This window comes from Garra rufa, chromosome 24, assembly GCF_049309525.1.
Source record: "Garra rufa chromosome 24, GarRuf1.0, whole genome shotgun sequence".
Classification (NCBI taxonomy): Eukaryota; Metazoa; Chordata; class Actinopteri; order Cypriniformes; family Cyprinidae; genus Garra; species Garra rufa.
In genome coordinates, this window is record NC_133384.1 from 17741920 (window position 1) to 17886098 (window position 144179).

The 144179-nt window shown below is 35.4% G+C and overlaps 6 protein-coding genes across 10 annotated transcripts in view; 5 read left to right on the plus strand and 1 right to left on the minus strand.

Annotated features, from left to right (window-relative positions):
- skida1 (SKI/DACH domain containing 1) overlaps window positions 1-4334 on the minus strand; it is a 6480-nt gene extending 2146 nt beyond the window's left edge. The window contains exon 1 of the mRNA XM_073831180.1: window positions 1-4334. This exon is cut by the window's left edge and continues 2146 nt beyond it. Within this exon, the coding sequence (XP_073687281.1) occupies window positions 1-2405 (2405 nt within the window). The 5' untranslated portion in view covers window positions 2406-4334.
- A 6561-nt stretch (window positions 4335-10895) lies between these two features.
- Window positions 10896-78016, plus strand: mllt10 (MLLT10 histone lysine methyltransferase DOT1L cofactor). Of its 4 annotated transcripts, none has more exons than XM_073830522.1 (21): window positions 10896-11235; window positions 13376-13455; window positions 17480-17534; window positions 24177-24286; window positions 25248-25351; window positions 26823-26916; window positions 31806-31895; window positions 36875-36970; window positions 38130-38442; window positions 43238-43894; window positions 52891-53063; window positions 63307-63421; window positions 66548-66620; window positions 67969-68141; window positions 71116-71307; window positions 71578-71651; window positions 71957-72297; window positions 73782-73805; window positions 74128-74218; window positions 74635-74847; window positions 76354-78016. In XM_073830522.1, exons 1-21 carry the CDS (start codon window positions 11073-11075, stop codon window positions 76396-76398), a joined length of 3276 nt encoding a protein of 1091 aa, XP_073686623.1. In that variant the 5' UTR covers window positions 10896-11072; the 3' UTR covers window positions 76399-78016. The 4 variants fall into 4 exon arrangements, with proteins under 4 accessions (XP_073686623.1, XP_073686625.1, XP_073686624.1 ...); XM_073830524.1 differs by having other exon boundaries at window positions 74635-74817; XM_073830523.1 differs by lacking the exon at window positions 73782-73805.
- Window positions 78017-107157: 29141 nt separating this feature from the next.
- Window positions 107158-110114, plus strand: commd3 (COMM domain containing 3). Its single transcript, XM_073830819.1, has 8 exons — window positions 107158-107322; window positions 107962-108073; window positions 108193-108256; window positions 108351-108385; window positions 108602-108662; window positions 108737-108793; window positions 108879-108932; window positions 109919-110114. The coding sequence occupies exons 1-8, from the start codon at window positions 107187-107189 to the stop codon at window positions 109976-109978; spliced, it is 579 nt and encodes a 192-aa protein (XP_073686920.1). The 5' UTR covers window positions 107158-107186; the 3' UTR covers window positions 109979-110114.
- Window positions 110115-110920: 806 nt separating this feature from the next.
- On the plus strand, window positions 110921-117359 carry bmi1a (bmi1 polycomb ring finger oncogene 1a). Its single transcript, XM_073830818.1, has 10 exons — window positions 110921-111236; window positions 113756-113888; window positions 113990-114086; window positions 114335-114390; window positions 114480-114530; window positions 114679-114784; window positions 115380-115422; window positions 115557-115655; window positions 115836-115916; window positions 116120-117359. Exons 2-10 carry the CDS (start codon window positions 113771-113773, stop codon window positions 116438-116440), a joined length of 972 nt encoding a protein of 323 aa, XP_073686919.1. The 5' UTR covers window positions 110921-111236; window positions 113756-113770; the 3' UTR covers window positions 116441-117359.
- Window positions 117360-119660: 2301 nt separating this feature from the next.
- On the plus strand, window positions 119661-126677 carry spag6 (sperm associated antigen 6). Of its 2 annotated transcripts, none has more exons than XM_073831143.1 (11): window positions 119661-119950; window positions 120106-120201; window positions 120642-120808; window positions 123038-123227; window positions 123313-123518; window positions 123609-123782; window positions 124111-124263; window positions 125729-125920; window positions 126028-126144; window positions 126228-126373; window positions 126491-126677. In XM_073831143.1, exons 1-11 carry the CDS (start codon window positions 119926-119928, stop codon window positions 126552-126554), a joined length of 1530 nt encoding a protein of 509 aa, XP_073687244.1. In that variant the 5' UTR covers window positions 119661-119925; the 3' UTR covers window positions 126555-126677. The 2 variants fall into 2 exon arrangements, with proteins under 2 accessions (XP_073687244.1, XP_073687245.1); XM_073831144.1 differs by having other exon boundaries at window positions 123044-123227.
- Window positions 126678-127321: 644 nt separating this feature from the next.
- Window positions 127322-144179, plus strand: part of LOC141300230 (polycystin-1-like protein 1) — a 41496-nt gene continuing 24638 nt past the window's right edge. The window contains exons 1-15 of the mRNA XM_073830557.1: window positions 127322-127480; window positions 130669-130694; window positions 130900-130905; window positions 132356-132504; window positions 132747-132905; window positions 132989-133186; window positions 135254-135422; window positions 135633-135872; window positions 136323-136455; window positions 136555-136758; window positions 138925-139106; window positions 139183-139386; window positions 139471-139625; window positions 139796-140170; window positions 142678-142743. Of these exons, the coding sequence (XP_073686658.1) occupies window positions 127322-127480; window positions 130669-130694; window positions 130900-130905; window positions 132356-132504; window positions 132747-132905; window positions 132989-133186; window positions 135254-135422; window positions 135633-135872; window positions 136323-136455; window positions 136555-136758; window positions 138925-139106; window positions 139183-139386; window positions 139471-139625; window positions 139796-140170; window positions 142678-142743 (2425 nt within the window). The remainder of the gene's footprint in view (window positions 127481-130668; window positions 130695-130899; window positions 130906-132355; window positions 132505-132746; window positions 132906-132988; window positions 133187-135253; window positions 135423-135632; window positions 135873-136322; window positions 136456-136554; window positions 136759-138924; window positions 139107-139182; window positions 139387-139470; window positions 139626-139795; window positions 140171-142677; window positions 142744-144179) is intronic.

The window sequence follows — 144179 nt, forward strand, 5'->3', positions numbered from 1 at the left end:
ACAGAGGCTTTCCTGAATTTGTGGCTTGGAGGGGGAGGAACAACTGAATGACCGAGCTGCCATCTCCACACTGGGTGAGAACGATGAGGCAGTCGGCTACTTCCTAAAGAGTTCAAAGAGTAAGCGGGACTCAAATCTCCATCGCTGCCAATAACAAGAGACGGCGGAGAGGGAAAATTCGCCATGAATCGGAAGGGCTTTTTCAGAGATGCTACATTGGCGCTCGCTCGTTTGCGTTTGCTAGCGCCTGCACAGTCTTCATTCGATCCCTCACTGCTGGCGAATTTTCCTGCGGAACGGGGGCTCCGGTCAACTTTTGCAACTGATTTCGCGGATGTCCTTACACTTTCGGCTTTTTTCCCCAAAAGCATCGCCCTGTAGTTTCTCCTGACCCTTGCACCGTTCTTGGATTCCCCTTCCTCGGAACAAGGAGTGTTTAAAGTGCTTCTTGATTCCTCGTTACAGGCAGTGTGTTTTTGAACAGAGCTCTCTGTGGCTTTGCAGTGGTCAGTTTCCTTAAAATGATTACTGATGCGCTGGGCATCAGCGTCGTTATCCTTACAACATTGATATTCCGGAGGCTGATTTGCATATTCATATTCGTCAAAGGTGTCCTCGACTTTAATCTTCACGTTGCTGAGTAAAAATGGTGGCGTTTTCACTGCCCTGGTGCCCTCATTGTTAAAGCCTGAGGTACTAATAGGCTCCTCGGTCTCTGTTTTGATAGGTTTTAGAGGTGAAGGCAGTTTGAGGGAAGTTTTTGCTTCCCTCTTGGAATTTGCTGCTAATGAAAGATTGCTGTCAGAAGACTTACAAACCGTTATTTCTTTGTCCGGAACACAGTGGGAGATCAAGGCTTGGGAGCATTTGTTTGCAGAACCCGGTATTCTTTGTTGGGGAAACGCCTTGTTTCCATTTGCATTAGGTGTAAGCCCAGTCTCTTTAATTCTGTTAGCCACAGAGTTTGTTGTCTTTGGATCATTTGAAAATTCAAGGCGTGATGGTGCTTCAGAGCCCTCGTTTTGTTTAAAATCTGGGAAGCAGGTCCGCACCGGGCAGAACTTCTGCACATTTGCGGCATCACCATCCTTGTTGTGCGCGTCCCTGGACGAGTCCGATTTCTGAGTTTTACCAGTTCTTTCACAATCCAAAGTAATCGGTGCTCCTTGGTTTGTGTGAATGTTCTGCACATTAGGCCTGTAGTGAAAAGTTGGCTGCAAGAGCAGAGGTGCTTTTGTGTTGAGACTTGAGAACCTCGCACGCCTGAAACGAATACTCTGCACTGAAACTTGACTGGACACAGAGCTCGAATCAGACTGAGAGGAGCTCTCTTCATCGCTGCTGACATCTGAAGAATCCGACAGGGAGTCATCCTCCTCCTCCTCCTCATCTGAAGTCCCGGAGTTGCTGGTGGTAGAGAAACTCGACCCGAAATCCGAATCGTTGTTCACCCGTTCTGAGATTGAGCTAGATTCCGTGTCGCTGCTGCAGCTTTCCTGAAAATGTCCAGTGTGGATCCGAGGATCGACGTAAAATCCATGTTCGAGGTGGTGAAACTGGCTCAAAGATCCATTGGGAACTTTTGGTTTACAGCACTTTGGGACGACCAAAACCGGATGGCTTCGTTTGCTCCTCGACCAGAATTGCCTCACGCTGCTCTCTCGCTTCCTCTTCCTTTTGTAAAGTAGGTCTGCGTTGCCTTGGTGCTTTGCCTGCGCTGCAATGGCGGACTGATAGAGCAGCGGTTGCCGATTCACAACGTGCCGAAAAAGCGTATGTTTCTGATTAAAAGCCACACAGTTGTCAGGTATTTGATCTGTTTCATAGTTTTTAAAGGGTGTAGATGCCGACTTCGTGACCGGTTGAAAGTCACGGGCGAAGGATTTGCTGTAAATTTGAGGTAGATTTGAGTGAGTGCGAGGGACAGGGTCCTGTCGAACAGCTTTATTTTTGAATGAGAAAGTCTGAGGAACGCCATGCAAACTCAACCAAACTTTCTCTCTCCAAAAGTCACTTCGGGCAGAGGTGCGATTTTTGCCGTCGCACATTTTCTCTGAGGAATTTTTTGTCTTTTCCCTTCTTTTGTTTGACTTCAATACGCGCTCAGTTTTGCATGAAAAATACAGTGCCTCCACGTCCTCTCTTGAAATCAGAGTGCATTTAGCTGCATGGAAAGCTATAGAATTTATTGCTTTGAGCTTTCGCAATTCCTCCAAATCACAGTGATGCTTCTTCACGTTTAAATGGTCCATTCGTTTGTGTACAGTAGTCCGCGGAATATTTTTCAGGAGGTCGGTGAAGACTTGAGAAAGGGCAAACATTTGTTTGCCTTTGATAACCAAATAGCCAAGCTTTACACCCTGCATTTCCTCAAAACCGGATTCCAAGTCCCCCATTTTCTTCATTGCATTAATTCCAACATTTAGAGCGACGGATGTCCTGAAAGTAGCTTTACTGCTGCTTCTTTATTTCAAGGCATTCTGCTGACCGCTCCAGCATGGGCTTTGACATGTCCACGCTGCCTGATGAACAAAAAGTTTTAAATAGAAAAATAAAAATGAAATGGCCTGCTTGAATTAAAACAATCAGTCCATTGACCTGAGCACTGCATGATCGATGGAATGTGTGTGATGTTGCCGACAGGCTGGCTGCTGCCTGTCTGAGCTCCTGTATACCTGCGCTCCCTCAGCTCCCTTCCCATTTGGCCATGAGGAAAAGAGGAAGGTGAACAGCACTGCCAGTGAGATGGATAAAAAGCGAGGAGAGTAGGGAAGGGAAAAAGAGAGGGAGTGAGCGACAGAGAAAGCAAGAGAGAGAGGGAGGGCGAGAGAGAGAAATAGAGTCCAAAATGCAGCTGCTATTCCCGTTGCTGGTTTAGTCACAAATAAAATGACAGTGGGAACTGAGCAAGGCCGGAGACACCTTCATCAATTAATGCCCCCAAAGCCGACGCTGATTGGACGTTACTGACAGGTGATGCAATAAAAATGGATATTCCACCCATGGCCACCCCCATCCCCCTAGCTAATTACCATACTGTTGTAATCCCACCTCTCTTAGAGCAAATAATTCGCTAGTGATAAGTTCATGCTTAGAAATTAATATTAGTCATTTTGTCGGAGTGTTGTAACAACTTTGTGTTGTTGTGCTTGTGAAAAATTATTAATGCTGACAGATGGGTATGTTGGACAGCATATATAATGATGTGCAGCTTTTTTATTTTAACAAATTAAACATGGTCGTGGTTATCGCATTTTAATTTAAATGCTTTTTATCTTTTGAAATATCATTATACACATCATCATGCAGATTTTAATTTGGTAATTTCTCTAATTTCATGGAGATAAGCATTTTAACTCAAACTGACGTACATTTTAAAATTAAAAGCAAACATTTGTTAACAGTGGCAAGTTAAAAGCAGAATGAAAATATCAATGTTTGCATTTTACCAATCCTAAAACTCGTTTGAATTCGGAAAAAAGAGATTCGCAGACAATTGTGTGTAAGGTGTTTTCTTTTTCTGTGATATTGCATATTTAATCAACACAAATCTAAATATATATCATCTCAGCTAATGCTTTTTGTCATTTTGTGTGCATGTGCTGTAAGCTCGCCCTTTAAGGTAACAGTATGTGCAGAAAAAAATAGCCATGCTTTGAAAAATCTTCGGAGCTTTTTTCCAAGTTGCAAATTAATATATTCAAATTCTAAAATAAGAGCTGTCGATCATGATACACGAATTGTAGAAAGAGCTAAGAATGCAAGAAACACGTGTGTAAAAAAAAATGTGTACATGTTAATCAGCATGTTCGAATACTCTCGTAATTGTTCAGTTTTACACTCGGCATCTAAGTTAGAAAGATAGTCTATTATTCATACTTTTGCGGTCCATTTTTTTTCACAGATCAGGCAGGCCTCCATCCCACTTCCTACTAACGTGAAAGAGAAAATAACGGGTCTTCACAAGCAAAGACTTCCCCCTCCCCCGTTTGTGTCAGTGTACAGACATATGCCGTTTTACAATGGTGAGGAAAGAGAATGAACAGAAAAAAGTCATTTTAACCACAATACAATAACGTTTTCAGGCATACATAATTCGACAGAAAATCCTTCTGCAAATCTTAAATGCACATGTAGGCTTAAGGAACTCTTAGTAAAAACGTACAAACATGTTGCGAAACACCAGCCACTCCTGATATTCGAAATTTCCATTGTGTTCATTGTAGAACACGAAGTGAATGTAAATGAATATTACGTTTTTCACGCACCGGGCGGACGATAAGGCCTTGCTTTTCAGGTGGTTTTAAAACTCAAAAGGCGATCGATGTTTTTTTGCGAATGTTGTATGGTACAATAAAGATAAACATATTGTTCATTAAACTGTGTGATTTTAACCATTCCAACATTTGAATGCAAATGACCTGCTACCACCATCTCAGCAAACGAGCCGGGATGAGCAAACCAGTGCAATTATGGGTTTGAACTTTACTGTGCATCATACGATTCACTAACAGTGCTTTAAACGTGCATAAACGTTTTTGTTGGAAGTGCTAGTTCAGGATTTCTATTATATGAACTGATTATTGATAAATGGGTTTAAATAAGTATAGTTAAAATCAATCAAACCTCCATGCCAAGAGCATTGCTCTTGATAAAGACTTTATATATGCCATCTTGCACCCATGTTTACCTGATTACAGCGAGCAAAGAGAGTTCTGCAGCTGATGGAGGTGATTCGTGTTAATCACCACAGCCCATTTAATACTAAATTCAGCATCGGTATTTGTCAGAACGTACATAATCCCACCTCACTCGAATCGCAAGGGGCGGTAACATAAATACACTCTAGTTCATAAGGATTTTCAAGAGAGTGTATGTCACTTTATACTCCGGGCTACCTTTCCTAGAGTCGTCGTCCTGTTGATTCAGAGCTCTCGGCCTCTTGTTAAACCTTCAGCGTTGAGTCCTAGAGCAGCTCCTTATTACTGCGGCTGCTTTGTCAAACAAACGGACAAACATAATGTTTATAGGCCTGAATGTCTGCAGATGTTTAAATAGCACCGCTTACGTTTTTTTTTTTTAGAAAAAATATATGCCAACATAATATGTAAATACATATAAATGCTACACAGTATTGATATTAGCGTTGCATTTATGCTGCAGCTGCTCTAAAATGATTATCTTACTTGTAGAGTTTATTTACTCTCAAAGAGTTTAAAGCAGCTGGGTAGTTGTTCAGACATGCAGTAAACAATGTAGGCTATTTAACGATGGGAAAATTTCGTAATATTATTTGACCTGCATTAATGAGCTGTTCCACCTATTAGTCTATGCAATTTCATTGTTTTTCCCCCCACATATACACTGGTATTTGAACGTTATGCAGTCTAGCACTGTTAATAGTCAATTTTATTCCAACCTCCGCTGAACTCTCTATAACTTTTATCCAAGGGGCACACATCATTTGAAAGACAACACGCAGGTCCTGGTCCTTTGATTCTGAAACCTCACAGCTTGAACAGCCCTCAATTGTGACATGAGTGATAATGATTGATCTTCGACCCAGTGTGCATCGTCGTGGGTGAAGAGTTGAGGGGTTTGTCTTCAGAAATGTTTTGTTTTCCCGTTTTAAGAATTAGGCTATTTACTTTTCGAAAATCAGGATAACTTAAATCAACAATTTATCAATGAAGTTGGGATATTACTACTATCATTGCAGTTTACTGGAACGACTAACCTTTTTCCGCATTCCAGGGAGCCGCCTTTAATTTTTAATTTATTTATTTATTCTAAGTACAGTGTAAATCATAAATATGTAACGCAAATAAATTCACTGTATATTCACAACACTGAGTTAATCTGACAACAAACAAACGCAGTTTCATTTTGATCACCAAGACTAGGAAGTGTCATTTATACGCTGTGAGTCAGTGAGGAAATGCGATTGTGAATTAACATTAAGCGTTGCAGCCTTAATATAAGACTGTTACCTATATATATATATATATATATATATATATATATATATATATATATATATATATATATATATATATATTTAAACTACTGATTTCCAACCATTTTATATGTGAACAAACATTTTAAAACTATTGTTTTTTGTATGCGTAATTTATTATATAATTAGGCTACTAAAAAATATCTTTATGACTTGGTGCCTTATATTTTGAGAAGTTTGAGAGTTGGACTCTCATTTATTGCAGGGGAATCAGGATGGGCCCTGGACCCTCAAACGTGACGGACTCACCAAGTGGGGGTCCTCGTGGGCTACCTCACTACAACGTGCGCGGAGTCTCAAACAGCATGGCAAAGACGTCCGGTGACAAATAAAAAAGCTCACTGCAAGCCATTTATCAAGTTAAATTAAGCAAATGTGCGCATACTTTTCGCAAAGGATAGTGAGCGCAAAGTTTGATGAAGAAGATTCTCACATTAGAGAGAGTGAGGTAAGAGGACGTTTGTTCGTTGCGCTTTAGCTAACAATAGAACAAAGAACACATTTCCTTTGAATTTTAAGTTGTAACTGTAGTACTTTCATATGGTGCAGCTTAAGTGTTTCAGCGATTTTGAATAAGTTTTTTTTCTAATTTGTTTAATGACACATTTAGCCAAGTGTTTAGTTTACATTTTAGTAAAATGTTTTCTTTGAATGCATGATACAAAGTCACGGCGGAAGTAAAGAGACAAGTATCCCGTTTAAGTTCTAGCACAAGCAAAACATTGCACGACTAGTCCACTAAATTATAGTAGTCGAAAATCTGCTTTCAAGATGATGTAGTAGCCAAATGTTAAGCGATATTCAGTAACACGATGCGAACATCTCGTGGGACGAATACATTCAAAACTTAAATGGCGATAAACACATCTCTCTTGTAGCTATACGTACACACGAACACAATCTCATGACTGTAAGCCCAAAGGTTATATCGTGTCTTTGAAAATCATGAGGCACACTTTAAACTCGACTCGCTCTAAACAATCCCTGTTCAACTCAGAACTAATTTCCATTTACATTTCGGAATCGACCATAAAAGTAGTCAGTTGTTATTTATGCCAACAATATAAACAGCCCCTTCCCATCTCAAACACATTCTTCTTTCAGAACGTATGAGTTGGTACATGCAACTTGAATTTACAGAGTGAGCTGGTTGGGGGTGGGCTGAAATAACCTTTCACCCTGCCGTGTCATATCTGCATGTGTATGTGCCTGCCCCTGAATTACCCACAAGTCTTTGCGCAAAAAGAGAACTCGTGCTATAGGCAAGCTCTTCCTATTACTTCGACTCCGGATCTGGGGCATCCCTGTCTTTGACAGGAAAAAACACGTCGTTCATTGCACCCACTTTGTTTGACATTTGTTACAGACCAAAACGGCCGTTACGGAGGATTATTTAAAAATGCGCATATGAAATATTATATTAAATATTTTCATCCGACTGTTTAGATATAAGCTAATAGGTTACGGACTTTCTGAGATAAAGTATTCATTAGACAAACACTAGGTTCCAAAAGGGCGTTTTTTCAGTGATGCCATAGAAGAACCATTTTTGGTTCCCCAAAGAACCTTTCATTGAACGGTTCTTAAAAATTAAGAACATTTTTAAAAAATCTAAAGAACCTTTGGTTTCATGGACGTTCAAGGTTTTTCATGGAACCATCGATGCCAATAAAGAACCTTTAGTTTTAAAAGTTAAGAATAACTTATTATGCTATTAAGGCATTAGGCCTACTCTTTTTTTATTAACCGTAACAAGTTGTCAGATCTAATTCGGGATAGGCTTTTGTGGATGTAAATAAGCCCTGAGCAGCCTTATTGAGTCTAAAAATCTATAGGACTACACAGCATAGGAGAAAACGTATTCAAATAATAAATAAAGCTTTGTCAAGGCTGTGTCAACTTTTTTGAAGCAGCGTAACTTAATCTCCGATGAAAAATCAGGGCGCCGTGCTTATATATTAATAGCTTAGTATAGTTTAATTTAAGAATTTTGTCTAATATCAGCTATTATTGTTTGTTCTAATGATAGTCTTCTTTTCGCTTATGACGATTTACAGAATACCATATTGGGATATGACATAACTATCGCAAATAAAATATCAAGAAAAAAAATTAAAAACAATATCGCAGCTTATGTGTCAGCTCAATTAGCTAACTTATACCTGTTCGTTCCCAAAATTGCAAATTAACATTTTCCCCACAACAAGAAATGGCTCCGAGTTCGACACTGAGGATCACACAACTCTAAACTCTACTGTGAAAAGGGGCTAAAGCAGGGAAAACCACAAAGGGACTAATTCTACAGCCTATTTCATATTAGAACATTTCGTAATATTAAACATTGAACGTTATTCTCCACGTGTAAAATTAAATAATTTATGTCACTGGGAAGGTATACTTGCATTAATATCATACTGTCTGCGGGGGCAGCCTATTTTGAATGACAGGTGGGCTACTCACCAACAAGCACATGAGAGAATTCTGATGGACACCATGACAGGTCGAAATATCTCTGACGGTTACCCAGCTCATTCAACGCTATGGGTTGTGAGCCATAGCAACTGCGGAAGTGGCTTAACCAACCTTAACCGTTGATAGTGCAACAAACACTTTTCAAAATGTTATGATAAATAATTCACAGTCCGGTCATGGTCATTTTAGACTGACCGGATGCAAAAACGCCAGCGAGTTGCCTTGAGTTAAGATTTATAAATTCGTGTTCTCTAACAAAAGAAAATATCCTTAATTAATACTGCGTACCCTACTTGTTATACAGATAAAACGCATTTTGGTCTAAAAGGGGACGACATTAAATGTGACGATAGGCTAAGTGTCAACATTATAATAAAAAACAAACAAACAAATAGGCATATTCATTTGAGCGAATAACTTAATTCCCACAATGTATAAGACGACTGTTTCGTTCTGCTGGAGCCTGTTACAGGTTGGTGTTGTGTTATGGGGCCTTGGGAATCGGGTCAAGGTCTATGCCAAAACCATCGGTTCAAATTTGGCTTTCAAATAGAGTTCATATGAATGTTCACAAATTTGGCAAGTTAAGATGTAAGACAGAGCATCAGCCTAAAATAAGAAGGATACATTATTTACTTTTTTCTAGACATGTTAAACCGCACTTTTGTTTTCATGGTCATACACGAGCTTTGCAGGCAGCCTTGACTTTAATAAAAGCTTTAAATAAAACTTAAAGCTACCTAAACGTTTGTTAGTTTATACGTTAATGTTGACAATAACATTTAAAATATGCCTGAAAAAAAAACAAAACACTGAACAATAAGCATATACAGTAGTGTATTATATTATATTATTATTTTTACCTGTGAAATTGATACTTGTATCTAAGAAGTCTCTTCTTCTCACCAAGCCAGCATTTATTTGATCCAAAGTACAGCAAAATTGTAAAATTGAAATATTTTTACTATTTAACTGTTTTGTATTTGAATATATTTTAAAATGGAATTTATTCCTGTGAATTCAAAGCTGAATTTTAGCATTACTCCAGTCACATGGTCTTCCAGAAATTATTCTAATATTTAGATTTGCTGCTCAAAAAACATTTATTATTATGTTGAAAACAGCTGAGTAGATATTTTTCAGGTTTCTTTGATTAATAGAAAGATCAAAAGAACAGCATTAATCTGAAACAGATATCTTTTATAACATTATAAATGTCTTTATCATCACTTTTGATCAATTTAAAGCATCTTTGCTAAATAATAATATTTACTAAAAAAATTACTCAACTGTTTTAAATGTTGATTAATAGTAATAAAAATGTTTCTTGAACAGCAAATCAGCATATTAGAATATCTGAAGGATCATATTACACTGAAGTAATGATGCTGAAAAATTTGCTTTAGGAATAGGAATAAAGTACATTTTAATTTTAATCAAACAGAAAGCAGTTTTTTTAAATAGTAAAATATTTAACAATATTCTGATTTGGCTGTATTGAGGATCAAACAAATGCAGGCTTGGTGAGCATAAGAAACTTCTTTAAAAAACATTAAAAATCTTACTGTTCAAAAACTTTTGACTGGCAGTGTACATTGCTTTGCAATTCTCAGGGATTCCCTATAAATCTGTTATTCTTAAAATAACAGAGAACAAGATTAAATGAGCACACTTTAATTTTGAGGGCAAAACTCCAATATATGCATCATTTATTTATTTGCCTTTATCTTTAATAACGTTTAAATAAATATGATATATGTGACCCTGGACCCTCTTAAGTAGCACAGGTATATTTGTAGCAATAGCCAAAAATACATGGGTCAAAATGATCAATTTTTCTTTTATGCCAAAAATAATTAGGATATTAAGTAAAGATCATGTTCCATGAAGATATTTAGTAAATTTTCTACCATAAATATATCAAAACCTTTATCAAAAAATTTTGATTAGTAATATACATTGGACAACTTTAAAGGTGATTTTCACCTTTCAGATTTCAGATGTACAAATAGCAAGTTGTATCTCTGCCAAATACAGTCCTATCATAACACATTAATGGAAAGCTTATTTACTCAGCTTTCAGATGATGTATAAATCTCAATTTCAAAAATTTGACTCTTATGACTGGATTTGTGGTCCAGGATCACATATTAAATATGTTCGAGGTAACCTAAGGATAATTTTTCCCATTACGCAAGCCACTTTGTAAAGTAACGTCATTTAAGTGCAAAAACAAAACTCCCATAAGATCGTACTTTGTGCACTGTAGTTCGTCCCCTGCTCGCGGTAAAATTCAATGGCGTTGGCCGCGTAGATCAAACAGCCCCGCGAGGCCTCTTCCAGTCCGCTGCCTCCCCCGTTCGGCTTCTCCGCGCATGCGCGCATGCGCGCCTCCACATCCCGAGAGCCTTCAGTACGGGGTTTGTGTGTTGAGCCAAAAAAATACCGCCTTCAACAACAACGCAGCTGAAATATGGCTTTTCATCGAAATGGGACATAAAATACGGCTTTCAGGGGAGATAGGGTTTCGTGAGACAAACTCCCGACCGCATTTGTGTTGGTCTTTGTGCGCCGCCGATGGTAGATGGTATCCAGCGAGCTGTATCTGGCAGAGGAAGACGACGACTCGGCGAGTAATATGAAGGAGATGATCGGAGGCTGCTGCGTCTGCTCGGATGAGAGAGGCTGGGCCGAAAACCCCCTAGTCTACTGCGACGGTCACGGCTGTAACGTTGCCGTCCATCAAGGTAAATATAACCGCCACGCAGTTGCTTTTCTTGATGACCGGGTTACTCGAGGCTGATGTTTTGATAACTTCCCTTCTGTTGTGGTTAGAGAATTAGCTTAGCTTAACATAGCCTAGCTTAGCCTTAGCTCAAGCGAACAGACAGTATGACCTGAGTTTAACCGCTGGAGCGTGTTTGTGTTATTGGGATGACGGTTAAGGATTTTAAAACATTTGAGCGGTTAATTCGCGGTGTTTTTAAGATGTGACGGCTGTTGTGAAGCAACGGCTTGCCGAAGGCCCGTTGGAGTGCTAATGTTATGTGTTAGCACTAGCTCTACACGTCTGTAACAGCATGTCGCTCGTGGCTGTTCATTATCTCCACTGTTTCAGGACCAACAACGTGTCAGTCACAGCTATGGAAACATAGATGAGTCACACTCAAACAAGCTTTGTAGGTCATTGCAGACTCATTTATGGCTAGTCAGCAAAGCTGTCAACTAATCCTGAGACTCTCAGGATCTTGAGTGTTTTCTCCGCGTGTAGTTATTTGTCTTTGGATTGAATGACGCTTCAAAGGACACAGTTTACATAAATAGTTTGCGTACATAAGTATCTTGGCTCCTTGTAGGAAACTCAGTGGGTGCAGAGAAGTGAAAGAGAAAAATTAAGCCAAAAATGTAAAGATGACAATATTCTGGCGTGTTAATTTCTTTTAAGAAATGTTTTATCACTCATACAGCGTTTAACTTCAGATGTGTAATATACTAGAATTGGTGTCAGCTGTCAGTGCTTTCTTCAGTGTCTGTTTTGTAGGTCACTGAAGATGATCCACTACAAATGGGTCAGTTGTCACCTGTAGACTTGTAGACAGATGTTAGTGTTTGGACAAGCTAGCTAAAGACGTGTTTTTGTATTGGTTGACTATTGTGACCTTGACAGCATTTGCTTAGTTTGTTGCCTGTCATTGATCTTTTCTGATAAGTGGAAACTTACCATTGCATTTGCACAAAAATATCCATAAAGCACAGATTGTAATTCTCGCATGGATCTAAAGTCTCTTATTCAGGGCTTTATTTCCTGACAAAAATAAATAGTCAATGATAGTTTTTCTATTTTTCAAGTATGTGACCCCAGACTGCAAAACCAGTCATAAGGGTAATTGTTTTTTAAATTGAGATTTATACATGAATATCTGAACAAATAAGTATGGTTTGTTAGGATAGGACAATATTTAGCAGAGATACAACTGTTTGAAAATGTGGAATCTGCTGGTGCAAAAAAATCTTATATATTGAGAAAATCACCTTTAAATTTGTTAGCAATGCACATTACTAATCAAAAATTAAGTTTTGATATATTTACGGTAGAAAATTTACTAAATATCTTCATGGAACATGATCTTTACTTAGTATCCTAATGATTTTTGGCATAAAAGAAAGATTGATCATTTTGACCCATGCAATGTATTTTTGGCTATTGCTGCAAACATACCTGTGCTACTTAAGACAGGTTTTGTGGTCCAGGGTCACATATATAAAATTTGTTTTTAAATATGTAAATAAACATGCAAAGAGCTTTGTAAGTGGACCAAAAGAGATTCTCTTTGCACTCTTCTCTGGCCTTGATAGTGAACTTGAATCTTTTTCGTCCTCTTAACTTTTCATTCACACTGTTGTTTGTTTAGAACTTGATTCTAAAATGACAAAATGGGCATTATGAGTGAACCTCACTTTAGGTAAAAACAAACAAAGCTCATTTGAAACATTCGTATGTAAGACAAAATTCTGTGGAACCAGTGACACAAGAAAACATGCTGCATTTTTTTTGTCTGTAAAGCAAGATATAATCAAATGTGTTTTTCAAGCTCACGTCTGTGCATCTAAGCAACAGCATTTCCTGTCAGATGTGTTACAAGTCACTTTCCACATGACTTACCCACAACTGTGCAAAACTTACCCATGTTTAGCCGATGGCGGGTTTTAATTTCATACCCTGATGTTTTTGCACCAGGCGTACATCTCACACATTGCTCAAAAAAATGTAACACTCTCACATGTTAAACTAGAAACCTGACAGGACGAGATAGTCAAGCTGTCAGGTTTACAGTAGTTGGAAGCAAGTCTTTTCAACTCATCTGTCCTTCGCTCCTGTTGTTTCAGCATGCTATGGAATTGTCCAAGTCCCCACAGGCCCCTGGTTCTGCAGGAAATGTGAATCACAGGAACGTGCTGCCAGAGTGGTGAGTTTCCTCATCTTTATATAAATCTTTCAGGCTATCTGTTTTGCTGGAGCCCAGATCTCCTTCCTCTTTTTGTATATTGTGGATTTGTTTGCAGTTTCCATGTGACAGATGATATTATTTATAATTGATACTTTGAACCGGTCTTACAGATTTCACTTCAAAAGCTTTGGTAGCCAGCATGAGGGACATATTATAATAAACATGGTTGAAGGCCATGCAGAGGACGTTTAGGCATTCAGTGAAATTTCTGAGTTGTCAGATCAGAATACAATGCATTTAAGGTCAGGTTATGCATGCAATTAAAAGTTGTTTTTTACTCCCCCTTGAGTAGTTGTAATACTGTATTCTCTTCTTTCTTTTTCAGATCACATAAGGAGAAATTTAAAGAAGTGTCCCGCTTGCATATATAATATCAGTGAATAAAAAAGACACAAAAGTATCACAGAATAATCTCATGCAACGCATGCCTTATATTCCAAGTGTTCTGGAGGTCTGCATCAGAACAAACTGAAATTGAATGTATTATTCAGCAAAAATCCTGTCTTTGGCCGTTGTTTTTGTGCACGGTTGCACAGTCATGAGATCTTTGGTTTGTTTTTCACCAAGCCAACAGAACACTTGGAATATGCGATAGTGTTAGATATTGTGGGACTATTCTGTGATATTTTTCGCATGTTTTTAAAAAAGCTTGATGTTGGCCACTATTCACTACTATTATGTGGGTGCACACATGCGTGATCATCTCGACATCTCTTTAAATTTCTCTCTTTGTGTTCAAATGAATATTAAATCATAATTTTGGGTGAACTATCCCTGTAATGATGCAACAGGCACATGAAATGGTGATGAGATCACTTACCATTTACATATGGACTATTCAATTCTGTTCAATGCATTTGGACAATTCTAAATATAATAAGTAGATTGTTAAAGTTTTAATAAAAAAATAATCTAGAAGCAAATGAACGAGCCAGTTCAAAGTAAAGCAAAGCGTCACTTGTTTACTGCAAACAAATTATCAATGGTACTTGTTACATTGTTGCCTTTTTATCATTCATAAAGTGTATATGTTTGTCTATGGTTGTTACAATCATATTTTTTCACAATATTTTATTTCACGGTCTTGTATTGATGCCTTAGATTCATATTAAAGAGCAGCTAATATGGTATTTTAAAGTGTCTTAATATTATGCCGGAGTATACAATGTAAGCAAATCGTGCCCACAGCTAAAGTTTAGCTGCTAAACTATAAACACTTCACCGAACATAGCGGAGGATACATTAGTCGAGTGCTAACATGACTAACTGATGAAACAATACAGTTTGTAAACCAAAATATGTCTACCTTTTTTTATTACTAAACAAAGTAATTAGAGTAACGAGAGTCGACACATACTTAGGAAACAGTGGGTTCACAACAAACTATCAGAACTGTTTCAGTAGAAGTAATATCGTGGTTTACCTGGAAACCTAAAGCTGCACTAGGTATACAACGCATATTAGCACAATTGAAAATGTAGCCAGTAAAGGGCGTTTAGAGTCAAATCTTTTTTTTTTTTTTTCTTGAGAGACAATATCTTTATCATGCACTTGTTTAATGAACGTTGCAGAATCCTTCATTTACATTGAAGGATAGCAACGTTACAAACTGCAAAAAAGATATCTTTCGAAAGCCCATATGACTTGCTCTTTAATATTTTGAATTTATTCATCTTTGCATTCATATCATGTAATTATGAACCAGGTTGTCCATGTGGGACTGCACTTCGTCTGTGTGATCTTTTAAAATGCTTTAAGTTTTTAGACATTTGCACTTAAGATTTTATGAAAACCGTATAACCATTCAGATATCATAATGTCTGGAAGTGGGCTGAAGTGCTTAACCTTAAATCATATATATACCACTGTGTACTGAACAAACACCTGGTTTGTATGAATGCCATGTATATAAAAACAATATGACTTGGCAGGACTCTTAGTCCTGTATGTATAACAGATGTTATCAGACCTAATAGTGAGGTATTACACTGAACATTTTCAACTTGTCTGAATGGTAAGAGGTTTGAAATATCTTGAATTGAAAATATCAGATTTGTACAAGAAGCCTCTTTATGGCTCAGGGTCATATGTCTTTATCTATCATTTTATTGCTGTTTTGTGCAGCAATTTGATTCATGTAGTAATATAGCGATTACATGCAAATAATAACCTATGTAATAAATATGCCATTACATGTTGTTTTAATATTTCTGCTTTTTTAAAATGTTTTTTTTTTTTTTTCTCACACAAGCACAAGTACAGTTGAGGTCAAAAGTTTACACCCCCCTTTCAGAATCTGCAAAATTATTTTACCAAAGAGGGATCATACAAAATGCATTTTATTGTTTATTTAGTACTGACCTGAAAACAATATTTCACATAAAAGATGTTTACAAATAGCCCACAAGAGAAAATAATTAAATTTATAAAAATGTCCCTGTTCAAAAGTTTACATTCCCTTTATGTGAAAGTAATTATCTTAAGGTCAGTACTAATTAAACAACAACATGCATGTTGTATGATCCCTATTATTTTAAAATAATTAACATTTTGCAGATTCTGAAAGAGGATGTAAATTTTGTCCTCAACTGTAGCAAAGTTTGAAAAATATTGGAAGTAACATATTTAAGAAAACACCCATTTTGTTTTAATTTTTGCCATATGTTTATAATGTGTTGTAGTCAACTGTAGTGCCCTAAATTATTGACCCTGTTTCTAAAAACATGCTGTAGCTTAAAATAAAAGCCATTCTGGTATTTATAAAATAAAAGATGGTGGTTGGGGTAAAGGAAACATGAATGGTTTGGACAGGCAAAGTTGTGTTGGCTTTGAGAGCTCAGCATTTTGATGGCTGTGCATGTGACCTGTGTGAGCTGACAGGTAGCCATGAAACCTAAGTGTCAGTTTAGAGCAGAAGAATAGTGGGTCACAAGAAGGGCAAACCTGTTACACAACCCATCATGTGGCCGTTTTTGTTGAAAGATCCAGATTCGTGCCAAAACAAAGCATCCCACATAACGCCTTTTATGAGGTTAGAGACATTTTTCAATGCCAGCTGCTCTCATTCTGAAAAGAAACAGGACTTCCCCTATTTTTATCCACAGGTTTGTCACCGCATTTGCCACTTCTAACAAAGATTTGTGAAAATCATAGCTTGCACTATCAGAATGATTTCTTACTGGAGCATTTCTAAGCCTTTTCCCAAAGCATAATTATGAAACCAAGTTTCTACATTTGTCCTCATACCTCCACTTACTAAAAATAAGCCCATTTTTTTCCCATTTGTGCCCTGCTCTGCCACTTCATTCCCAAAGATTAAAGGGTGGAGGGGGAAAAGGCCGAGCTGGCAGACCCCTGAAGGAGGAGGACTGTCCACCACCTGTAACAAAGAGGAGGAGGACAGCAGACTGAGCAGAAGTTTAAAAACCTTGAATATAGTGGTATGTGGCAAGTAACGGCATGGTTCCAAGCACAATGTTATGCCCCAATATCTAACCCTGTTCAAGGCTTTACAGTTGAGTGAAATGTCATAGTGTTTATGCATGATATGCTGATGTGTCGGTGCCCATTTCTTTAGGACACTTTCAACCATCTCCACTGTTTTTGTTGTTCAAAAGCGGTAGTAGTTGTGTTATATTCACAGGGTTTTATCATGTCCTTTCATTTGTTTATGTCTAAACCTGTTTTTCTCCCATAGCAGAACCGACCCTATTTTATCCTTGAATATAGAAGCAGCTCTTCAGGGATGTTTTCCAGCTCCAGTCAGCTATCAAAGGCGCTTGTCTACAGTTTCATTGATCAGTTTTGCCAAGATGCTCTGTTCTCTAGTTTAAAGGGGGAAAAATGATGTCTAACCCTTAAACTCTGCTTTAGTTTGATGTCCATGTCAGAAGTAGAGTTCCTGAAAGCCTTCAGAAAGCTGTGTCTGGCTTGCAGATGGTCGGATGGAGTGTGGATTCATCTATTTCTCTTCTTTTCACAGAGGTGCGAGCTGTGTCCCCACAAAGACGGAGCACTGAAACGCACAGATAATGGAGGTAAGACTGTTTTTATTTTGCTCTTGCTGAGGAAAAAACATCTCTCGCATTAGGCCTACTCTAAATGTTGTCGACAAGAATAGACTGCAGTCACACAGGAGCTAAATATAGGCCAGTAGCGTAAAGGATGTTAGACACAGCAGCCGTTGGTAACACATATGGCTGCTGTGCACGGTTTTGCACTGCTCTGTAGTTTTTTGATGGTTGAGTGTGTTTGACAGATGATATTTTACTAAATCCTTGAAAAGTAAACCATTTGTTGGTTTAACAGTTACACTCAAACCAAAATTTATTCAGATACCTTGAACATTTCTCACATTATCACAGTTTATTCACTGTAGAGTTGAGGTCAAAAGTTTGCATCCCCGTTTCAGAATCAAAATGTGAATTATTTGACCAAAATAAGAGGGATCATACAAAATGCATCTTATTGTTATTTAGTACTGACCTGAATAAAATATTTTGCACAAAGGATGTTTACATATAGTCCACAAGAGAAAATAACAGTTGAATTTATAAAAATGACCAGGTTCAAAAGTTTACATCCCCTTGATTCTTAATAATGTGAAAACAGTTTGAATTTGAAGATCAGGGTAAATTTAACTTATTTTAGCCTCTGAAGGGCGGTATTTAGGCAAAATAAGATCATTCTTAATTCATTGTTTTTCCTTCTGGAGCTTCAGTGAGCGTTTGAACCTTCTGTAAAAGTCGCACACGAGTCCTTCAGCTGTTCTCAAAGTGAAAAGATGGATCTCAAAATCAAACAGTCATTCTTGAAAAAGGTTCAAATACACAAAAATGCTGGAAAACTAAAGGATTTGTGGGACTTAAAGGATTTTTCTGAAGAACAGCAGATAGTGTAAGGGTTCAGGACAAACAAGAGACTCATGAAAAACTATCATTAACAGGGCTCGAAATTGCGACCATTTTGGTCGCATATGCGACCAAAAATTAATCTGTGCGACTTCAAATTATATTTGGAAGCATTTGTGCGAGTGAGAGAAATGAGTGTGGTGCGACTCGGTTTCGAAACTGTCGCTAGCCGAACTACTGCACAGACTGCTGTGAGCTGATACAGTGACGGTTTCTCCAACATTACATAACTATTTAAACTTCATCTTCATATTATTACCTTAAATGCAGATATTATGCAGGAAGGGCTCACAAAATCGCTAGCCCGACGTCCCGGGGCTACTGTGTTTCCAGTCGGGCTACCAGAATGTTTCACCGGACTGTCAGACGTACTAAAGTAGAGGACTTCTGCAGGTCCTTAAAACTCCTCAGTTTATTTGTATCAAATGTAAGGCCATAAAAAGTTGTAAATATGTAAAATAGTATAAGAAAAGTCTTGATTATAAGTTTAAGAGACGGAAAGACAATCGCGTTTGGGTTGGATTAATCTTCAAAAAGACAATGATGTCATTGTATAAATATGTGCACTGCACCTTTCAAAGTCAAAACGTGGCACAGATGTCTTTATATGAATGTATCTGAAGGGAACCAACTGTCCTCAGAAACGTGTCCTTGGCATTTTCATTTCATGTCTGATAAACAGCGTTAGTGCTGATTTGTGTACAGCCGTTACTAGGGAAACCGTAATATTTCAGCACTACTAAAGCGCCCCCTAGTGACAGAATTAATTTTTATTTCCAATACATTTTTTCAGCTGTTTATGGTCAAATTATTGCAATTATCGATCCATGTGTAAATGTGAAAGAAGTTAATGTGCCTTTTAAAAATCTAAACAATTAAGTAATACTAATGTTATATATCTTATATAAATATAAGAAATTATACACTTGATTTATCCCTTTTAATGGTATAAAGGTTGAAATGCCCTTGTATTAGATATTTTGTGCCTGTATCTGAATTATAAATCATGTCATTTTATGGCTTAATATTCTACTACTGTACATTGTCCAACCCCACTCATACTGTTCATTTAACTTGTGCAGCTCTTAAAAAAAGGGTCATAAATTGCCTTAAATTGATATTAAAAAATTCTGCAGCTACACTAAATGGTGAAATAAAATTCCTTCCTTGGTATTTGTTTATATTTGTGTATTGAAAACATTTTTGATTGACATTTAGACTCCTATCTGATTTTCTATATTTAATTTTTTTTTATTTTTTTTTATTTTTTTTTTTGGGCTAGTTAAATTAATTTTCAGGCTACCAAAAGAGTAACTGCAGGAATACCAGACATTTTGACATTTTGCGATCCCTGAGCCGTCAATCATTCCCTGTCACTGACACTGTGCTCCGCTTAACTTGGAACCGGACGTTTTCTCTACCAAACCCTGTTCCGGCGTTGCACAAACTGCATTGCAATTAGGGGTGTGTAATATGACTATTTTTGTTATTGTGGACAATTAAAATGTCTCCACAATCTGCTTTTGACGAAATATAGTATAATCAAGATCGGCGCATAACCAAAAAGAAATTGGGTGCTCCTAAATTTTTTGGGATGCTCCTAACTTTTTGAAGTTGGGAGCACCAGTGCTACCAATAAAAAAAGTTAATTTCGAGCCCTGATTAAACAAAAAACACAGCTGTGGATCATTCAGGTAACAACACAGTATTAAGAATCAAGAGGATGTACTAAATAAACAATAACATGCTTTTGTTTTGGTAAAATAATTAACATTTTTAATGATTCTGAAAGGGGGTGTAGACTTTTGACCTCAACTGTAGTTTACAAAAATGGTAATAAAATGTGACAAATTCAAATTCATCTTGATAATGTCTGATAACTTTGATAGGAAGATGTGTAATGGATTACAATCAACCAAAAAGTCGGACAACCATTAGTATGACAATATTTACCCAACTATCAATACTCTCTTGAGCAATTACCATTCATTTTGTTTAGTCTGTGGTGTAAAAAAGGTCACATTAGCAATGACAGAAAAAACACTTGAGCAAAACATGGTCAGTTTTACTGGCAGTCCACTGTATGAAGAAGTTTTGGGTAAAATATGTGACATTGGACCACAAAATCAGTTATAAGGGTCATTTAAAAAAAAGAAGAGAGAATTACATCTTCTGAAAATTTAATAAATAAGCTTTCCATTGATGTATGGTTTGTTAGGGTATGACAATATTGGCTGAGATACAACTGTTTGAAAATCTGGAATCTGAGGGTGCAACACAAATCTTTTTGTCCAAATGAAGTTCTTAGCATATTATTAGTCAAAAAAATAAGTTTTGATATATTTACAGTAGGAAATATCTTTATTGAACATAATCTTTACTTAATATCCTAATGATTTTTGTCATTTGGACCCATACAGTGTATTTTTGGTTATTGTTGCAAATATACCCATGCTACTTACGACTGGTTTTGTGGGCCAGGGTCACATATGTCACAATTTACTTTTAGCTATCCTCATTTACATAAATAAACTGTAGTGTCCCGCACCCACTAGTAAAAAAAAATCTAAAATTCTATCTGGTGTCTGAATAATTTTTTCATTGACTATTATTACCTCGACTACAAGACAAATGTCATTTTCAAATGGGGAAAGTCAGCCCAGTTTTATTGTGAGGTGACAAAACGAAGGAAGCTCTTGAGAGTAACATATGCTCTGATGAGGACGACACCTTTCTATTTTTACGCCTCTAATGAAAATCATTGTAAAAAAAAACAAAAAAAATCTTTTGTATGGAGTATTTCACTGCTATCCTCTGGCAGTTTTAATTATCACAGAAATGTTTCTGTCAAAAGGGTTTAATAGTGTATCTCATCAATAAGCTGTTAATTAGTCAAAAATATCTTCATGTGTCTCACCCCAGTGTAATTGAATTTAGAATGCAGTATAATATTGCGATGAATAAATGCAGACCAGTTTTTCTACTTTTTTTTCTAATGTCTAACTGCTTTTAAATTAACTAAGAGTTTTATGTTTTTGGCACATAGTTTTCAGATTTTATCTGCTTATTTTTTAAGTGATTGAGCAAAGGGGGTTAGGAAGCGTGCGTGTTTATCTCTCTCACCTTGTTTTTATGGGTGGGCGGTCTCAGCGGGGTCATTGTGGGGCTGAGAGGAGTCTCCTCTTCTTCATGCTCCGGGTTCACGGCAAGGGCAGCTCAGAGACTGTAAACATGGCATGGGACACAGCTGCGGGACCATGCCCCATCTTTAGGGGTGGTGAGCTGTTTAACGGCCATGAGGGAAACATCATTGCCCCAGGCTTATGATTTAGCCGTTTCAGACCATGTAATCTCTCTCCTGAATTTGTTAAGGCTTTTGAAATTCTTTGAGATAAACATTCCACATTCTGTCGTTATTTATGAGTAGGAGTGACGATTTCTGAAACATAAATTTCAGAAAGTATTTGTATGAACCAGCAATGATCCCAGAAGTTAGATGTAGGTGTTCAGGATATCTTTAAGGATATCTATACGTTTTCGGCCATCTGAGGAGTGAAATTTAGCAGCAGTGACCAGACCAGCACATGGAAAAGTGTTTACAGGTGTTACTTCTGTTAAGTTATGCAAACAAGAATAATCTTAAAAACAATGGAGCAGGGAAATAAATACAAACTGAAAAAAATGACATCCCTTTCCTTCACATGGAGTTCATAGACCAGTTTTTGCCTCCCTGATAGTCTTTATTGTTCCTTTAATCTGAACGTTTTCAACTAGAATTTGCAGAACAAGATTATTTGAGTACTTTATGCTCAGCTAAAGACTTCTTTGGCAAATCATTCGCTTTTTAAGTGTGCCACCCTTCTGTCTGAGGGGTTTAGAAGTTCTTTGGGGTGTGCTTGGGTTTTATTGCCTGGTTTTATAGGCTTCTGCTGGATTCTTGGAGGGACTTCAAAACAACACAACCCACCTCCCTGTCCCTTTAGGCTGGGGTCAAAGACAGTTCATGGGTTCACCTTTAAGTTTAGGCCTGTTATTGTGGCCTTATGCTGGATAAACGCATCTAATTAGCTCATTTCTTTTAGGTTAATTTTAACTTGATATCAATAGCGTCTGCTCTCCTAACATACACATATTGCAGACTAAGGTCATTAAATCTAAATCCTTGCACTTTGGGGGTTTTGTGGTTAAAAGACAGCTGATGTGGGAGAAAAGGTGATATATGATATAATATTTATGTAGTGTGCTTGTGGCTGACACCCTATTGTTGAACACTTGGTCTAGACGCTAGGCAGGAGAGAATATGCCTCTGCCTCTTCCAGTCCTGGGTGTTTCGTCTTTGCGGTCACACTCAGCCCACATGCTTTAATAAGTGTTTTTCACACTGCGGAGGAAGCCAGGCGTGCCCCATAGGCATGACTATGAGCAAACAAATGACCATGGTCATGAATAAATTTGAAAACAATGACAGAAAATATGTTAAATGTAAGCGACTCCTTTTTGGCAATATCCATCTTTTTAATGTCTTCATTTTAATAAAAAATAATATTAATAAAAATAGCTAGCACAAAATTTATAATAATTTAAATATTTGTATTCTTAATAATAATTTTCAGTGTAATCTAATTGTTTTACATGAAAAAGTAACAAATTAAATATTTGTAAAAAAATATATATTTTTTAATTTAATTATTTATAACAATAATAATAACAATTTTAGCAAGTTGTTTGCATTTTTTTTTTACAAATACTTTTTTTGCTGTTAGATATATGAAAAAGTACTAAATTATATTTAAATAATTTGTAAAAATAATTTCAGAAAAGAGTTTCACTTATCCATTTAGAATAATAATAATGTCAGCCAGTTGTTTTTTTACATATTTTTTTTTGCAGTTAAACCCAGTTCCATATTCACAGCAAGTTTGCGTAGAAATAAAATATTTCAAAAAGTATGAATTAAAATAACAGTGGCACAAAAACTATAATAATTAAAATATTATTATTTATGGTAATTTTAAGTGTTATCTAATTGTTTTAAATGAAAAAGTACTAAATTATATTTAAATAATTTGTAAAAATAATTTCAAAAGTTTGTTTCGTTTATCCATTTAGAATAATAATAATAATTTTACCCAGTTCCATCTTCACAGCAAGTTTGCGTAGAAATAAAGGACTAGGAGTAGTTATAAAAATAAGAATTAAAATAACAATAGCGCAAAACAATCATTGAAATATTTTATTATTAATAGTAGTTTTAAGTGTTATCCAATTGTTTTATATGAAAAAGTACTAAATTATATTGAAATGTGTAAAAAAAAAAAAAAAAAAGTTTTGCTTATCCATTTATAGTAATTAATAATAATTTTAGCTATACTTTACATATACTTTTTTGCCGTTAAACTAAGTTCCATCCTCACAGTGAGTTTGCATAGAAATAAAGTAGTTAAAAAAAATTTAAATTACAATAACACAAAACCAATAATAATTTATTTTAATATTTCTATTATTAATAAGATTACTTTTAAGTGTTATCCAATTGTTTTATATGAAAAAGTACTAAATTATATCTAAATAATTTGTTAAAAATAATTTTAAAGGTTTTGCTTATCTATTTATAATAATAACAAGTTTATTTATTTATTTATTTATTTATTTATTTTTTTGCATTTAAACCCAGTTCCATCTTCACAGCAGGTTCACGTAGAAATAAAGGAATAATTCAATCTTAGCCTCTTTAACATCTACTGATCATCTGTCTTGTGTTTTGTTTAGGTTGGGCCCATGTGGTTTGTGCTCTTTATATCCCAGAAGTGGAGTTCGCCAACGTATCTACCATGGAGCCCATTGTGCTTCAGTCTGTCCCTCATGAGCGTTATAATAAGGTGAGTTCCCCAACCACTGAAAGACACATGCTGAAACTCTGGATATCAATAGGAAAGCAAAGTCTCAACATAAGAGCCTCATAAATCAGCTCAACAGTGTAAACGGTATGCATGTAAGGACTTTAGGTCTATACTGTGAATGTGTTTTCGTAAGGGACCAAGTGCTACATTTATCAATTCTAGATAAACACAGAATGTCACCATTAATTCTGCACCAAAGCTGAATGAATGAAAACTGAGATCTTTGTTGTGGGAATTTACACATACAGTCTGAAAATGAAAAGAACCATCATTTCCAAGCCTGTTAAAGTATTAAAAGTCATGGAAATTGTTAGAGTGAATATTTTAACTGATTAAATACTTGCAGGTGTAAGTTTCTACTGCTGCTGGTTGAATTCCTGCGCATCACTGTAACTCAAGAGTAATTGCAAAGTCCAAATGTTTACATGTTAGCTTAAAAGTTTTTCGCTCAACCGTGAGGGTAAAGAAAACAATGTTCAATCAAGTACTAATGGGATATGCCATCACGACACCATTCTTTCATTTTTCATTTGAAAACCTAATTATGTTTTGTTTTCTATGGATGCCCTTCAATGCAGTAGATAAGTAAAATACAATCAGTTAGTGTTGTATGATTTGGATTCAGTACTGTGTCTGATGACTCGCAGGACTAAGGAGCCAAGTTTAATCTCATGCTTGAAATAGTGGGTTTAAAATCTGGGATAAAATAGATTCAGCTCTGTTGGTAATTGAGTCCTCACTGTGAGCCAATTTAAAATGGCATGGTTATCAGTTGCCTAATAATCGAGGCGCTGGGAAGGGCGGCTTCTGAGAGACTTGTTAAATTGGTAGAGCCTTCACGCTAAACAAGCTGTGGGCCGTGCGGCAATGCATTATATACCATAATAACTGCTTTCTGTATGTGAAGAATCACTTTTGTGACTGCCTTTTTTCCATCTAGACATGCTACATCTGTGAGGAACAGGGCCGTGAGAGCAAAGCTGCTACTGGAGCCTGCATGACATGCAACAAACATGGCTGCCGACAGGCCTTTCATGTCACATGGTGAGTGTCAGAGACCTAATAATAATTTTTAAGTTTTAGTTTTTCTGGATTGTTTTTTCCATTTGAATTTTTCTAGACTGTTTTAATGGTTCAGTTTTATTAATCAAAAAGCATATCGAATTAATTAAAATCTTGAATCTTAATTGAACAGCAATTTATTAAAAGTTTAACAAAACTTACATTTTTAAGGCTTTATGATTTAATTTTTTTTTTTCTGTCAAATTTATTTTTATTTATTTAATTTTCTGGAATCCAATTGTAATGGAACTGTTAATAATCAAAGCATCTCTAAATAATTGATTTAAAAAAGCTAATTATAACTATTAGTAATATATTTGTCATAGTTTTGTTACATTAAAGCAAATTTTTATTTTGACGTTGCTGTGAAGACCTTTGAGTTTCGGTTTGTATATAATATAACAATAGTTTTCCTCACAAGAAACGGCAAAATGCTCATGAAGTGACTGTAGAGCAGTTCTAAAGATTGTTTATGTGTTCATGTACTCCTATTGAGGCGTATGTACTATGCGAAACATGTTCATCTGCCATTCATTCACACTGAGACACACAGAACATTCAGGATTTGTATTTAAATAGTATTTTTACAGCTTAATATTTATTGACATTTATAGACACTAGTCGATCCAATCCATGTTTTGATTTAAGTGTACTTGAACTACTTTTGATTTATTCCAGGGCTGCACGATTTTTTGAAGACGAATGTATTTTTTCAGTAAAGCTGGTTGCGTAACCAGTAGTAAATCTCCAGCAGGTGCTTTCAGATGGAGCAGTATTTAGTACGCAGAGCTGTAGTAGCTGTAGCTGTAGCTATCGCAGACAGTTTAATCACGTGATTATGAAATCAAAAGAAATGTTCGCGATAATGACAGCTTTTTGTGTAGCTTCTCAGTGAACTACGGCTCTGTGTAGCAATGCTGCTACATCTGAAAGCATTTAATAACGTGTTTTTGCTCTAAATTCATTTCATAACATCAGTCGAGTGAAATAAATCCTTCTGTGAGATGGTGTGGCTTTTTACACAAAATAAGGCACGCATAGTAAGCAGTGATAAAGGCTTTGCATTATTATATACGCTATTATAAGGAAAATTATAATATGAACTCAGATAAACCATACATTGTCATATTTGTGTGTTTATTAGTCACATTGAAACAAAAAAGGCGGTTAAATCTTCTGTTTATTCAGCTGCCGAGATATGCGATTTCTTTTCGATTTATCGTGCAGCCTTAATTTATTCATACAAAGTTTGCCAAATTCCAGGTTATACAGTAAATTCCATTTTTATGACAAGATTCCGTCTGTGTGTTATGCATCACAGAAATCATAGGGCCCTACTAATATTCCAGTCATTAATTATGCCATCTGTTAAATGAATAGGAATAAAAATGGTAAACACAACAGACTTTGTATCAATTTATTATTGTACTTTGCATTGTGTTTTTGAATATAGCGCTCAGTTTGCTGGACTGTTGTGTGAAGAACAGGGTTCAGATGCTGATAATGTGAAATACTGTGGATACTGCAAGTACCATTACAGCAAACTGGTAAGAATCTGCTTTTTCTAAACTATACTGTACCAACTATAACACTCTGGCACGAAGCACCACTCGTGCAAATCCCACAGCGTTTATCTTTTTGATTGGTAATATTAGAGAAATTCTGTCATTTTTAATTAAGGCATTAATGATGTCCAGGCTAATTATGAATAAGTTGCAGTACTGGAAATAGGTATAGTTTCTTTAAGTGAATTTTAAAATGTGCAGGTGCATATAGATGAGCTCTTCCTCAAAAGTTTGAGGTCAGTATAATTCTTTTTTTTAAATTTATAAATTTTTTAATATTCAAAAGTGGTGCGTTAAATTAATCAAAAATGATGTTGAAGCCATTTATAAAGTAATTTTTGCATTTCATTTGCTTTTACTCAAAGAAACCTGAAAAAAGCATTACAGTTTCCATAAAAAGATTAAGCAGCACAATTTCAACTGCATTTAAGAAGAAGAAATGTTGTAACACTTTACAGGTGTCAAATGTTAACATTAGTTAACATATTAACTAACATGAACGAACAATAAACAATACATTTATTACTCTATTTATAATCCTTTTTAATGGTAGTTAATAAAAATAGTCATTCATTGTTTGTTCATGTTAGTTCATAGTGCCTTAACATACGTTAACAAACACAACTTGTGATTTTAATTAAATTAGTAAATACAGAGATTAACATTAACTAAAATTATTAAATGCTGTAGAAGTGTATTGTTCATTCTTAGTTTGTTAACTAATGAAGTTAACTAATGAACCTTATTGTGAAGTATTACCAAATTGTTTCTTGAGAACCAAATCAGCATGTTAAAAAGATTTTGGAAAGATCAGAAAAATTCAGCTTTGCATTGCAAGAATAAATAATATTTTAAAATAAAAAAATAAATAAAAGCAATTATGTGAAATTGTAATAATATTTCACAGTATTGCTGTTTTTACCGTATTTTGATTAAATAACTGCAGCTTTGGTGAGCATAAGGAGCTTCTTTTTTGAAAAAACATTAGAGAATGATTGTGATTAATTGCATTGAAAATAAAAGTTTGTTTGTGTTATGTATTATGTGTATATAAATATACACACATCTATATATTAAGGAAAAATATGTTAGATTTATATAAATATTTATATCTGTATATAATATAAATTATATATGGTTACACTATTTTAAGATGTTCTTGTTACAGTGTAATTAAGTACTGAGTAATATTAATTAACTACATGTACTTACTATATGGTTAGGATTAGGGTTTGGCTTAGGGTTACTTGCATGTAAATATGCATAATTAATTGTAATTATAATAGTAAGTACATGCAATATATGTAAGTACATGCTTATATACAAGTATAAATATATATGCATACAAATATTTTTTGTAAAAGATATACATATGAGTTTGTATTTATATATACATAATAAATACACACAGTACACACACATAGTATGTAAACAAACTTTCATTTTGAATGCGGTTAATTGAGATTAATCATTTTGCAACCTTTTCCCTAAAAACATCAAATCTAACAGACCCCAGACTCTCTAAAGCAGAAGTGTATACGTAGTTTTTCCTATAAATTACGTGTTTGACTACGTGTTTCATGGTCATGGTTTGTGTATTTTGCCATTAGTGTTTCATATATTGAGGTATACTTCATGTCTCTAGTGCATTTCCCAAGCACTCAAGCTACTGATTTTAACATTCGCCAGTACATGAATCGCGTCAAGCACATCCCTGTGACCATGCCATCATTATTCAAGCTGTTACCGCACATCCAGAACCGCACGTGAACGCACCAGGCTTTCCAAAAAAGACACTCCCTCTTCTGGAATATCTCTCATTTCTCGAATGTCTCACACTCCTGGTCCAATTACAGCTGCTGAAAGCTGAGCTGTGGCATAAGCCCCCACTGGCCCCAGCCGCCCCCACCTCGATCTCCCTCAAACCCTTTAACCCCTTAATCTCGTTGACAATCAACAGCAACTCACTGGACCTTTGTCTGTGGCTCTCCTTTCCTCTTCTTCCCATCACCCCCCCCCCCCCCCCCCCACCCCTTTCCTGCATTTCCCCCTTCACTCTGTCTTAATACCCCTCTCAGAAAAAGAGGGCTAAGGTTTCAGAGAGATACACGGACTGCCCAGTGGCAGCTCTCGGTGACAGCATAACGGCCTGTGGTTTTCCGTCCAGCTTCGCTCAGTCCTCCGTGTACTCGTGGGCTTGGCCATTTGTGTGTGTGTGTGTGTGGCAAGGGGTTTTACTCACTCCAGCCCTAGAGCTACACTGAGCTTTAGAGCCACAGCCCCCTGCTGCTTCTCAGATTTGTGCTGTGTGTGTGTGTGTGTGTGTGTGTGTGTGTGTGTGTGTGTGTGTGTGTGTGTGTGTGTGTGTGTGTGTGTGTGTGTGTGTGTGTGTGTGTGTGTGTGTGTGTGTGTGTGTGTGTGTGTGTGTGTGTGTCTATCCTCCCACTCAACAAAGGCTTCTCAGATACTGCTAGTCCTACAGGTCTTCTGAGTGAGGGGCTGGAGGCAGGGCCAGCGCTTTGTGATGTTCTCATAGGGGATTGTAATGAGTTGAGGATGGAGGGATTGTGATGTTTATTTGTGTGTACACCGTTTTATTTCATCAGGCATTTAGGACTACTCTGGTTACTGGTGATAGATGCTAGAGTCAGAGTATTTCATGTTTGTTTTTTTGTGTTAGTGGTGTGGTTTTATGTATTCATTCATATTTTACAGTTTGTTTGTTTTTTACATTGTTTTATGATGCTTTTTAGCATCACTGGAGGCTCAGATATATAAATTTATATAATTTATTAATGTGTACTTTCAGAAAGGGTGCATTAAATTGATCAAAAGTGACAGTAAAGATGTTTTTTTAATAAATGCTGTTTTATTCAATTCTATTTATCCAAGAATGCTGAAAAAAATCACACTTTGCACAGTGTTTCTTGAGCTGCAAATCAACATATTAGAATGATTTCTGAAGGATCATGTGACACTAAAGACCATTAGACTTTGCCATCACATGAGTGAATTATATTTGAAAATATATTAAATGGAAAAAAGTCATTAAATTGTAATAATTTCACAATATTAATATTTTTTACTATTTGATCATGAGGCTTTTTAAAAACGGCTATAAGCTCTAAAACAATAGTGTTCATTTTATATAAATATACACTACCAGTCAAAAGTTTTTGAACAGTAAGATTTAAAAAAAAAATTAATCTCTTCTGCTCACCAAGCCTGCATTTATTTGATTCAAAGTACAGCAAAAACACTAAAATTTTGAAATATTTTTACTATGCTTTCTATTTCAATATATTTTCATGTTATTTATTCCTGTGATTTTAAAAGCTCAATTTTCTGCATCATTAGTCTTCAGTCTTTAGTGTCACATGATCCTTCAGAATCATTTAAATTTGCTCTTTAAGAAACATGTATTATTATTATTATTATTATTATTATTATTATTATTTCAATAATAATTCAATATTTAAAACAGTTGAATACATTTGTTTTGGGATTTGTTTATGAATCGAAAGATCCAAAGAACCGCATTTATCTGAAATAAAAAGCTTTTGTAACATTATACACTATACCATTCAAAAGCTTGGAGTCAGTATAATTGTTTCTTTTTTTAGGGGAAAGAAATTAAAGACATTTTTATTTAGCAGAGATGCTTTAAATTGATCAAAAGTGATGATAAAGACATTTATAATGCTACTAAAGATTTCTATTTCAGATAAATGCTGTTCTTCTGATCTTTCTATTCCTCAAAGAAACCTACTCGGCTGTTTTCAACATAATAATAATAATAAATGTTTTTTGAGCAGCAAATCATGATTTCTGAAGGATCATGTGACTGGAGTAATGATGTTAAAAATTCAGCTCTAAAATCACAAGAATAAATGCCATTTTAAAATATATCCAAATAGAATAGTTATTTTAAATAGTAAAAATATTTCAGAATTTTACTGTTTTTGCTGTACTTTGGATCAAATAAATGCAGGCTTGGTGAGCAAAAGAGACTTCTTTAAAAACATTTAAAATCTTAATGTTCAAAAACTTTTGACTGGTAGTGTAATTAAGCTATATAAGTATATATCTAAATGGCTTTTAGTCATCTCCCATTTTGTTGTGTTTGTCCGAATAAAGTGACAGCACATTGCTTGTTTTGTTTGTTGTCATCCATTGTGGTGATCGCACTATTGTACATGACAGCATGATGTTTCTGCAGGATGTACCATGTCTCCCTGTCGCCATGTTAATGGACTGACAGCATCAGCACAGTCTCTCGGATTAATAGTTCAATAGCTGGCTACTAACCCCTGACTTTTCCATGTAGGCCTTTGTTTCAGTGGGCTGCTGGTAAACAAAGACCACTCTGTGACCTGAGGTTTTTATGTGGCATTTGTTGACAATGGAAGCATTCGAGACCATTGACTTCAAAAGAAATAAGGCATACTTTTTTGGTTTTTTTGATAAATGGAAGAAAATATTAAGAAGAATTGAAATTGTCTTGTGAGAATATATGTAAAGTTGGTCAGTGTGAATGTCAAGTTCGTTTCTAACGGCACGTGTGCATATAAGATCAGCTGTTTCTGTTAAAGAGAATTTTGTTGATTTGTATTTATTTTATTTTTTTTTTAGCCTTGGACAGATATTCTCATGCAGCTTGCTTTTTGCTGGAGTTGCTTCTCAAAATACAACAATATCCATCATCAAAATGTCTTTTTCCTTTTTTTCCCCCGTTATTGTCTTATTTGTTTCCTTTGTCTCGGTAAGGGCTATTTTCTTTGTTGCTACAAGAGAGAGAAGTAGGAAATAGGAAAAAAAGATAATTGGACAGACTTTAAATGGTAACTCGAAGTTCCTCTTTCACCTTTTAGAGAAGGAGCAAAGGCCGTGGTAGTAGGGCTCAAAGCTTAAGTGATTCTTCCACTCACTCTTTGGATAAGCACCATGACAAGGAAAAGAAGGTAAGGCAGCCTTCAGATCTACCTCACTTCCTGCCATGTGTGATTGATGCCCCCCTCCTCACGACTTCAGACTATGAGGTAAACCCAAACTGTCGTACGTCCGAAATACGCACCGCTGTGATTAGTTTAGTTTAAATTACACGAGCCACCGTCACCCCCGTGCCACCCCTCGCACGCACACTTTTCATATCCCACAAAGCTTTTAAAGCCACGGGAGGGAGAAGAGTGCCTTTTATCACTCAAAGTGATTAGTATTTTGGTGCCACCACAAATTATCAACATAAAGAGCGCTGTATTCATAGAAACGCATCCGTCATGGCCATTAGTTCCACTGAGTATGTTTAATCAGTATTGATAGGTAGTGTAGTCATTTGTTCCACTAATTTTCTATACGCAGCCATACCGAATGAAACATGTAGCATTATTAGCCCCGTTCGCCTTCCCATCTAATTCAATTAAGCGCAGGCCCTGTAACATGGCCTCATATCAATAAACCTGTACAGAACGGCAGAAGACTAACCGTACTGTCCCTGTCCATATTTTTCTCTTCTTACTGTAATAGCGGTGGAATCTGAAATACTAATCCAGCAGACCTCATAGTGTGAAATGTGCGGAGGAGCTCATCACATCTATCCATCGTCATTGATAATTTTCTGCCTGTCCCTAGCAGATCCCACATATCTCAAACACTCAGTCTTTGTGCAGCCATCTTAATCAGCGATAGCTTGCTTGATTTGTTCTTTTCGAACCGGGCCGTTAAAATGGCTCTCTTTCTTTATAAATCGTATTTTTTACTTTTTGACCTTTGTTGGAAGAATTTTCATTTGTTTGTTTTAAATTTAACTGTCTGTTCTCAACCTTTTTTGTTTGTATTATTTATTATAAGTTATTTTTTTTAAGTTAAGTTTAATTTTAAAAAATGTAAATTCTTCTGAAACTTGATCGTTTATTTTTTTTTGCTATTTTGCAAGCTTACCAACTTAAGTCACGATTTAATTGTAAAGTGTGGAATCACACCTGCATTTGTTTTGTATTTTGCAACAATTTCAGTCATTTTTAATCTTTTTAAAGTAATGTATTTAAGCAATTGTATTACATTCTTGTATTTAAATGTAAATCAAAATGCTCACAATAGCCAGATGAACACGTACAGCGGGGAGTGGAGGTCAGACATTGAGGCTGTTGGTTATTTGACACGAATTCACTAATTATTTGAATTGGTTTGAATGAGTTTGCATTGGAAATGCATACCAAAATGGAGTGGATGGGGCTCTGTTAAGCTGCTCAGAGACGGACCGTGCAGCCTGTGTAATCTAGGTCAGCGAAAGATTAAATATGAGATGCCATTTAAAGCCGTTTCGTGCAGAATTATTCTGATATTTAACTTCTTCAGCATTGAGAGGGGTTGACGCGAACAATGATTCGGGTTGGAGCCGTATTCTTGAAGATCGTGTTGTGGAGTGCTCTGCTCCGCCGTGGCTATTGTTACGACGGCTGATTTGCATTAGCAAAGGGGGCCCATCCCCCCTACTCCACATTCCCAGGTCAAAGGTCGGGGGGCTCAGATGTATACCTAGCTAATTCCAAACCCCAGGGCCAAACAACAATAGAGGCTAAAAGCTTCTCAATTTGCAGCTAGTTCAGATGTGCTCTGAGAGGCCGTCGAGAGCGGCATCTGGGAATAAAATGAAGTTTTCAATCTCTCTTCCTCCTCCTTCCTCACATATCTTAAATTCTGATCTGTTTGGGATTTTAGCTTTGTTTTCTGGATGATTCAGGTTTTTTTTTCTTTTCTATTTAAACTTTTTTTTTATATATTTATTCATTTCCGTAGTTGAATTTTAATACTTCGCCCAAAGCCTCGGGAGTCATTTCTTTGTTCGTCCTGAAAGAGATTTGCTACATTTCACTAATCTGCTAAAGGCATTGATGAATTATGATAAATGTCTTTGCGTTTTGTTCTCTCTCTTTTGTAGTCACCTCTGCCTGAACTATTCATCTTTGTATAATTAAGATAGCTGTCATCTTATGTCAAACTCTTGCAAGACGTTTATGTCAGAATTTTAATTAGACCAGTAAACAGCAGTTCACCTACCTGCGTTTGTCATTACGTAAGGGTCTACATATGTAGACGGTTTCAGTTTAGTTACTTGATGTATATAAGATGTTGTGTATTTCTTTTTTCCATTCATAAACAAAGCCGAGTAGTGACATGATTGCTTTCTCACAATAACACCAGGCTTGTCAACACCTTTAGGAACAATGTTAATTAAGACTTAGAGTCTAGTTTTTGCATCTATTTAAAGCATTTGTCCTGAGGAGCAAATGTGGTATTACAAAGCTTTATAATTTCTGTAAGTGCTGTTATATTTTTAATTATTGTGTCACTATTAATTAGGGCTGTCAAGATTCCACGATTCAATTGGAATACTCAAGTTTGGCAAAATACCGGAAGTGGCGCATGTTATGGACAAGAATTATTAGACTGTTTTCCAAAGCGGTGTGATGTATTAAACCCACTTAACAATCACAAAGCATAATGCTATTGTGAATACACAAACTCTGTGGTTAAATTAAATAAATATATGTGCTTTAATTAGTTACATACGTGTATGTTACGTTTGTGCAGTTAAACCATGCACAGTAAATGCTGCTCCACACAAACTGTTACCATTTATATGTGTCAGCATAATGTTGTGAGTTAGGGTTTATTATAACATTTATCTGGGAATGCAACATCTGCCATTTTATTAGATTTGTAAGGTAAATAATTTATAAACCAATGCAAACACAGGAAAATACATTATTATCTTTCTCAATATGCTGTTTTTTTGCGATTTCACAATAAACGTTCAAAGAAATAAAACTTCAAAGAAATAATACTTACACTCTGAGTTCACAGAGTGTTTTGATGTCCAAATATTCATTAAATTACAATGGCTGTTTCATTTCTGTCATAAAGAAATGGACAAATATTAAAGATTAAGTGGATTTTTGAATTAAATGTTTAGTCAATATTAAACAAGGATTAGATCGTGCAGTAAAGTGTAATGTATGTGGGTCAAAGACGTTAAGATGTCCATGTCAAAAGAAATGTACAAAAGTGATTTTATGTCCATAGAAAGCACATTAAATTTAAGTAAAATGTCTACTTTTAAGGTTTCAAATACGTTTTTGGAGAATAAAATATAAAAAATAATGTTGCATTGTCATTCAGTGACCACAATATTTATATAAAAATTCAAACAACATGCTTATTCTGACTTGTACATATTAAAAATGCATAAAAGAATAAGGGAGCATATACAATTTTATTGTGTTTTAAATGAGTAAAAAATTCTTACTGACAAATGGGCAAAACCTAGGATAGTGGCAAATTTTTAAAATGTAGAATTACAACTAAATAGTATTTGGGGTGAAAGTAATTTGTCTTTTAATATGGCATACATTGTTGTAAATATGCCTGACAAGATTGTTAAACTGAATTACATTTTAGTCTTCTGTAAATTAGGGAAAAATTTGTTATTTATTTTTTTGCTCAGAAAAACAAAAATGCAATGAAATTAAACTGAATACTTAAATGTTTTTTTGGAAAAACAACTATTTAAAGCAGTATTACACTTATTGTTTTTATGCTTAAACCCTTTTTTGTTTTTTGACCCATGTATTTTCACAGTTTTGTTCAATAAAACCATGATTACTTGATTTTGATACAAGTTATTTTTGCCTCATTGCTGTTATATATGAACTTTAAGTAATTTTAAAGGCTATTGTCCCCTTAGGTTTATTTTTATCACTACCAAAAAAAGAAAAAGAAAAAAAGACATATATAATTATCAGATTACTCGATTAATCGTCAGAATAATCGACTGATTACTTGATTACCAGAGTAATTATTAGTGACAGCCCTACTATTAATATACTTGCCATTTTGCTGTCTGGGGAAAAAAGGTATATATAATTATCAGATTACTTGATTAATCGTCAGAATAATCGATTACCAGAATAATCATTAGTGACAACCCTACTATTAATATACTTGTCATTTCGCTGCATTTAAACTGTTTTTTTTTTTTTTTTTGTGATGTTTGAGCATAACAACAGTGACATTTGTTTGGGATGTGAAAACCAATAGCATTGAGTATTCAATACAAATACAATCTTTTCCACCCATTTAAAAAAATCCCAGGGTGTGCTTATTGAAAACCTTCATTTCAAGTTTGTATGATTGTCCTATTTCTAAGAAAATGGCATTTAAAATAGTATATGCAGGAGAATTGTAAATGGTGCAGAGGAAGCGGAAGCTCATTTTCATTTTCATTGAAAAAGTTGAGCCTGAGGGCCTCTGGAATTGTCACCGCCACTTGCACTGAGAAGTGGCGTAAACCGTTATCATGTTCAGAATAATTGTCAATTCTAACTGAGACAATGGCTGGAAGATGACAGAAAGTGGCTAAAAAACGATAGACGTTTGTATATCGCTCTAGTGGGGAATGTGTAAATATTCTCTACGAATGGTTCAGGATCACTGCATATTTTTACATCCGCACTCTTAAGAACAGAAACGGAGAGGTTGGAGGTGTTCGATTGGAGTGTGAGGTGTAAATTTGTTCACGCTCCTGCTTCTCGGGCGCAAATAGAGCTGCGTGGAGCGCGGCACTAGACCGGGGTGTAAATTAAGCTGCAGTAGACTCTGGTCAGGCCTGCAATGTGAAACCTTACCCATCTACAGGAAAACCCTTTCTTTTTCTTTACGTGAAGATCTTCGTTGGCAGCACGAGTGGCTCTCCTTGCTGGGTTTGAATGCATGCAAACGAGTGACTTGTTCAGGATAAGTCTGTCATTGTTTCACCTTTTTGTGTTTCTCATCTTTCTGCCTCTTTCTTTACAGAAATGTCAGTGTAGGCAAAAGTCCTTCCCAAGCTGTTCTGGCCTCATTCGAAGCATAAACACGTTTTTTTGTTGTTGTTTCATCACAGAAACATAAAGAAAGAGATCGCCACAAACCAAAGCACAAAAAGCCTTTGGAACTGTCACCTTCCCTGGTGCCAACACTGATGGTGACCTCTGAGAAGGTGAGACAGACTATGATAGATGCATGAGTTTATTTATAATTTCTATTCATTTAATTTTAAGTTTAATTGTATTATTATTATTTTTTTATTTATTTTATTATTTTATTTATTTATTCATGTTATTTTATTATTTTTGATTTATTTTATTTTATTGTTTTATTTTCATTAATTTGTTTAATTTAATTTAATTGTTTTATTTTCATGTCATTGTTTTTTATTTATTTTAATTTATTATTTAATTTTATTGTATTTTATTTTCAGTTAATTTAGTTTAATTTGTTTTAATTTTGTTATTGTATTTAGTTTCATTTCATTTTATTATTGTGTTTTATCATTGCTTTATTTTCATTTTGTTTAATTTTAATGTTTAATTTTATTGTTTAATTTTGTTTTATTTTCATTTAATTTTTTATTTTATTTTCATTTTACTTTATTGAATTGTATTGTTTTATTGTCATTTAGTTTTTAATTCATAAATTTTTATTATTTTTTGTTTATTGTTATTGTTTTATTTTAATTTAATTTAGTTTAATTCGATTTGATTGTTTTAATTTAATTTATTTTATTTTAATTGTTTTGTTTTACTTTATTTTCATTTAACTTTAATTTAATTGTATTACTTTATTCATTTATTTAATTTTATTATTTAATTTTTATTTAAATATAATTACATTTAATTATTTGATTTTATTTATTTATTTTTTGTTTAATTTTATTACTTTATACATTTGTTTATTTTTATTACTTTATTTTTATTTAAATATAATTACATTTAATTGTTTGATTTTTATTTTCATTTAATTTTGTTTAAATTAACTTTGTAATTTAAAATTTGTTGTTTTATTTTTATTTGGTTTCATTTTTATTTAAATTTGTTGAATTGAATTTTATGTATTTTATTTTCATTTTTATTTTAATGTTATTATTTTATTTTAATGTTTTTTGTTTTCGTTTATTTTCATTTTGTCATTTTGTTTATTTTTTTATTTATTAAATTGTATGTATTTAACTTAATTTTTTATTTTATTTATTCATTTATTCATATATTTAGTTATTTTCTTTTATTTTGTCATTAATTTTTTTTGTCTTCACATTATTTTACAAAGTGTTTTGTACTAAGCTTTTTTGTCCATGTGTGCATTCCCCTTTTTGCCCACAGACCTACAACAGCAGCAGTGGCGGAAGTGTCTCCTCCATCTCCTCCACTCAGAAGCGACTGGACGACAGCGGAGGTCGTTTCACAAATGCCAACTTCCAGGAAGTTCCGTCTCACTCCAGTTGCAGCTCCAAGGATGGCAGCTCCTCTGACGGCAAGAGCTCGGATGGCAAATGCAAGAAGTCCAGCAGTCACAGCACCAGCTCCAACTCTGGCTCCAGGGGTCGCAAGTCCGCTCCGGGCAAACCCCACGGTCCTGTGGTCACCACAGCGACGTCATCCACAGCTCCCTCCTCAACCAGTCCTTTTCAGCAAGGTGAGACTTCTAAACATGCCAACTTCACTTTCCCTTCAGAAATGAATTAGCATGTTCCCAAATTGAGCTGCCAGATTCGAGTCTCGTGTCGACTTCCTGTGTGTGACATTTGAGTGAGCAGGGCTGGATGGAAGCCAGAAGCCGTACGCTTGGCGTGTGTGTGTGTGATAAGGCTGTCGTCTGACTGGCTGCCGCTGCTATGTGGAGCGGCGAGTCTTTCCGAGCCGTTAGTGTCGTGGGTGGCGTCTCCTTTGTGTTTATATGTGTTATGAGGGAGGTTTGGGAGTCGAAGGAGAAGCATGTTCCCTTCCTTTCTGCTATCAAGCCGTGATGGAGGGATTGAAGCAGAGGTCACGTCTGGAAAATTCAGACTAATCATTAATGTGTCAAAGTACGGCAGGGGCCTCCTCGCTGGAGTTACAGGCAACTTCAAGGAACCCTGGAAGAAGAAACAACACACTGTTTTCTCAGCAGAGTGCAATGAGATCAAAAGATGGTGGTGATTAACTACGGAGTCTAATCTTCTGCCTGGGAGTATGTCATATTGTCTGGGCTCTTGTGACGACATCTGACACAGACCTAGGTTCGGTGAGCCACACGACTGCCCTGATGTAATATTCCAAGTATATGAGAGATTCTAATATCAGTAGCCTTTTATTAAATTGAGCCCTTTGTGTTTGACAATAACAGAGAGGTGTAGTAATATGTATAATGTGAATATGTGAAGCTTCCTGTTGTTGTTGATATAGGAAAGGAAGGTAACGTCTAATATTCTTTCACACAGGGTTTAGATTGATCTCTGGGTCACTTGCTTAAATTCAACTCTCTTTGGTGGTTATTTTATAGCCGTGTTTAATCTAGGATCCAGTGATAAGATATAGCAGAAGTTCTTTTGGAAAGAATACTGAATGCTGCTTTTGGTTTGTGTGACAATGCTTTATCTTCGAGACGTGTTAACTGGCATGCAAGCTCTGTGCGTGTTTTAATGTTAGCGGGAGGCTCAAGGGATAGACTAATGTGTAGTAAAATTGGGAAGTAAAGCCTCCTGCCACAGCTGTAAAAACATGCATGTCGGAGTTGTTTCTCTGGCTTCGGTTAAAGGACGAGTCCTTGCCTGAGGGAAGGGCCCGAAAGAACACCTAGATCTGGGTCACCCTTCTTGCTTGCCTACATACCTGATTGTTTGGCTTCTTGCAAGTTTGACTGGCCCACCTAGGTGTGGAAGATTATGGCTTTGCCTAATTTCAGTTTCTGGCAATTTTAATTTTTTGCTGGATTTGTAGAGATTTTAGCAAGCCTTTTTAGACAAAATTTTAATTTTTTTTTTTTTTTTTTGATGAGGCTAAGAGAATCCTTTTAAAATCTAATTTAAAATGTGCAGAGTTCTTAAAACTGTTTGTAATTCTATAACATTTTCAGCAAAAGTGTATGTTTAATTTCGGTTGGTGTGAGCATGTAAAAAAATTTTCTTACATGTAATAGTACATGCACTACCAGTAAAGTGTTTTAAACACTAAGTCTTTTCTGCTAACAAAGCCTGCATTTATTTGCTCCAAAGTACAGCAAAACCAGTACATTTTTACTGAAATATTTTTACTATTTAAAATAACCAATTTTTATTTGAATATATTTTAAAATGTAATTTATTCCTTTGATTTCAAAGCTGAATTTTTAGCATCATTACGCCAAGCACATGATACTTCAGAAGCCATTCTAATATTCTGATTTGCCTCTCAAAAAACATTTATAATTATTATGTTAATTATTATATAAACAGTAGAATTTTTCAGGCTTCTTTGATGAATAGAAAGGTCAAAAGAACAGCATAAACAACATTATAAATGTCTTTATCATCACTTTTGATCAATAAATGAAAGTATGAATTTCTATAATTTCTTTCCGCAAAAAAACAAACAAAAACAACGTTTAAATAGATTAGTGCATAATGTTACAAAAGCTTTTTATTTGAGATAAATGCTGATATTTTGGATCATTCTATTCATGCACTTAACTGTTTTACAAATTTAAAAAATAATAATAAATGTTTCTTGAACAGCAAATCCACATATTAAATTGATTTCTGAAGGATCATGTGACACTGAAGGCTGGAGTAATGTTGCTGAAAATTTAGCTTTGAAATCACAGGAATAAATTACATTTTAAAATATATTCAAATAGAAAATGGTTATTTTAAATAGTACAAATATTCACAATATTACCTTTGCTGTATTTCGCATGCATCAAATAAATGCAGGCTTGATTAGCAGAAGAGACTTAAAAAAATCTTACTGCGCAAAAACTTTTGACTGGTAGTGTATCTTAAATGCTATAGGGCTGCAACTAACGATTATTTTGATAATCGATTAGTTGGCGATTATTTTTTTCAACTAATCGATTTGTTGGCTTAATTTCCAATTTTATTTTATTTAAAAATCACACTATTTCACATTCTGAATGCTATGAAAACACAGTGCTTAACAATTTACAACAATTCACCTGTCATAATAAAGAGAAAATACAAATATCTGAAGAAAAACACACTAACAAGCATAAAATACAGCCCCAGCTAAAGTAATTACCATGAATGCTGGGGAAAAGTAAGGATGTATTAAAATTATTTATTAATAAACTAGTATTTTCTGAGTCAGTGTCGCAAAGAAGAAGCTGACGATCCTACCTCGCCATCTGCTCACTGGACGCACTTTTAAAGCCTAAATGCATCTTTATGGATTAGGCCTATAGCTAATAAAAGAGTTTTGTTTTCGATTTGAATTATTTTGTTTTAAAGTAGTGAAGTAATAATTTAAATGTATTACTCTTACATTTATGAGCAAAAATGAAGTTTCACATATCGCTGGCGGCACTATGTCCTGCAAAAGCTTTCACTCTCCGCACAAACGATTGGATATGCGCCGATTAGTATACCTTTATCTAGGTTAAACGGTTAAACTAATATTGTGATATGCTTTGTGATAAGTTTTTTTTTTTTTTTTAATCTAAGGATTTTAATTTAAATCGTGATGATTTGAGAAGGCTAAATTGATCTGTTTGCCGCTGGCCGCTTGGTCGTTACTTTAAAAAACGAAAACTTGAATTTCACAAACAAAACGTGTTCCAAATATATTTCTAAATTAACTTTATAAACTAAAGAAACGAAAATAAATGTAATTACTTTGCTATGAAAAACAGCAGCTGTGCAATGTGGAAGAGGAAGAGAACTCGGCCAGTAATTCTGATCAGCTGTTGAGGTTGTAGGAATTTTTGCAATGAATGTTTTGTTTAATAGCCTATTTAACACTTATTTAGGCTACTTTCATATTTAAATGTATTATTTCGTTTATTTTATGTATTGTAATTTTAGCGATTTGTAGGCTGCTTGTTCACCGACGGAACTGCTCAAACACGCACGTTTGTGAATAATGTTTGAGCCTCATTTATTTATCTATAAAACTCCGCACCACCGGCGGTGGTAAAAATCTGCCACCGTCACAGCCCTACAGTTCCTACCCTCCATAAATAGGTATTTGCACTACATGTTGTATTTAAATCTAAATTTAACATTCAACAACAGATGTTTCAGCACAATGAATGTTTTTGCGCTGAGTATTAATGGTCTCCCTGTCTGTGTTCTGTGTTCTGTCTGACACGCTCATTCAGTAAAGATTTAAACTTAACACAGACTGTCAGGACGGACTTTTATGCATAAATGGAAATGCTTGTGTGAATTTGTGAATTTACAGATAAGGATATGACCGTAAACTGAAAGTTTTCATGCTGAGGATGCAAACGGATCTCAAAGCGCCTCACAGGGCAAGCCATTACGCTATAAGCTTCAAGTTTAAAATAAGGAATTCTCATGTTTTGGGCAACTTGGATCACGTAACTCTCCTGCAGCATCTCATTCTGTTTCCTCCACTAGTTTTAGATGCATTGTGTCCATAGAAATGCGTCATTCAGTGCTGTAGTTTGACGTGATCCTCTGAAGTTGTACGTGCACTGTAGGCGGACCCGATTAATCGATAATGAGAATCGTTGTCGACATTTCATTATCGATAATAATCGATTTTATCGATTAGTTGTTGCAGCCCTAAAATGCTATTTTCAAAAATGTTTAGGAAGAAAACAAAACCTAAAAACATGCTAATGGGAGAAGTCAAGCCATTGTATTTTTGAATAAATTACAGTTTAGGATACTTAACTTTTGTAAAGTACACTGCCATTCAAATGTTTATGGCCATCAGAAATTAATACTAATATTTAACAAGGATCCATTAAATTGATTTTTAATGTCTAATTTAAGAAGTTCTATAAAAAAAAAAAGTTGATCTTTCTAGTTGTTTTGAATGTTCTAGTCATCAAAGAGTCTTGACAAAATATGTATTTATAATACTAAGAAATGCATATTAAAATGATTTCTGAACCATAAAATGATTTCTGAAAAGCTTTGCCATTACAGGATTAAGTCACATTTCAAATATATATAAAAAACCTGAACAAATATTTTTGAATATAGTGTATAATAGGTTACACAAAAGTTTGAACTATTTTGCACTGAAATTGGTTTATGTGCAACAGTACGACAAGCTTTTAGCAAAGATGATTGTAGTGCTGTTGTCCAGTCCAGCACTCCAGCTATGCTGTGTTTTTGTGTATTTAAAAAAATTGTGTCTGCAAAGAGGTCTTAGTTTTATGACCACATGCCACCTCTCTGGTGGTTTATGCTGCCTCTCTGTTAATGTGGTTGTGATATTAACGTACGCTTTCATCTTTATGTCTTCCTTTTTCTCTCTCGCAGGTCTTTTATTAGGCAGCAGCAGCAGTAAATCAGCCACTAGTGGGTCTGTGGTTCAGCCCACATCTGATTTCCTCAGCTTCTCTGATCCTAGCCTGAGGACCAGCGACTCGTACACGCCTCCATCCTTCAGCCGTTGCCACGTGAAGGGCGGTGCAGAAAGCGCAGCGTCTGAAGGCATGGTGGCTCTCAACACCTTCAGCATGATGTCCCTCCCCCAGAACTCAAACTCAAGCTCAAACAAGCATTACGAAAACTGTCACCCAGCCGGAGAGCTGGGAGCCCTGGCCTCGGCGGGCTACAAACGACCCCAGCCCTCCTCGTCCTCTTCTTCTGCGACATCGTCTTCATCTACCGGCGAGGATGGTGTGAAGAAGAAAAAGAGAGGGAACTGGAGGAACCGGTATGGACCGTGCTTCACCACCCAGGACAGTAAAACCACTGATACGGGAGAGCATGTGTCCACAATGCCCTCATCCACTTCGCCCTCGCCATCCTCCATCAGCACCATGGCTTGCCGCGGGAGCGCAGTCAGCAGCACCGGAGGTGTGGGAGCAGTGGGTGCTGGTAGCAGCAGTCTGGGGATTCAGAAGTCCCCGTCCCTCCTCAGGAATGGAAGCTTACAGGGTATGACTGTCAGCTCCCCGTCTGCTGGACCAGGTAAATATCATCTATGTTTTGCTATAGGGTGCTGTCCTAAAGTCAACATGAAATTAGAAGTGACCCTTTTTATTGTGAATTATTTATCCATGCACATTAGGGATTAAATGCCATCTAGGAAAACTCAACACATGCTGAAATTTGACCTTTTTTAGGTTTTGATATCCATAATTTTTGTTCCATTCAAGCTTTTATGGTATCTGAAGTTGGCTGATAGCTATGATTTTCAGGAATGGAATTTTGAGACAAACGGGTTTAAAGTGAGACGGGTTTGACTTTCACATCAAGTGTAACGAGATCTGCCTGTCAAGTCAGGAGCACTATACTGCGTCATTACACAAACAGACTAACGTCTGTTTTCCATTGTTTATCATGGCAATGTCTCTGAACTTTTGATCACCTCTTGTGTGTTTAGATGGCACGAATAGTGTACCTTGTAGTTTACATTTAGAAAAGCGAGCACAGCGCAACTGTTCGTGCACCTTTTCATACAACACACTGTCATCGGACTCCTCTTATTAGCCTAACTTCATCCGATCCTTCATCTCTGGATGTGAAATCATCCATTATAACAAAGTTTAGGGCACTGACATCACCAAGATTGAGCAGATTGAAATGCGTAAGATCGTTTTAAGAGAGCAGCTACAGTATTTCAGACTGGGATGTTGCCCTCTGCTATCACAAGTTTAAAAAATAAATAACTTTTCTTGCCATAGTTTACACAGGACTGGTGGGCAATGTGCTTTACTTAATATCATAATGATTTTTGGCATAAAAGAAAAAAGATTACTAGGGCTGCACGATTAATCGCACGATGTTGTGAGGGCGTTTAGTCAATGAAGGGGTACTTTGATTTGTAGTAAATCTCCATCTCGTGCGTTCAGCTGGAGCGGCAATTAATACACAGAGCCATAAATCTTAGATGGATACATTTCTTCCTAATGTTTTTCTAGTGCTTGTATGAATATGCAATAATACTGATAAAATCTAAGGAGAAATTTCTCAAATGAAAACTGTGATTAATAATCACGATTTAATTTTTGAGCGAAATTATTTATCAGTTTAACTATTATCATGCAGCCCTAAAATGGATGATAAAATTCAGTTACACTTTATTGTCCTTGTTACACAAAACCAGTCATAAAGGTAATTTTTTTTTTGAAGCTGAGATTTATACATCAGCTGAAAGCTGAATAAATAAGCTTCCCATTGATGTATGGTTTGTTAGGATAGGAAAATACTTGCCCAAGATACAACTATCTTGGCCAAAGAGATAACTATATGAAAATCTGGAATCTGAGGGTGCAAAAAAAATAAAAATATTGAGAAAATCGCCTTTAAAGTTGTCCAAATGAAGTTCTTAGCAATGCATATTACTAAACAAAATTGTTTTGATATATTAACAGTAGAAAATTTACAAAATATCTTTATGGACCATGGTCTTTACTTAAAACCCTAATATTTTTTGGCATAAAAGAAAATTTGATAATTTTGACCCATACATATGTATTGTTGGCTATTGCTACAAATATACCTGTGCTACTTAAGACTGGCTTTGTGGTCCAGGGTCACATATAAGTATTGAGTAAAATGAATTAGCTACATTTACTTACTATATGGTTAGGGTTAGGATTAGGGTTTGATTTCAGGTTACTTGTATGTAATTATGCATAATTAATTATTATATTAGGAAGTGCATGTAACATGTAACATGTAACAAGGACTCCTTAAAATGTGTTGCCTAAGATTCTATACTACTTCGCCTAAATTGAAAAAAAAAAAACACGATCAATGAAAATTAGTTTTCCTATTTAGACATATACATTTTTTGACATGGAAGTTATAAAAAATCTACTTAGAAAAACTATCCCGTTAGGTACTGCTCTATTGTGCATCCATTATTCCAAAGAAAAAAAAGTGTTTTCATCTTTGCTTTCAAATGACTTTCGGTTGACGTCACCAACTCTTGGTTTTTAACCATCTGCTGTATTGAGACTACTTTAGCTGATCCAGCCAAGTCCATTTTATTCTGAAATGCATCATATTACAGACATAAAAAGGGCTGTAAACATTGTTTCATGTTGACTTTAAGGTCCTTTGTTGCCAATGTTGTTTTTTTATATATATTTCTATCTTCCACATCCTCATTTTCATTCCTTTCAAATTGCATATGACGTCTGCCATGACTGAACTTTTTTTTTTCTTTTTTAATGTGTTACATACTCATAAATCTGAAAGTTCTTTCCTAATATTTCCCAGCTCTGGTTCTTTTATTTTCAGTTTTTTCATGCACTCTTATTCATAAATGTGCACGGAAGCCTATAAACATAGACTGTCATAAACGGGCATGTTTTGGTCTATCTGAGATAATTATTTTTCAGGAATTACACGTGGAGGGTCTTTTCAATATCGTGTTCAGCTCAATTCATGTAATTCATCGTAATCTTTCCCTGAATCGCAATTTTTTCCATCTCTATTTATTACAAAAAAATAAAAGGAATCCATTTGAGGTCCGCTCTTCTCGAAGAGAAGCCTGGGAACCAGCATGATGTTGTTTTGGTCTTTGCTGAAGCTCATTAGGGTAAAAGTGGATGGAGGTGCTCTCTAAAGTGCTTCCTCATTCCTACCTGATTGAGAGCTTTTAGAGTGGCCCGCTGAATCTCCATAGAGATGCACATTAACCTGTTGAGCCCGAGGGAGCTGGAGGAGGGAAGGAGCCCGTAACAGGCAATTAGTTAAAATTTTATTTGTTCCTCCCTGACGTTGTCTTCTCTCGGGATCTAGAGCGAGCCGGCTTGAGATAGTGTGTAGAAATGCCCTGACCCCTACTGGCCTTCCCGCTCACTGAGCTGGAGCCAGAACGACTAAATACACGCTCACACCGTTCTTTCTCACTCATTTGCAGGCACTTCCTCTCTCTCTCACCTGCTAAATCTCGCCATTGACATAAGTGCTCCGCGTACGCATGGCAGCTATAATGTTTAAAGGGGCCTTATCTGTGGCGCTGCCCTGTTGCCTGGCAACCATCCGGCTGTTTTGTAGTTCTTTTCCTTCTGATTAGAACTTGAAAACTCTGGTGTCTTTTTCTCCATCATTCCTACTATGTACCATCTCACTATCGCCCTGTCCCTTCTCTCAAGGCCATATGGGTTTTTTGTGTTTGTTTGGGGCTCGTTCTCCCACCCATCCCTGCCCTCACCTGTTCCTGGCCTTTGGCTGGACTGTAAATATTTAGCCATGGCTAATGCAGGGCTACAGCGGAGTGCTCCACCTCATCTATCTGTCTCACCCTCCCTCAATGGCTCCCAGCTCTTTTTTTTTGACGGATGGCTGGTTTATCAGGGGGAGCAGAGGGGGGCTATTATTAAATGCAAACATCCATCTCAGCTCCGGCCGGGTGTAGGACTTTATAGGGTGTTATTTGGAGAGTGGGGGGAACGATTCTTGTTGGTTTTCATCTGAAATTGGAAGAAAACCTTGGTGAGACACATGAGCGCAATGTATTGTAAAGACTGTACAACTTCAAAATCCTGAACAGATTTTAAAACACTAGGTTTGCAGAGTAAAACTGGGCATTATGCACTAAATGATCACACACTAGCAGACTTTGAAGCTCTTCCAAACACAACAAACTTGTGCTGAAACATGCGCCTTGTTGCTAGGAGATTCATGACCAATGTTTCTGTGAAATGTCAACTTTGACTGCCCAATATCTGCATGCTGGCTCTGAGTTTCTACAACTTGCGCTGACTCCTCTTAACTGCAAATCGGGGTCAAAAAGTTGTATAGTGTATTCCAGCTCTTAAGGGCTGTTCACACAAAAGGCGGTTTCGCAGCTGCTTTTGTTTTGTTTTTGAATGTACAGAATCTAGCACTTAACAATTAAGTTAAAATAAGTTCAACTCGAGAAATTGCATTTTCCCTTTCAATGCCTTGCGTCTTGCATTTTTAAATGCAAAAACGTGTTACAGTATATGCATATGATTTTCTTTTCCTTTTTGAACACAAGTCAACATTTGGACCCCATTTACTTATATGAACATAAAACATTGAGACATTTTTCAGAATATTTTTTGTTTTCCACAGAAGAATGTCACATGCAGTTGAAGTCAAAAGCTTACATACACCTTGCAGAATCTGCAAAATGTTATTTTACCAAAATAAGAAGGATCATACAAAATGCATGTTATTGTTTATTTGGTACTAACTGGAATAGGATATTTCACGTAAGATATTTACTCTTGTAAACTCTATGTAAACAATAATTGAATTTATAAAAATGACCCTGATTCTTAAAGGGATAGTTCACCCAAAAATGAAAATTTGATGTTTATCTGCTTACCCCCAATGCATCCAAGATGTAGGTTACTTTGTTTCCTCAGAAAAACACAAACGAAGATTTTTAACGAAAACCGGTGCAGTCTGCCAGCCTTATCATGGTAGTGGATGGGCACCAGACCTTTAAAAGTAAACAAAAACATGCACAGACAAATCCAAATTACACCCTATGGCTTGTGATGATACATTGATGTCCTAAGACACGAAACGATCGGTTTTTGTGAGAAACTGAACAGTATTTATATCATTTTTTACCTTAGATACACAGCCACGTCCATCTGTCATGTGCATCAGTCACGTCCATGGTCACGTCACATTAGCACGCGCTCTGGCGTAGAATACGCAAACGTCGTAAGGGGAAATCAGTGAAAAGTCCCGGATGAGTTTGCGCAAACTAACGTAATCTTTTAGCTTTAAATCGGTTTAAACAATCAGGATACGCGCAAGTAATTACCATTTTGAATAGCCGCTATACACACACAATCTCTGTGCACTGTGTAAACAATGAGTGTCGTATACATGCGACAGATCGCTTCCGGCGTTTGCGTATTCTACGACAGAGCGCGTGCTCATTTGACGTGACTGATGCCAAACTCGTGCACATGACAGATGGACGTGGCTGTGTATCAAAGGTAAAAAATGATATAAATACTGTTCAGTTTCTCACAAAAACCGATCGTTTCGTGTCTTAAGACATCAATGTATCATCACGAGCCGCGGGGTGTAATTTGGATTTGTCTGTGCATGTTTTTGTTTACTTTTAAAGGTCTGGTGCCCATCCAGGTCAATGATAAGGCTGGCAGACTGCACCGGTTTTCGTTAAAAATCTTCGTTTGTGTTTTTATGAGGAAACAAAGTAACCTACATCTTGGATGCATTGGGGGTAAGCAGATAAACATCAAATTTTCATTTTTGGGTGAACTATCCCTTTAATACTGTGTTGTTACCTGAATGATCCACAGCTTTTTTTTTTGTTTGTTTAGTGATAGTTGTTCATGAGTTCCTTGTTTGTCCTGAACAGTTTCCCTGCCCGCTGTTCTTCAAATACTTCCTTCGAGTCCCACAAACACAAAGTTTTTCAGCATTTTTGTGCATTTGAACCCTTGCCAACAATGGCTATAATTTTGAGATCCATCTTTTCACACTGAGAACTGAGGGACTCATATGCAACTCATAGGCCCCGTTTACACTGCAGGTCTTGATGCCCAATTCTGATTTGATGCCTATATCCGATTTTTTGGGGCTGTCCGTTTACACGTTCTTTCAGTTGTGACCTATATCTGATTGATGCGTTTACACTTGCCATACCATCTTAAACATCGCGCATGCGTTGTTAAACGTTTACCTGCTTCACTCCTCCTGAGAATAATACGTGATCAGTGCTGATCAAACCAGTCATAATAAACTCATTTTTTAAAATATGATGCGTGATTTGTTGGACTACCCTACACCCGTTTGAGCAAAGTTGATTATGAGAAAGATTACAGTTTTCCTCCAGCTCTTTTCTTATTAATAATTAGGCTACTATATTAATAATCACAATGCAGCTATTTTTTTATTTTATATTTGCTATTTTAAATGAGAACAGATACAAAAACAGTATAACAAATAGCCTAGAAAGAAAGAAATCATTACCTTTATCATTTTACAAAAGCATTCATGTGCAAAAAAAAATACCCATGTGTTTATTAGAAATAAATTGCAAAAGCAGTTTAAGGAAGTGCAGCGAGCGATTCTCTCTTTTCTTTTATGGTTAGATTAAGATGTAAATATTCGCTAAAAACATACAATAATACGTCTGAAGTGCGTTATGCGCACACTTTGGATGACAGTCAGCACGAGAAGCGAGCACAGAAAAGGTAATCCTCTCAGTAATTGTACAAACAAAGAAAATTTTAAATGTCTAATCACTATTTGGAGCAGTTGGGATCGCTAGACGGGGGCTTATTAAACTCATTTTTGTAAAAAACCTCAACCGACATTTTTCACTTTTTCACGATTTTGCCTGTACCTAAAAATATCCTGTGTGTATTTACACTCATTTTGCCAGCAAGGGTAACATAAGACGTCATTAAACCGCGGAGAGTTACCAAATTGTAGCATTTTTAATGACGCACAGAACGCAATGCCTCAGAAGATCCGATCTGCCTGTTTACATGACAGTCGCATTGACACATATCTGATTTATATCCGATTTATTTCCACACATGAATGAGGCCTGAAACCGATCTCGAAATATCCGAATGCATGCGTTTTTTGCCTGTTTACACTGTCATAGAACAGATCCGATCTGTCACATATGAGCAAAAAATCGGAATTGGGTCGCATTTAACTGACAGTGTAAACGGGGCCTTACAGATACATTCAAACGCTCACTGATGCTCCAGGAAAAAAAAATGCATTAAAAGCCAAGGGTGAAAACTTTTGAACAGAATGAAGAAATGTACATTTTTCTTATTTTGCCTAAATGTTTTTTTTTTTTTTTTTTTTTTTCATTTAGTACTGCCCTTCTGAGGCTACAGAAGATACTTACATGTTTCCCAGAAGACAAAAGAAGTTAAATTTGCCCTGATCTTCAAATTCAAAAAGTTTTCACCCCCCGACTCTTAATGAATAGTTTTTTCTTCTTTCTTCTTCGGTTGTCCTCAGTGTGAAAAATGGATCTCAAAATCATACAGTCATTGTTGGAAAGGGTTCAAATACACAAAAATGCTGAAAAACCAAAGAATTTGTGGGACCTTAAGGATTTTTCTGAAGCACAGCGTGCAGTTTAACTGTTCAGGACTCATGAACAACTAACACAAAAAAACAAACAAAAAAACACTGTGGATCATTCAAGTAACAACACGTATGTAAACTTTTAAAAAGGGTCATTTTTGTGAATTCAACTATTGTTTTCTCTTGTGAACTATATGTAAATGTTTATTTTGTGAAATATCTTATTCAAGTGAGTACTTAATAAAAAAAAAAATAACATGCATTTTGTGTGATCCCTCTTATTTTGGTTAAATAATTAACATTTTGCAGATTCTGCAAGGTGTATGTAAACTTTTGATTTCAACTGTAGGTTTGGAACAACCTGATACAAATAATGGCAGAATTTTAGACTGTTTATTCAAATAAACATTCACGAGCAATGCATGCATTTGCTGCATTAACTGCAGCCATGCGCTGTAATTTATCCTTGCTTTCAATCGGCTCGCCTTAGAAATGTCAAGCCCGACTGTTCGCTTGTGATACAACATATCTTAAAGCAAGTAACCCAACGCGAAACACTTCAAGACATCGATCACTGCTCAAGATACCACGTTTAAATTAAAAACATCTGCCACGTCAAAGGCCTAAATATGTTCTGCCGGCGTGCAACAATACCTCGAATCAGTGCCTGCTTTCTTCTCGTCGTCCGTAAGGAAAGTGCCGAGGATCCTTATCAGGTTCTGAGCCTCGTCATTAACCTCCCTCTGAACTCACATGGATTTTCTGCTGAGAGAGGAGACAGGGGTTTGACTTGAAATGCTGGCTAATCTAATTTGAAATTTCCCCTCTCTTCCCCTGATTTGATAAGAGGGGTTTCAGGAGGAGATGTTAAGTCCTGATCGATCGGGCCCGTTCGATCAGCACCAGATAACAGGATCTTTGTCCTTGCTTTGTTTGGTCGCTCATGTCTTGTAACCTCTAATCAAATGCTCCGTTGGTTGACCTTTTCTGAAATGTTAATTATTAACCAGATTACCAGATCAACACCATGATTTAAAGATTAATCTAATCATTAATGAGGCTAGTTAGCCGTTGGTATTCACAAAACACAAATTGGGATTAAATGGAATACCGTGACATGGTGATGTCTAAGCTTCCTTTCTCTATTTCATATGTTGGGAGTTCGGAGCTTGGTACTGTAAATGCTTCACGTGGTACTTCTCCGCCCAACAATGTTTCCTTGTTTCACTAGTGAATGTAGACTGCCGCGAGCCATTCATTCCTTTGTGTGGCAAGGGGGCCTCTCTCGTTCCTGCAATGGGTCAGCCTGGGCCATCAGCTGGGTTTATTTGAGATGGTTATAGGGGAGGAGGGAGAGAGAAAAGGGGGGAAAAAATCAATAAAACAACAGCAACAACAAACAGCGTGCATGTCACGAACCGGCGCATAAATATGAATGGGCCGCACTCCTCCTCAGCCCCGCCTGAAAAGCCCTCAGTCATTTTTACAGAAGAACTAGTGAGTCGTCAGATTCAGGGAACGGTTTTCTGGGTCACCGGGAGGCCGGTGCAGAGTGCATGTTGAGAGGACTCCGAAATGCTTTGTGCTCGCTTCTCGATGTCTGCTGTGATGAGGGCCTGGTCAGACAGGCCATTCAAAGTCCACAAAGTTCATCTCAGGGGCAACGGGAAAGATAGATGGATAACCAGTGAAGGTATATTGGAGGACAGAGGTTGCCCTTCCAGCTATTAAAACTTTGCTTTTACCACTAGATTACAGGTCATAACCTGCGTTGATTTGTTTCACATCCCCCAGTTGCTATGCCAGATCTCCTGCTGATAAACAAGACAATGTTATTTTTGACTCGGTGGGAATCAAAAGAGAATGTTTGGCTTGGTGATTATCAGGGAAAATGTGCTGTTTTCCTTTAATCATTTGCTGTAATTGCGGTCTTTTTGCAGGTTCGTACCCCAGCAGTACTGATGTAGCCTGCCCATTGCCTAGTGCGGTGTTTGGAGTGTCTCTGTCCGGATCTAACTCCGAATTGCCCGCTCATCAGTCAGTGGTCACTTCCATGCCCACTCTCACCTCACTGCCCCCGACCGCCCCGTTCACCAGCACCTCATCCACACATGTGAGTGTTTAATACCTTATTATGCATCCATGCTCAGTGCTTACTCTGTATATGCTTGTTTGATTATTTCAATACAGATTTGATTTGGTTTTGGTGAAATGGCCAAATGAACATGTGACCCTGGACCACAAAACCAATCTTAAGTAGCACAGGTATATTTGTAACAATTGTAGGTCAAAATGATAGATTTTTCTTTTATGCCAAAAATCATAAGGATAAGTAAAGATCATGTTCCATGAGGATATTTTGTAAATTTCCTACTGTAAATATATCAAAGCTTAATTTTTATTTGTAATATGCATTGCTAATAACTTAATCTGGACAACTTTAAAGGTGATTCTTTCAATATTTAGATTTTTTTTGCATTCTCAGATTCCAGATATTCAAATAGTTGTATCTTAACCAAATATTGTCCTATCCTAACAAGGTGATGTATAATTCGCAATTTCCAAAAATGGACCCTTATGACTGATTTTGTGGTCTTAGGTCACATAAGAATAAGAAAGATTTAAATTATTGTAATCATTAAAATGTGACTCCAGAAAAAAAAAAAATCAAAATTAAGAGTTTCAGTTGCTTATATAACACATTTCAATGGTTTGAGGTCAGTAGGATTTTTTTGTAAAGAAAGGAATAGTTCTATTGACCAGTGATGCATTAAATTGGTCAAAAGTGACAGTAAAGACTTGTAAAAATTAGTTTCAAATATATGCTGTTTATTTGAACTTTCTGTTCCGCAAAGAATCCAACTGTTTTAAACATTAAAAAGAATTGTTTTCTTGAGCAGCAAATCAGCATATTAGAATGATTTCTGAAGGATCATATGACACTGAAGACTGGACAAATATCTGCTAAAAAATTCAGCTTTGTCATCCGAGTAAATAATTTAAAATTGTAATATTTCAAAATATTGTTTTTGTGTTTTTATTAAATAAATGCAGTCTTGGTGATCAACCTTTGTTTTAAAAAACATTTAAAAATCTTACCAACACCAAACATTATAACAGTCATGTATATGGGCTATTCTACAGAATTGGTGCAAACTGCTGTCCCACAACCAGAAAACATATTTAAAAAGCATTTAAGTATTCAAATCTTTTTTTGTGTGTGTACAAGTGTTCAGAACTATGCTAGCTAACCATGTGTTGATTAGCGTCTTTTAAATTTTGAACTTATAAATAATAAATTGTCACTACTGAAACATTTGGTGGCGTTTCGGTAGTGACTTCATTGGTTTCTTTTGGGTGTTGTTCCCCAAAATTGTCACTACTGAAACAAAACAGTCACAACCAAATCATGTAGTCATTCTTTCTTGACAAAAGGAAACGCACAATCCTTATTTTGGGGGGAAATGAACAAAATTTTGGTACAGTTTGCTAAAAAAAATTTGTATTTTAGTATGTTAAAATTCTGTAATGGGATGTGATCGCTATCAAAGCATTACTGTCTCAACTGAAACATGGGATGTTTTGTGTATCTTTGATATTATACAATTTGCATACATACAAATTTTTTCAAGACATTTCCATCTCTGACTTTGAACCAATTTTGTAGAATGGCCCATATCTGAAAGAAAAAACAATCCATTCCTAGATTTTATAAAAAAAAAAAAAGCAACATCTGCGAAGAAAAATTGTAGTGCTAATCGCGCAGAGCTTTCAGCTCACACATATCCTTTATACATCATCTCTCACAAAATTAACCAATTAAATAGAATTATACTCATCTTCTTTGTACTGTGTGCTAATTTGCTCCAGTTTTATCAAGATAAATGCTGTTTGAGCATGTTCAATGCACAAATAGTAATTAACTCCTAAAAGGCTCAGATGTAAACGTTGGGTGCAGCTATTTATGTATTAAGTAACTCGTATTTTTCTTCGTGACAGGATTTTTTCTTTCTTTCTGCAGAACAAATGAATTTGCTTCGCAAGTGCCAGGGTTTGTGCTAATGCAATATTTATATAATTGCAGCAGGGTATTAACAGTATGAGGGAGGCCGTCTTGGGGCCATAGTGGTACATAACATGTCAGTGTGAGAAGTAAAGTTTGTCACATCAGACTTCATTTTTCATCTTGTGAAAGACAGTGTTTTGAGTCATTTAGGGTATTTATGACTAGGCTGCTTAAATATATGGTCTTAACGGATGAACGTCAGGGTGTTTCAATTGTGTTTGCATTAGCTAGTCAGAGCAGTATGTGTGGTCAAATAAACAGATCGACAATGTGAGAAAAGTGCCGTAATTGCTTTATATTTCCTATGTTTTATTGCTTTGAATCAGTAATATACACTACCAGTCAAAAGGTTTTGAACAGTAAGATTTTTAATGTTTTTTTAAAAAAAAAAGTCTCTTCTGCTTACCAAGCCTGCATTTATTTGATCCAAAGCACAGCAAAAATAATACAATTTTGCAATATTTTTACTATTTAAAATAATAGCTTTTTTACTGTAATTTATTCCTGTGCTCAAAGCTAAATTTTTGGCATCATTACTCCACTCTTTCTAATATGCTGATTTGCTGTTCAAGAAACTTTTGTTATTATTATCAATATTAAAAACTGTTGAATACATTTTTCTTCGATGAATAGAAAGATCCAAAGATCAGCATTTATCTGAAATAAAAAGCTTTTGTAACATTATACCCTATACCAAAAAAAAGCTTGCAGTCTGTATAATTGTTTTTGGAAAATAAATTTCTATAATTATTACTTTTATATAGCAAGGATGCTTTAAATTGATCGAAAGTGGTGATGAAGACATTTATAATGGTACAAAAGCTTTGATCACAGGAATAAATTACATTTTAAAATATCTAAAAAAAAAATCTTACCAACCTCAAACTATACATATATACTACCAGCCAAATGTTTTTGGACAATGAGATTTTTAATGTTTTTTTAAAGAAGTCTCTTCTGCTCACCAAGCCTGCATTTATTTGATCCAAAATACAGCAAAAGCAGTAAAATTGTGAATTTTTTTTTTACTATTTAAAATAACTGCTTTCTATTTGAATATATTTTAAAATGTAACTTATTCCTGTGTTTTAAAGCTACATTTTCAGCATCATTACTCCAGTTTTCAGTGTCCCATGATCCTTCAGAAATCATTCTGATATGCTGATTGCTGTTGCTGTATTTGTTATTTTTATCAATATTAAAAACTGTTGAATACTTTTTTTCAGGATTCTCAGCTTTTGTATCATTATAGTCAGTATAATTTTTATTTTTATATTTTGGGAAAGAAATCATAGAAATTAAACTTTTATATACCAAGGATGCTTTAAATTGATTAAAAGTGATGATAAAGACATTTTATAATGTTGCAAAAAAAAGTTCTATTTCAGGGAAATGCTGTAAATAAATTTCTATTCATCAAAGAAACCTGACAAAAATTCTACTCAGCTGTTTTTACCATAATAATAATGGGTTTTTTTTGAGCAGCCAATCAGCATATTAGAATGATTTCTGAAGGATCATGTGACTGGAGTAATGATGATAAAAATTCAGCTTTGAAATCACAGGAATAAATTACATTTTTATATATATTCAAATAGAAAACAGTTATTTTAAATAGTAAAAATATTTCAAATTTTGACTGTTTTTGCTGTACTTTAAATCAAATAAATGCAGGCTTGGTGAGCAAAAGAGACTTCTTTAAAAAACATTACAAATGTTACTGTTAAAAAACTATTGGCTGGTAGTATATACAGTGCACAGCATAAATGAGTACACCCTCTCTAAAACTTAACAAATTGAGCAATTACTCTTCACTTGAAAGACATATTAGGATTCTTTGGAGATATAATGTTCCAACAGGCCTGCTTGATCAATTACCAAAGAAGAATGTCAAAATTATTTAGCAAATTAAGATTTTCTTGTCAAAGTGATAAAATGGTGTGTTGCAAAAATGAGTACACCCTCCTGAAAGTTACTAAATAAAACTAAAAAAGTAAATTCCTGACAGTTAAAGGCGTTGTATAGCCTACTGAATCATACACAGACTTAATGCTGTCAACAATGAAACCACTTGGGAGAGAACTGCCAGGTGACTTATTTCTTAGCAGAAAAGAGGACAGTGATACAAGAGGAATACCAAATTATTGTTTTAAGTGTGAAAATAGAGCAGAAGTAGCACTGACATTCAAAAACAATGGCCTTGTGACAAGGCTCCTGAAATAACCAGGTCTTCACTTTAAGTTGTCATTTAATGATTGATGAGTGAATTTTTGCTACAAAACGAGGCGGAGAAATACCATGTAAGAGTATCAGAGCCGGCAAAAGCTATGAAAAGAGTGACACTTTATCTCACAGAGTACGAAGCAGCCTGCAGAAGTGGCATGCATGGTTATTGTCACCACTAGAATTACCTACTGTAGCCAAAGCACAGTAAACTCATTTAACCTCTTCCAAGGCCCATATTTACAAAATACAGACTTCTGGGAATCCATACTCTGGTGTCAAGGGACCAAGTCAATCATTTCAGATCCAAAAGCATCCAAAATGTTCTGGTGTTGCTACAGGAGGAGTACAGCGAGAAGTGCCTGGTACCTACAGTGACGTTCAATGGTAGTAAAGATCTTCTACAGGGATGTATGAGTGCTGAAGGTGTGAGGGAGCTGTGCTTTATCAGTGCTGTCATCAGTTCACACACTACTGTGTGATGTAATACAAAAAACTCAAACTGCAGATGCTACCCTCCCCTCATTCCGTGCATTATTGGGCATTTTTTCAGCATGAGAATGAGGATATTTAATCTCCCAAGGTGAAAATCCTTTAGTGGACATGTATTTCACTCAGTATTAACACTCTTGAGCAGCTGTGGGGGGTTCTGTAGAGACGAGCTGAGCAAAACTCCCCATTAAAGACCAGGGCATTTAAGGAGGTCGTCCTCCAGGAGTTAAACAGGACAGATGTGAAAATTTGCCATGAACTTGTACACTCAGTGCCAAGAAGGGTCAGAGCAGTATACTTAATGTTCTGGAGGACATATTGTTCTAGAATATTATACATTTGCTGAATTACATATAGGGTGCACTAGGGGTGGGCGGTACACCGGTGTCATAGTCAGCACCGGTGTGACATTGCGCCACGACATAAATTTTCTAATACCGTCAATACCGTAATAAATCAATTATGTGCCTCGAACGGCTGCATTTACATCAATAATAGCTAATTCTAAATAATAAGGCATTAAATTTTCTTCAAACGTTCAGTTGTGGTCTGAATACCTGTCCTTATACTATATATCTTGTTGTAAATAAAAAAGTAAAGCATATTCGTATCAGCTTTGCAGGTGGTAGGTAAAAGGGGAGTGGCCATTAAACGACTGGTGAAACACCCTGAAGAAAGGTCGGGCCTGTAGCCTATACCAGGGGCGGAGTGGCAATCGGGACAACCGGGATTTACACAGCGGATCACACATTGAGCGGGCGCGAGGCGAACGCGACCGGCCTGTTTACCTTTACTTTCGATTTTGCGATAAAGCACACTCTGTGTAAAGGGAGCAGCACATCTTATAACGTTAATAGATATTTGTCAGTGAGTACAAGATTGCAGCAAATCCTCCAGTCTATGTTTGTCATCTCTCTTTACTTTCGACCCGCGATCATTCAAATCTAAAGGTCATTGTACACTGAGTCCGATTTTCGTATGCGTTTTTTTTTTAGTTTTCATATTCGCCATCCTTATCAAAATGCTTATTATGGATGCGAAAATGCAGAAAATCAAACACGATCCGATTTTTTTATGACGGACGAAAGTTTTAGAGGCAGTGTGTAAACTCGATTAACATAACCTGTATTTTTTTTAACGTGCAAAAATCTCGGACGAAAATTTGGTACTCATGTGTGCAATGACATTAACTCCAGCAGCTCGTGTTGGAAGCAGGGTTGCCAAGTACGCGTTTTTCCCCACAGAATTGGTATACTTTTAAACTGTTGCCATGGGTTGATTTCCCCCAGTTATTTGAAGGTTTTAAATATTGCAGAAATTTAATTTCAATAAAAAAATTTTTTTTTGTTGTACACTGTTAAGTAAGATCTTTAGGTTTTTTGCTAAATAAATATGTTAAGGATGCATACTCTCCCATGTCTCTTTTTGATAAGGATACCTACCATTTACTTATTATATTATAAAAATATTAACTTTATTCACATACTAAAGGGACAGGACAGGCTACTCCTCCCAAAATGTACCAAAAAAAGTAATACCGTGATATTATACCGTCACCGTTCAAAAGATGAAAAATACCGCGATATTAATTTTAGGTCATATCGCCCACCCCTAGGGTGTACTCATTTCTGCAACCCATTATTTAAACAAAATTGGCTAATTTACTTATATTACAGGAAATATCGGCATATATTTTGTTGTTTTTATTAAGTATATGTTTAATACATTTAAATATTGCCATCTTTCCATGAATTATATTAGTGATCATTAAGAAAATACATCTTTTATATATATTAAGAGGGGCTGTACTCATTTACGCTCTGCACTGTATGTATAGTTTGAGGTTGGTAAGTGTTGTTTTTTCTTTTTTTTATTAGATATTTCGAAATGTAATTTATTCCTGTGATCAAAGCTTAATTTTCAGCATCATTACTCCAGTCTTCAGCGTCACATGATCCCTTAGAAATCATTCTAATATGCTGATTTTGTGCTCAAGGAACATTTCTTATCAATGTTAAGAAGTTTTTGCTGCTTAATGTTTTTTTTTTTTACACTGTGATGCATTTTTCCGGATTATTTGAAGTATGCAGGAACAGCATTTATTGGAAATAGTGAATAAATGTACAATGTGAATAAATACCTTCATGAATCAGTGACTTTAGAACCGCTCCCGCACATGCACGTACTACCGCATGTGTTCAGATGACAATAATAAAGTCAAGTCATTCTTACAGGCTCCCAGCGCAGCTCCAAATGGGCCCTTTGGAAGCGCACTAGAGACTGAGCACCGTCTCTGCCGCTCTCCTGAGCATCTTTGTCTTGACTTGCGCTGCTGTAGCAACCGGTCGTTTCCAGGCAACAGGGCTTTGTTTGTGCAGATCTGCCCTCTCTGCAGGCAGGGTGGCCTTACATTAGGAGATGAAGTAGACCCACTGATGGCCTTAATGCTGCAGGGCTCCCGGCGGTCCAACCCCTCCTAACGCACGCTTGCAAATATCCCCCATTAGTCCTAAGCTTTGTGGCATAAGAGAGTTAATACAATGAGCTTTTTTTCTTTACTAGGTTGTAGTTAGTAGATCAGTGTGTTTTAATGGATCAATGTTTTTAAGGAATATAATTTTTTTCAATCAATATAATCTGTGCGAACAATTATCTTCCGTCAGCATGACTGTCTCTGAGATGAGGCAATTTTTAAAATTCTTCTTCTCCATCTCTAACTCTCCTTTTGTGGATTGAAGAATGGTTGGACGAAAAAAAATCAGTGGTTGCAAGCAGGACAGAGGTGACCTTCGACCTTAACGCACACCCCCTAGGCCCACCTCTGTCCCACTCTTCGTTAACCTCCACAATGGTGCTGAGAGCCCTAAGCCTCAAACAATCCGGCTGTCCCTCATTTCCCCGTGCGGGCGCATTGAGCCAGCTCTCTGACGGGATGAGGGCTGACAGGCTGGACAGAGAGCTGTGTAGTGGGATGAGGGGCTCTCTTCATACTGGTCATGCTCCCTCCTCTCTCCACACGGCCTGAAAGAGGAGTCTGAGGAATGGGGAGGGCCTGCGGGGCCGTGAGGGGCTTGGGGAATGTAGGATATTACTTTTTAATTTTTTTAGTAGACTTTTCAAAAAAAAAAAAAGGCTTTAGTATGAAATAATGTTTAATATAGTTCACATTCAGTGTCATGTTTAGGACGTACCTTTTGCTCCATGTCTTAGGGCCATAAATCACATTTTTACATCCTTTAGTTCTTTGTCGAAGATCCATAAAAGAAGCATGTTTTCAAGGTTGGTTTCAACGTTGGCATTGTATGGTTGTCTATTCACTTGTCATATAAAGGAGTGATTTCCACCAAATATGTTTTAGTCTGACATGGTCAAAAATCCTTAAGTTAGACATAAAGACATTCTATAGAAAACAGCAAGAAATCCAATACATAGTAATTTCAGCTAGCGTTATTTCCTGTTCAAATCAGGTAAGGCCTTGATTTAGATAAAGCGAGCAAAGGAAAAGGAAAGAATTTATTGATTTGATGAAAATAAGCATTGAGTAAAAGGACTGAATATTTAGGATGAGTTGTACAAACTGTATGCATTTTGTTTTAATAAAAAGGTCCAAGGCTATAATCATTTGATGGAAAATACAGTAAAAACAATAATATTGTAAAATATTATTATAATTTAAATTAGCTGTTTTTTATTTATAATATATTTTCAATTTTAATTTATTTCTGGTGGTGGCAAAGCTTTAGTGTCACGTTATCCTTTAGAAGTCATTTTATTATGTGTATTTGGTGTTTAAGAAACTAATTTGAACAATTATGCTGCTTAATGGATAATCCAGTACATTGTAATCTTAGCTAGTGTTATTTCCTGTTCAGATCAGGGCCTGAATCATGTTTACGATGAGTTGTATGAAGTGCATAACTGTATGCTGCTTTTTTTTTTTTAATAAAAAGGTTCAAGGCTATATATATTTGATGGAAAATACAGTAAAAACTGTAATATTGTGCAATATTATTGCAGTTTAACTTAGCTGTTTTTTTTTTTGTTTTTTTTAATATATTTTAATTTATTTCACATGATTCTTCAGAAGTCAGTTTATTTTGCATATTTGGTGTTTATCAAACTAATTTGAACAATTATGCTGCTTAATGGATTTGCAGAAGATGTTTTAATGAATAGAAAGTTCTAAAGAACAGCATTTATTTGATATGGAAATCCTTAGGTTAGACAAAGACATTATTCTACAGTAACAGCAAGAAATCCAGTACATTGTAATTTTAGCTGGTGTTATTTCCTGTTCAGATCAGGTAAGGCCTTGATGTAGATAAAGAGAACAAAGGAAAAGGAAAGAATTTATTGATTTCATGAAAATAAGCATTAAGTAAAAGGCTTGAATGTTTACGATGAGTTGTATTAAGTGTATGACTGTATGCAATTTTTTTTTTTTTTTTTTTTTTTTTTTTTTTTTATAAAAAGGTCCAAGGCTATATTTATTTAATGGAAAATACAGTAAAAACCGTAATGGTGTGCAATATTAATGCAATTTAACTTGACTGTTGTTGATTTTTATTATTGATATATTTTAATTTTAATTTATTCCGGTGATGGCAAAGCTGTAGCGTCACATGATCTTTCAGAAATCATTTTATTATGCTGATTTGGTGTTTATGTGTTTGTGATTATGCTGCTTAATCAATTTTTTTTTTTTGATGAATAGAAAGTTTAAAAGAACAGCATTTATTTGAAACAGAAATCTTCTCTAATGAATACATTTTTACAGTCACTTTTGATCAATATACTGCATCTTTGCTGAATAGTAGCTTAGTTTGTAAATTGGAATAAATATGAGTAATCATCTATCCACCTTTTACTTTTTCCGGTTTATTAGCCGCTATAGAGTAAATAACGAGAAGAATAACAATGTGCAGGAAACGATAAAACTGTTTGCACTACAAACCAGTGTGCTCATAAAACAATACATTAAAATAATATGGTAAGACTCACCAATTTGCAAAATCAAGCACCAAAACAAGCTGTTTTATACAGCTAAAAATAGCTGGATGCGGATGAGACCGGAAGCCAGACCCATAAAACGTACATAAAATCTTACAGGAAGGAAAACATGGATATTAATGTAAAATCTGAGTAAAACGTATTCTATTTTCACATCCGTTCCCTGCTAGTTACAACATTGCTCCGCTGCAAAAGTGTTATTTAAGTGCAAATCATGTGTGCGTTTGTGTGGTTTCCGCCATGCACCAAGTTTGTTGTTGCACATATGCTGCTACCTCAGAAGCAGCACCGCAACCAATCCCCAACCATTATTAGGGAAATGGCCTAATTGGATTAAATAATTAGCTGCAGAAGCACATGGTCTGTGTGTTGTTCAGGGCTGTGGATCTGCTGTTGCAGGCTCAGCCAATTCTCCTGGCTCACAGGAAATACAGCTGACATGGTGTTTTATCATCCAGCTCTTTGGCCCAATGCTCTCGTGCACATTTATATCTACACATGCAGAGACACATACTTGCGCTCAGTGTTTCATAGTCTAACTCTCTTTCTTGTGTTTCTTCCACAGTCAAACTCACTACCGGGATCCTTTAACCTGGCGCCATCCCATATGTTCGGAAACAGGCTGAATCCGAATTCCGCAATGGCTGCACTGATTGCCCAGTCCGAGGGCTCCCCGGCAGGTGAGACACGCAGATGAGAAACCACGCTGATCTTGAGCCGGTACCTCCCACTGGCACAGGATTACCTTCTCAAATCCTTTCCTCCTGCTTCCTGCGCTCTCTTCTCCCATTTCTTCTCCTCATCCTCCCATTCTTTCTCCGCTCGCCTGTGCATATGGAATGTGTGGTCAGCTGTGTCCCCCCCTCCTAACCTCCTTAGGTCGCAGAGAGAGGGAGAGGCAGAGAACAAAACTCCCCGGGACAGAAAGCTGAAAGTGTGCATACCTGTTAAATGAAGCATGCTACCACTCAAACATTTCATTAATCTGCACAATGACCGCAGTGATGACACAGAGGGGATTGCCCTGGGTTTAGGAGGCAGGCTTACCTTACACTCAGCCTCTCCCTCCTTCTTCCCTCTGTCCCGGACCACTCAACACTTTCCCTGGACCCTGCCTAAACCCTGGCGGTCTCAGGCATGAGCGAATGGGCTTGCAGGACCCTGCCGTGGGGGTTGGGCTTGGGGACCAGTTGAAAGCAAGAGAGGGAGAGGAAAAAAGGGGAGCACAGCCTTTGAGGAATAATGGATCAGTCATGCCCTCCTCCTCAAACAGAGGTCAGGGGGTCATTTGACTAACAATAGGAGGAAGAACACCCGTCCTTAAAGAGACCACCGCTCGAGACTAGAAAGCTTGCTTGCTCTTAGCATAAGCCCAGCTCTTGTCTGGCATTAGTTTACAGTGCAGCACATAGATCTTATTTTTTATATATATATATATATATATATATATATATATATATATATATATATATATATATATATATATATATATATATATATATATATATATATATATATATATAAATATATAAATATATAAATATATAAATATATAAATATATATATATATATTTGTTTCAGTAAGTAAGTCTTTTTTTTTTTTTTTTTTTTTTTTTAAGAATTTAATACTTTTATTTAGCAAGGATACATTGAGTTGATCAAAAGAGACAGTAAAGACATTTATAAATGTTAATTGTTTTTTAAATTATTTAAAATTAATGTTGCTTACTTATACTTTATATTCATCAAAGAATCTTGGAGAAAAAAAAAATCAGTTTCCAAAAAATCTATAAGCATAAATGTTTTCAACATAAATAAAAAAATTAGAAATGTTTCTTTAGCGCCAAATCAGCATACTGGAATGATTTCTGAAGGGTCATGTGACGCTGAAGACTGTAGTAATGGCTGCTGAAAATTAATCTCTGTCATCGCAGAAATAAATAGCATTTTAAAATATTTTAAAATTCATTTTAGGTTTTAAATAATCATAATTATTTATTATAATACTAGTTTTACTGTATTTTTTTTTAAAGTCACTTCTCACTAATCCTGCATTTATTTGATTAAAATTACTGCCAAAAACTGTTATTTTAAATGGTAAAATTTGAAAATTATTTAAAATTCTATTTGAATACATTTTAAAATGTAATTTATTCCTGTTTTCGGCATCATTACTCCAGTCTTCAGTGTCACATGATTTTTCAAAAATCATTCTAATATGCTGATTGGCTGTTCAAGAAACATTTTTATTATTATCAATATTTAAAACAAGTGAGTAAATGTTTTTTTAGGATTCTTTGAATAGAAAGATCCAAAGATAAGAATTTATCTAAAATAAAAAAAACTTATTATAGAAATTAGTATTTTGATTTAGCAAAGATACTTTAAATTTATCTAAAATGATAATAAAGACATTTATAATATTACAAAAGATTTCTATTCCAGATAAATGCTGTATTTCTCAACTTTTAATTGATTAAAGAAACCTGAAAAAGTTGTACTCATCTGTTTTCAACAAATAATAATAATAAATGTTTTTTGAGCAGCAAATCAGAATATTAGAATGATTTCTGAATGATCGTGTGTTCTGGAGGACCATGCTAAAAATTCAGCTTTGAAATCACAGGAATAAATTACATTTTAAAATATATTCAAATAGAAAACCGTTATTTTAAATAGCAAAAATATTAAAAAATTTTTTACTGGTTTTGCTGTACTTTAGATCAAATAAAAACATTAAAAATCTTACTGTTCAAAAAATGGTAATTTATAAATGTAAAAAAAAATATTTGCTAAATCAAAATCTTTTTAAATTAATTTTTATTTAATTTTTATTAATTAATTAATAGTAATAGTACACAGATTTATTTTATTTTTAGTGCATTTTAATGCATATTTTATAAATATCCAGCAACCTGGCCACCCTGTTATCAAGATATTGCCATTGGTCAATAAAAAAAACCCTAGTCTAAAAATGCATAATAGGATCAGTGACGCTGTGACACAAGACTTTTGCTTACTTTGGCAAAGTACTTGTGCTTTTCTCTCAACACTGGTCACCTGTTGCTCCTCATAGGTTTCCACTGTTTCGTTCAATTCCTGTTCGACTTTTTTACCTTTTTTTTTTTTTTTTTGGTAAAGTGATACCCGATGCTTCCAGGTCCAGTCTGCACTGCAGCCCTGGGGCTGATCCAGGGTCAGGCAAGAGGTCAGCACCATAATAAGTCAGACCAGACCTTGGGCGGCTCGTACTGATGTGCCCACACCCCCACTGGAGCCAGCCTGCGCTCGAGGTGGTAGTGGGCTGGAAAGTGTTAAAAAGAACAAGACGAGGTGAAAAAGGAAAAGAAGGAGGGGAACGAAGCAGGGAGGAAGAGAAAAATGGGATTGGCTAACTGTGACTAGAGGGGGGTGGGGAGATAAAAAAAAAAGAGAGAAAGAAGGGAGGTGGGGGCTGTGCTTGGCGAGGCACATATGTGATTCATTACTTTCACTGCAGAAAATGAAAAGCAGTGTCTGGCATGGGGCCTGCAGGCAGGGTGATGGGAGCCTCCACGGGGAAGAAAGAGCTAGAGGGAGGGGGGGCGAGAGAGAGGTGACTCAGTGACACACTCGGTGGTGTCAGTGTGCAAGCTGAGCCGCCAGAGAGACCACTCTGCCGCCCCTAGATGGATTTCTGTGAGGAAGATCTAATGGCTACCAGGCTCACTTCGGATCGAGCCGGCCGTCCCTGCATTTCCCATGCTCCTCCAACGCCCACGTCTTCACGCCGGCTCCTTATCGACTGCTTTCTGTTTACCTTTCAGATCAGGAGCTGGGAGATGGAGCTCTCGGCTTCTCCAGAAGAGGAAACTCACCAAAGACAAACCTCTCCCCTCGGTAAGTCCTATTTACATTCCAGAGCTAGACTTCCCCTCCTCCAGGCTCCGAGATTTTGCTTGCCCTCCCTTCCTCCCTCCCCCACAGAACACACTCATTCACTCACTCCGTTTCCTCCCTTGCGCGCTCACCTTCCGAACAGCAGGCATTTCAAGCACTCAGCTGTTGTCCATATCGCAGTTACAAACCGGCTTCAGAGTTCGACGTGGCGGTGATGTTTCTTTCTGCGTTCAAAGACATCGCATTAATTTTCAAAATGACGAGATGTAGCCTTTTTTGTGCTTTGATTGAGGATACAAAACGGATTTATACGGAAGCATATATATACTGTGCAAAAATGCCTTTGGGATATAATATGTTTGGTTGAAAAGGTATGTTGATTTTATTTAGATTGCTTTCATTGCTGCTTTAGTATATTTAATGTATAGATATTAATATGAATGTAGACCATATATATTTTCAAGTGCTGTATTTGACTTTTCAGCTCAATTTTGCCTTTTTTTTTTTTTTTAGGTATAATCTAAAATTGAGAAATCATTAACATAATAGCGCTAAACTCTGAGCTTGTCAGTTTGTTTGCATTGCAGGATTTTTAGTACTGAATGCACAAGAAGCTGTTCACACTAACTGCGTTATTGCATTCAACCATGTTGCTTTTTTATTTTATTTTTATGTAAACGTGCTAGACGGACATGTTTACCAGCTCAAATCTTGCATCTTTTGCGTTTTAAAAACATGTTGCTTACGTTAAAAATTCCATTTCCATAAAAATTCTTTGTGAATGGGCCTTAAAAGTATGTCAAATGTCCATGACTCTCATTAAGGTAAACTAAGTGTCTCGATGTGCTGTTTCTGTGATCCGCACCGGAGCAGCCACGCAGGGTGATATGGCTTCACAGTCCTTTGCTGGAGATTTATTGCCTTGTGGAGCAGATCTCAGCCCAGCCGTAATTACCCCAGAGATAGATTCGCGTTCGCCCGAGAGCCCTGATGTAGAGCCCAGAGCTGGATGCATTCATAATAACACCGATCGCTATCTGTCCAAACAAGAGCGTACTGAGATTTATGGTGTCAGAGAGGCAGGCCCAGGCTCTCTCTCACTTGGACGAGCTGTGAACTCTGTTTGGCTTTGCTGAGCGGCGCGTCTGCCTCTGAAGGCAAGATGCCAAACCAGGAGTTCAACTGTGTTGTTAATGTAGCAGCAGTCTAGTGTGTGTTTGTAAGCGAACGCTGATTATTTATGACTTGAGTTGTACCACTGAACAGATCTGATGTGGATTTCTGTTTGTCTATTGTTTGATAAACTTGTGTGTATATACATCTCACTTGTGTCTATACTTGACTTTAGGTCTCCGTTAAGTGGGCTTCATATCCGGTATGACTCGTCAGGACCGCTGGTTCCGGGGCTCGGATCCGGTTCGGATACGATGCCCCCGGTGGCCACCAGCATTGACCAGCTGCTGGATCGGCAATGGAATGAAGGACAGCAGTTCCTCCTACAACAGGGCTCACAAGGAGATGGTGAGAGGCTTTCTTATATATACATATAATGATGCATGTTGCTTCCGTAAACAGTATTGAATATCAAAAGTCGAGCTGTTTGGCCATGTGTGGTTGTCCTTGCGCTGGTCTTGCTGTGGATGTTGTTGAGCCATAGGGTCATGTCTGATGCTACTGTTGTGTTTCTGAACATAAGCCTGCAGTAGTGTTACTTTTGTCATCTACACTACCAGTCGAAAGTTTTTGAACAGTAAGATTTCTCTTCTGCTCCCCTTCTACCATTAGTTTGATCCAAAATACAGCAAAAGCAGTAATATTGTGAAATATTTTTTACTATTTAAAATAACTGCTTTCTATTGGAATATTTTGAAATGTGATTTATTCCTGTGATCAAAGCTACATTTTCAGCACCATTGCTTCAATCTTCAGTGTCACATGATTCTTCAGAAATCATTCTAATATGCTGATTTGCTGTTTACGAAACTTTTTTATCAATTTTTAAAACAGTTGAGTAAATTTTTTTTTTTTTCAGGATTCTTTAAATAGAAAGATCCAAAGATTAGCATTTATCTGAAATAAAAAAAAGCTTTTTTTTCTAGCAAGGATATTTTAAATTGATCAAAAGTGATGATAAAGACATTTATAATGTTACAAAAGATTTTTATTTCAGATAAATGCTGTTCTTCTGAACTTTTTTATTCATCAAAGAAACCTAAAACAATTATACTAAGCTGTTTTCAGCCTAATAAAAATAATAAATGTTTTTTGAGCAGCAAATCAGAATATTAGAATGATTTCTGAAGGATCAGGAAATAATCACAGGAAATAACAGGAATAAATTACATTTTTAAATGTATTCAAATAGAAAAGTTATTTTAAATATTAAAAATATTTCAGAATTTTACTGTTTTTGCTGTGCTTTGGAAAGAAATGCAGGCTTGGTGAGCAGCTGTCTTTGAAAAATCTTTTGACCGGTACATTTTTATGTAGTCTTTGTTCGTTTTTATCATATGTAGTCAACATTAACCAGTTTTTGTTAGTCAAATTTTATGACTTTGCATTGCACAGGAAAGGAAGCTGTGGTTTGTACCATCCAATAAATGGATTATATGGATTGTAATTTTGAGGGAGAAAAAAGTATAGTCTATAATATTTAGATTCCTTTTGGTCAGTGAAAATTCCTAATGTTTTTAACTACATTCTTTTATCGTTTTTTTCCCCCCAATAATATTGAATCTTGAAATGTTTGAAGTCAGTGTCATCTCATCACCATGTTGTCTTAGACATGGAAAAAGTTTGTTGATGGACATAGTTTTCATTATACAAAATTAACAATAAGCTGCCCAGTTTTTTTCAGCAGCTAATAATGGTTGTGGTGGTGGTGTTGTTATTAATACATACTGTTATTAATACATACATTGGATAGGGAGTAATGCTTAACTCATCTCTCAAATAAGAGTGCTGCAGCCCTGACATCAAAAGCTGGATGCCTAATTTGCCATAATTTGCTCTACCACGTAAACTGAAAATTCAGTATTCTATAGGGATAGTTCACCCAAAAAATGCAAATTCTGTCATTAATTACTCACACTCATGACGTTCCAAACCCTTAAGACCTTTGTTCATCTTCAAAACACAAATTAAGATATTTTTGATTAAATCTGAGAGTTTTCTGACCCTGCTGTTTTACTGATATCCTTACTACGTTTCTGGGCCTGGGAACATTTCAGTTACTTTGCTGTCTATGCAGGGTCAGAAAGCTCTCGGATTTCATCAGAAATTTGTGTTTTGAAGATGAACAAAGGTCTTAAGGGTTTGGAACGACATGAGGGTGAGTAATTCATGACAGAATTACACCCATTTATGGGTGAACTATCCCAATAAGTAACTACATAGGTTTGGGATGTGAGTGAATGCAGTTTGTTATACATCAAAACCTATAAGTATCGATGAGTTATGTTTGGCACAGACCTTATTTTACTCAGAAATTGAAAAAACCCAATATAAAAACCCATAGGAAGATCTTGAGGAACACATGGTGAATTAGTCTTCTGGGCATACATAACCTTAAATCATATGGCTTGACAAAGTAAATTAAAAGTCTTTACAATGCGTTTTCATTTCAATGTAAAATCAATGAATTCCTCTTATAAAAATTTCATAGTCTAGGTAAGAGGGTTGTAGAGATAAAAAAAAGGTGTTTTAAATTAATATCTCATTAGTACGCTGAAAGCCTTTATTAATTATGGTCATTGTAAATTGCCTCAACTCATGAAAGTTCTTACATTTATATTCCGTATAATTCGTCCATTAATGCATAGTGATAAACCTGTATTTTATTTAAAGTAAAAATAATTACTCACAGCATAAATGTTATTTTTCCTGCATGTCAATCAAATATGCCTGTTTGAAGCCTGTAATTACCTCCATCCCCATAATGTGAGTAATTGATGTATTGGTTAATACTAGAGTAATTATGAGGTTCATTACCTGTGTTTTGTCTGTGTGTAACTTGTAGTTTCACGATCGGCTAGCAAGAAGTTAGTAGCGAATCTCTCAGTAGCAGCAGGTCGGTTTGTAGTGTCACGTTTGTGTGAATGAGCAGCAGCTGTTTCTGTTATGATAGAGGCTTTTCTGGCGACAGGGGGAAGTCTGACAAACGCATGGAGCAGGAAGCGGTAGGACGGTTGTGCTTCTGTTCACCACTGATATGAGACCAGTTGTGCGGTTTTGCTGACACTGCATCTGGTTTGCATTTCGCTCGGGGTTGCTGGCCCCTGATCAGTGCCGTGTGATTTTTCCAAAAGCGGAAGTCTGTCGTTGTAGTTCCTTCTGGAGGTCTCGAACCACACATGTGCCAGTGTAGTTTTTGCGCTTGTGGTATGGGGTTCGCTGCTTCTCAAAGACTTCTTCTCAGTGGTTTGTAACCACCTCTATTTTGCCGTCAAATCTTAACGCTTATGTTTTGTGTGTGTGTGTGCGCTTTTATGTCCAGTTCTGGGAATGCTGAAATCCCTGCACCAGCTGCAGGTGGAAAACCGGCGTCTGGAGGAACAAATCCGAACTCTCACCATGAAGAAGGAACGACTGCAGCTCTTGAGCGCTCAGCTCTCTGTGCCTTTCACCCCCGCGAGCACCACGGCCACCACTGCCTCCTCTCCTCTGTACCCCAGCAACACTCACGCAGGTTAGACACGCTACCTTCTGCCTCTCGTCTACCCGTACAGTTTTCACACACTCCATCTGGACCGTCACAGTCTAATCCCACCCCAAACACCTCCCCACCCCACCCCGATCCACATATTCACACATACACGCACACGAGCCCACCTCTCACCCCCCGTCCGCCCCCCTTCCTCCCCCTCTGTTCTGCTCACGGAGCCTCCTCTCCCAGCTCAACTCTAGCTAATCTGGTCTCCACATTCATGTCAAGTTGCAAAATCTCTCTCTCCTCCAGACATGCTGCACAGCAAGAGCATTCAGCTAGGCAGCAGTGTTTTAACAGAGTCCTCTCAACCCTTGCCCACTCAGGTAACTTCCTCTACCCCTGCTCTGCAGATGCCATGTGCTGGGACTGAGCACCTCTTTAGTTGAGTCAAGTGTTATATTATGTATATCTGTACATAGTCGAGTGTGTTGCAGTGGTGTGGTGGTGTAGCACGTAATTGCAACGTAATGACAGATTCATGGGATAATTGGTGGCTGTGTGGTGTTGAATTGACTTGCAGCATAGATCTGATTGGACAGGTACAGGAGGCGCCTCTCTCACGTTGACCTCTCTTTTCTCTCTCTCTCTCACGCTCTTGTGCTTTCTCTATTCTTTCCCTTTCTTTCAGGATCCCCTGTCTGGTGGCCATAGTAGCGGAAGTAGCACGTCCTCTCTCTCCACCCCTCCGTCTGCCGCCCACAGTCCCCCCCAGCAGCAGGTGAACGGAGTCGGCATGGCCGGGATGGCCGTCCAGCCTGGCAATGCCAACTCGTCTCTGCCTGCCATAGCCGGGGTGACGGGTCTGATGGGCGCTCTGCAGGGGAACCACCTGGCCATAAGTGGCATCGTGGGCGCCCTAAACGGAGTGATCCAAACCTCCCCCAGCCTGGCCCAGAATAGCAGCCCCCTGCCCCATCCCTCAGCAGCTACCAGCACATCCCTGCCCATGTCCAACAGTCTCAGTAACAGGTACACATTTTTGATTCTTTCTGTTAAACAGTACATGTGGTTACTTTGGAAGGCACTGGTTGAGGATCCGTATTTCAGGGTTGCGATAGCATAGTCTGGATTAGTAATAAACTACCATGTGATGCTAAGGAAGATGTGGAATTGTAGGTAAATCTCATGAAAACTGCCAAGAAATTGCTCTGGTCATATTTTACCTCTGGAGCAAAAGAAAAATGAAATATATATGTTATGATTTAAATATGTTCTAACTATGGAAGCCCTTTTCCGCCACTAATAAAAAAGGTAATTGTGACTTTTTCTCACAATTCAGACTGTTTTTCTCAGAATTGTGAGATATAAATTTGCAGTCGCTAGTTATAAAGTCAAAATTGCAAGATATAAACTCACAATTGTGACTTTTTCTCAGAACTGCAAGTTTTTCTCGCAATTTACTTTGCAGAATTGTGAGTTTATATTTAGCAGTTATGACTTTTTTCTCAGAATTGTGATCTCACAGTTGACTTTTTTTTTCAAACTTGAGTTTATATCTCACAATTGTGACTTTTTTTTCTCACAATTGCAAGTTTATATCTCCCAATTTACTTTTTTAATCAGAATTGTGAGTTTATATCTTGCAATTGACTTTTATCCGAATTGTGAGTTTATTTTTCCAAGAGCAGAAGTCTGTTGGAGGTCTCAAACCACACATGTGCCAATGTAGTTTTTGCGCTTGTGGTATGAGGTTCGCTGCTACTCAAAGACTTCATCTCGGTGGTTTATAACCACCTCTATCTATTTTGCTGTCAAATCTTAACGTGTGTGTGCACTGTGTGTGTGTGTGTGTGTGTGTGTGTGTGCGCGCTTGTTATCAAATGCAATTGCAAATTAAGTCAGAATTGAGCAATATAAACTTGCAATTCTGAAAACATTTTTTCCCTTCAGAATTGGACTTTATAACTCATAATAGCGAGTTTATATCTCACAATTGTAAGAAAAAAAGTCAGAATTGTGAGGAAAAAAGTCAGAATTGCAAGTAATACAAAATTGAAAAAAAAGTTTGTAAAAAAAAAAGTTTATATCACTCATTTCTGAAAAAAAACTGAGATGTAAACTCAAAGTCAATTGTCTTTTTAATTTTTTTATTCAGTGTCAGAAACGGGATTCCATATAAAACATTTATTTGATCAGTGAAAAAAGTAGTATTGTGAAGTATTATGTTTATTATGAAAGAATATCATAAAAGTTTTCTATTTTAATATAAATGTAATTTATTTCTCTGATGGCAAAGCTACATTTTCAGCACCATTGCTCCAGTCTTCAGTGTCACATGACTTAGATTTCTATATTTGCTGCTCGAATCTTATTGACTTTTTAAAATGTTATGCTGCTGTTTAAAAGACATTTATTGAGATTCATCCATACTGCTTGGCACTGTCCAATGCATTCATATTTTCTTCATCTTTTCTGCTTCCCGATCTCTCTTTTGCTTGCACTTTGGAATGCAGCAGCATGACCACTGCGAAAACCAGGTGAGCATTGCCTCGCTTTGCTTTTTCCTTTCTCACTTGCTCATTTTGTTTCTTTGCCTGTGTGCCCTGCGCCTATATGTCTGCCTCTGAAACAAAATTGTGTACTTAAGATTGAACCGCTGATGTTTTCTAAGCAAGTTCCAGCTCAAACAGCCTTTTCTTAGTCAAGAACAGGACCATTAGTTATGATTACACTCTCTTTACTTTAGTATACAGAGGGGTTTTATTTTATAAGTAACAGTTTTATGCGGCCATAGCCAAGACATTTTTGAAATGCTGCAACATTCAGTTTGCCTTATGACGGGCTTATGTGTGTTTGCAGTGCGGCTAGGCTTTTCAACGATCAGCACAGGCAGATCCTTCTCCATCAGCACCAACTACAGCAGCTTTTCAACTCCCAGCAGGTCACACCGGTAAGAGGAGCACTGACACACATACTATTACACAGCCACAGAGACTAGAGTCTGTTTGTGTGACTTAAACATAAAGATAATCCACACAGCAGCTTATTTTGTCCATGATATTTGTTATTAGTCAAGATGATGCCGTTTGAATAATGCATAATGTAACATTCAAGGGCAAAATATATTCTTGCATGCTTACAAGAATCCTACAAAACCTCATCTTTTAACGATTCAGTGCCACAAAACTCTCATGCGTCTTTTTCAGAAGTGTTTATTTTAGCATCCTGGCAGCTTGGAATTGCAATTTGGAGGAAACTCTTGCCACTATTCTGTGCAATATGCATCATACGGTCCGTGGGCAGTCTGTGGGTGTGCCGTCTTTGTCTAGACATCTCATCATACTCTGTTTGTCTGTCTGTGTTTAGGAACAGCAGCAGGCTCTGCTCTATCAGTTAATGCAACAACAACAGCAGCAGCAGCAGCAGCAGCAGAATGACATACAGCTCCAGCAGCTGCCAATCAACAGCCTTCTGCCCGGCACGCAGCCAGCCATCACTACAAACCCCTTCCTCGCCATGCACAACGACAACAGCACTCCTAAAACTGGAGTTAGTACTGCAACTATCAAACAGACAAAAGTATTGACTTAATTAATATTCATGAATTCAGTATTTTGTGTGTGTGTGTATATATTTATAAATGAATATGAATATATAATTGGGGTAATATATTTTATAAATATTTATAATTATTTTTGTAATTATTATTATCATCAATGTTATAATTATTGTTGTAAATATATTACATTTAATAAAATGTTATAATACAATTTTTTATATATATATATAATTTTATTATAATTATTGTAAATGTATTACATTAATAAAACTTTTTTATTCATACATAAATATATAACATGCATTATATTTTATTAATGTAATACATTTAACAAGAAACTGGAATAAGAAAATTATATAAAATGTTGTATTCTTTTATATATTACTATAGTAATATTATTGTGTTAAAATAAATATAGAATTATATTATTATATTTAAGTAATATTAATATATTTTAATATAAACTACCAGTCAAAAGGTTTTAAAAAGTAAGATTTTTAATGTTTTTTTGTCTTTTCTGCTTTGATCCAAAGAACAGCAAAATCTGTAATATTATGAAATATTTGTACTTTTTTAAATAACTGTTTTCTATTAAAATATATTTTAAAATGTAATTTATTCCTGTGATCAAAGCTAAATTTTCAGCATTATTACCCCAGCCTTCAGTGTCCCATGATCCTTCAGAAATCATTCTAATATGCTGATTTGCTGTTCGAGAAATGTTTATTATTATTTTCAATATCTAAAATGGTTAAGTACCTTTTTTCAGGATTCTTTGATGAATAGAAAGATCCAAAGATCAGCATTTATCTGAAATAAAAAGCTTTTGTAACATTATATACAGTATACCATTCAAAAGTTTGTAGTCAGTTTGTATATCTTTTTTTTTTTTTTGAGAACGTAATTATAGAAATACTTTTATTTAGCAAGGATGCTTTAAATTGATCAAAAGTGATGGTAAAAGACATTTATAATGTTACAGAAGATTTGTATTTCAGATAAAATCTTGTTTTTGTTTTCCTTTTCATCAAAGAAACTAGAAAAATTCCACTCAACTGTTTTCAACATTACAATAATTAATAAATGTTTTTGAGCAGCAAATCAGAAGATTAGAATGATTTGTGAAGGATCATGTGACTGGAGTAATGATGCTAAAAAGTCAGCTTTGAAATCACAGGAGTAAATTACATTTTACAATATATTCAAATTGAAAACAGTTATTTTAAATAGTAAAAATATTGCACAAGTTTTGCTGTATTTTGGATCTAATAGAGAGTGAGCAGAAGAGACTGTTCAAAAACTTTTGACTAGTAGTGTATTTATATTATATATTATAAATGGCAATTACATTAATATAATCATATACATATATTGTTATATTAGAATTTTTTGTATTATAATTATTATAATTGTGTTATAATTATTATCATGTTTTTATATTACTAAAATGTTTTACAATTCATACATTTTTATTTACATATTTTATTTTATACAATTTTATAAGACTGTGCTTGTGTTTTCTTCAGAGAGGGGAGAAGGCTGTGTCTGTGACAGGACAGGAGAAGACCTGATGTAGAAAACAACATTGTGGAGGAGTTCTGCCTTATGGATCCCTTTCATTTGCCCACCCCAAGAGGCTTGCAATCTGAGCAGCAAGACCAGAACATTCACCCACTGCACCAAACCCTCACCAGCACCAGCCTTGATATGTGTACACACTTGCCAGTTTGATGCCCATCTGGCAAACAAAATGCTGCACTGAGTTTGAGTAAATCACTTGCTGTAAACGTACTGGATCCCATGGGGGCCAAAAGACAGGCTCACACACATATGTGCACGCGCGCACACACACACACGGTCTCTCTCACCCTGCCAGTGTGCTGAAAATGACACGCTGGTGCGAGTTGCTGTGGGCGGAAAGTGTGGATCGAGGTCTCGGATGGGGATTGTAAGACGGAGATGCTTCTGCTCACCGCTGTTACCTCTCTGTACCCCTTTAACAAGAAACACGTCACGATAATCTCAATAAAAACCTGTCGTATTTGTCAGTCTGTGTCAAATATTTCAACACTGAAGCGATCAGACATTTGTGCACCATGAAGGCCTTCTCTGCATCCTGATCTTGAGCTTCCCCCCTGTGCGAGGAGGCGTCCCAAAGGTCCACAAACTGTCTCGCTGACCCTGCTGCACTCTTTGAAGAGCAACTACCTCTCAAGCCAGGACACACAGACCAGGCCCTGAACCCAAGTGCCTGGCCCCAATCTCCAAGCTGTCAGCGAGAGGCCGCGCGCTGAAAAATCCTTCCCTTTTTATTGTTTCCTCCAGTCGATCCAATTTTTTTTTTTTTTTTGTTTGTGTGAAATGAATTGATACCAATCGGCGTCGCTCAGGCAATACCAGTTCAGAGAGTCCCAGAGTTCTCTGCCTGTACAGTGACTACACTGAAAAAAAAACTGTTTTCGAATGTTTGTGCTGCATTGAGCATTTTTGAAGCCAACTTTCTATTCCTTTTTTATTTATTTGCATTCGTTGCATGTTGGGCGCAAGGTAATATATTCTAACGCTCAACTGGCAAGATGTTTTTATACTACTGTACAAAATTCTCAGCTCTTTTGAGTCTTGTAAACATTTTGATGAACATGTCTGGTGTTTGAAGTTCTAAAAAAAAGAAAAAAGCCTACTTGATAATTTTGTGGTCTTGTAAATACGTCTGTTTTTCCCTTTTTCCCTTTTGTTGCTATGTAAATCTACAGATGCATATCGGATTAAGAATAAGCTGTCAGAATAAATAAGATTTAGTTTAGCACACTTTTACCTCTTTTCTGTTGTAAATACATATTTGTGATTCACTTAGTGGTGTGAAGGACTGTTTCGAAGCACTGTCAGTGTGTTCAGATCTTTTCCAACAGGCTTTCCACAAGACTGGTGACTGGATAAAGTGTATTAATTTATTTTTGTATGTGCAGGGACTTTTTTTTGCACCGTTTATTGATGTGGTTTTATACGTTCTAGATGTGGTATGTCCACGTTCTCATGTATCTGTACAGAAATTATGCAAAATCTCTAAAGTTTGTATTTAAAACATCAAAAGTGAAACCACACGAGTCCTGCTTCATATTAAGAAATTCTGAACACTGAGATTGTAGTGTTGCGCTTTTTTCAGTGATAAATTAAATCTGTTTATTACAATGCTTGCGTCTTGCAGTGCCTTTTTTTTTATTGGTCTGTTTTACCATAGAGATTCAAAACAGATGGAATTTTTCTAGCTTGATTTCAGTATGCTTTTCAATCCTTGCATAGAAGTGCTAACAAATATTTCTGGAATAGACTTGCAAACTACTTTTTATTAAAGAATGACTCGTTATAGGCTCATGAGGGGTATGTCCATACAGAGCTCTCCAGTTAAAACGAGAAGGCGTTACATTCAGCGCATTTTAGATTATAATTAAATTTCTTTACTTATTTTAAAGAAAAACAAAACAGCGACTTTATTTAACAGATTCCTTCTCTTCCGTCAGCCTCTGATGCGCGTTCTCGAGAGTACCACTCACAGGGAAGGGAAGAACCCGTTATAAAGCCGTTGTTTTTGTTTTCTTTGAGTACACAAAGTATTCTCGTAGCTTCATAACATTACGGTTGAGCCACTAATGTTACATGGACGATTTTATGGATGTCCTTGTTGCCTTTCTGGGCCTTGAACTTGGTAACGTTACTGTTCCTGTCTATGCAGGGTCAGAAAGCGGTCGGATTTCATCAAAAATATCTTAATTTGTCTTCCGAAGATGAACAAAGGGATTGGAATGACATGAAGGTAATTATTGACAGAATTGTCATTTATTGGTGAACTGTCCCCTAATATTCTGAAATATAACGTTACATTAATTAATAAAACATGTAATGACAGTCCATAGTATGAATATCATCACACAGTCCCGATGTAGATCCAGGTTTGATGCGTATGAACATTGCACTGATATTGAATGAAATACACGCCATTTATATCCATTTATCTATGTGATATGAAGTACTGTTTACCTTTGTTAAAATTGTGAGGCGTTTTCACGACTCGTCGTTAATCCGCCATTTTGGCAGCGCTCAGTGTAAACAATGCCACTAAACCAAACTGAACTGGCATATTTTGCTACTTATTTCCGCTGAAAATGGTCAGTTATTGTCATGTTTTGGGCTGTACTAATCGGTCGGACCGAAAAAACACAGAGTAGCCTACTATAAACTGCCAAAAGTTATAACAAATAAGGAGAGGAGTGCAAAAACTGTCTGAGGAACTAAAGTCGTTTGTGGTTGGCCAAACTGAGCCAGGATTTGCAGGGAAAGAATCTTGACAACATTTGTGTTTCTTCTTATCATTTCCAGTCAGGTAGGTTTAGTGTTAGACAAATATCTTAATTAATACTGCTTCAATGCTCCCTGCTGAAAAAAACAGCATATGCTGGTTAGATATGTTTTGGTGCTGGTTTTTGCTGGTTTATGCTGGCCCTTTGCTGGTTTATGATGGTCCTTGACCAGCAACATGACCAGTAAAGGACCAGCGTAAACCAGCTAAAACCAGCATAAACCAGCAAAGGACCTGCATAAACCTGCTAAAAACCAGCATCCCAGCACCAAAACATACCTTACCAGCATATGCTGTTTTTTTTTTTTTTTCAAGCAAGGCTGTCTTTTACATCCGAGTATCGCCAATATGACCACACATCCGGGTAACTGACCGAATCGTGACGAAAGTGCAAACTCTCTATAAACTGTTCTAATGACGCGTCATTAACTTGCCGCACTGAACGTAAACAATCCCACTGAACTTAACGCAACTTGCATATTTTGCTACTTATTTCCGCAGAAAATCGTCAATTATTGTCATGTTTTGGGCTGAACTAATCAGTCGGACTGGGGAAAACACTGAAAGTACCATAGACTGCCAAAAGTTATAACAAAATAAGGAGAAAAGTGCAAAAAATGGTCAGGAACAAAAGGCGTTTGTGGTTGGCCAAACTGAACCAGGATTTCCAGGGCAAGAATTTTAACAACATTCATCTTTGTTCTTGTCATTTCCAGTCAGGCAGGTGAAATATTAGTCTAATATCTTGTACTTGCTACCTATTAACTTTAGTTTGTCATAAAATGCTGTTGTTTACATCCGAATATCTCCAATATGGCCATGCATCTGGGTAACTGACGTAAGTGCAAACCCTCTGTAGAGTGTTTTCACGATCGGCCATATTGGTGGCACTGAATGTAAACAATGTCACTAAACCGAGTAAAACTGACATATTTTGCTGATTATTGATGCTGAAAATTGTCATTTATTGTCATGTTTTGGGATGTACTTATCAGTCAGAGTGGGAAAAACATTTAGGTACTATAGACTGCCAAAATTTATTACAAATCGAGGAGAAGTGTGCAAAAATCTGTCAAAAAAAAAAAAAACTGGCCAAACTGAATCAGGATTTCCAGGGCAAGAATTTTGACAACATTCGTGTTTGCTCTTGTCATTTCCAGCCAGGTAGGTGAAATATTAGGCTAATATCTTAATTAACACTGCTCGTACGTATCTTTACCACCTATTCACTTTAATTTGTAAAAATATTGTGCCGTTATCTACTTAATAAGTCCTTCTCTATATGATTAAGAAGCTTCCACACCTGTTTTCCGTGGTTTAGACGGCATAAATGAGCAGAACAACATATTCAGTAGTACATTAACCGTGCAGTCAATGCTGTTGTTTACATCCGAGTATCGGCAATATGACCAAACATCCGGGTAACTGCCCAAATCATGACGTAAGTGCAAACTTGTGCTGGAAATGCATCAGCCACATGCATATTTCTACCATTATGAGTGCGGAAACAGACACTAAACTCTGTCATCCCTTTCCCCCCCCATTTGTACACTCAAGAACCCCCATATTTCTGCGGTCTGTCCTTGTGTTTGCTATTTGGTGAGTGGAACCCATTTCTCAGCATGACCCCCAGGGACCTGCCCACTGTCCCTGCCCAGCTCTGAGCGCTCCTGCTGTGGGAACAGCAGGCCCCTCTCTCCCCTCAGCTTCATCAAGCTGTCCACACTACTGACCACCCACTGACCCCTGACCCCTCCACCCTAGCCCGATACGCTCACAGCGGCACGCACACAATGGAGCCAGTGACAGCATTCACGCATCTGAAAAATCTTCGCTTTATTTTAATCAGATGAAAGCATTCTTGGAAATTTGTAAAACGTCACATTTGGTGGGGCGCCGTCTCCGTCTCGCTTTTCCCATGATTAAATAAGGAACTCTTTTTAACCGTGAGTTCTTCAGTAAGCCTCTAATAATATTTTTATTCCATTCGCACGGCAGTGATAAATCAAATATTTAGTTATATCATCCTTTCCCACCCAGTTAGTGATGGCTCAGAGCAGATGGGGTAATAGGAGGCCGAGGGCAGAGAGCCGCTAAAACCCGTGTTGTGTCGCTCTCTCTCTCTACCAGGTGCACTGGAGAGGGTGATCCAGATAAAAAAAAACCCTGCTGAAGATCCTTAGGGACGATTCATTTTCACCCCTGCTGCCTGTAAGGAATGGATTCAGCTTACAGGTAGGTAACAAAAGCTGCTAACTGACAGAGCTGGAAGGGAGGTGACTGATTTATGGTCCTTTTCTTTCTCATTCTCGCCACAACTGTAACCCCAAATGGCCGTGTCAAATTGAAATTTAGAGATATTATTAGACCACAATGAAAAGGTGTGTTTTGGGGTCCCGCCTGCTAATTAATTATGCTATTAAAAAATGTGGGGGAGGCAGAGATAGTTTTATTATGTTCACGTTTAATTTACATTTAATTGCTCAAAGGATGAGAGGAATATTTGAGGTGAAGTACTGGAGCAGACTTTTGTAAATCCTGCTTTGCTTCAGTTTGTTGCCGTCTATCTATCTATCTATCTATCTATCTATCTATCTATCTATCTATCTATCTATCTATCTATCTATCTATCTATCTATCTATCTATCTATCTATCATCTATCTATCTATCTATCTATCTATCTGTCTATCTATCTGTCTATCTATCTATCTTGTGACGCCATATTAGCAACAATGCTATATTCATGGCAACATTAACCGTATCATTTCAATACATCATTTACAATAATATAACATTTTCTTAAAATACAAAAACATACAAGTAACAACAATAGTACTATTGAAAATCATATAGAATATCAAGTCAAACTGGTTTCTCTTCATCTTCATGGCAAAACAAAGGCTTATTTTAGTATTTTTGTCTTGTTTCTAGTCAATATATATATAAAAATTCTTAAATTAAGATGCATTTACTAGATAAGCAAAATTACATACGATATTTAGTCTTGTTTCCAGGGGAAAAATAAGTGCAGTTTGCTTAAAATAAGTAAAATTATCTATCAGTGGGGTAAAATGAAATACTCTTGTTTTGTTATAAAATACTCTTGTTTTAAGAATATTTTACTTATCCCATTGGCAGATAATTTTAGTTGTTTCCAGGGTGAAAAACTAAATTAAGTGCATTTTGCTTAAAACAAGACTAAATATCTTATGTCATTTTGCTTATCTAGTAAATGCATCTTAATGTAAGAATTTTTAGATATTTTGAGAAACAAGGCAAAAATACTAAGTAAGATAAGCCTTTTTTTCAGTGTTTCAATAAACATAAATGAGTGATGTAACTAATTAAATTATATAAATAATGAATGATATACACTACCAGTCAAAAGATTTGTAATGTTTTTTTTTTTTTAAAGAAGTCTCTTCTGCTCACCAAGCATGCATTTATTTGATCCAAAGCACAGCAAGAAACATTTTTATTATTATTATCAATATTTAAAGCAGTTAAGTAATTATTTTCAGTATTCTTTAATGAATAGAACGATTCACAGACAGCATTTATCTGAAATAAAAAGCCTTTTTAACATTATACATACCATTCAAAAGTTTGGAGTCAGTATAATTTATTTTATTTTATTTTTTGGGGAAAGAAATGATAGAAATTAATACTTTTATTTAGCAAGGATGCTTTAAATTGATCAAAAAGTGATGATAAAGACATTTATAATGTTTCAAAAGATTTTCATTTCAGATAAATGCTGTTATTCTGAACTTTCCATTCATCAAAGAAACCTGGAAAAAAATCTACTCAGATATTTTCAACATAATAATAACAATAAATGTGTTTTGAGCAGCAAATCAGAATATTAGAATGATTTCGGAAGGATCATATAATTGGAGTAATGATGCTAAAAATCAGCTTTGAAATCAAATTAGATTTTAAAATACATTTAAATAGAAAACAGTTATTTAAATATTACAAATATTTCAAAATTTGACCGTTTTTTCTGTACTTCATCAAATAAATGCAGGCTTGGTGAGCAGAAGAGACTTCTTTAAAAAACAAAAAATCTTACTGTTCAAAAACTTTTGACTGATAGTGCATATATATATATATATATATATAAGTGATAAATGCTAATTACGTGACTAGATATTGTGGTGAAAAAAATAAATGCATATAAGATAAGAAGATATTTGTATTGTTTTCCAATTTTCTAGTTTTTAGTATTTGATTTACAGGGTAGATCTCAAACAACAAACAGCAGAAGGACTCATTATTAAATATTATGAAATAAATGAAAACATGACAGGAAAAAACGAACGGTAAAAGCATAAATAAATCGTATAAGGAAAAATACAATTGCATACAATTGAAATTTATAAAATGATACAATAACGATTTCTTTGTCACATTCCTCTTTTTAGTTCATCATCAAAATCCAGTTGTCATTTCATCAATTTTATATGCTGACAAGCTGAATAGGATTAAAAGCCCAATCAAACATCCTTCTAGATGATTCTGAATCTACATGATTGTTCTATAACTATTAAATCAAACCCATCAGATATCCAGCTCACTGCTCCTATAATCAGCATCTAATGCATCCCACTGTCCACTTCTCTTTCTTTTTCTTTCTTTCGTTTTCTTTCTTTCTTTCTTTCTTTCTTTCTTTCTTTCTTTCTTTCTTTCTTTCTTTCTTTCTTTGCCTCATCTCCCCACCCACCTTTATTTCTCCTCCCTGTTTGGTTCATGCTGATGATTTCCAGCTGCTCAGGCACCATTCTGTTACATCTGCTTCTGCTTTAGTAATTAATAGCTCACTTTCCTCTCCCAGTCAGATTGGGAGACTGATCCCCCCCTCCACCCCTCCACCCTCTCACATACACTCTTCTCTCTCCTGCCTTATCAGAGCTGTCAATCACGTCCGGGCTGTTTAAACATACCCCCCCCCCCTTTCTTTCTCACTTGCTCTCTATTTTTCTCCACCGCTTGCTTTCTCTCTAACTTTCTTTCTCTCTCTGTCTTTCTCTCTTGCTTGTTCTATGCTCTATCTTTCTCCACTTCTTAGCTGCACCCCTCCTCCTTCTCCTTGTCCTCTGGGTTTATTCATTCACATCTTGGGAGTTTGGACACACCCCCTCTTCAGTCCCATCCCCCTTGTTTCCAGCTGAACTCCTGTCCAACATCAACGGTTTCAATCAGTCTGCCAGAGGCCTATCGGGACACCACTTCTGGCTCTCCTGGGTAGCCAATAAAGGGCCGCTTCTGTCCATTTGGGTGCCTGAACAAAAATATTTGTTTGTTTGGATTGAACTAATTGTTTATATTTTTCAATTATTTTTATATTTAAATAAATTGGCGAAATATTGTCTGTTCAGTGTTTAAAATAAAACATTCATTAATTATTTGGTGGGATTCTTAGAAGATTTGTTTGCTTGATTAATTATTTACATGTTGATTCATTTTCTAATTTGATTTATAACAAAGCACTTATTTATGTCATCATATTAGAACAAATGACATTAGACAAAAACAATACAATTGTTCTTTGTTTGTATATGTGCTTTTTTAAGGAAAAATCTTGATCAAATCTGAAATTATTTTAAAAAAAATTCAGTGTGTGTTACTAAAAATCATTATATGTCTTGTGTTTGAAAGAAATAATATAGACAAAAATTATAAGTATAATTGTGATATTTTAAATCACAAAGCTTGTAGGAGAAGAGGAGAGTGTTACTAAAAATGTTCTACATCTGGTTTTAATGTTTGTGAAAATATAAATAATAATATTATAGATACAAGTATGAATACAACTGTGATTTATTAAATCATAAAGCTTGAAGAAGAAAAATCTTGTTCAAATAATTGATTCAGAAATTCTTTGATATTTTTTAGTGTTACTAAAAAAAATTGTTCAAACAATTTGTTCAGAAATTATTTTTAAATATTTTTTAGTGTTACTAAAAATGGTATACACCTTGTTTCAGTGTTTGTAAAAAATATAAACAATAATACTAGATAAAAATGAATAGAGCCGTTATTTAGTAAATCATAAAGCTTGAAGAAAAATCTTGATCAAACCTTTGATTCATAAATTATATTAAAATATTTTTTTACTGTGTTACTAAAAATATTTACATCTTGTTTCACTGTTTGTAAAAATATAAATAATATTTTAGATACAAATATAAATACAACTGTGATTTATTAAATCATAAAGCTTGAAGGAGAAAAATCTTAATCTAATAATTAATACAGAAATTATTTATATATATATATATATATATATATATGTGTGTGTGTGTGTGTGTGTGTGTGTGTGTGTGTGTGTGTGTGTGTGTGTGTGTGTGTGTTTGTGTGTGTGTGTGTGTGTGTGTGTGTGTGTGTGTGTGTGTGTGTGTGTGTGTGTGTGTGTTACTAAAAATGGTATACATCTTGTTTCAGTGTTTGTAAAAATATAAATAACAATATTATAAATAAATATATGAATACAACTGTGATTTATTAAATTATAAAGCTTGTAAGAGAAAAAATTAGATCAAATCTTTGATTCAAAAATTATTTTTACTTTTTTTCGCAGTGTGTCACTAAAAATGTTATACATATTGTTTGTGTTTGTAGACAATATAAATAATAATATGGATAAAAACAATATAAATACAACTGTGATTTATTAAATCAACGCTGGTAAGAGAAAGTTGTTTTATCAAATCTTTGATTATAAATCAAAGATTAGTTTCATAAATTCATAAATTAGTTTCAAATTTTTTTTTTCAGTGTGTAACTAAAAATGTTTTACATCTTCTTTCAGTGTTTGTAAAGTATAAATAATATTCTAAAATTAAAAAAAGTAAATCTCAAAGCTTAGAGGAGACAAATCTTTATATCTTTGATTTATAAATTATTTTTAAATATTTTCAGTGCATTACTAAAAATGTCATCTTGTTTTAGTGTTTGTAAAAAGTATAAATAATATCAGATTAAAAAATATAAATGTAACTGTGATTTTTTAAATCACAAAGCTTTGAGGAGAAAAAAAAATCTTTATCATATCTTTGATTCTTAAATTATTTTCAAATACTTTTTTAAAAGTATAAATAATAATATTATAGATTTAAAAAAATATATATATATTTTTTTTATTTGAAAGTCTAGAGGAGAAAAGTCTTTATCATAGCTATGATTTGTAAATTATTTTTAAATAATTTATCATTATTTCCAGTAAATAATTTCCTGAAAATCGTCTATCAGGCTTTGGCATTGCTCAGGGCTGTGTTCACATTCTGAATTCCTCCTGTGCAGTTGTGTTTCACCGTGTTTCGAGCTCTTCGGCCAGCTCGAGGGGCCCCATCTTACACTCTCCACCTCCTCTCCGTCCTTACAGTATGTGGGAGATTAGCGGGGCTGGGTACAGGGACTACAGTCCTGAGCCTCCCCCAAACTCATCACTGCCTCCCTCCCGCGGCTCCTGCCATGGACCCCCACAGGTTTCACTCCTGTTGGATAATGGTCCCAGTGTGGCCTGGTGGGACTCAGACACATCTTTCTTCATACGCAGACAAGCTTATTCTTCTTCCGAAGTAACGCCACCCCCCACCACTAAACCCCTAAACCGACGGGACCAAGAAATACACACTAATAAGTCAAGAGCAACTGATGGGAATCAATACCGAAGAAGACATGCCAACTTATTTGTTCTCATACAGCCTTGTAATAATGTCAGGGAAATAGGCGAGGTGTGTTACAAAGAAAAATGCTGTTACACATTTTGTTTGAGTGTTTGTAACTTTTTTAGTTTTTTCACTGTATGTCACAAAATATATTTATTTATGTATATTAGTGTGAAGTACAAAAATTGCTGTTGTTACAGCTACTATACTATCCACCTTTTTAAACGCAGAAGTAGGCTGTTTTCTGTCAATATGCGAGACTTCTGGTTTATTATGGAAATAACCAGAGGAATACTAAAGTGCAGTAAACCATAAAACAGTTTGCACTACAAACCAGTGTGTTCATACATTAAAATAATATGGTAAGACAAACCAGTTTGCAATACAAAGCAGCAAAGGAAGGTGTTTTGTACAGCTAAAAATAGCTGAATACAGATGACACCGGAAGCCAGACACATTCAATTTACAAATGGCCACGCCCACTCTTACTGCAAAAATAGGGTAGATAGGAGCGGGCTGTAACGCTAATAGAAAGACGTTTTATTTATTTATTTTTTGCAAGAATTTATAGTGGTAATGCAATCTGCTTTTTCATATTAATTATGCTTTCTTCATAAACAACCTCACTATTGCTCCATGTTGAGTATTTTAATTCATAAACGCAAACAAATAAACATTTCCATGAAAAATGGAAATAGAACAAACATGAAGCAAAAGCTAACTACCCTAAAACATAGGCTAATATACAGTATATATATGTGTGTGTGTGTGTGTGTGTGTGTGTGTGTGTGTGTGTGTGTGTGTGTGTGTGTGTGTCGTAAATAGGCCTATACACTGCCAACCCTCCCAGTCTGGTCAGGCATTATATTTCTAGTGTTTAACATGTAATCAAATACATAAAGCCCCTAACTCTCTATGAAAGTGATTTTACCGCGAATTTGTAATTGGTTAAACCGATGGAGATTCCCGTAAATAATTCAGTGTTTATTTAAATAAAATCAAAAGAACAACAGTATTTATTTAAACAAATAAAATACAGCAAGATACAAGCGAATAGAGTAAAACACATAAAGTTGGATATAAATGCAATTGTATCCGTACTGTAAAGTGACCATTTGAATCTCCGCGGTGGTTTAGTTCCAGGCGGTTGGAGGCACCGTGAGTGCGGAGGGAACTGACCTCTGCATGGGGGAGAGAGGGGGGACTGAGCCCCTGCGTGACATTAATCTGCCCTGTCACCCTGTCTCTGGGATCTGCACAGGAGCATACGGCACAGGAAGCATGTGTAACTGGAAGTAAATCGCTCTAATCAATAAAGTCACATACTGCTTTTTCATATTATGTAGGCTGCGCATAAACACCCTTCCGTCATATCCATAAATAACGCGTATATAAACACAAACGTGCATTTCTACTTACAGTTCGCTTAATTCGCGCCGATTTTCATTCTGTCGGGGTCTGCACGCTCTCATCGTGGCACACACACACACTCTTTCTGTGTGTGTGCTCCTCCGTTCGTGCTCGGTAACAGCATGCCTCTCAGCGGTGTGTGCTGATTTTCCCTGCCGCCTCTGACTGCCGCAGCCGGAGCTGAACAGCAGCGAGGAACAGGAGCTCGGCGACCGCGCTAGAAAGCCTCCAAATGCACTCTGATGCACTGATAATTATCCATAAATGTAGAATATAATGAGAAAATATTAACTTAATCAGTAAGGTGTAATTTAAGAAATACACGTGTGATTTGTTACGTATGTATTACAAACGACAAATAACAGGTTGTGTAAATGTTTGCGTTATTTATGCTGAGCATTTAAGATGTTATAAGAACACTGTAGAATTGTTAGTAATTTTAACGGAATAAGAATGCAAAAATTCTACAGTAAAACAGGATTAACCTACCGTTCACGGTAGAATTAATAAATGCTATTTTAAAAGACACACTTAGGCCTACTTTTACTGTAAAAATGTGTAAATACGTTTTTAGACGTACAGTGTTTGAAGTAGCCTACTTTATCATTTACGGGGAATCCTTTTCTATTATTTTAGTGTGTTGTTGATGGTGTTTTGTGTTCATGTGGGCAACACTGAGTGTTCATGTTGTTATTAGGCCAGTTTTACGGGTTTCCATTATGCACATGAGATATTTTCAGTAGGCCTATTGTTTATTGTAACTGATTTTAATAAGCTGATATTGACAATATACGATTTAATGACACAAGGCCTATTCACCTTTTTCCTCAACGCGGAAGTAGGCTAAGCCTATGGGTGAGACTTCCGGTTCATTATCCACTAAATAATGAAAAGAATAACAACGTGCTGTAATCAACAAAACTGTTTGCTCTACAAACCAGTGTGCTCATAATTAAGACAATCAATTAAAACAATATTGTAAGAGACCAATTTGCAATATCAAGCTGCAAAACCAGCTGTTTTGTACAGCTAAAAATAGCTGGATGCAGATTAGACCGGAAGCCAAACCCATAAAATTTACCAATGGCCGCCCACAGACTGGATCTGTAAATACAGTCAACAAAATGCCATCCTGTAATGTTTGAAAAATTGTAACCTTATTATTTTACACTAAATCACAGTTGACCATTTTTATAGTAAAGTTAACAACAATAAAAAATTCAAAATTAAAGAGTAGGTTTGGCCGTCAAACAAACAAACAAATAAATGTAGATCTATATATCTTGTTTTGTTTTATTCTACCTTTTACTTAATGCCAAAACACATGAAGAAAAAAAATAAAACGAGTAAAATAATTTTCATTTAAAAAAAAAACCTCTTTAGCGCAGATAAATTATAATTGCAGGCGACTTGATAAATGTGACAGGCTATAGTGTTGAAACATCATGTATTAATCGGGTAAAAATAGATATCAGTTCATTATCTGAGCAGCCCCCATCATAATTAATAAAACAGTCAGAATGGGGTGGGGGTGTAGGCTACTTTAAATTATTCTTATTCCCCATAATGTCCCAGAGAAGGAGTAAATTGCATATAATTTCTTGATACAAGAAGAGCTATTCATTTTGTTCAGGGTCAGGAGAGACATGCAGTGATAGGCTCACCTGCCGCAAGCTTGTTAATTATGGAAATGTGAGTTAGAATCAGCTGTCACTATTATGCTGCGGAACCGCTCTCATGAGGGAGCGGTGTGTGTGTGTGTGTGTGTGTGTGTGTGTGTGTGTGTGTGTATGAGTAAGCAGGCTCTTTCATTTTAAGCCGTGCAGTGAACATGCATGTCATGGACAGGGGCTGCTTTGGGCCACTGCACATCTCAGGAGACTTCATTAATTATTCAACCCTTTAACTCCCTGAGAGACAAGCTCCGTTCGCTGTATGTGGCCGGTAACCCCCAGAAAAAGACCATTACAGGTTACCTGCGTATATGCAGAATAGACATGGTGCGTTGCTATGGAACCAGCGGCTGCGAAGCATTTAATAACATCGGCACCACGCTAATTTTGGAGGGAACGCGGAAAGAAGTGTGTATTGTGTAGGCTATCTATGCAGAAGCAATCTGGGGCGGACGAGGAGGCCAGTTCGTACTGATTTCAAACGGTAAATGCTAAAATAGAGTTGGGTAAAACTGACTAGTTAAACTTGAGTTGTAGAAATGAAACTATTTTGAATTACAAATAAATGTATTTAATTACATTAATGATTAAAGCAATGTAAGATATATAAAGATATAGGCTATTTTGATCAGCTGAATGATCAACAAACGGGTTTGGCGTCTACCTCGAGTTTGAACACATTAAATAAACATATTAATAAACATATTAGTCAATGAAGTCAACGGAAAATCCCCACCGTGACAAAAATAAACGCCAGCGTGTGTGTGTGTGTGTGTGTGTGTGTGTGTGTACCTGGTATTCATCACGTTGTGGGGACCAAATGTCCCCACAAGGATAGGAATACCAGTAGATTTTGACCTTGTGGGGACATTTCTCAGGTCCCCATGAGGAAACAGGCTTATAAATCATGCACAAATAGTTTTTTTTGATGCAGTAAAAGTGTGCACAATCTCCTGTGAGGGCTAGGTTTAGGTGTAGGGTAGGTGTTGGGCGATAGAAAGTACGGTTTGTACAGTATAAAAACCATTACGCCTATGGAATGTCCCCATAAAACATGTAAACCCAACATGTGTGTGTGTGTGTGTGTGTGTGTGTGTGTGTGTGTGTGTGTGTGTGTGTGTGTGTGTGTGTGTGTGTGTGTGAAGGATGGGGTCGACTAAATGCCTTCAGTGTGTTCCGCTTGTGAAATGTTATGCCTTTAAAACAATGCTATGTATTTTGAAGATGTACATTTTACTGGCGCTTTAACGAGAAGCATAAATGGGCTGCAGATGGTTATATTAACAAACAGTTCAAGTATTATAAACTCTGAACTTTCTAATATTACATTAGGCTACTATATTAAATGACACAAAAGAGGAACCTGTTTTAAGTTAAATTTGGTACTTTGCAACATAGCTTCAGAGAGTTATTTTTTTTTAGATAGCCTATATCAGAAGGGAATGTATATGACAACTACTGTTATTGAAAACCCCTGTAAATTCCACAGCATTTTCCATTTAAAACATGGTCAACCTAAGGCTGACATATAAAAAGAATGAGGTCATTGAATGCCAGGTGTGCATTTATCAATGTAATCTATGAGTGCAGAGACCTCCCACAAACTCACTGGCCTATAAGAGCACAGCGACTTGAAAGAAGTAAAGAAATCAAGTTTTTTACAACAGTACGACATTAATAAATATCAAAACATGCACACAAATCAGAATCTAAACCCTTAAGCCTCTGGAGTCCACTACATCTTTTTTCGTTCTATAATAAAAAAGGACTTTGGTTGCCTTTTAGTTCTTTGGCAACAGACATCTGTTGAGCCACATGGCCAGTATTTTGCAGAGTGGAGGACACTTGTTTTGAAGGATTAGCTGACTAAGACATTCTGTGCGTCTTCCCTGGCTCGCTATGTTTTATTGTTATTGGTTTTGGGCATGATAGGAACGTTTGTAACTACAGGTGTTGGACACATGAGAGACAGGGACCAAATCAAGTCCAAGACAAAAGATAACAAAATGTGAATGTGTTTTATGTCCTTCAGGATGTGAATGGTTCGGATGCTTTTAGGTTTGCTGGGAGAGAAACTGTGCTTAAGGTTAAGGGAGAGGGGCCGTACGAACACTGGCAGCTACACAACACCCACAATTAGTGGTGTTTGCTGTGCTTTGTCTGCATCAAGCTGCAGCACAGGACACATAATGGCCACCGTCAGGCCGGGGAGAGGGATCGAGAGAAAGAACTGCTGCTTTTCAGCTCAGAAACAATGAGGCCCGGGCTGGAATAGCCTTTCCCCACAATATGTGAAAGGCCCATCCAGGATTTGATTGCATAACTTGTAATAGAAAATGACTTGAAGAAATACACCGGCCAAATTCTTGTCTTTAATGAACTAGGTTCAGTGAGTCTGTTTTGAAACTACTGCAATTAACTGGTTACAGTCATGGTAGCACAATTAATTTACTTTTACATTTTTACATGGATTAGTGCTGAGGTTAATTTTAAATAACTGCTTTACAATGACAATCATCTTGGAGAGTGGTAATGGGTCCTTAGAAAATGACTGTTTTGATTGGATAATTTCCAAAGCTCTGCATTTCGAACAAAATAAATGATATTACTCATACCATTAGGTTTAAGTAAAAACTGCTTTGTCCCTTTTTCTTTAAAAAAAAAAAATTATATGCACCTAAACTACGGGACAAAAGGTTCAAATCTTTTTAGAGTCATAGGAACAGTTTAATACAAAATTTTAAAGCAGAAATGCAGAACTTATAATTTTATAAAATCACTTACCTTAATATTGTTTAATCTGTAAAGCTGTTAAATCGGCTGTAAAATTGGATGTAACTTTAAACAGAAAACGTTAAATGCTTAATGTTAAAGCTTGTTAATCTTGCATACTGTTAACTATTGCCTTGTGTGGCTATACTGTATTTTACATTGACTAACCCATTCAATTCCATTGTACACTCTGGTTTGTTTTTGAAACTAAAAACACAAAAAACCAGTGATTGGGTTGTTTTGACCCAGCAGTTTTATTTAACTCAACTATTGCTGAAAAACTTAATTTATCGCATATAATAAACCCAAAATTTTAATACGATTAACACTCTAAAGCAAAATACTGGGTCAAATACAACCCAGCACTGGGTAAAATATGGACAAACTCAGCAACTGGGTTGTTTCGACCCAGCAGTTGGGTTATATGTTTAACCTAACCTTCTGGATAGTTTCATTAAACGGAACTATTGCTTTAAAAAAATATCTCTTGCTTAAAATGAACCCAAAATAGGTTGGAAATAAACATTTATTAATATGACCAACAAAAATGCTGGGTCAAATGCAACCCAGCGTTGAAATATGGACAAATCCAGCAACTGGGTTGGTTTGACCCAGCGGTTGAGTTATATGTTTTACCTAACCTTCTGGGTAGTTTTATTTAACTCAACTATTCTAAAAAAATGACTTTATGGCTGGCTTTAAAAGAACCCAAAATAGGCTGTAAATTAAAAATCAGACATAATTACTAGAGGCATCAGCAATAATCAAAAGGTGAACATGTATTAATAAGCCATTTAAAAAAATGTATTATTTAATTATTTATTCAAATTATTAATAAACATTCATTTATTGATTTACAGTTACGTCACTTGCAGCTGCGTGCACATAACATTTTTCATAATTTTTTTAAATTGTTTAGTAATTTTCTCCAAACTAACAGCACCTTACGGGACATTTGGAACGAGGGGTTAGTGCGCCCTGGACTACCTCTGCCTTTGTGGTCACTGAAGAGGGAGGGCCCTCTTTGTTCTGTCAAGGACTTATCACAATCAGAATGTACAGTGTGTCAGGCACACACCGGCATATATCAACTTCAATCTCTTTTTAATGAGAAATTCTGCCCTCTTTAATATGTGCAAATTAACCCCCCCCCCCCTCACACACACTCCCGAAACCTCTGTATATGCACACCCTTCTCTCTATTTCTGTCCCTCTCCCTGCTTTTCCCCCTAGGGGCAGAACCCTACGATGGACATAGTGCTAGATTAACCATCAGCCTGAGCAGAGCACGAGAAGCTTCGACTATCAAGCCAACACTATTCAGACCCATACCAGCTGCCTGCCTGGCCCTTATATTATTACCGTCATTATTCTTACTATTATCAATTTCATATTCAAGCCATGTTGATTATAATTTCTGAATTACAGCTAATAAGGAATTTTTAAAAACAGAGAGTGGCTCCAAGCCTGGCACGGTGGTGTGCCATAATTTAATAGATTTCCTGGTAAGGGATCCATTTCCCTACAGTGTACCCAGCGTGACGTCCAGGGAGCTGCCAGCATCCTACTATTTTTTTCCCCCTCTTATGCTTTTTACTTAATAGGCAAAAAATATGGTTTGACTGTCTCTGTAAAATAGCAAGTAAAGTAGCAATAAATAAATAAATATGATTAATTTGGTAGTATATTTTTATTTTCACTTTTTTAAATTGGTATCCAAGGTGTTAAATTATTATTAGTAGTAGCAGTAGCAGTAGTAGTATTTAGAATAAAGACTCTGCATCTCAAAATAATTGGTTTCATAAAACATAGACAAGAATATTTTTTACGAAATGCAGGGACAAAGACCCTTTCCACACTTCAAAGAATCTCTATATTTCTTTTATGCTTGTGGAAAATGTACATGCAAATTGAAGCCATCAACAGCCAGTGACGAAGTGAGAGTACATATTGTAAACAGTGTGTGCCGTTGCTATGGCACCCATTTTCACTTCAGAAGTGGGGAGGGAGCGAGTGTGCGGCGGGGAGACTGTCCATGCGTCGCCATAGTGATCAAGATGCCACGCAATCCTGCTATTCTCCACAATAACTTCTGTGTTTCCAGTCGCACAGACAAAGAAACTTTATATCTATGGGGTGAACGTGCGAATGTGAAGACATTATAGGTAATATTTCTGAAAAATGAGAGATTAGAAGTTTCTACAAGCATTTTTCCTTCAAAACCAATTTCTCTAATAGGACCAAAGTGAATTACCGAATATATTCCACCAATTAAGCGAAATGGTCTGTTGACCCAGTAGCATAAGCACCGACCTGCATGTTCAGGGAACAGGCAATTAGGAGAAAAATGTAAACTTCTCCAGATCATCATTAGGCGATTCAGTCTTGGAGGAAATTGATTTTTTTCCTTATTCGACCCTTCCTCCTTTCAAATTCCATTTAAAGCCTCTCTGCATTTCAATCCATAGGGTTTCTGCACACGTTGCCGCCAGGACCGAATTTACTGAGCCAGAAAGTCTCTCTCATTCCAGGTTAGTGCCTCGCTTTTTCTTTAAACCAGATTCGCTTTCCACTATATGCCTGATAACTCATTCACCAGCTCTTTTTCCATTCTTTCTTTTACTTCCACTTCCATTACTCTCTGAACACTAGGCTGAGAATCAATGCCACATTGATTTTCCTATCAATGGACATTATCATAGATCAGGCATCTGCTAGCACTGGCCTCAATCCACGTGCCGCCTGTTGCCACGGGGACAGAGAGATTTCATCACTCCTCGCTCTCTGACAGACAGACAGAGAGAGATGGCTAAAAAGCAAGGGATGGCAGGGAAATGCATGCACACACGCAGGGTAGAGGATCAATACCTGAAGTGCAGAGGATATTGAGTCAGAGGGGATGTTGGATTTGACTACCGGAGGTAAAAAAAAAAAAGTGCAGCTTTTGTGACCAAGCAAGCAGGTTTCAGAGATCTCCTGGAGTGTGCATGTTAAAATGCAGCAAAATCATAAATCGGACATCCCTGATTGTGAGACGGATCCATGATAGAACAATATCTGGCACCCGAATATGATTAGGCAAGAAACATATTCATAAACATACATAATTATAGAACATATGAGAGATTTAAGCTGTAGATCGATTGTTTGCGTAGACTGCTGACAACACACTCATGGGAAAATGACAAAATACTAAAACAAAGCTCATATGTGACCCTGGACCACAAAACCAGTCGCTGGGGTATATTTGTAGCAATAGCCAAAAATATTTTTTTATTTTTCTTTTATGCCATAAATCATTAGGAAATTAAGTAAAGATCATGTTCCATGATGATTCTTTGTAAAATTCCTACTGTAAATATATCAAAATGTAATTTTTGATTAGTAATATGCATTGTTAAGAACCTAATTTGGACAACTTTAAAGGTGATTTTCTCAGTATTTTGATTTTTTTTGCACCCTCAGATTCCAGATTTTCAAATAGTATCTCGACCAAATATTGTCCTATCATAACAAACCATACATCAATAGAAAGCTTATTTATTGAGTATTCATATGATGTACACATCTCAGTTTTGTAAAATTTAACCTTATGACTGGTTTTGTGGTCCAGGGTCACATATGAGCTTTGTTTTAGTATTTTGTCATTTTCCCATGAGTGTGTTGTCAGCAGTCTACGCAAACAATCGATCTACAGCTTAAATCTCTCATATGTTCTATAATTATGTATGTTTATGAATATGTTTCTTGCCTAATCATATTCGGGTGCCAGATATTGTTCTATCATGGATCTTAAGTAGCACAGGTATATTTGTAGCAATAGCCAAAAATACACAGTATGGGTCAAAATTATTTTCTTTAATGCCAAAAATTATTAGGATATTCAGTAAAGATCACGTTCCATGAAGGTATTTTGTCAATTTAGTTTCATAAATATATCAAAACGCAATTTTTGATTAGTAATATGCATAATCACTTCATTTGGACAACTTTAAAGGCAATTATTTTCAATATTTAGATTTTTTGCACCCTAGATTTTCAAATAGCTATATCGCGGCCAAATATTGTCATATCCTAACAAACCTTCAAAAATCAAGTACCCATATGAATGGTTTTGTGGTCCAGAGTCACATATGTGCAAAACATGAAATGCTTCTCTGCAAAGCAGCTTGAAATCCAGGTGTTAAAGCGAATATGGTTAGAGAAGATAATTGTCTCATATGTGTGTATGTGAATGTTTGATTTCCTCTATCCCCAGTGGAAGCTGTGAAGCCTGAGGCCTAATGACCAGAGCTCTCTCGCTTAAACATGACATCCACTTTCCTCTGTCTCACACCCCCCGGTGCTTGAATTTGTGCGGTATGACTCATGGACATACAAGTGACACCTTGCCGATTGTGTGGACTGAGTTCAAGAAAACAGACAGAAGCTCTGAACACCTGAGGCGGTGCAGGTGACCTATAGAGGGCACGGCAGAGGATTAGCCCAGCGGAGGAGGAGGGGAAGCAATGGAAATCTTTCCACAACTGCTTTTAGGCTACACCTATACACACAAAATTAGTGCAGTGCATGCTCAAACATTTGCTACAAAATATGTATTTGTATTAAAGAGCACTGCAGTGATTTCGCATTTTTGAAGGCCAGCCTAGAAGTTAGCACCACCCTGATTTCCTTAACAGAAGGCCAAAATAATTTTTAAGCTCATTTCATCAAAAAGCAACATTTTTTAAAGCCTAAATACAATCACCCGAAGTAAAAAGCTAAAAGTTGGCTATAAGTGAACAACACCATGGTCAAATTATGTTAACATGACCACGTCACCACCGCTGTTTCTGACTCTTTTAGTCTTTCTTTAAAATACATTTTTTCCTGAATGTTTTAGTAACAATTGTTTGCAAGAGCTCAATGACAGCAATTATGTGGCTGTAAATGTGGACTAGTGAGAAGATGAGTTTCAGCGTGATGTTTAACGTCTATTTTCAAGACAAGTAAAAGCTTTAAAAAAAATCACAAGGGGTGTTACTGATGCATGTTATGTGTAGAATAAAACGTTAAAATATTATGAGCTTATTCTAGCCACAGACGTTTTTTTAGGCATTTAAACAACAATCATTTAAAAAAGAAAATGGATGAAATGCTAAAATTGTAACTCGTTTCTGGGTTTTGGCCTTGAAAAATACATCTATCCACCTTTTTCTTCTTGTAAGAGTGGGCGTGGATGTTTGTAAATTTAATGTGTCTGGCTTCCAATACGCTTCCAGATATTTTTAGCTGTACAAGTAGTTGGGTTCGCTGCTCGATATTGCAAATTGGTATGTCTTACCATATTATTTTAATGAATTATATTAATTATGAGCACATTAGTTCGTAGTGCAAACAGTTTTACCGTTAACTGCATGTTAATATTTATTCTCGTTATTCTCCCGGCTAATGAACAGGAAGTCTCACCCATAGGCTTACTTATGCATTAAAGAAAAATATGGATAGCCTGACCTGTATTTGTACCATTAGTTGTATGTATAAGAAAAAAAATCCTTTAGATATTTGCCTGTTTAGACAAAATCTAATTTTCTATTTTACTCATTTTTAATTTTCCATTACTTCATTTTTAAAGGTTGTCTGATATTATGATAATTACATTTATACAGCATTTTACAGATGATATTTAGCATTTTCTTGTTATGTTAAAACTATATGAAAATTTTAAGATTTATGTCTAGATGTGGTCTGGAAGTTACTGCATTTTTAGGTTAAAAATAAAATATAGCTTCAGTATAATTTTAGGCTATTTGGCTAAAACAAAATAAACAAAAGACAAACAAAACATGCAGCATTATGTGAGTAGCCTGCTCATTCTTGTTTTGTTTAACAGGAGGTTGTCAGGTCAGGGGCATGCATGCAGTGGGCCATCCGTCTGTTTGCAGCAGAGTGCTTCTAAAGACCGATAGAAACACAAAGCATGGCCTGTCAATCAGAGCACCCCGGTCCCCTGGTGTAGCATTGGAGAGGCCTACTGGGAGAAAAGGAAGGAGGGCAGCAACACCACTTTCTCTTTGGTAATGGGTGTTGTAAGATGGGGGTTGAAATAATGTCTGAATTGTAGAGAGAAATCATATCCTAGATATTGACTATAATTTCTCTCTTCGGTTATATTCAGTTGGTATGTATTGTGTATTTGTGCATGTGAATTTTATAACATATTTTTGATATATACCTAGGCTACATAGCATATATTCTCATACACAGTTTCTGTTTACACATCGAACTTTTTTTAGAAGAGTAGCTCGTGCACATATATTTGTTTCAAGCAGAATAGCAAAGCGATAAAAATAAAAACTTCTAGAAGGGTTTAGAGAGGAGGGGAACAAAGAGAACGCTTTGCGTTAAAGCGCGCGTATGAAAGCCGATCCCTCACCGCAGAGCTGCTCGGACCTCCTGCACTAGGAATTTGAGAGCTCGTGGTCCTCCGAGCCTGATTGTAAAATGCTTTCATTTGTGCCGCATTAGTAGTCGAGAGGGAAATCACCATCAGAGCTTCAATGGAAGAGGAAACTTTGTCATTTTAGTTTAATTTGACTTGTTGAGAACATGATAAAACCCACTGATTGATGTATGTGTGTGTGTGTGTGTGTGTGTCGCAAAGAGAGACTGAGAGACAAAGAAAACCCACAACAACATCAGTATTAGCCATATTTGTATCAACTCCGCTAAATACATTGTTTCGAGTGGTCTTGTGCTTTGTTGTTTTGAGGGCATTTAAAATGGAATGATTAGTTAAACCCAAACTGACAATCCAGACATCAGTGCGCACACATTTATAGCAGGCCGACGTCGACCATTCGAGTCCACATTAAATGTTCCCATTTCTATTTTACAAAGTCATTTCACGACCTAAACATACAGGTAAAAACGCTATGACAAGAACTATAGTGAAATACAAGAACTGGCATTAAGCTTCGACGATAGGAGTTACATAACCAATTTATAACTTTACCGAAGATCTTTGCAACAGCCTAAATAGTATTGAAAATTAAATTCTTGTCTAAAGCCTTTTGTGTCGGCTAATCCCTCTGCATTTCCAAAAAAGAATAAAACGTGTTTTTGCACGTTTAAAACAGTACATTTAACAAATTTGCTTCTGTGAGATGAATATGTTAGTCTCTTTAGCCTGTGCAAAAAGTAAGCAGTCTTTTATGCAGTAGGCTACAGATCAACAGCGATTGGTGAAATGTTTACTTTAAAATAATATCACTAGAGGGAATAGCACTGTAAAAAAGTGACTCAAATGAACAGTGAGCATGTTAAAATGTCAGTTTCTGGATGTAGGAAATGAGGGAAGAGCAGGAACAATTCCAAATGTGTCAAAGAGAGGGATGCCGATTTTTCCGTTCCGCTGAATGCAGAGGAACAGCGGGTAATGCGGTGTACTCGAGCGGCTGCTTTTCCCACTTACGGTCGCAGGAAAATCGCAGCGGTGACGCTGTAAACCCAGGCTTGCAGGACAAGCAAATCAAACCGCAAAGCAGCATTTGGGGCGCACGTGGACGGCGAATCTTTGGAAATATGCGACAATTATTTAAAATATCGATTAGGCTAAGCTCTGCATGTCTTTAAAAAGTTTATGGGTTGCCTCTACAAAAATAAACCGCGTAATTGAAATCCAACCAAGCTTTGGTGTTATATTTACATTGGCATATTAGGTTGAAGAAAACCTGCAAAATTAATTTTAAATAAATAATTTAAAAAGCAATATGAATATTTTCAAACGTGGGTTATATGATTATGCTATATTCAAATACGCTAATGAAGCCTATTTAAAGACGCTTAATTAATGAACTCTTATTAACATCATCCTTAAGTTTGCGTACCAAATATATTGTTATTATTCGACCGACATAATAATATACAAAGTACGAAGCAGTGTAGCAAGAGATAAGCACTGAAGCAGCGTACTAAACAATATGTCGGTAATAAACGGAATTGGTGGGAGGTTTTATCAGAAATTCTAACATTACAGTAGCAAACCGGACCGTTTTTAAGTTCAGATTGTGCAACACCATTCTTCGCTGCTTGTGATTTTCAGCCATATCTTAGTTCTCGACTGCCCAGCCGTTTGGTCATTGTCCCTCACCACTGGCTTTGTATATGGCCATTACGGTCAAAAAAACGACGTCTTTTCTGACACAACGCCTACACTTATATCCCACCACTGCCATCAAGCGGCCACGGCTGCGCCCCAGCTTATTCTATCATGTAGTTTATATGTTTGTGTTTGCGCGGATCTGCGGCCTATGTGTTTTATTCGTGTGATAACCACGAAAATGGGCACTTTATGCTTTATGTTTTTTTGGCATGAGCTGTTCGGGATGCAAAAAAGAGTAATTTTAGTCCCTTAAATGGGACTAGTAATATGCTAAAATTAAGGGAAAGGTGGGGGATATGTTAAAAACGTGTCAGAATAACCTACACTTTGACAAATTAGGTCTAAATGAGCGATAATTCACACATAGCCTAAAATTAAATCCAAGTTAGACCGTTTTAATTTTGTTAAAGAACAAGACTACAAGTCGGTGTCAGTGCTTGCGGTCAGCTTTGCTGAGCTATTGTCACTGTAACAGCATAAGTTTAATTTAAATTAGCTTATTTATATTTACAGTTTATATGACAAATACGGAGTTTTTAATCAGGCCTTTATCAAATTTTGCCTGTTCAAAAACCATAGATATGTGGCCCTGGACTACAAAACCAGTCATAAGGGTCAACTGTTTTTAAAATTGAGATTTATACATCACCTGAAAGCTGAATAAACTTTTCATTGATATATGGTTTGTTAGGATAGGGCAATATTTGACTATTAGAAAATCTATTAGAACTATTAGAAAATCTGGAATCTGAGGGTGCAAAAAAATCGAAATATATATAGAGAAAATCGCCTTTAACGTTGTCCAAATAAAGTTCTTAGCAATGCATATTACTAATCAAAATTAAGTTTTGATATATTTACGGAAATTTACAAATGATTTTAATGTATACAAATTTCATCTTGACAAACTGTTGTTTTGATTACTGATCGTAGTGGGGAAAACATTTTATAATGAAATACTTATGGTCGAAAACACGCACAGCTCAAGCATCAGCGTTATTAAAATCTCAACAAAGTCAAAATTATTTGTATATGCATTCTTTCAAATCAGCTTTACAGTAGTCATAATTAGGTTAGATCTGTCAAATTTTAACTTTAAATTAAGGGGTGACCTTCTGTGAATCCTGAAATGTACTCTCTGAGTTGGTTGTCCTTTGAGGTCATGTAGTAACATTCGGGATGCAGAAAACAAATTTAGCTGACCGATTTAAATTTGCTCCACAACAAAACGAGAGGGCTTTAGTTCCTATAGGGGGCAGAGTCACTCTCTGAAACCACGTCCAGAGTCCACACACACACAGTGAGGCTGTTTAAAACACATCGTAGGCTACTATTTGTTCTGCATCCAGAATGTTGCTATATGGCCTCTCGAGCAATCAAAAGTCAACATCTTGAGGGTTAAAGTAGCAACATTTCCGGTCCGGACTCACAAGAGGCCACCCCTCCAGTTAAGCTCAAAACTGACAGATACTTGATTTTGTAAATCATTTTCAGCGCATTGTGACACCGCCGTTTTAATACGGTATAATAGCAGAGATATAAAGCAACAAGTCTGGTCCAGCTCGTGTTCTTTTTACTCCTTAACAAATAGGATGTAGGACTAGAGGGGAGGGGCGGAGAATCACGGCACTAACTTCTGGCACTGTGCCCGCACTGAATGAGTTAGAGCAAGGGGTTGGCACGAAGAGCCATTAGGATTTCCCAAACCTCACTAATAAACTGCCCACAGTTCACAGGATGAAGCAACACAGTGGCTTGTAAAATGAAGGGGGCAAAGTCATTAGTAGTATCAGTGGGAAGTGAGCAAACGTGTATTTTATTATACGTTCAGTCTTTGCAAGTGGTGAGTGAACAAATAGCCCTCACGAGCCCGAGTTAAACGCTCTGCCAAAGCAAACAGGATTATTGTGAGTTGAGGTTAAGCGTAATTGCGGTGTTGCGGTACAAGATGTATTCGTCTGTCTTTGCAGATTTACAGTCATTTTCGCAAAATCTCTTTGAGGACCGTGGGAATTAATTGCATTTTCGACGGCAAGAATATACGACACGTATTTAAATAAGCCATATGTGGTGTGCAAATGAAAGCAAAGTTCTAATCTCGTCAAAATCGTGTGTGTAGGCTATAAAGGTTTTGTATCAAAACTAACGTTTACAGAGGTAACAACTAACGTTTCAACGTTTAACCTACTTTTATTCACCAAACATCTAGGATTGACGAAGTGCATCGACGACGAACACCGTGAAGCGCTAAACTAGTTTATTGTAGTCCTCATTTCATCCTTATATTTAATATAACATAATGCTCGTGTTCAGTGCTAGTGGTCGGATATAAACTGACATGATTTCCTTCAAGAACAAAACAAATAACGAAACTTCCCTCTCAAGTGTCTTAAAGGAGACGTAACCACTAGACCTCCCCTCCCACATCACAATGCAGCCAACTTTCTTTATCGTTACACTGATAATCGACAGTCCTGTCATTTTATGCTGCTGAAGTTGATTGACTCTTTTGTTCTCACGAAAGATGTCCTGACAGCTGTTCTGACATAATTGAAAAGGTAAAAAAAAATGTGCAGTTTGTTTTATTTTTTACAGAATTAATCAGGTTGGTAAATGTTACTTAAAATAAATTATATTTTACAACACTGACGGCGAAACTTTATAAAAACTTTCTTTGATATAAACATTTTTAGTATTTTTAAATATCATTTTTGTCTGAAAATCATTTGTTTTATAAACAAAAAGTGTTTAATTTTTGTTTTCTAATTTATCTTATATCTTTTCTTATTCTTCATTGTCTTCCTGTTAAACAATTAACATATATTCTATAAATATTATTTTTCCCTGGTAATTGGTAATTAGAGATTCCCTTAATAGTTAGAGAAACCTAAAAACAAGTCACTTCAGCTGTAGTTGTTTCATTGGTTTCATTTATCAGGTTCATTCACTCACTAAGAAAATATATAGGAGTTAGATGAAGTTCAAAAGAAGAAAAAAAACATTTAAAAATCAAATTTGACTGTGATATACAGACGTGGCATAACACATTTACCGCATGATTCCTTTATTTAAAAAGTTTTGCCACACGAAACGCGTGTTTGAAAAGCAAAATTAAGTAAATAGAGAATCGCTTTCCAAATAAATAAATGAAAAGATTACATAATGCAAAAAATGGCTTTTTAATTTTTTTGTTTAGCCAGTTTTTGTTAATTTATATAGAATCTCGTATATTAGGTTACATTTTTCCTTATTGTCCTAAATGGGAGACTTAAGAACTTAATTTCAGATAGGGGAACGTCGTAGTTAAAACACATTTAAATCAGTAATTTAACGGATTCGTTACATTTAAACTAAACATTTATTGACTTAAATTTGTTGTTTAACACTTTATTTTTCGTTTACGAAATTTCAAAAATAAAAACGAGTAATTAAATTAACGCATTTATGCGACAACCAATAATGACTTTTCATTTCGAAGAAATGCTGCCGTACCAAGCGAAATTAAATTGGTCAGACTTTAGGACATTTTATCCTTCGTTTTTACATTTTTACACTTACCTTTTTCACTATAGTGTCAATTTTCTCTAAACTTTATACATTATATTACTGTTGGATCATATTCATATTAATTCTAAAACATTGCTTATTCTTTGCTACAGGCTCTCCTATTGACCCTGAAGCTTTTGCTACATGCTGTGAAGACAATGGCGAAGCAATAAAATTGTTGTTTTAAAAAAACAGCCCATCACAATAGCCTAATGGCTATTAAACATCTCCTCCCCCTAATAAAAAGCACCAGTGGCGCAAAAGGTTAATTTAAACATAGTTTTCCCCTATTAGCATGAACGTTCTTCTAAACATTTGCTGTTAAAGAACCCCCTTAATCAACAGCTGGTTGTTTGGTAACGTAAAGTTTTTCAATGAAACACTTAACAAGTACACGTCACATCCATTTTGTTGCACAATCTCTTGTCTGGGCATTACCCAAAATGGCCGCTGTTCTGTTTGAGGGTTCGAAAAAAAAAACATCTTCAGCTAGCTGAATTGCATATAATACTATAATGACTAATGACTATTGAAATTCTTTTACAAACGATTTATTGTGACTTCACCTGTTGTATTCTTCTATGAGAAGTGAATGGAAGGGTTTTGCTTAGTGCCTGTGAGCAACTTCCTCTGAAATGACAAGGTCGACAAGGCAGGCGATGTTTTAATGACATCAGTTTATGTTCGGGCTGCAGTTAAAACTGTGCTCGAAGCTCCCAGTTAGAGGAATGACCTTAATAAGGCCGATTTATTTTTCTTCTACATTTGGTGTGCTTCTTTAACTAAAACAAACTGGTTAATATGGGTCATCATGCATATTCTATAGCCTATGCCATTTGACTTCGGGGTGATAAGGCAAATAGCCTGACCTGAACTCTTTTGTTTATCATAAAATCGAGGAGAATGTTTTTTGTTTCCCTAAAAAAATCGTAAGGCTTATTTCAAGTATCGAAACGTTGCTAGGCAAGGTTTTCCGATTAACAGAATGTTTTTAACCGAGTACATGCATGGTCCGAAGTTAAAAATATTGATTTATAAATATTTATGAAACACCCGCAATATTAATATTTATTGCATAACCTATTAATAGGCTACTTAGTTAAGAACATATTTGACCCAGTAACATATATTCATAAAAATAAAATATTATACATTACTTTTACTAAATTACAAATGATAAATTAAGTTATACATAATAAATTAATAATAAGTTCATACTAATATATAATTATAAAATAAATTATTTACATAATAAATATAGATTATGGCGTTAAAGGGTTGTACTTTGTTAAGGAATATTCATTTAAACTAATGAATAAATTAACGAAATAATGAACGTAAATAAAGAAATAAATGCAGCAACAAACATTCGAATACATATCAGGATACCAACATTCATTCAGTATTTTTTGTTTGGCAAAAAAAAGATCAAATAAGCTAGTTAAACAACAGTACTAATTTAATGAACACCACGGATTCTCACCACATTGCTACGAGAAGATCTGCAAATTTAGCCTACTAAAAACAAAAAAGAGGGCAAATTTTAACATTAATTTTACAAAAAAATGTCTCTGTATGTCACATTATAAATATTCAGTTTAAATGATCTGATATTTGTAGTTATTTGTCAGATTATTCTTTCTGCAGACCTTTTGTCTATCTAAAAATCTGTATGACTTTTACTTTTTTTATTTTACTCTTTTTAAATAGTAGCATAGCTTTAAAAATCTTGAACGTAAAGAGATCAAAGATTGTGTTTATATACATAAAAATATTTTGCACTCGTCTATTCTATCTAAACACCTAAACTGTTAGGCTACTGTAACATTTATGTGAATTAATGTTTTGTCTTTTCAGTGCTAATCTAAAAAAAAGGCAACTTTGTAAGTTGATTTGTAATTAACAAGACAAAATAAAGGTTCCCTTTAGAGCAAAAATAGAATTTACAACCGGATGTCATACGAGAAACGTGTTTTTTTTTTAGTGTTTAAAAAAACGCAGAAACCACTTATCTGAAGAACCCATATGTGAGGTACAGAACTTTTCAATATCCAAAAAATACAGTGAAAATCTTTGTAAAGAGTATAAATGGTTAAAACAAACAAAACAACGTCATAGTTGTAAAACCATTTTGTGCTTCACAAAATTTCTGTTCTTCCATCATTGCTTAGCTTTTGGAAACTATATGGTTGAAAGTAGATTTTTCTGTTTTTTTTTTTTTTTTTTTTTTTTGTTAAACAATATGCTGGCTTTTTTGTAGTAAAAGAGCTCTTTAAGAGGAGTAACTAAGGTTTATCTCCCAAAGGTGACTCTGGCAACAGAGCTGCTGTGGATCGTCAGATTTGAGCGTTTCAAGTGGACAAATAGCTACAGAATATGTTATATTTGTATCTGAAAGTGGTATTTAATTTGTTAAATCAAAAGCAGCAAGGAAGCTGAGCTTCGGCCTTTAGCGATTCTACCTCCTCACGAATCATTCTAACATAATTTGGAGTATAAAGACAGGTTATGCAGGAGAACAAATACGGATGAACGGCATGTGTCTCTAGTCTAGATTGACAAACGACTACCAGAAGGCATAGCTACCGAAAATGCGGAAACGATCTCGTTTACAGTCATTTACATGTGAGTGCTTTTATCCTGGTTACATGACAATAACATGATGCAAAAGAGCAAGTATATAGGCCTTTACGTTGTGTATCAGTACTGTGTCTCTTTTCTCCGACAATTCAAGTCCTGAGATCAGCTGACGCGCTCATGTGACCAAAGCTAGCGAGTCTGTTCAAAATGGAGTTGTCGGATTCAGTGATGAAAGGGCTTCAAACCCTGGCCGATCCAAATGTGTTCGACCAGAAATCATTTACGATCTTTACGGAGGTCGCATTCGACAGTCTGGTCTCTACTCGAGGCGAAAGCGTTCTAGGTAAGATGGTTGAGGGTTCGTTCTTTGTGCTGCATTACTTCCGGTGCTCTCCAGACAAGAAGGAAGTCGCGCTGAGCTGTGTCTGTTGCTGATGTTATTTTCTAAGGCTTCACATATTATATGTCACCTAGCCCGAAAGCTATGCAAGGGCTGACAGACTGTGGTCGCCGTTAATGCTTACGGGTTGCATATTGTGCTAACATAGTATAGTGTACAATAATAAACCATCCGCTTAGCCGTATTAGCTATGCTACAGTGTGATAACCACTGCATTCTTTCTTTAAAAACTGAGATGTCTATAAAGACTCATAAATATTTACTTGGTTATGGTCAAACGCATTCATGTAGTAGCCTGCATGGCTTTCATCAAAGTAAAATAGTAGTTTTTACCTCCTCTGCGCTAGTTATCTGCTAAGCATGTTTTGTCTTTTTTCCCCCTCCGCTTAGCTAAGTTTTCTTTCAATTTGTCTTTAATACGCTTAATTGGCATGGCAAATAATTGTGCATTCGTATTGCCAAAGCGTTGTTGAAGTTAGTTTAGCTGGCTCAGTTCAAAACAACTCACGTAGGCTACGTCTCGCTCTCGCTCTCACACACGCACGTACAAAAGCTTCAGGAGCAATTTTTCATCTGTCACAGGTCACCCAGAATTGAAGCACATCGACCAGACTACCTTGAAACACTGTCATACCGCGGCAACGACCTTGATTCTCGAAGGAGTTAAGCAAAATGCTGACAAATCAACTATTAGGTAACGTGATTCGAAATGGTCTTTTGAACATAATATAGGCTAAAACTGTTTAGCAATCTTGTCACTTTCCCATTCTTTCCCATTTTTTCCATTCTAAAAATGATGAGTGCTCTTTTTAGCTCGTGTCTTGAAGACGTCAGATTTCAGAATGAAAAAGTGGACACATTTTATAATTCATTCCAGGTAATGTTTAGGATGCCAGTGAACCGTTTCCTCTGAATTAAAGTACAGTTGCATTGTAGTATATTAATTTTTTTTTTTTTTTTTTTTTTTTTAGAAAAACAAAAGAAATTTGGAATCTTTGTTGTCAAGGTGAGAAATTGTATGTATATATTTTTTGTAAAATATGCATCTGTTACCTGTTTATTTGATGTAATTATACTAGTTTGTTCACCTCAACCGGATTAGTAGTGTAATGTTTCCTGTTCGCGAAGGGTAATAACTCATGCAAAATCTGTGTTAACTCTAATATGACCGCATCCATAGGCTTTTTACTTATTTCTATTATTAATATCTTTTGTTCCTCAGCATTGATACATGTCCTCCTCATATAACTGATACTGAATGGCGTCTTGAGTATTGTATAAAGGTACGTTGTTTCTATAAGTTAGTGTTCCCAATACTTCATTATATCTCATAACCATAGTTTTTTTTTCTCGGCAGAATAGTCATGTACATAAAGTCAATCAGCCGTCATATCTGATTTCCTTAAACACCGAGGTATGTAATTTTAGATACATAGACAGTTGCTGTATGTCCAGTATTTTTTTAATGCACTTTGAATAAACTTCGGTTACTTTTGCAGAGGGCTGGCGCTTCATCGGAAATTAATTTTAATTGCACCATGGAGCAACTTCAGGTAATTATTGTAAACTACAGAATTGCACGATCATTAGTTTGCTTTAGACAAGTAGTAGAAAAGTAAACATGACATTATTTTCTTTGCCTAATAAGTTTTTTTTCTTTATAAAGACTTAAATATACGGTTTTAATATTTGAGTCATAACCTATTATTTAATACTCAGCAAAGTGTTTCTTTAACCTTCCATATAAGCTACTTTATCTATTACAGTAGCCTATTTTTTATGTCATCCTCGTTTTACAAGAAGTCCCGCTCCAAAGAAACATATACAAGCACAACTGAGACGTGAAATAAATTATTAATGAGTTCTTTATTGTTTGTATTATTATTGACAGTTAATTGATATAACCCATTAATTTTTTCGTAAGCTATAGCTGAAAGTGAAATGTCAGCTTTGGGTTTCTGCCTCTGGAAAAGCCTGCTTAGCAATTTTATTATCTTAGTCATTACACAGATGCCTGTGTTTGTTGTAGGGGTGACACAAAGGTGAATTGTCCGAAAGATCAAGTCATAAAATTCTCATGCACTCAATCATGATCACATCACGTAACAAATATCCCAGTATAGCTTACTTTTTGAATCGGCCCACAAGTTTTAGCAGACTGAAACCAGAAGGGTGTGTAAAAATAAAGTTATGACGAAATCGATGTGTTTTTATTTGTGATCACGGTTGACTGATTGACTTTTGTATATGCATTAAAAGTAATAAAAAACTATGCCGTTTTCTTATCTGTTGTTAATTTAAATGTTATTAACTTTAGCGTTGACGATGAGAACCAACTGATTTTTTTTTCTTTTTATTAAAGAGTGCTTTGGCCCTTAAGACTACCGCATAGCCTGGATGTAAGACTATAGTAAATGAACAGTGTTGCAGCATACGTTTTTATGTTTAGCTCAGACTTATTTTATGTGAAATAAAGGTGGAAATAAATATGTCCACGCATTTGCTTGTGGATAAATTTGATTGTTTAAACTGTATCTAGGACTTGGTTGGAAAAATGAAGGATGCAGCAAAAAGTCTTGAGAGGGCAACCCAGTCTTGATTCCTGGATCTCTGGATTTCGGATGCCGAGGATCAACCAAGTCAAACGTGACTTTCCTTCAGGACGCAATGTTTCTTTGTTTAATTTTTGCATATATCGACAAGTATTCTGTAGCTTCTTTTCATGAAATTTACAATAAAAAAATCACTTTGATATAAGTAAACCTGACTTTGTGTAATTTTGTTTTAGAGCTCAGTCTGCTGTCTTTGTTCATAAACGCATGTTTCCGAAGAAATCGACATTTGTCGGCATTGTGCGACAGTACGTGTCTGACCTCTGGATCCCGTAACTGATTCAAACAACGCATTGTGTTCATATTCTATACTGAAAAAAAGTAACGGTTGAGTGACAGGGCAGGATTTTATAGACTAATATGTTTGACAACTCTGTTATTGAATCAAATTCGTAGAAACAAAATAACACTTGTTTTCTAAAGGTAACTCCCAGCCATAAGTGGAACGTGTGTAGATTTCTTACATTGCCCTTTGAATCATATTGAACACAAATGAATTAATTTAGAAACGGACTATAGGGTTAGGTATACCATGCTGTGTTTGAGCATGTGATTGGCTCATATATGAACTGCTTCCTTAACGCACCAACCGTCTATGAATAGATCATCTAGGTTTTATGGTAAGTTGGTAATGTCTCCGTTATGAATTACATTCTCCAAAGCTGTTGGGGGATAGAGATCATTTTGCAGTCAAAAGTAGCAAACGGTTCAAAGCTGACCTATAAGATCCTGTTGTGTAAACCTTACGAGCTGGATCGAGGTCAAACAGACTTTGAAACGCAATTCTTTGTTATTTGCTGAACGCGAGCAGCGCTGAATACACCGACACATATTCCCAGGCCACCCTTAAGGAATTAGATCACGTGATGCACGGGGCGGTCGAACTACAAGCCATTTTGGGGACGGTGTCAGTTTCCACTGAACCATCAGCGCAGCATTTTTCGAAGAGAAGACTGAAGGCGCTAGCCTGGAGAAAACGCCATCAGCCCGGCCGTTTTACTGGTCTACATTCAAGAGCGCTTACAAATCTGCAACCGAGCACGGCACACACATCGACAATCGGACCTTTTCTATTTTTTTTATTATTGAAATGCGCCCTGCTCCGCCGTTCTCTTATTGCAATTGACAGCGTCTGCAGCCCTTTTCAAGATGGCCGCTTGGCTCGTATTCATTTTCTACTGATCGACTCCTAACTTTCATTGTCTAACCACCTCCAGGCTCGACTATTCGCTCCAGCTTAGTAAGGTATGTGTTCTTCGATATCTTCCCTTACCAAGGACTAATTTCACACTCCGTGCTCTAAATGCATCTGTATTTTTGTGAGCCTAAAATGGAGACGTGTTAGAGTGGATGCGGGAACTGACAGGCTCGCGTACGCAACACTGGCTCCGTCTCCCCGCGTGCTTATAGATTTTAGTTATTTTATCTAGTAATATCGTATCCTGTCAGTGAGAATGATTCCTGCTTTGTTGTATGATATTCAGTTATTGGAATCGTTATGTTTGCTTGGCGTTTCTGGCTAAATGAAACGGTTTAGTTATTAATGAATCCCGATGTGCTCGCGAAACCGGGTAGAGACGGGTCGACTGTTCATGTGAGGCTGATTTCTAAAGGATTTTCTGTTTGTTGTCATATGGAGCAAGTATCTGATTTTATAGGTATACGATCTGTATGATGTTTACGACCGGATAAACTCGTTGTTTCGCCGAATTGTATTTATTTGTGTGTTTTCTTAACTTAAATTTACACGGTAACCTAAACATGTCCTGTTGTCGGATATACAGGACAAAGCTTTTCGCGGTTGACAGCAAACATTCACTACACGGATGATGTGTGGTTGATAAAACCACACATATCTATAAACCCAGGTACTTATTTAACGTATTTAAAATGTTTTTAGTAGCGTCTTTCATTTGTCCAACTGACCTGAAGAATGCTGCTCTAAATTTGTATAGTTTGTGTAGTTCTTATATCAGTTTGTTGGACTTTGAGAAACACATTTGTCAAAGTACTGTACCATTCAGATAAAAAAATAATATGCTCTAAAAATATGTTATCACTTATTTAAATATCTACTGTAAAGTAGGCTAAGCCTTCATGTGGTTTGTCACGTCAAAAAAAGAAAAATGTTTTATTAGAACTTTGTCGGCGTCTTGTTTTAGATTTTTTTTTAATTAATAAGCTTGCGTATATGCGTCTTGATTTAGAAGCCACAGTCTGTATCCCTGAGACTTGGGTGAATAATTGTTTAATATTCTCTGACTCCCTGTAGTTGTGAATGTCAGAGCTAAATATGAAGTGTCGTGTTATTCAGAATATTGATAACTTGAACACGGTCTGTCAGCATTTTGAGCCTTCTATCATCAGGTGGAATTTCATTGTGGTACCTGTATTAATCAAAAATAGGCCAGACAGGGCTTTGTAAACTAGGCACTTTCTCACGTGGCACAATTCACGTATAAGGGTCATTTCCTCCTTTTGACAGTTATTTATTCTATAGCCTACATATAACACCACCATCACCAAAATGCATGTCTAGTCAGAGTTCAAAAAGTTGTGTTTTTGTTTTTATAACCAACCGAAACGCTTGTTGCAGTGGTGTGAACAAACAGCACTGTATCACTTCTATTTGACCGCTGGATGTTTTACTAAATAAATGTTAGATCATGAACGCCTTTATTTATTTAATAAGCAAGGGCACAGGTTGACATTTTTCCTCTGTAGATTGACCTTGGGTTGAAAGTTGGCTTACAGATTTGTGCATTCATAATATATTTTTATATCCTCTCACGGACATCAGAATTAGTGCTTGGGTTTCTTCCGTGTTCTTAAAATCGTTTTGTATAGTCCGATGGCTTAATTTCCAACTGTCATACCTAGATGACATCACCCTTTAATGCATGATTATCTTACTGCAAGTTACATAATCTTCAAAATGCGTTTTATAACTAGTACTAGCAGTAACCTACTTTTGGTTCATTCAGCACGAGTTTGAGAAATCTACACGAAGTGTACTGTTGTAAAGTTATTGCTTACTCTGGTCGTTTTCGCATTGTTGTAAGCTCCTCCATAGCACTTGTCTTCGTCTCTCAGTGAATGTCCCGAAGTAATAAGGATTTGTGACAAACGGAAATTAACCTCATACATAGCAACGTATGACGATAGTCGTGATGTCAAATGGGTATCAGTTTATTGCAAGGTGCATTCACGGGCAATAAACGACTGCAACATAGTGATCCAGGAGGTAGAGACTGTCAAAGCAAAGCGGAGATCAGCATCGTTATAAGATGGCTGTCCAGTCTTTTATTTCAGCTGTTTATGCGAGGTTTTAAGATACAGTGTAATTTCAAAGGCCGTTATAACATATTTCATGGCTGAGAACGCGGAACGTTCAGTTTCAGCTGCTTGGTACGTTGCCATGTAACGCAGCTTTAGTTGCTATAGAAACCGTAAGAAGTGTTCGTCAAGTAAAGTTCATTTACTCACCTCATGACTGAGGCAATATATTATGGTGCGTTGTGCAGTGTGTTGGCAAATCTGACTTTGCAGCGATGTAACGATCGTTTGACATCACAATCATGCCGTTTCACACCACCGAAGACCCGTATATAAGAGATTACGTAAAATTCTGCCGTTTCTGTTATTCCGTAATAGCCCAAAATAGTCTAACCAAAATGTTTAGGTCTCAGTCCTCATGATTGTTTTCTCTCTGGCAGTTGTTTGTAATTGCAAATCTTTTTCATCATATTTTGATGCACATGCAGGCTCTTTTCTATCCCATGACGATGCATCGTACAACAAGGATCAAGATTACGGAGCTCAATCCCCATTTGATGTGTGTTTTGTGTGGTGGATATTTCATAGATGCAACAACAATCATAGAATGCTTGCACTCATGTGAGTATGAACGGTGCTGCTCTATTTTCAGTGGCTATATTTGAATATATCATGTAACATCTAGACAATGTCTTATCCTGTTATATTTTTCTGATCTTCAGTTTGTAAAATGTGCATTGTCCGGTACCTGGAAACCAGCAAATACTGTCCCATATGTGATGTGCAGGTCCACAAAACAAAGCCACTTCTCAATATTCGGTATAACCTTTAAAATCACAATCTATGTCATCTTTCCATCTGTTGCAAATAGCTATTCACAATAATAATTAATAATGATTTGTAAGCACACATCTTGTTTGTTTTTATCTCAAACGCTGTATGTTGTGTTTTTTGTTCATGCCTTTTATTTTGAGAATTATGAAATGACTCTATATGAAGTTGGTTGCAACAACATTGTTTAAAGTGGATTTAAAAAAAAGGTTTGACCAACACTCCTCCTCCAACAGATCTGACAAGACTCTACAGGACATTGTATACAAGTTGGTACCTGGTCTTTTCAAAAGTAAGTCAGTCATTTTGAATTCTGAAAGATTGTATTTATTGTCTGTGATTGTTTACACATGCTTGATTTGGAAGTATCTTTCTGTGCAGATGAAATGAAGCGCAGGAGAGATTTTTATGCTGAACACCCCTCTGTTGACGGTAAGTATTTTATGTACATAAGTAAATAAGTTTGGTTTTGTTAGGGTAGCTGTTTGAACAGACTGTGTTGTGCAAATGTTTAGATTAACTGTTGATATTTGTTTAAATTGAAGCTATGATTCATCATTTAAATTTTTTTTTTTCAAAGCTGCAAATGGATCAAATGAGGATCGAGGAGAAGTTGCTGACGAAGACAAGCGGATCATCACAGATGATGAAATTATCAGTCTGTCAATTGAGTTTTTTGATCAAAGGTATGTGTAGATATGTCTGTATAAGTCATTATGAGTGTTTTATAAATGTGAACCCGGACCACAAAACCAGTCATAAGGTAATTTTTTACAAAACTGAGATGTGTACATCATATGAAAGCTCAATAAATAAGCTTTCTATTGATATGTGGTTTGTTAGGATAGGACAATATTTGGCCGAGATACATCTATTTGAAATCTGGAATCTGAGGGTGCAAAAAAAATCTAAATATTGAGAAAATCACCTTTAAAGTTGTCCAAATTAAGTTCTTAACAATGCATATTACTAATCAAAAATTACATTTTGATATTTATAGTAGGAATTTTACAAAAAATCTTCATGAAACATGATCTTTACTCAATTTCCTAATGATTTTTGGCATAAAAGAAAAATCAATAATTTTGACCCATACAATGTATTTTTGGCTATTGCTACCAATATACCCCAGCGACTTAAGACTGGTTTTGTGGTCCAGGGTCACAAATGTGTAACATACATTTGAAGTGTCCATTCTATTAGTGTAACCTTAATGATAAAGGTATTTAAACATGAAATGTTATCATGTAGTACTTTACAACTATTATGTTGTTTGCTCAGGGCCCAACAGCAAGGCAGCACAGAAGAGAAGCAAAAAGAAGAGGTAATTGAGAAGTGCTTGGTGATGCTTAAAGTTTTTTTTTACTCTCTATAATGATGGTGATACAGATTACATCAATAGCAATAGCTTATCTGAATAATGTATTTTTGTTATTTATTTTATTATTACCCACACAGGTTAATAATAAAAGATACTTACAGTGCCCTGCTGCCATGACTGTGATGCATTTGAGGAAATTTCTGAGAAGCAAAATGGATATACCTCCTACTTTTCAGGTAATGTGATTGTTATTGCAGATGTAGTTTCTGGCCTTTTAAAAAAAATGTTACAGTTGAGGTTTAAAGTTTAGTATTTCATCACATAATTTTATGTTTGATCTTGCATCATCCATTAAGGTGTGATATTGATTGGTGCTTGTTGTGTTTTTTTTATATTATCATTCTTTGTTCTAATAGATTGAAGTTATGTATGAGGATGAGCCTTTGAAGGATTACTACACATTAATGGACATTGCGTACATCTACACTTGGAGAAGAGTAAGTTCTCACATGTTTTTTTTAGTCAAATCCGACTGTTACTTTACACACTTGGTCTTAAATCTCAAAGCAAATGTATTATTAAAGCAGATTTTTTTTTTGTCTTTTGATCATTTGTTTATTTGCGGTTTTAGAATTTTAGTTGCTCAGCATCCACCGTTCAATAATAAGGTGCCTTCTGTTATTTTCGCACTTTTTTATAGAATGGACCATTGCCTTTGAAATACCGTGTGCGGCCCAGCTGTAAAAAAATGAAGATTGCCCGTCCACAAGATGGCGTGAACAATACAAACCGCTCTGAAAGCGACTCAGCCAGCGATAAGGCCAGCAGTCCCGCTGGAGTTCCATCCACCTCCTCACCACTACCGAGTCCAAGCACACTGGTTCAGCCTTCACAACCTCATTTCACCCATATTTCCAATCCTATTAACGGCACGACGATGACAAGCCCAAACCGACAGTTCAGCTTTGGCAACAAAGTGCGAAAGACAGCGCTGAACGGATCTTCCACATCGTCGGGATGATGAGGGACTACACGAGAAAGCCAACGCCAGATATAATCCAGCTATTTCCATGCCAACGTAGTGTCATGTAGAACCATTTCTTTTTGTCATTATTATCAATATATTATACATGTAACTTTAACTTAGTGGAAATGACGCACTTCATTCGACACATTGCTGGAATTTAAGTTTGCGCGAGAACGTTTGAGGCCCGTTTGATTGCAAAGTGGAGCGCAGAGCGACGGTTGTGGCATTTTCAGAATGCAGAAATGACTGAATTATACCTACCTTTTTATATATTTTTACTTCCGGTCTACAGTTTCCCTAAACAACTTGCGTTATCTGTTGCTTGTATTTTACATGTGTATTATAATGTTCTTTAAAAGCATGATAAAAAAAAAAAGCATTTACGTTTGATTTTAGTTTGCCTTGTCTGGGGTAGTTACTAAACATTCCTGGTATATTCTGGCCTTTAATAATGTATCAAAGAAAGGCATATATAGTTCAAAATGAAAGGACAAAAGACTATATTAGGACTGCTTGTTAAAAGGGATGACGAAATGCAACGTTAAGTTGTAGTCGGCGTAATAATTTTATTATTCAAAGTTCTTGGAAATTCAAGTTTAATTTTTGCAGTTATCGTACGATTTGCTCCACTGTGCCGGTTCGGGTCCGTCAGTTTGGTCCGAGGTCATGCTCAAGTCCTGTATAGCATGCACATAGCTTATATCTTTCAGACTGCTTTCAAGCTATGACATACACAAATTTGTCAGAACACAAGCAGCCACTGTTATACCCCCAGCTTCTCATTCTCTGGACAACATTTTGATGTCTTCAGTGTTCTTTGTCTTATTGGTCGATTGTAGACTATTGACAGCTATTGTATTGTGACTGTTGCACAGTATAAAAACATCTAAATAAAACATTTTACACTTTCAAATCGCCTTGTTGCGTTTTAACACTGCTTTGAATCAGAAGAAGAGAGAGAAAATATCTAAAAATGTAAATGAATGTCTACGATATCCGAATATATTTCTTTAGACTTTTAAGTAGCTAAAAAAAGTATTATGGTAAAAAAGGTTACATTTTAATACTCCAGGGACCCTTTTCCTTTACAATTCTAGCTCATCTCAGTAGACAATAAACTTAAAGAAATAATCATGAGAGTGTGGTGCAGTACAGAACAGCCGTGTATTATTTTTTTCTTTGACGCATAAAGTCATTGTTTAGCGTGGATGACAATCTATTAAATGCTTGCGCGATAAACTGGTAATAAATTAAGTATTTAATCTGGTTAATTTACGGTCAAATCCATTTGACCTCATGTAGTCTGTTGCGAAGAAACTATTGTGAGGCAGATTCTACAGACTTCAAATTGTAGCTCAAACAGATGACAAGCTTATAGGCTAAGTAGCCAATGCAAAGTACCCAGCCAGACCTTTTTTCGGTGCAAAGTACCCAGTCAGTCGTTAGAAAACAGAATTTGTCGGTGAAACTCTCCGTGAGGCAAGGAAAGCTGTTTGTTTTAACGGGGTATGTAGTTAACCTGTTACAGATTTGAAGGTTAGTTGACAGTTTCATTAATAAGGTGGTACATCGACATGGTCTTCAAAGACTTTGGAAATCTTGCAGAATAAAGCAGTTCCTCAGTAATCACATTTAGTCGGTGTTGGGGCTTCCATGAGCAGTCTGAATTGCTTTTTTTAAGGTAGCAGGAAGTTCTCGTAGCTGTATTTATTTTATTTTCCCACTTAGACTAGCTAATTAGGCGATAGAAGCTTCTAAAATTATTATAGAATGAACAAGACATGATGAAATCCCTATACCAGTGATGTTGACTGCATTTATAAAGGAATTTAGAAGTAAAAGGTAGCAAAGGCTAGTATAGTGGACATTTTTACATTCGTTTTGTCACATTTCAAATAAAATAAACAATTTTGGGTTTCTTTTTCTGAATATGTAATTATCTCTGCTCGTTTTGCCTTGCCATGGCTGATGTCATGATGAACCTTACGAATAAATGTAGGCCTACATGTTCTTAGTTTGAATTCAACAGTATTTAAACACGAATTCTTTGAAAAGCCTCGTTCATTATGAGAGTATGTCTTTGTCAGAAGTGACATTATAGTTAATCAATAAACTCCTCAGCTTCGAGCTGGCGTTTTTAAGTCCGTTCTGTTTAACGTCCATTTTTTAGAGGCGGATAACCTTTATAAATTGATTACTTATATAATAATGGTCCAGATGTGTGACACTGGACCACAAAACCAGTCATAAGTAGCACGGGTATATTTGTAGCAATAGCCAACATTGTATGTTATCGATTAATTGTGGAGTTTTCTTTTATGCCAAAAAATCATTAGGATATTAAGTAAAAATCATGTTCCATTAAGATATTTTGTAAATTTTCTACCGTAAATATATCAAAACTTAATTTTTGATTAGTAATATGCATTGCTAAAACTTCATTTGGACAACTTTAAAAGACAACTTTTTTTGCACCCCCCAGATTCCATTCTGATAGTTGTCTCTCGGCCAAATATTGTCCTATTATCCTAATAAACCATACATCACTGGACAGCTTATTTATTCATCTTAAAAAACTGACCCTTATGACTGGTTTTATGGTCCAGGATCACATATAACAAGCTTAGATTTGACCATTTTAGGCCCATAGAACTAAATATAAAATAGTTAATAAACAGTGTGTTATGTGCCTGGCCAAGCACGCTTAGTGTTATCATGTTACAAAAAGTGTGTGAAACGCAACATATACGTCTAGAGACAACAAGAAAATATGAAAGGCATTCGGAAATTATGAATTTATAACTATTTGCTAACCAGCTCAAATTTCCGCATTATTAAAGTCTGAAAAGCATTAAACAATAATAAACTAAAATGACAACTCTCAAGTGGACAATCACGTACAGAAAGTTTATAGCCTATTCTGTTCGATAGACGAATTTTCGCCTTTATGATGCACGAACAAGCAAGCACTAGGTTCTTTGCTGTTCTGAAACGTATTTAATGAAAATATGCGAATGTGAAGACTAATTAGCCAACTTAATATCAGTGCTGGGACTGCAGTTGTCTCTGCGGTAACCATGTACAAACTAATGTGGGGGCAGCTGTTCACCCTCGCAGCTGCTCTGTCCAGATATCCCACATTCATCGACCGGTTTCGAGTCTTGTTTAATATCCCAATCTAATTAGGGATTATTTAACCCGCTGTTACATCTGGACATAAACTACATGCGGCACTGGTCCTGATTTGAACATATATGTGCGTTTCAGCACGAAACATTAGATAAGCATTGACAGCAAGCTCACGGAACGAACGCAGTGCCTATCACTTCCGGTTTGTTGCCAAGACAACAGTTGCACGCCTCCTCTAAACTCAAAGTCACAACAAACGCGCTTTCCTGATGGAAGCTTAAACGTACACTTTTGTCGCATTCGCACAGCTTTTTGTCGGTTTTGCTCCGATTTGGGATACTCATATAACTATGAGTCAACGACAGATTTTGCAAGGTGAGAAAATAAGTAGTTGAAGTAGCCTGTTACGGTAAAAAATGACAAAAGTAAATTAAAATCGCTAGTGTTTGCTTACTTTTCTATAATTATGGGCGTTGATTTGTCTAATTTTGTCTATTATTATTATTATTATTATTATTATTATTATGCAGTGTTTGAGCAGTACCAAAAGGCAAGAACACAATTTGTTCAAACAGTAGCAGATCTTGCATCAAGACCACAAAATACTGAAACACTTCAAAATGCAGGTGAGTGTCTGAAAATTTTATTTATTTATTTATTTATTTATTTATTTATTTATTTATTTATTTATTTATTTATTTATTTATTTATCCATTCATCCAGAAGAAGCATATTTATTTAAACCCTTTCACACTCAGGACTGATGGGGGGAAAGAGGCCATAGCTTTATACAAGGATCTAAACCAGTATCTTTAATTTTTTCCCACAGTACAATGAATATTTCCAGACAAAATGTTGTTCAAAAGAGGCTAACAATTTGCATTTTTAAAATATTATTACAGAAATAATGCTTAACCTGATCCCTTTTGGAACTCAAGAACATTTTATTTAGATATATTTTATTAGATGATTTGAATGTTTGAAAGTCCTCCCCTCATGTGCTCTCAAGTGTCTTTCCACTCCTGTTTTCTCCCCTGCACAAATGTGCTCACTCTCTTTGGCTTAGGTGTAATGTCCCTTTTGAGGCCTCTCCTTTTGGATGCAGTCCCAACTATTCAGCAGACAGCAGCTCTGGCTCTCGGAAGGCTTGCCAACTATAACGATGACCTGGCTGAGGCTGTAGTAAAGGGAGACATTCTTCCTCAGCTTGTGTACTCCCTGGCTGAGCAAAACGTGAGTTTCTTTAGCTGAGCCTCTAATTTGAATGAACAGGTTTGTGTTAAGGTTTGGAACTTTCAAAGCAAAACGTGCCAATAACACGGTCAGCTAAGCAAACCATGCTTATTTAATTGTCCAATTGTAACATTTTTGCTCTGTTATTCTTTAAATATTTAGTGATAAGTATGAAGTCAGTGTTTGCACCTCTAATTATACACTTAACTGTTAAATGGTTTTGAACAAAAAGTCTCTTCTGCTCACCAAGCCTGCATTTATTTGATCTAAAGTACAGCAAAAACAGTAATATTTAAAAATATTTTTGCTATTTAAAATAACTGTTTTCTACTTGAATATATTTTAAAATGTAATTTATTACTGATTTCAAAGTTGATATTTAGCATCATTACTCCAGTCACTTGGTCCTTTATAAATCAGTCTAATATTCTGATTTGCTACTCAAAAACATGTATTATTATTATTATTATTATTATTATTATGTTAAAAACAGCTGCGATTTTTCAGGTTTCTTTGATGAATAGAAAGTTCAGAAGAACAACATTTATCTGAAATCATTCATCACTTTTGATCAATTTAAAGCATCCTTGCTAAATTAAAGTATAATAATTTCTAACCCCCCCCCCCCCTTCTATTCATCGAAGAAAATTACATTTAAATATTGATAATACTAATAATAATAATAATAATAATAATAATAATAATAGTAATAATAATAATAATAATAATAAATGTTTCTTGAACAGCAAATCAGCATATTAGAATGATTTCTGAATGATCATGTGACACTGAAGACTGGAGTACTGATGCTGAAAATTTTGCTTTGATCACAGGAATAAATTATGTCTAAAAATATATTCAAACAGAAAACAGTTATTTTGATTAGTGAAAACGTTAAAAAAAAGTACAGATTTTGATGTACTTTGGATCAAATAAATGCAGGCTTGGAAGAAAAGAGACTTCTTTAAAAAGCATTAAAAACCTTACTGTTCAAAAACTTTTGACTGGTAGCGTATTATATAACTTTAAACAGTAACAGGATTTATACCTGTTAGCAGGTACTGAAAATTTACATATTGTTTTATTATGAAAATTTAGAATTCATTTTACTACAACATATCAGACCACATCTCTGTCGAGAGAAGAACTGCCCAGAATACATCAAGTACATTTTTTATAGCGCTTTATACAATAGGCCAATAGAGGTTTAAAGTTGCTTCACTAAACAGGAAAATAACAGAATTAATGATGCAAATAAGGCAAATTCAAAGTCGGCTATAAAGCAGTTGTAGCAAGCCAAGTCTCATTATTCAAATTCACTATGAAAAAAGTTCAATTTAGTGATAAGAAAACAGTAGTGCGGTTATACGGTTTGAGTCAGTTCAAGGTTGATTCACTTCTGTTCAATAACTTCAGTATTGCAAAATTCACAAATTAGCCACAAGTTAAAGCATGAAAAAACATAAATGAACATCAGAACGTATTTTCAATTTCAACCACGGAAAGACGATACAAAAAAAATTTCAAGTTCAAATCTACCAAAATTAATCTACTCTTTTGTCTCATTTGTTTGTCGGACAAAATAGCAGATTCGGCTTTATGATCGGTCAGGACGTCTGACAATCAAGCCATTTGCAAAGGGTCAATTCAGTTTAATTTCTTTGTGCTCATCTGACAGAACGAGGCTCAGCTGGGGTCCAGTTCTCCACATGGTACAATATTGCTCTGCTTCAGGAGAGAAAACAAAACACTCAGGCTCTAAAACTCATGGTTAAAATCTTATTACACTGTTAGAGAGGCCTTGACAGAAATATAAAACACTTTCCACAGAAGGTCCTTTTATGTAATGGAAGGAAAGCCACCTTTTTCTTGGGTGAGAGTGGGAGTGGGTGTAGCCATTTGTAAATTTTATAGGTATGGCTTCCGGTCTCATCCACATGCAGCTATTTTTAGGTGTACAAAACAACTCGTTTGCTGCTTGATATTGCAAATTGGTGTGTTTTAGTATATTATATTAATGTATTATCTTAATTATGAACACACTGGTTTGTAGTGCAAACAGTTTTACCGTTTAGTGCACATTGTTATTCTTCTCATTATTTCCCTATAGCTAATAACGAACCAGAAGTCTCACCTATAGGCAGATTTGCCAGTAATTCATGAACATTCTAGTGCATTTATTGGTCAATTGCTTTCTCTTTTTGCCTCTGGATCACTGGGATATGAAAGACACAGCGTTTCTATAAGAAAGCTGCAGCATTCGTGCTTCGGGCTGTTGCTAAGCACTCCCCTGAACTGGCCCAGGCCGTGGTGGACTGTGGAGCACTGGACGCTCTTGTCATCTCCCTGGAGGAGTTTGACCCTGGGGTCAAAGAGGCTGCTGCATGGGCAATAGGCTACATTGCCAGACATAATGCACGTAAGTTTGCTTAAAAAAAGTCGTTTTTATTCGTTCCCGCAATTCGTCAATGTTCCTTTTGTTCATCTATTCTCCTGCTGTGCAGCGCTGTCTCAGGCAGTGGTTGATGCTGGAGTTGTGCCTCTGCTTGTGTTATGCATCCAAGAGCCTGAAATCGCCCTGAAGAGGGTTGCCGCTTCCGCTCTGAGCGACATAGCCAAACACTCTCCAGAGCTGGCTCAAACCGTGGTGGACACAGGGGCAATCGCCCACTTAGCACAGATGATCTTAAACCCAGATGCCAAATTGAAGGTGACACAGCCTGCAGATATTGTAATCAATGACAGGCACACTCTTAAAAATGACTTTAACTGTTGATTATTTTCTCTTTCCTCTTTACAGAGGCAGGTCTTTTCAGCTCTCAGCCAAATCGCCAAGCACTCGGTAGACGTAGCCGAGATGGTGGTGGAGGCTGAGATATTCCCCGCCGCACTGGTTTGCCTAAAAGACCCGGATGAATATGTTCGGAAGAATGTCGCCACTCTTATTCGGGAAATCACAAAACACACCCCCGAGGTACCTACCACATACATAACATACCCACTAAATGATTTCAAGATGCTTGGGTAAGTTTGGAATCTCCACTTTGTCAGCTCTTTGACACCCCCTGTTTAAATAACATGGTGTGAGGCAGCTAGTCTGTAAACCATGGAGAATGTGGGTCTGTTATTTATCACCAGTGCAACACAGGAAACAGACAATTGGCAACCACATTGCATCACCCTTTTTTTTTTTTCACCTGCCCAAAACTGTTTTGCTTTTCTGGTCTGCCTCACTAATTGTTTATCATTATGTCACACTGGCTTATGTTTTTGCTTGTATGCATTGTGTGTTTTCTACTCAGCTGGCCCAGATAATAGTGAATGTTGGGGGCGTAGCAGCTGTGATTGACTACCTCGGGGACTCCAGAGGGAATGTACGCCTGCCGGGGATCATGATGCTGGGCTATGTGGCTACACACTCCGAGAACTTAGCCATGGCTGTGATTGTATCTAAAGTCTGTTATCACATCCTTTCATAATCTCACATTTAAAACGTGAATTTGACTACTACTGTTCAAAGGTTTGGGGTCGGTATGATTTATTTTTTGGCAGAAGTTAATACTTTTAGTCAACAAAGATGCATTCAGTCGATCAAAAGTGAGAGTAAAGACTTTTACATTTTTACAAAATTTATGTAAAAAAATTATTTCAAATAAATGTTCTTTTGAGCTTTCTATTTATTTCATTTAACATGTGATAATAATTGTAGAAAATGCTTATTGAACACTAAATCAGCATATTAAAATGATTACTGAAAATTCAGATTTGCCATCACAGGAATTACATTTTTATAAATATATAAAAAAGAAAAACAACAGTAATTGTAATAATATTCCAGAGTATAACTGTTTTTACTGTATTTTAATCAACAAATGTATTTTGATTACTGTATCTTGAGCAGTGTTGGGGAGTAACTAGTTACATGTGATGGTGTAGTTTAATTACACAATATAACTGTAATCTTTTAGTTATTGAGAAAAAAAAATTAAATTACAGTTACTTATGAAAATATTAACAGTTACAAAAGGGGGTCTGAATACTTCTATTAATATTTACTATTTCTTGTTATGATTTTAAATCTATATTTAACCTCAGAACGATTTCAAAGTGCTAAAGTCTGATTTTGTGATGGCTGTGTTTTAAAATTGAATTATTATAATATTAATTCAAGAGATGAAGGATTTTGAAAGTCTGACAGTAATCGGTGTAAGGTTTAAATGTTTGACAATAATTAACAGTTGAAAACAATCATTAGAAATTTAGAAAAGTAATCAAAAAGTAAGCAAATGTGATCCTGGACCACAAAACCAGTTATAAGGGTCCATTTTTTTTAATGGAGATTTATACATCATCTGAAAGCTGAATAAATAAGCTCTTCATTGATGTATGGTTTATTAGGATAGGCCTAGATTCAACTATTTGAAAATCTGAGGGTGCAAAAAAATCTTAATATTGAGAAATTGCCTTTCAAGTTGTCTTTAAAGTCCTTAGCAGTGCATATTACTATTCAAATATTAGATGTTGATATATTTATGGTAGGAAATTAACAAAATATCGTCATGGAACATATTCTAATGATTTTTGGCATAAAAGAAAAATGGATCATTTTGACCCATACAATGTATTTTTGGCTACTGCTACAAATCTATCCATGCCACTTACGACTGGTTTTGTGGTCCAGGGTCACAAATGTAATCAGTTACATTACTTCAATTAAGTAATTGAAATAGTTACACTGCTTATTACATTTTAAATAGGGTAACTTGTAATCTGTAACCTATTACATTTCCCGACCTTCCCAACAATATTGAGACTTCTTTCAAAAATATTAAAAAATCTTACCAACCCTAAACTTTTGAATAGTAGTGTATTTCTCTCATAATACTGATTATAATCATAATTGATTCTCCAATTATTTAGGGAGTGTCGCAGTTGGCTATCTGTCTGGAGGAAGAGCAAGAAGATCACATCAAAGCAGCCACAGCTTGGGCATTTGGCCAGATCGGCCGACACACACCTGAGCATGCAAGAGCTGTTGCTGTGGCCAATGTCTTCCCTAAACTCCTAAATCTCTATTTGGACACTGAAAGTTCTGAAGACCTGCAGGTTAAGGTGAGCAACGGCCCATACATGACGTGATTGATAGCGGTACCGTTTCATTACAGATTGTTTAGTAACTGTTGTCTCTTCTTTGCTTTGTTAACATGCTCAAAAAAAAGGCAAAAAAGGCACTAAAGAGCATCCTTCAGAAGTGCACTTATCTACCAGCACTAGAGCCTCTTCTTTATGAAGCTCCCAGCAACATTCTTAAACACGTCATCTGCCAGTTCAGTAAGGTGGGAAGTTCATCAACACATTTTATAAGATCAGCTTTTGTGAGAACTGTTCAAATAGCTTTTCTATTTCCTCCATTTTAAAGGTTCTTCCTCATGACAGTAAGGCACGGCGCTTGTTTGTTACCAGTGGCGGTCTGAAGAAAGTACAGGAAATCAAAGCAGAACCTGGTTCTGCAGTTCAAGAATATATCAATGCAATCAACAACTGCTACCCTGAAGAGATTGTCAGGTTCATACACATACATATGAATAATAAACAGTACTATATCTATATATTTCTAAACCAAACAAAGTACATTCATAATGCTGTAAACTTTAGTGTGCTGTATGGTTTTTGTTTTCACAGGTATTATTCTCCTGGTTACTCTGAGACCTTGCTGGAAAGGGTTGACAACTATCAACCAGTGTGATTTTCTTCACTGAAACACTATGGATGCTTTCTGAAAAGTTGTGAAAAAGAAAAAGTTACTATAGCAATTACATCTGTAACATCTTATGTAAAAAATCTATTATATTAAAATGTATGTATGCTAGCATTTTGATTTAGCTTGTTATTTGATGTCTTGTTTCATGTTCAGTCAGTACTTTAAATATTTGCTGTTGTTGATCAAACCCCAGACAACCAAACTTTTATAGGCTATGTGAAACACCTTTCTAGTTGCATAAAATCATTGGTATATTTGGAAGTAGATGTTTAACAATGACAAAAATATTTTAATTTATTACGAACCTGCTTGAGTGTAGGAATTACTATCAGACTTTTTGAGGTAGAAGGTCTAAACATTGCTTAGGGCCGCGTTTTCCAAAAGCAAGCAAACATATCTAAAAAAAAAAAAAAAAAAAAAAAAAAACCGGGCTCTTTCCCAAAAAATCATTTTTACTTAGGTAGACCTTAAAACTTGTAGATCTGAGTGCTCTGAGGTAATCGTAGAGTCCTCAGCGCATGCTAGCAAACAGTAATATCAACTGAACGTTGCATGTAGGCTAGCTTTAATGTCGGGAATTTATGGGTTTATTTAAATTTGCTTGTACGCCAACTTAGTTTGATTGTTTCCGACAGCTATAGAAATAAGGAACATAATTGGCCCAGTTAGCAGGTTGATAAAAAGGGGGAGAAAAGACATCATGAAATAGGCTAAATATCATTCCGTTCATGACAAACGGCCAAATATTGCCGATGGTTTGCTTCGTCAAGACAACTTTCCACAGAATTTTCATCCTCCTCTACAATCCATTCTTCGTCCGCCTTCATATACCTAACAACGTACCTCAAGGTCGTGCAGTCATCGTTATCGCTTCACGGAGCAAAGGGCAGACCGCTCGGTTTCACCCTGCGGTAAGCAACTGGCAACACGATTAACCTCGAACCAAGGGACTTAATAGCCTGCCCTTGTCATTGGGAGGATCATTCAGAGCACAGGGCTTCACTATGGGTGAACGCTGCCTCCATGTCTCCACTGAGAGTGGACGCTTTGGCATCATTTGGGCCCATGAAAGTGCGAAATTAAAGATCGCAAATAGACATAAAATGAACGAAGCAGCGATTGTGTCATAGTTCTTAACAAAGGACTCACACAATTACAATTAGGCTATAAGGACAACTGAATTTAAGAAAAAAAAAACGTTAAATGCCCTAATCACGAGCGGTTGATTTAAACACGCCATGAACAAACACGGTCTCTTAAAAAGCGGGTACTTAAACGTTCCTGTTAAATTATTTATAAGAAACGCTCGCGGAACTGTCGTTTGTAAGGGAAGGTAAGGAACGCTAATATGCTTGTTCTTGAGAAACGGGGCCCCGAACGTTTGATTTTCATTGGTAATTATGCATTCGCTCTTTATCGCCCCCTGCTGTCTGATTTGTGCATATAATGTACAGATTAAAGAACAGCTGTTAAACATATGGCAGCCCATTCTTTGTTTATTGTTTCCTCTTCTGGTGTCAATCAGATTACTTTTCAATTGACGCTATTTGGTTATGCATTGTCTCCACAGCTTTGTCCAGTTTACAACCTTGATTGCCAAACCAGAATGCTAGATCACTTCGTGAATGTAAAAAAGAACCACAGGGCCTATACATTTTTATTGATTCAGAAACGTTTTGAAGACATCAAATGTGTAACTTAGAGCTACATATAATTGAAATAGTTTTAATATAAGGTAGAGGATGGTTTGTCATTGCTGTTTTCTTTCAACTAAATATCCTCGCCGACTTGCCTGCTTTACACAAGGTTGGAACAAACAAATATCAGTTGTGGCATCGCGCTTTCAACCACTGCCGTGCCCAAGAAACAGAAGAAGCCTTGAAATAATTAAGCCATATACGCTTGAGGCTTTTAAATGAGAAGGCTATACCCACAAACGTACGTGTGCACCAGACTGCAAGCTTTATTCAATGAAAGCTGACAACATTTTTCCTCCTGCCTCTTATTTGAAACAATCTGTCCATGATGTGCATGTCCTCATATATATATTTTTTTACTTACTTGTCTAAACGGTGACAGCAACTCACTGAAAGTGAAGCAGCTCTTATTTCTTAGGCCTTGAAACGTTGACTTCGGCCGCAACGAACCTTCACACCCGTTAATAAGTTAATATTAAACTTAATTGTCAAACGAATATCCCGTCATATAAACAGTGGGTTTTAGCTTTGAGGAGTTAATAAACATGTAATGCTCCACAATGTCTATGCTTTCTTATAGCTAATTTTGTTTTTATAAAATCTGAAATGCTCAGTATGTAGACGAAAGATCTGACAGCTCTGATTTTATAATATATCTGGGTGATTTTTAATTGTTAAAAAACATAGTTTTCTACAATGTTTTATTTAATATCTTATAACATTTGTATTAACTTATAACATTTAATAAACAATTAAAATTGAATTGTTACGCATTTGATTTAATTTATTTTTATTAACGTTTGCTTTTTATCTTTTTATATTAACTTATTTAAAACAAATATTTAAAAAAATCTTTATAAACATCTGTGATTTGCTTCTGTAAGATAAATAACTTTGTTGCACACAATAAGCATTGAGTGATAAGTAGATATTTAATGGGACATATGAAATGAATAGGAAGAACAAAAGATCAATTAATTTAAAATGCGCTTATCTCTGTCGATTTGTTAATTTGCCGTAATCTACAATTACTGTACCCAAGTAAACACAAGGGGGCGCGGTCCTTTCCGCCCGCGTTGGCACCAACACCCAACCCAAAACCACATTTTATTTAGTGTGCTAAAGCCTATAGCACAAGAGAAAGCTGGTTTTATTCAACCCCGCCATCCATTGTGCCCCTGGGCGTCAATGACCCTGGCCGTCAATGGTCCACTTCAGCTCTCATTCATCACTGTGGAACATGGATACGAATCCCCCCAGAGCTGATGTTTGAAGTGGCAGGTTCTGTTTTCTCAGTGGGATGTAGCCATTGGCTTGGTCAGCACTTGTCGTTCTGTTGTGGGTCACTAACAATGTGTTCATGCCTCACCTATAAATGTCCGTCTTTCACTAATCCTGTTGGTCCCTCTCGGAAAAGGCTTTGAAGCTAAAAACATCACTGGCATGTGATCAGTCAGACTTTGTCAGCAGACTCTACACACGGGCATCCATGCTTTCACCTGAGATATTCTCACATCCTTTGTTTTAACAACAAGAGAGAATAAAAACAGAGAATAATCGCATAATGCATAACACTATCCAAATATTTTACAAATTGTTAAAATGAGAGGAGCATGCGGCATTTACTTAATAATAGCCTATATTCTGCGCGTGTGGTTGTGTTTCATTGCACATCCGAGGATCTTCAACAGTTTCTGGTGACTTCCTGATCACTACACGTATATATGTTTTGGAGTATTTTGGATTATTTATATAGAGTGTTTTTTGTTTTGTCTTTCATTATATTCGGTTTCCTGTTTGAATACAGTAACAGCATGTGTCATACAGGCGTTGTTTATCCTGTGTGAAACTTGCAGACATTGTTCTCTGCATGGGTTAAAGTCGCTGAATTTGCACTTTGAAGGTGTAAAGCGTACTTGTGAAAACCTTTCAGCGAATCAAAGGTAAAAAAAAAAAAGTTACGGGACTTTAATATAGACACACACAAGCTGAGTATTTATACAATGATTCGTGATGAAGTTCCAGCAATCATAATGACTTCTTAATATATGTAGATAATTCCACTTTTAACTTCTGATGTCACATTCCCCCTTATATGTGCTGATCAAAATGTTAAGAATTATAAATAGCTAAAAAATGAAATGAAAACAGTGGAACACTATTTTCACAAAAAAAAAAAAAAGTACTCGGGATCCCTGACTGAACGGCTAAGAATAAAACCGATAATTTGTAAATGAGACTGTCAATCAAGAAGTCACGCCTACTATTCACCTGTTCACTGCGACTTAAGGGAGACAAAGAAATCATTCGCACTAACGACGAGAGACATTCAGATTGTTAACGATGTTTATTTTATGTCGGCTCGTATTTTGTTTAATTTTGTCACTCATTTTTGTTCTCAGACATGTCAAGGGAAACTCGGGATATGGTATGTAGCAACTCTTAAATTTGCCGTGACAAATAAGGCCTTGTTGAAACTCTTTTCAGGAATAAACATATTAATTGCTATACATTACGATTTGTTTGTATTATTAAATGACACTTTTTACAGCTGGATTCAGCAACTATAGCTCGTTGGACTCACTCCAGTGTCAAGAAATGAAGCTTTCATTTTGTTCCATGCTATGTTTCAGTGAAAGGTAAGAGCACTGTTTTTCTTGTTTAGTTTACTACATTTTATCTACAATACAAATGAAATTAAACTGTAAAATGTTTTGTGAGTTAACCTAAAACTGTGAATGATGAAATCAAAATAGTGAAAAGAAATACTGTACATCTAAATATGATAATATACAAATAGATTTTTATTCAAGTCAAAAAATAGTATTTCATATGGCTAAATATACAGTCAAACCAAAAATGTTTTTTTACTAGTGGGTGCAGGACGCTAAAGTTAATTTATGTAAGTGTTGATAGCAAATTAAAAAAAAAAAAAATCTTTATACAGTGGACCAGTAAAACCAATAATAATTTGGGACCAAAAATTTGATTTGACACTGTGACCTGAGCATGTTTTGTTAAATACCTTCAAATACCATGAAAGTTATCTGACATTATCATGAATTAGATGAATTTGCTTTGACACAGTTTACCTCTTCATATTTTCATCTGTCATATTTTATTACCATTTTCTAAACTATAGCGAATAACCTGTGATAATATGAGAAATTTTCAAGTGATCTGAATAAATTTTGGTTTGACTGTAATTCATTTGTGATTATCAAGATGAATTTGTTCTGGCACAGTTTAACTCTTCATATTTCCAGCGGTCATATTTGATTACCATTTTCTAAACTATAACAACTAAACTGTAAGAATGTGAGAAATGTTGAAGTTGTCTGAATACATTTTGGTTTGATTGTATGTACTTTTGACAAAAAAGACATAAAGTGCATAACAGCGCAATGCAATTTACAATTAAATTAATTAAAATAACTTGGCCATTGGTTACACCATAAACTATAGAAACTAACATAAAAATAGAAATGAAAAAAAAATCTAGTCTAAAAATACACAATGTTTATATGCCTTTAAATGCAATAAATTATTACACTAATTTTGAAGATGGAAGTACAAAAGTTCTGTGCAATGGATATATGGATAATTTAGCTACAATATCATCCCCACTGTTACTGAAAATGCAAAAATGAATTTGAATTTCTTAATACTGATTCTCTATACCCTATTGTGAAGATGCTATCTTGAAATGTTATTTGATGAGTCATGTGTCTGTAAAGATAAGAATGCTCTTATCTTTTATAGTTAAACAACAGTGAAAGAACATGTGGGTATAAACAACAAGCAAAACTATAATCTGAAGTGAGCAATCTCTTCCTTCACTGTGTTTTATTGTCACTAACAGTGTTTCATGTTTTTACAAATCTCATTTAGACCATCCAAGATAACAATTATCTGAATTATTTATTCAGTGCATGTCCGCATCAGAATTTAGATTTAAGAAATAGATGTAAGCATCATTTTGATTGTGAGTTTGACTGCTCGCTCACTGATTCAAGATCTGCAGATACGTTTCTGTGTTGTAATGTTTTTTTGTATTGAGAATCAAGTCTGGTTTGTTTTGGCCTACAGATGCTTGTCCTCTGAGTGTGTCCCTTCTGGGAATGACACAGGCTGGTTGGCAAAGTACAGCAGCAGAGGGCCTTCTGTTCATGATGCCACTGTTGCTGCTTTGACTGACAGGGTGCAGATTGGAAAGCCCCTCCTCCTGGAAGTCTCAGGTTAGTGTGAGCCTTGCCATAGCAACCATTGTGTAATGTAACTTGCTTGTAATTCAACTTGGGTTTTAATTATATTCATTTTAATTGAATTGGACACCTTAGACCCTTACGAAACTGGAATATATATAATGCATTAAATTAAATAATATGCATGCATCATGTATTGCTATATATTGATACATAAAGCCAATAAAGAACACATATTCATAAACTTGTATTCCTTGTTTATTTTCTTGTTGCAGGCATACCGAATTTGAGCAAAGAAAACTTTACTATGGTTTTCATTACATTTAGTGGGAACTCTGGTCCTCGGGGTCTGCATAATGTGTCTGTTATGGCCAACGGATACCTCATCTGCTACATAGATGCAGTATTACCTACTGCTGCATTGTACCATTTAAGTATGTTTACAAGCTGCAAAGCAACAAATATATGAGATGAATAAAATAGCTTTTGTGACCACCATATGTCTTTGTATTTTTAGATGTGAGTGTGACAAACAGTATCTACACTCATTCTGCCAGCTGGAAGATTAAAGCATGTCCCTCTGGGACTGAGTACTTGAATCTCATGTTGTCCAAGAGAGATCAGGATATCCCATCCTGTGCCCCTCTGCCCACAGATGCAGAGGACAAGCAGCAGGATAAAGCCTCAACGAAATCCACGGAGAGTCACAAGCGAGGTGTGAGGTCTCTCATATTGTATTATATAAGGAAAAGCTTCTCAGTTGCATGACTAGTCAAAGGTTTTTGATTGGTAATATTTTTAATGTTTTTAAAGAAGTCTCTTCTGCTCACCAAGCCTGCATTTATTTGATCCAAAGTACAGTAAAAACAGTATAATTTTGAAAATTTCTATTTGAAAATATAATTTATTCCTGTGATTTCAAAGCTGCATCGTTACTCTAGTCACATGATCCTTCAGAAATTATTCTAATACTTTGATTTAGTGCTTAAAAACATTTATTATTATTGTTGAAAACAGCTGAGTAGATTTTTTTCTTTTTTTGACCAATAGAAAGTTCAGAAGAACAGCATTTATCTTTTACATTATAAATGTCTTTATCATCCCTTTTGATTAATTTAAAGCATCCTTGCTTAATAAAAGTATTAATTTCTATAATTTCTTTCCCCCCAAAAAGAAAAAAGATATACTGACTCAAAGTTTAATTGGTATAGTGTATAATGTTACAAAAGCATTTTATTTCAGATAAATGCTGATCTTTGGATCTTTCTATTCATCAATAATGCACTCAACTATTTTAAGTACTGCTAATAATTAGAAATGTTTCTCGAACAGCAAATCAGCATATTAGAATGATTTCTGAAGGATTATGTGAGACTGAAGACTTGAGTAATGGTGCTGAAAATGTAGCTTTGACCACAGGAATAAATACAATTTTAAAATATATTCAAATAGAAAGCATTTATTTTAAATGGTAAAAATATTTTACAATATTACTGCTTTTGCTGTATTTTGGATCACATAAATGTAGGCTTGGTGAGCAGAAGACTTCTTTAAAAACATTTTAAGGGGAGACACTGCAGGCAAAAACACTGTTTTTTCATGTAGCTGTCAAGTTTGAGACCTGTCAAGGCTGTTTTTTCAGACTGGTGGAAAGAAAACATCTAAAAGACAGCGTTAAGTGTTTCTTTTATAGCACTTCATCTATTTGTGTCAATAGATTTCAATTTCAAAACATATGTGACCCTGGACCACAAAACCAGTCATAAGATAAAATTTTTACAAAACTGAGATTTATACATCATATGAAAGCTCAATAAATAAGCTTTCTATTGATGCATAGTTTGTTAGGATAGAACAATATTTGACCGAGATACATCTATTTGAAAATCAGGAATCTGAGGTTGCAAAAAAATCAAAATACTGAGAAAATCACCTTTAAAGTTGTCCAAATTAGGTTCTTAACAATGCATTTTACAAATCAAAAATTACATTTTGATACATTCACAGTAGGAATTTTACAAAAAATCTTCATGGAACATGATCTTTACTTAATTTTTTAATGATTTTTGGCATAAAAGAAAAATCTAAAATTTTGACCCATGCAATGTATTTTTGGCTATTGCTACAAATATACCCCAGCGACTTAAGACTGGTTTTGTGGTCCAGGGTCACATATTTTTAAAGGCCGTTTTCTCAAAATGAGTTTTTTCTCCTATACACTGAGCCATAAATCTCCACTTCAGTAACACTTACACACACCAAACTTTACATTTTTATTCCTGATTATATCCTGAAGGTTTTTAAAGGGGGATTTGTTCATATATAATTTGCTTGATATTACATCTTATTCTCCCAAAAAATGTAAAAAATATATAGTTTTCAGCCTGTTCTAAGTATTTTCTGAATTATAAAGTGACAAAATGAGATAACCAAAATTCCGTCCGTAAAAACATTTGACTCTAATATGTCAAAAAAAATTCAACAAGAATTTTGAAACTGACTTCATCCAGTGTTTAGATTTTTGTACCAGGAATGTATGCAAATTAGTGCATATTTCATTAAATAATGCCTCATTTGCATATTAAAACCTAACATTTTAGAAAACTTGTAATACAAAAAATGTTTGCAATTATCAATGTAATCAATTAACTGAGTAAGTAAGGCGATAACTATTAGTTAATTTTTTTTTTTACCCTATTCACCCGCAGTGTCTCGCCCTAAAAATTACTCTATGACTGGTAGTGTGTACACACATATTCATTATTCATGTTGTGTTTTTCAGCTGTTTGGATCTTTTCTGATAAACGGGCATATGCAACAGAGACAGACATCAAATTTGTAGCAGTGACAGAAGGACCTGATCCTCTGTACTTTCATTGGCAATTTGGGGATGGACCAGAAATAAAAACATCTTCCAGAATCTACAAAAAGAGATATCGCCTACCAGACAAGTACTTTGTTTTTTTGTTTCATCTATTTTCGTATATACCGTTCACAAACTAAACAGCTTTCAATTATAACATTTCATACAGATTAAATTAAATGTCATGTCTAATTACTGAATCTTAAGTATTTATTTATCTGCTCACTCATTGATTCAAGTGCTGTCTGTTTATTCATGTTGTCTATTTATGTATTTATTTATCTATCTATCTTTGCAGATACAATGTCACTGTCAGTGTGTCTAATGGTGTCACATCCATCAGCTCAGATGTTTATCCGGTCGTGATTCAGAAAGCTGTGCAGCCCAATAGACTTTTATACAGTCCCTCAGTTTTATCACACAGCTTTGTGAACTTCACCTGCCGAATCAGCTCAGGAACTGATGTCTCTTATGTCTGGAATTTTGGAGATGGAACAGAGCGAGATGGAACAAGCACTGAGCATCATGTCTATAACAGGTAAAAAAAAAATCCCCCTGGCTTGTATGTTTTTTCAGTTATAATCATTATTATAAGTTTTTTGCTAAATCTGTAAGTTATTTCAAACAAAATCTTGTTCTCAGTCATTATTGCATGCGAAAAAATTCCCACAGGTACACTCTTAAAAATAAAGGTGCTTCACGATACCATAGAAGAACCTTTTTTGTCTTAATGGTTCCATAAAGAACCTTTAACATCTTGTTTCGTGGCGAAAGAAGTTTTTTCAGGATATAAAAAGTTAAGAAAGAGATGGTTCTTTAAAGAACCTTTGACTGAATGGTTCTTAGTGGAGCTAAAAACGGTTCTTCTATGGCGTCACTGTGAAGAACCTTGAAGCACTTTTATTTTTAAGAGTGTGTTTTTGTCAGGAGATCAATCAGCATAGTTGCTTATTTTTTATTTACTGTATATTTTGTTTATTTTCTATAGAACAGGAGAGTACATAGTACAGGTTATTATCTCCAACCTGGTGAGCTCAACCTCTTTAACAGGGCACATCTTTGTCCTTGAAGAATCATGTCATCCTCCTCCAGTGAAAAATATGGGCCCAAATAAAATACAGGTATACAAATACCGTAATTAGACAACTAAACTCCAACAGTCACACTAAAAGTCATCTCTTTTTATGTGTACTAAGTAGTTTTTGCTTGCATACTTTCAGGTGTGGCGGTATCAAACAGTCCACCTTGCTGTGACGTTTGAGGCACAGATTGAGTGTAATGTTTCCAGAGGTTTGCTGTATAGATGGACTATATATGACATGAGCGGGGAACAACTGCTTCTCCCTCACATAGACACGGGACGGCAGTATATTGATCTTCCAAAATACCTCCTTCATTATGGAACATATAAAGCTGTAGCAAAGGTATGTATTTTTGTCGCTTCACTAAATACTCTACACTCTTAAAAATGTAGGTGCTTTAAAAGGTTCTTCACAGCGATGCCATAGAAGAACCATTTTTGGTTCCACAAAGAACCATTCAGTCAAAGGTTCTTTAAAGAACCATCTCTTTCTTACCTTTTTATAATCTGAAGAATCTTCTTTTGCCACACAGAAACGTTTGTGAAACAGTAAGGTTCTTCAGACGTTAAAGGTTCTTTATGGAACCATTTAGACAAAAAAGGTTCTTCTGTGGCATCGTGAAGCGATTTTTAAGTGTTTTTTTTTTTTTTTTATAAGTCTCTTCTGTTCACCAAGCCTGCATTAATTTGATCCAAAGCACAACAAAAATAGTAAACGTTTTAATTAATTTCTGTGGTTTTAAAGCTGAATTTTTAGCATCATTACTCCAGTCACAAGATCCTCCAGAAATCACTCTAATATTCTGATTTGCTGCTCAAAAACATTTATTATTATTATTTTGTTGAAAAGAGAGGAGTCGAATTTTCATGTATTCATATGATACTGAAGACTGAACAAATGATGCTGAAAATATAACTTAGTAAAAGTTTGTTGTACTTTGAATCAAATAAATGCAGGCTTGGTGAACAGAAGAGACTTCTTTAAAAAACATTTGACTAGTCGTTTACAATACTGTTTAACAGTTTAGAGTAGCTCAGTTTTTTTAAGTTTGGAAAAAAAAATCTCTGATGTTTGCCAAGGCTGCATTTATTTAAATAAAAATAGTAAGAAATAATATTGCAATTAAAAATAACAGTTTTCTATTTTTTATATATTTTAAAATGTAATATTTTATTGTGATGGCAAAGCTGATTTTTCAGCATCATTACTTCGTAAGTCACTCTGTGCTGATTTGCTGCTCAAGTACCATTTCTTCTTGTTATTATTAAGGTTGAAAACATTTGTGTATCATCAGAATCCTAAAAACAACTGTATAATGGTTTGCACAAAAACGTTTTTTTTTTGTTCTATTATAGGTAGGTTCAAAAGAAAAGCATTTATTTGAAACAGAAACTTGAAACCTGACCATCACATTTGATCAGTTTAATGCAATTTAATGCACCTTTGCATTAAGTATTAATTTCCTAAGTATTAATTTCTTTAAGATCTTACTGAATCACAAAGAATTTAACTGTTGTGTTATGTAACTGTTGTGTACATTTTTGAACAGAAAGATTTGTAATGTTTTTTTTAAAAAGAAGTCTCCTCTGCTCACCAAGATGGCATTTATTTGATCTAAAATACAGCAAAAACAGTAAAATTCTGAAATAGTCTTACTATTTAAAATAACTATTTTCTATTTGAATATATTTTAAATTGTGATTTATTCCTGTGATCAAAGCTAAATTTGAGCATCATTACTCCAGTCTTCAGTGTCACATGATCCTTCAGAAATCATTTTAATATGTTGCTGTTCCAATTTTTTTTTAATATTTTTAAAATGTTTTTACATTTATATTAAAACATTTGCTTTCAGAATTCTTCGATGAATAGAAAGATCCAAAGATCAGCATTTGTCTGAAATAAAAAGTGTTTGTAACATTATACACTATACCATTCAAAAGCTTGGATTCTGTATTTAATAATACTTAAATAAAACTAATACTTTTAGCAAACATGCTTTCTATTCATCAAAGAGTCCTAAAAAATTCTACATGATAATAATAATTTAATAGATGTTAATAATAAATGTTTTTGAGCAATAAATCCGAATATTCTGAAGCATTATGACTGGAGTAATGATGCAAAAAATCCAGCTTTGATCACAGGAATAAATTACATTTTAAAATATATTCAAATAGAAAACAGTTATTTTAAGTAGTAAAACTATTTCAAACTTTTACCGTTTTGCTGTACTTTGGATCAAATAAATGCAGGACTTCTTTAAAAAACATTACAAATCTTACTTGACTGGTAGTGTATATCATAAATATATTCAAAAATATGGTATTTGGTAAAAATTGATGGTATTAAATAATAACACATTAGTTTACACCACAAATCTAATTTTAAGTCAGATCAGACAGGTAACTGCCTTTAATTTGTTTTCAGTCTAACTGCTCTACATTTTAATTGAAACAATTATGCCTATATGCGGAAAAATTAACATGTGTTGTATTTACCACAAAGGTCCAAGTACCCAGTAGTGTGGTGTACAGCAACTACAGTGTTTTAATTGAAGTGATACGCAGTCATCCTATAAGTATCATCAGCGAAGCCACAAATATTTTCATCAACCGTCAGAGCGGTGCCATTGTTACTCTCGATGGACGAAAATCACACGACCCGGATTACCCCAATAATACTATAAGGTATGGCAGTCTTTGTTTATTGATTATATTCTGTCATATTTACTTCAATCACATCTGTTTTTTGTTTCTGTTTTAGTTACAGCTGGTCATGCAGGCCAGTAAACACAGAAGAGAGCAGCTGTTTCAACAGGAACATCGTGACCACTTCAGCAGTTCTTACATTTCCAGCTCTTGCACTGCAATCTAATTTTGACCTGCTTAAATTCACTCTCACCGTGTACAGCGGCCATCGATCTTCATCGTCTGAGATGTTCGTCACTCTAACGTCAAAACATGTCAGGTGGGATTACTAAAATACATGTTTATAAGAAAAATACATTGATGTATTATGTATATTAAATCATATTTTTACAATTCTCTGCAGCAATGTTCATATGTCTTGTAAACACTGCCAAGGAAATTCAGTGAATTGGAATGAGCAGCTTTCTGTCTCTGCTTTCTGTGGTTTAAATGCAAAAAATGTCACCTATTCCTGGAAAATTTACCTGGTTAATGCCTCAAGCAAAGCTGTACCAGAAAGTAAGTACACAGTCTTAAAAATAAAGGTTCTGCACAATAAGCAAATGAGTTCAGTGAAAGGTTCTTCTTACTTTTTAGGAATGTAAAGCCATTTAATATTTACCAAGACAATTGTTTAGTTTGTGCTTTTGGATCAATTTGGAATTGATTGCTCTTGCTCTTTCCTTCAGTTCTGTTCTGCAGCAGTATGGATCTCGGTTTACCCTCCAAGATGGAGGAGAGCTTACATTTCTCTCTGCCTGTTGTGCCACCCTACACTCCAGCCCATTTTACTGAGCCTTCCGTTCCAGTATCTGTGGCTCCTTATCTTTTATCTGATGATATTGACATTACAGCCCCAGTTACACAAGATACTCTGACTTCAGTGATACATACAAAACACCATAATATTCAAAGTCCCAGCACGTACCACCATGCAGCATTTCCAACTATCACATCTTCAGTCCCATCTTTCCTGGAGGAAACAGAGTCGTCCGGGGGTCAATGGGAGTATCAGGAGTCTTTACCAGCTTCAGATAGGGTGTCATTGACTGATGTGACCTCAGGTAAGATACTGCAGTGAGTGACAGAATTATGGAAAATGTTCAAATTTTAATAATATATTATAATAAGGCTTTTGTGTTTATGCTTTAAAACAAAAGTAGCTCTGCGCAACATGATATTTGATGATTTCGATTACAATAAAATGAGATTAGATGCCCCCTGGTGGTTGATTGTTTTAAGATAATCACCATTTCAACAATCGTTTTTAAAATGGGAAGAACACAGCACAGCAAAAGCACTTTGTGGAGGAAAACATATTTTTAATATTAATCGATCAGTTATCTAACTCAATGAGAGCCTTATGGAAACCTAATAATAATAATAACCTAGAAAATATTTATTTGTTCATTTGTAATCTTACAGTACCAGGATTGCCACTGGTGAAAATAAATCAAATAATATAATGCCAATGAAGTATGAGTCAACACCACAAAAATCCTACTTCAGCATAATAATAATAATAATAATAATAAACGTTTTTTGAGCAGCAAATCAGAATATTAGAGTGATTTCTGATAGATCATGTGACTAAAGTAATGATGCTGAAAACTCAGCTTTAAAATCAAAGGAATTAATTACATTTTTAAATGCATTCAAATAGAAAGTTATTTAAATAGTAAACATATTTCAAAATGTTACTGTTTTTGCTGTAAATTTGAATTTGTGAAGGAAAAAATATTTTATATAACCACAATAGTTTTTATATAATTATTGTATATAATATTTTCTAATTTCACTTTAATTTTAGTTACATTTTTAGTAATTTTGTTGTATAGTAATAATAATAATAATAATAAATATTCTTATTATTATGAAAAGCAGTATTTAAAATGATTCAACCAATGTTATTTTAGTATCATTTCTAGTATATTTTTATATTTTCTGACTTCACATTCATTTTAGCTACATTTTAGTAATCTTTTGTGCTATTATTATTATTATTATTATTATTATTATTATTATGAAAAGCAATATTTAAAACTACTGAACCAACTTAACCAAAACATAGTAGTTTTTGTTTATACTTTAAATTAATGTTTATTTTTAGATTTTCTTATTTTTCCACTTTGATTTAGATACATTTGAGTAATTTTGTTGTAAAATAATAATACTAATCATTATTATTATTATTATTATTATTATTAAATAGAGCATTTAAAATTAGTTAATGTCATTTTAGTATCACTTGACACACCACAATAGTTTTTGTTTACATTTTGAATTAAAGTTTACTTTAATATTTTCTGATTTAACTTTAATTTTAGGTACGTTTTTAGTAATTTTGTTGTGTTCTTCTTCTTATTATTATTGATAATATTATGAAAAGCAGTATTTAATTTATTCACTTTAATTGTAGTTATATTTTTAGTTTTTTTTTTTAGTAAAGTTACATTTGTTTAGTTTATTTTTCATATTTTCTATTTGAGTTTCAGTAATTTTGTTGTTGTTGTTATTATTATTATTATTATTATTATTATTACTACTACTACTATTATTATGAAAAACAGTATATAAACTATTTTTATATTTTCTGATTTCACTTTAATTGTAGTTATATTTTTAGTTTTTTTTTAGTAAAGTTACATTTGTTTAGTTTATTTTTCATATTTTCTATTTGAGTTTTAGTAATTTTGTTGTGTTATTATTATTATTATTAATTTTATTATGAAAAACAGTATATAAAATTACTTAACCAGTGTTATTTTAGTATCACTGATACACCACAATAGTTTTTATTTCTGTTTTAAATTTGTTTATTTTTAGATATTTTTTAATACTTTCATTTTAGCTATATTTTAGTAATTTTGTTGTATTATTATGATTATGATTATGATGATTATTATTATGAAGAGCAGTATTTAAAATGATTTAACCAATGTTATTTATTATTTTAGTATCACTGGTACACCACCAAATATTTTTCTTATACTTTAAATTAAAGTTTATTTTTTATATTCTTAGTAATTTTGTTGTGTTATTATTATTATCATTATTATGAAAAACAGTATTTAAAATTAATTTAGTAATTATTTTAGTATCACTGATACGCCACAATAGTTTTGAACTGAAGTTTATTTTTAGATATTTTTGTATACTTTAATTTTAGTTAAATTTTTATTCATTTTGTTGTGTAATTTTTATTAATAAAAATGCCAGTATAGTTTTTACTAGTTTATATTTATTGTTTATTTAGTTTTAGTTATACAAAGTTAAACTAAACAACAATGAGAAATGCAACCTTGGCAGCTAGCTGTAATAAAAAAAAATCTAATAATAATTATTAAATAAAATACTAACTTTGTGAGCTACATTTGGAGATTTTCATACTGAGGACATGTTTCACACAGACAATTATCAGGAGTCAATATCAGACGATCATCTCTCCCTACCAGGTATTTGAGTAGTAAACACACCTCCTGACTAAACATCCTGAAATTAATTTCATTATAATGAACAATACTAAATGAAAAGCACAACGCTCATATGAAATTTTCGGTGCTGTTTATAGAGTATGATTACTATAATTTTGGAATTGAAGAGGCTGATCCCGGTGTCCCAGTCGGCAGACCTACAGGTAAATGTTTTAATGTTCTGCATTAAAAATAATGATCTAATTGCTAGTATTTAAATGTTATTTAACTGTGTCTTGTGTGTGTGTGTGTGTGTGTGTGTGTGTGTGTGTGTGTGTAAGGAACCGATTCATATTTTATATAACCACAATAGTTTTTATATAATTATTGTATATAATATTTTCTAATTTCACTTTAATTTTAGTTACATTTTTAGTAATTTTGTTGTATAGTAATAATAATAATAATAATAAATATTCTTATTATTATGAAAAGCAGTATTTAAAATGATTCAACCAATGTTATTTTAGTATCATTTCTAGTATATTTTTATATTTTCTGACTTCACATTCATTTTAGCTACATTTTAGTAATCTTTTGTGCTATTATTATTATTATTATTATTATTATTATTATTATGAAAAGCAATATTTAAAACTACTTAACCAACTTAACCAAAACATAGTAGTTTTTGTTTATACTTTAAATTAATGTTTATTTTTAGATTTTCTTATTTTTCCACTTTGATTTAGATACATTTGAGTAATTTTGTTGTAAAATAATAATACTAATCATTATTATTATTATTATTATTATTATTATTAAATAGAGCATTTAAAATTAGTTAATGTCATTTTAGTATCACTTGACACACCACAATAGTTTTTGTTTACATTTTGAATTAAAGTTTACTTTAATATTTTCTGATTTAACTTTAATTTTAGGTACGTTTTTAGTAATTTTGTTGTGTTCTTCTTATTATTATTATTGATAATATTATGAAAAGCAGTATTTAAAATTATTTAACCAATGTTATTATAGTATCACTGGTACACCACAGTAGTTTTTGTTTATACTTTGAACTATTTTTATATTTTCTGATTTCACTTTAATTGTAGTTATATTTTTAGTTTTTTTTTTTTTTTAGTAAAGTTACATTTGTTTAGTTTATTTTTCATATTTTCTATTTGAGTTTTAGTAATTTTGTGTTATTATTATTATTATTACTACTATTATTATGAAAAGCAGTATATAAACTATTTTTATATTTTCTGATTACACTTTAATTGTAGTTATATTTTTAGGTTTTTTTTAGTAAAGTTACATTTGTTTAGTTTATTTTTCATATTTTTTATTTGAGTTTTAGTAATTTTGTTGTGTTATTATTATTATTATTACTACTACTACTATTATTATGAAAAACAGTATATAAAATTACTTAACCAGTGTTATTTTAGTATCACTGATACACCACAATAGTTTTTATTTCTGTTTTAAATTTAAGTTTATTTTTAGATATTTTTTAATACTTTCATTTTAGCTATATTTTAGTAATTTTGTTGTATTATTATGATTATGATGATTATTATTATGAAGAGCAGTATTTAAAATGATTTAACCAATGTTATTTATTATTTTAGTATCACTGGTACACCACCAA

Coding starts and splice junctions, on each gene's coding strand:
- mllt10 (XM_073830522.1), top strand. CDS start 11,073: ATGGTATCCAGCGAGCTGTATCTGGCAGAGGAAGACGACGACTCGGCG. Junction 72,298..73,781: donor TCCAACAGTCTCAGTAACAG/GTACACATTTTT, acceptor TTTGGAATGCAG/CAGCATGACCACTGCGAAAA. Junction 74,848..76,353: donor CAACTATCAAACAGACAAAA/GTATTGACTTAA, acceptor TGTTTTCTTCAG/AGAGGGGAGAAGGCTGTGTC.
- commd3 (XM_073830819.1), top strand. CDS start 107,187: ATGGAGTTGTCGGATTCAGTGATGAAAGGGCTTCAAACCCTGGCCGAT. Junction 108,386..108,601: donor TTGGAATCTTTGTTGTCAAG/GTGAGAAATTGT, acceptor TTTGTTCCTCAG/CATTGATACATGTCCTCCTC. Junction 108,794..108,878: donor TGATTTCCTTAAACACCGAG/GTATGTAATTTT, acceptor TTACTTTTGCAG/AGGGCTGGCGCTTCATCGGA.
- bmi1a (XM_073830818.1), top strand. CDS start 113,771: ATGACGATGCATCGTACAACAAGGATCAAGATTACGGAGCTCAATCCC. Junction 114,087..114,334: donor AAGCCACTTCTCAATATTCG/GTATAACCTTTA, acceptor CTCCTCCAACAG/ATCTGACAAGACTCTACAGG. Junction 115,423..115,556: donor AAGAGAAGCAAAAAGAAGAG/GTAATTGAGAAG, acceptor TTACCCACACAG/GTTAATAATAAAAGATACTT.
- spag6 (XM_073831143.1), top strand. CDS start 119,926: ATGAGTCAACGACAGATTTTGCAAG. Junction 120,809..123,037: donor ACTCCCTGGCTGAGCAAAAC/GTGAGTTTCTTT, acceptor GGGATATGAAAG/ACACAGCGTTTCTATAAGAA. Junction 123,519..123,608: donor ACCCAGATGCCAAATTGAAG/GTGACACAGCCT, acceptor TCCTCTTTACAG/AGGCAGGTCTTTTCAGCTCT.